The sequence below is a fragment of the Phaethon aethereus genome (assembly GCF_964289735.1).
Source record: "Phaethon aethereus genome assembly, chromosome: 1".
In the NCBI taxonomy this organism is placed as follows: Eukaryota; Metazoa; Chordata; class Aves; order Phaethontiformes; family Phaethontidae; genus Phaethon; species Phaethon aethereus.
Genome location: NC_138575.1, coordinates 136,174,079 through 136,318,257, shown reverse-complemented (window position 1 = coordinate 136,318,257; position 144,179 = coordinate 136,174,079). Strand labels below are relative to the sequence as shown.

Below are 144,179 nucleotides of genomic sequence, written 5' to 3'. Positions count from 1 at the left end.
CTTGCTGACAGGAGAAACAAACTGATGCAAATCAGTAAAAAAAAAACAAACAAACTAAGCTCAAGACGGTGACGACCTTAATTTACATCTTTTCCTGCTTTGGGAAATCTCCAACTCCTTTTCACTAACCTTCAAGTGCATAGGAAAAGAATTGCAAGAGTCCAAGTCCACCTTAAAACATGAGCAAAAGGCCAGATTTGCACTGTATTTGTATTTTAGTCTTATCTCTACTATAGGTCTATTTGAAGGAATTACCCCGTACACTACCCGCCTGTAGGCAGGATTGCAAACAGTTAGAGTTCAGTCCAAAACTCCATAGTATCAGACAATCCACAAAATTAGTGATATCATTTAAAAAATTAATGAAAATTTTAAAAATAATATAAACCATTTATTTTTGAGCAAATATCCTATACAGTTGTGGCTTGACTACTATTAAACTTCTAACAGAATAATAGCAAAGAATTTGATAAAATATATTCCTGACAATCTTTCAATTCCTGTATTATATTTGGAATGTTTTCAAATATAGAAGAAGATCCAAACCTCACCTATAATGAGCTTATTCAGTTTGCATCTTGTACAACTTTCACAGTTTATAACTGGATAAGTGTTGATGCATAACGCTGTAATTCGCCAGTGTTGATCACAATTTATATTAAAATAAATAAGCAAACATACTGAGATGATACCAGCTGAGCATACAGGATTCATCTTAATTACACTTGATCAGAGGGATTTAAGTAAACAGAGCCCCACTATGAAATTTCCTAAAGAAAAGAAATCTAGAAGCAACACTCTCACCATCTTCTCAGAGCAATTTGGTATTAGCATTACTCTTATAAACCCATTGGCTGAAGTTACAAAATAAGATGATTAAAGGTAAATGATAAAACTAGTACATTAAAAAATGGTTCTTCATCATCTAAAATATAATAAGCCGGGTCTTCAGTTTTCAGATGTGTCACCAAATCAGGGATTCTTCACCCTTTATCTTCAAAAGTTAAGCAATATGTTTGTTGCCTGTTCCCTGCCTGTTCCTTGCAGATTCAGCTTCACCAAGATCCTGGTTTTAGAAGGATCCACCTTTCCCATCCAAGATGCCTGCTTTTATTCAGCTGATGAAGGCAAGTGTCTGTTTTGCTTCCCCAGCAGGAGGGAAATAATATAGAAGGTTGTCTTAAACCAGGCAGTGAATTTTTACATGGCTCAAATTATGTGTGATGAATTGGGTCGGATCAGCAAAGATTTCTAAGTACCTCTATCACAAGGCACCTAACTGTGTTTGTCACTTTGTCCCGTTAGGGTACAATGTAGGGTTCCACAAAACCAGCAGAATTACTTTTGCTGTGCTTAGCCAGCACAAAAAAATCAAACCATCATATGGGACACCTATAGCCGGCAGTCATCTTGTCCAGCCGAGGGTTTGAATTGCAATTTGCATCGAATACGAGCATCCAGGTCACGTTTGATCCGCCCTCTTTAACGTCCCGTATGCGAAAGGAGGCTTGCGCTGTGCACACTGGCACACCAGTAAACGTCAAAATAAGTTTGTGCATTTGAAGGCTGCTGGTCTCTCCACGTATGAGAGGAAGACTCTGTACATCTTATCGCTGTCCCCAACAACGTCGTCACAGTTTTGGCGCACCAAGCCCCCTCTTGCAGGAGTCTCCACAGCGAAGTGAAAAAGAAAAGGATGTCCAAAAGCGCGGAGGTACGTGGCCTGCCCCTCCAAGGCAGGGGCGGCACGGCAGACGCCCTGTGGGGTGGGTGCGCTGCCGCTGCCCAGTGATGCAGACGCGCCCTGGTTCAGGGCTGGAGAGGGGACGGGGTGGCGGGCAGAGGAGCCTGAGCTTCGGCAACCTCGCTGCTGCCCATACCGGGCAGCCAATATTCCCAGGGGAGGGCCCAGGAGAGCGTGGAGCGGTCGTAACCACACTTTGGCTTGTGGCAGCAGGACATCTTTCTGTGAGGGAAAGAAAAACACCCAAGTGTTGAAGTTTAGCTGGAGGAAATGTTTGTTCTTACGACCTCGGTGGAATAAGAACCACTTATGTCATGTTTGTCTGAGAGACACATATGCTGAGACAGCAGCCCAGCAACCGAGCAGGGGACAGAAATTATCCATTGTCTTTTTAATTTGAAATGGACTTTCATTTATACTATTTTCGTTGTTTGTTTCAGCACCACACATTAGAGGTGTTACTATTACTGCTCCCATGGAAAATGCTACAGATGAGGCAGCACCTCTCCAAGAAAAAAAGAGTTCTCTCACTCTTAAGATGATCCCTTTTCTTAGGTGGGGAAAGGGGATAGAAGCTGTTGTTTTTCTGATACATGCTGAGGAATGCTTAGGAAATGTCACTTAATTTTCAAGGCAGAAAAGGGGAGCACTCAGTGTCTGCAACAGATAACCTGTTAGCCCGTGTCCTTGAAAAATAATATGCCACAAGGAGAAAATGTGTAGTTCTGAAGTGTGGCTCCCTTACGTCTCAAAGCATCAGGTATAAGTCATTTTAATGGATGATTAAAAACTTTCCCCCCACTATTACTGCACTGTAGGGAGTACCATCAGCAGTGACCTACTTGCTGTCATGGCAGAAACGCATGTTTCAGATGCTGGCCTAAACGCAGATGATTGTTGGTTGGTGCTCCTCTATCCGCAGCATGGTATGATTAGAAAATAAATAACACCTGCCAGAGGGCATCTCTTGCTTTGCAGCTAAGTTCAGCCGGGTTCCCTTTCCTTATCTCCACAGCAGGGTGGGTACAGCCCCCACAGGTGACAGGCACATGAGCGCTGCTTACAGAGAAAGTGTAGCTATCCTTAAATATATATGTTATGTTAGTGCTGGGCGGGGGGATGCGTTTTCTTGGTAAGGGGCTGTCAACCACGAGCCCTCTGCAACTGTGCCAGGACACAGAGAGTCAAGAGATCTATTTTAAAATGCCGTGCTCATTTTCTGCACTTTCTAGGGGTCTCCTAGATATAGTCACGTTTCCAAGCTTCAGCATGCAGCCATGCAGAATTGTTCCTTTCCAAATGATGGATTTGCCAGGGGTGGTGGCAGTGGGGACTTGAGCAAGTTGGTGAGTCCTGTGTTTCGTGGACCCAGGGCTTTACCAGGGACCAGCAACTATCATAAATTAACATTGCAGCATTGGCAATGCTACTGATGAGAAGAGTCTTTCCTCAACCAACCTTGCTCTGTTATTAAAGGCACCGTTTTGAACATGAAAGGCTTAAACATGGAGAAGGAAATGTTTCAGTTCGTCCGGGAGGAGAAGTCCGGTTATTTTTTGATGCTGCTTGTGTCCAAAGCACCTCCTGATGCACAGGCGGCACAACTGCATCAAGGAAAGCGGTCCTGGAGAAAGAGCCAGGGAAGAGGTTACACACATGGCTTTATCACCCCACAATTGTAAAGCTGAAATGGCAGCTGTGCATTACCACTCCCCCCCAATTCCTGCAACCCACCTTGCACAGGGGGTGTGCAGCCACCCCAGGTTGCTCAGCAGTGAAAAGCCAGACCTGTGCCCACCAAAGGACATCAGCCCACCTGCGACTCAGTTCAAGCCTAGTCATTCTCTGTCACTACACAGCCGCAATCAACATTAGCAGCATCAGTCTTTCCCTTTTAAGCTGCACGAGGGTGAAGTGGTTTGTGTTGTCTGAGAAAAAGAGGTGACCAATGCTTTCTTCAAAGTTCTCTCCCCACCTGACTCCCCCAGTGAGATCCAAGTTTGCAGCCCATTGCTTTCTTGAGACATCTTTCATAATAGTGACAAACACATAGCAAAAGAAATACTACATAATCATTTATTTAAACCTTCCAGATTAACTTGTCCCATGCTGATAAATACAAGCCCTGCTGAAGAATCTGTGATGCTTTTTTTAATATTATTTAAGTATAATGGCATTATATGCTTAATTGGGGGGCTTATCCTTTTCACAAAGAGGTAGATCCAGTATGATGCTTTTAACTCTGGTGTCTGTCAATGTTCAGCTCCCCAACATATCCTTTGCACCCCAGTGTGCAGCACGCAAGGGTGACAAGCACGGAGGGTTGCAGGCAGGCTGTGGGAGGGAAGATAAGGGCAGCAGGCGCGGACCTGGGGGTTGGATGCTGGGAGTGGGAAGGACATAAAAAGAGACACTGTAGAAAACAAGAGGGAGGCAAGTGATCTGGGAGGGGACAGTTAAAGTGCTACCCATCACGCTTGCCTGCTGGGCGGGTAAGATAGCGGTCACGGGAGAGCTGAAACGTTAGTGCTGGTGGAGGAGTGCAGTGCAGTGCAGTGGGAAGGAAATGGGGGCTGCTGAAAACACGCAGTGAGGTGGCAGCTTTTATCAGCTTTTGAGTTCTCCCTTGTGGAGGACACCGCTTTTCCATCAGCTCTGCAAGGGTGAAGACCGTTGCACTATTAAAAAGGCTGTGCCTTCCTGCTAGGGGTCAACAGATGTGCCTGTTGTCTTGTGTACAAGACAACAAGGCAAGCCAATATGAGGCAAGTGAGACCGGCTATTGCCGTGTCACACTGCATGTGTGTTTGGTCACTCTGATTCCACAGATAAATGCCCTGTCTGCAAACATCTCATTTAAAAAAGCTTCCATTAACAAAAGAAAAAGAAAGACTAAAGAAAGACTAAAAGAAAGACTTTATCAAAACACAAGCAGTGTCACTATGCTGAAAATACTTAGCAAGGGCAAGCATACTCTTCAAAAACACAGTGCATTTCTGGATCATCAGCTACTTCTCCCACCCACACATAGGACCCTCCCTGCATCACAAGCAGGGTATGCAGTGGGCCAGCAGCATGGTGAAGTGCTGGGAAGGTATACCACCACACATAGTATACCTGCTCTGGGCTGGTCCTGGGGCGACTCTGGGTCGGCACACTCACCCACTCATCTCTGGTGCAAAAACACGCTCCCTCCAGCCTGCCCTGGCCATGGGTGTGGGGCTGCTGCCCCCCAGCGCATGCGGCATGTAGGGAGAGGAGCCGCATGTGGGGCAAGAGAGCAGCAGCTCGGCCATGCTGGTGCTGATGTGCCATGGGGCTGGTGGGGTGACACTGATCCCTCCAGCACGTTGCCAAATTTCGGCACGAAACCAGAGGGATAATGTTTGCACCACTCTCCCGTGTTGCAACCATTCAGCCATCCAACGAAGCTAGACACCAGCAGCCCATCAGGCATGACCCGACTTGGAGAAGGGCATGTTGGAGAACATGGGGCAAACACTGTTCAGCCACATATTGCCCTTCTGGCACTTACCATTTCTGATTTCAGTTGCTGAATTTCACTTAGAAAATTTCCTTACTGCCTGCACCGTCAGCTCAGCCTGAGCAACGCTTCCTGGGCCGGCTCCGCAGGGTGTGCCTGAAGTGGTTTTTTATCTCAAATAAACAGGACACACACATTGCTACAGGAGTCAGGAGTCTAACACAGCAGGGATTGGAGCTTGAAAAGATCATCCCTCTGTGCACCACAGATTAGGCTGGGAAACCAAATATCTGTTGCTCATACATAACAAGTTGCTTTCACGCTATTATTTTTGTATTACTATTTCAAGCAGGGCATGATTCATCACTATTATTCCAGTTTTACCTTGGTATAAATCTGTTCATGACAACAATCACATCAACATGTAACTGGAATAATAAGTGTCATGGACCACATTGCCAGCAACTTGTTTAAAATAATGAAAATCCAGATTATTTAGTAATGTGTATAGTTTACTGACTGAATGAGAACATCTAAAGAAGAACACAAGTACACCAACATGAGAGACCTTATTCTAATTTACCTGAAGATTGATAGGTAAGATTTCTCTCCATAATTCATTCAAGTATTCATAATCAATAAAATAAAATGGACCCGGAACTATTTCATTTACAGGTACAAAATAAGTGCTTCCTAAAGTTAAGCCTCCAGTTTGATACTGCTGCATTATTCAGCACATAATGTTGGCATTTTAAAAAAGCCTATTTTATAAATATGTGTGTTTATATATGTATTCATTATATCATTCTTGTGTAATTTTACTTAATCTCCACAAAAAAACTAATATAGAGTCTTTAATTTTAAAGATACTTTTGTATCTACGTAAGAACTTGGCCCAACAATAAAAGTAAAAGGCAAAGAACTAGAAAAAGAGTCTTTCAATATACTTTTTGTTTTTTCAGTATCACTTGCATTGAAAATTTTACGGTTGCAATTTTGCATTTATGCTGAGAGCAGTATCTGGCATCCACCTGACCGTCAGCACACTGTATAACCAGAGATCGCAGTCCTAGCACTCACCAGCTAGTCTCAACTCCCATCAGAGGTCATTTTCTGCCTGCATTTGTCAGCACACTCCAGGTAACACTCCTGGGTCTACTCCTGTCTCAGAAACAAGGGAACTGAGAGACTTCCACTGACCTCAGTGCTTTAGGTAATCAGGAAAAGCCAACATTAATTTCTAAGGACCGTTTTTCTTGTTTTTTCACCCTAAACTCTACTTTGCATTCTATTGCAATCTCCATACCATTGCTCCCTGATGCAGTAGATCCACAACCTGGAGGTTGAAAAGTGGGTTATTGTTGCTACATTATCTCTATTAGTGTGTCTCTATATTCTGACACTATAAAACTTAGTGTCCGTATGTCAGGAGGTAAGCTTAGTTTTCCTCAGTTTTGTAGCACTTGTAGCATGAAATAGCATAGCCTTTTGCAGCAGTTTGTGTGGCTTTTCCCTAGCAAATCCCAACTGAACAAATAAAACAAGTGCTAAGGGGCACCTTCTTTCTGCAGGAAGAGTCGGCCCACGGGGCTGCTGGGTGGGACCAGCTCCATTGGCCTCTTGCTTTCAGCATTCTTCACCCAAATGTCTGCTCCAAAGTCAATCAGCAGTGTCACCAGCTCCACACTGCAACTCCTGGCGGCCGCGTGCAGAGGGGAGTCCAGGCCCTTGCCGCTGTTCACATTTGCTCCTGATCACCAAGAGATGACAAAGAATAATGACTACACAGTAGCCTATTTCTATTTCCTGCACTAGCTGCTATTTCTCTGAATAATCTGTAAATGCTGTAGCCTCCACCCAGTGGTGGATTCCCTTAGGCTGGGGCTTGGTACCACAAATTGCACATGCACTGGTTGAGGTGCGAGTGGGCTTGTGACTAAGAACATGAACCCAGAGGAATGGCGCATGAAGTCCTTCATCCACAGCCCAGCCCATGGATATCTTGAAGCAGGAGAAAAATGTAGTTCCACCTACAGCCCCCCTTTCCTCCCCATCCCAATGCCCCATTCCTTTAAAATGCATGCAGGGTTTCAACCTGCTCTGTACCAGAGGCTTAAGTCAGAGGGATTTCCAAACGCCAAAATATTTGTTGGGGAAAAAATGTGAGGATGGAAAAGTTCCAGAGGCCCTTGGTAGAGGAGGATATAAGCAAGCGCCCCTGATGACTGTTCCCCCATTAGTGGCTCCTAAAACACCCTAAGAAGAGTGAGTTGCAGAACTAAGTAAAAACTATTCATAATGTTTTTATTGTACATATTCTCATGTATAGAAGGCAGTAAAAAAACAAAAATTGCAGAAAACAGAAAATAATAACCAAACATTTCATATTTAGATTAATTAGTATTTGACTTCTTCCAAAAAGGGATCACTGTGCTAAATAGTGCATAAGGTGACCTACATGACATTTGCCTGTTTTTTTTCAAAGCAGCTTTGTTGGCCCATCGTTTTTGTACTAGCTATGTGGCTGTTTTAGGTGATAAGTCCCCTTTGGTTAGAAGAGATGCACTATTGCAGATAACAAGAAATGGCCTTGTTTAATTATCCAAGTGCTTACACTTACAGCAAGGTTGGTTTGATGCAAAGTATATAGTGTTGGATGTTTTCCTGTGTTGGAAATGTTTCAAACTTTTTATGAACTCAGTGGGAATTAAAATATGCTTGCAGAAATACTATGTAAATTTGATTGAGTCAATTGTTTTGGGTAAAGAGGGAGGAAAAGAAAAAAAGGAAATTTTTTCCTGCCCATTTCAAATAACTGCAGCATCACACACACAGGCCCTGGAAAGGATGGTGCTTGTTCCAGGCACCACTGGCCATGTGAAATTGAGGATAACCCATCATTTTGATCTTAAAGTTCTTTTCCAACCTTAATGATTCTGTGATTCTGTGCTTTTGTTGGGAGCTGTAAAGCTGGATTCCTGGGTTAAGATCCTGGTTACCCTGCTCCCTCATTTAACACAGGGCTGCTATTAAGAGCGAAACACCTCCAGGTCTCAGAACAGGAGCTCCCCTGATTCTCTGATGCAAAGAGAATCCAAAGATAGACGTTGCAAGAAACAAAAGTACACCATCCTTTATTTTTCTTTTTACCTGACTCAAGCAGCTTCTTGGCACAGTTCACTTGCTGGTTCTCACAAGCTACATAAAGCGGAGTACCCAGATGCTTGATGTTGTGATCTATATTTACCCCATGGGATGCAAGGAATTCAACACATTGCACATGACCTTAAAAGGGATAAAGTAAAAGTCAACTCACAGAGGTCAGACATTTTTTCAGAAAATTCTCTATTTCAGTGGTGTAATTTAGCAAAGATTCAACGTTTTGTCAAGAGGTGGTGGTGTAATACTTCCATCTTTTCCAGTGTTTCCAACCTGGAAAATAGGAGCTGCAAAGCCATGGTTAACAAAACTGGTTAAAGTCCTCACATTTTATCTGACTCATTTCAGATGTCTATCGAAGATGAGACGAATCACACTGTGTTTCTCTCCACTGCTTTTGAAGATAGCCAGATGACTCCATTGCAGGCAACTACCTTGGACAATGCAACCCCTTCCAGGTTTCACCACATGAACTCAGAGGCCCCAAGAGCCTAACCAAGCTGCCCTTGGTGAGCACCAGCGGTGGGAGGAACTGCACCACTTGTGATGAGGCCAACTAGGAAGTATTTCACATGGCCCAGATCAAGAAAATTATCTTCTTTATCTCTCTTTTCCACTTCAACATGTTGCTAGGAACATGGAAAGGGATGCTGATGCCCATAGGGTTACCTCTCTTAGCAGCTTCATGGATGGGGGATGCCAAGTCACAGGGCAGTTGTAGGCTGGCTCCATGCTGCAGCAATAAATTCAAGCAAGCCACACTGCCACTGACACACGCACTGAACAATGGAGTGTGCCAGTCGACAGTAACTCCATTCACCTGGGGGAAAGAAAACACAATTAGGCTTTTTGCTTGTCTTCTCAGTATTTCAAAACAGATTAAAATTATCTAGTTTCTCAACAGAAAATTTGGTTCTCAATACTTTACATTTAATTCCTTGCAAAAACTGCCTACTGCTTCTGAGGATTACAAGTTCTTATAAAAAACATAATTTAAAAAAAAATTTTTTTAATTGCCCCTAAGTCTCTCCTCCTGCAAATGAATGTTTAATCAGTGTCGCTCCAGGGTCTCTCATGAGTTACCAACTTACTGTGTTAAATGTGTGCCCATTTCTCAGCTATCATTTCAGCTGAAACACACCTGTCCATTGTTCTGACCTGAAATAGTCTATGTGCAGCCCACACCTTTTTTTGAGAAAATTTAAACTGAAAGGTAATATGTGTATAATGAGTTAATTTTCTTATTCACTATAATTTTTACATTAGCTCAAAAAGTAGAGGCCATGAGGCATGCCCATTTCACCATCGTACTTGTGCATTGTTTCCATTTTCTCCCCATTTTATGGTCATTTGATCCTAATAGTCCTACACCTCTATTTAAGACTGCATATTGACACCAACGGGGCTAGTGTGTGCAGAAAATAAAATGCACCCTTAACTATTGCAGGATTATAAATCCTTTGCAAGAGAAACTTCCCTTTATTCTTTCAGTAAATGATGAGAACATTGCACCTTCATTCTTCTGAAGAACAGTAATAACTGTTGTTTATATCTGTGCTTTTTGGATTGCTTTATTAAGTAGTACATTTTATAACACGTATACTTTAAGCAGAGCTAAGTACAGAGTGTATGTCACAGTGATACACTGTTGTGAAATAGTACATCACCTAGCATTAAAATGTGACAATACAACATGCTAACATTGAAGACAACGGTCTGTCCGTCATGCACTCACCTGAGCACCATGTTTTAATAGGACACTGGCACACGCAGCATGACCCCCTAGGCAAGCTTCATGCAGAGGAGAAACCTGGTCTGCTGTAACAAGATTCACATCACTCCCCTGATGGATTAATAGAAAATACCATTACAACCAACTACCAAAACCCCCATACGAAGAAAAACCCCACAACCCTTTCTATTATGATCCCTAAAGCTTTATGTAATGACACCTTCCTCAACTGCCTGGACGTGCTCATCTCAACGGGTAAGGAAAGAGGCTGTGATGCTCTGGCTGGAGGGAGTACTGGCACAGCGTAGCAGAGGTCATGCTGATGGGGGCAGAAAGCTGTAGGCAGCGGACTGTCTGATGGGACAATACAAACACCCTTTTAGGAACTCAGCGTAACTTTATTTCTACTACACCATGAGTAACAAACTCTAAAATAAAAAAAAAAAAAAAGGTTAAAAATTGCTATTAGAGTTCTTGGCAGGGTTGTGACTGCCGCCTTTTTACATCATTGCTCAAATATTCTGACCTCCTGCCTGCTGAGTCTGCAGTTGTTTAGATTGAAACTTGAAATGCTTTTGAGGTGTTTGCTGGTCTTTGGTCAGAGCATGGCACTCTCTGAAGGAAAACTAGCCCCTGCATTGGAAACCGTTGGTTTGATTCTACAGGATCGTTTGTTTCTAGTTTTAGTGCTCCAGAAAGTTAAGTTGGAAGAGTCTCCAACTTTCCAACACCACTTCCCTTTCCGTCAACTCCTCTGTAGGCTAAATCCAAGAATTTTGAAGAAACAGAGCAGTGAGGTTCAGAAATCACTTCTCCCTAGCTGTGCCCTTCTTCAATGGGAGCAGGGCCCCTGGATACCCCCAGGCACTTCAGAAATAGATGTGTGGGTGGATGAATTGAAACCTCAACTGGAGCCTTGCCTGAGTCCAGAGCTACCTCCCACCCGGGCACCAAACGCTTCTCTCAGGAGCTGCAGAAGGAATCCTCCAGCCATCCAGAGATCCCAGAGACCGGGTGCCATTACCTGTACCAGAATTAAAGTACAACCCAGGATATTTTGATACCTCATCAGCTTAATGCACAGAGGTTGTGCTAGGCAAGGAAATATTTGTAGAAAAAAAAAAATTATCTGTTACATGCAGATTTCACTCCATTGTGGTCAACATGATTTTCTCGCCCTGGAGGTTTCACAGTAAAGCATAGACTGCATTCAACAACTGAACAAACCCAGCAGAGATCATATCAACCCAGCAGAGGTGTACCTGTTTGATGAGTTTCTTCAGAGTAAGCAGACGCCCATGGACAGAGGCATCGTGTAAAGGAGACCAGTCTGAAACAAAGTCTGTATAAAGAGAAAGACGGGAAAAAAGCTAACAACTCCATGGGCTGTGTCACAGTGTTTTTTGCTTCAACTGTGTGACCCCAGTAAACCTCTCTAATTTATTACATGAGCTGCCAGGCTTCCTTAGAGCAGCTGCTGGGAGCGAGTGAGACAAGAGGACGGCTTCTCTCTGGGCGTGCTTTTAACTCATCCCGCGTTGGCACTGAGCAGCTGCGCTCCCCTTCAGAAGGTGGGAGAGGGATTTGCAGAATATCACCTTGCTCTGACTGAGCGTGTCCCTCACTTTGAATTATTTCCAGTGCTTTTGTTTTCACAAGCTCATTACAGTTTACCAGTTAGCTCAGAAGGACTATGTTGTGAAGAGGGTACGTCTGCTCAGTCATTTGCCCCTGCTCAGAGATGGGCTAGAGTCAACAATACCTAATGAGGGAAGGTACCAAAGTACAAGGAGATAAGTTGTGTTATCTGTTGATTTTGCCTCTCGGTTTTCAGTGCTTGGTGTTAGCCTGTGCAGCGGTGCATTTTAAATAATAGCTGTATTCTCTGCGTTGTTGAAACCACAAAGTGAGGTACAGCACATATGGAAGGAAGCTCAAAGGAAGCTCAAAGGAAGGGAGGCTCAAAGCCTCAGTTTGTAAGAACAGCTGAGGGGACGGGACCGGGATACACCCTGCACGGCAGCGAGGTCACAGGCCCAGCCTGTGAGTGGTGAAGTAGGTCATAGAGAAACTGTTCCTACTACTGTGATAAATGCACTGATACTTTTAAGTGTTCATATAAAGCAAACAGGTTCATATTTGTTCTTCTAAGGTCTTATGTGAAAGATTGACTTCAGGTCACCCTGAAGTCGGTCAGAAACCAAATTTTAACTAGTGTTCCCAAGTAATCTTGGTATATAAAGCTTGATGTTCAGAAAAGTACCACATGACAAAAATAATTGCTGGAAATGAGTCAGCATAGCTCTGGCTGGATCAAGAAGGCATGGGAGGGAATCCTTAGGGTTAAATTTGGTACCAAACCTGTCAAGTCATGTAAATTGCTTTTCTGAATGATCTTTTTGCTAGGCATGAGCATTATTTGATGCATTTTACAAGACATGCATACATTTCCTCAATCAGGCTGCAAAACATAAAGGTCTGAGGAAATACTTCTACGTTTCACTTATCTAGTTGCTGTATTTGTTCTTTATTATAATATAGTTAAACAAACTAGTTTAGTGCTGAGGACCATACAAACACTAGGACCAAGTGAGGGGTCCACTTGGGTCAGGGCAAGCCCCAGTATCAGTACAGGCTGGGGAATGTAGGCATGAGAGCAGCCCTGCTGAAAAGGACTTGGAGGTACTGGTGGATGAAAAGTTGGACATGAGCGGGCAATGTGCGCTCACAGTCCAGAAAGCCAAACATATCCTGGGCTGCATCAAAAGCAGCGTGGCCAGCAGGTCGAGGGAGGGGATTCTGCCTCTCTACTTGGCTTTGGTGAGACCTCCCTGGGAGTACTGCACCCAGCTCTGGAGCTCTCAGCACAACAAAAACAGGGACCTGTTGGAGCGGATCCAGAGGAGAGCCACAAAAATGATCAGAGGATCAGAGGAACACCTCTCCTGTGAGGAAAAGCTGAGAGAGTTGGGGTTGTTCAGTCTGGAGAAGAAAAGGCTCTGGGGAGACTTTATGGAAGACTTCCAGTACTTAAAGGGGTCTTCTAAGAAAGATGGGGACAGACTTTTTAGCAAGGCCTTGTAGGACAAGAGGTAATGATTTTAAACTAAAAGAGGGTAGATTTAGAGTAGGTCTAAGGAAGAAAATTTTCACAGTGTGGGTGCTGAAACACTGGCTCAGGTTGCCCAGAGAGGTGGTAGATGCCCCATCCCTGACAACATTGAAGGTCAGGTTGAATGGGGCTCTGAGCTACCTGATTTAGTTGCAGATGGCCCTGCTCATTGCAGGGGTGTTGGACTAGATGGCCTTTAAAGGTCCCTTACAACCCAAACTATTCTATGATTCTATGATTAATAGAAGGGGATCTTCAGTATTACAGATTTTATGGCTCAGAGCTAGCTGACAGCAATAATCCCTCTGGGAGACATTTACCTCCTTCAGTATTCATTGCTTCAAAAGCCAGTGTCTGCTCTACGTCAATGGCCCAGGTTCCCCCTGGGAAGAAAGAGAAGCCTTTCCAGAGAGCATTTCACCAAGTTTCGTTTGGAAACACATTTTGCTACTCTCTGGAGACATCCCACTCTTCTTCCACAGACTACAGAAAAAACCCCAATGACCAACAGGATGAGTTGCTGAGGTTTTCAGGGATCACATCCATGGAATAGGATGCTTAACAGTGAAAAGTCCTCCTTCAGCAACAAAACCTAAGAAGCCACCATAATCCTTTACAATAATTTTTACAGGTTAGCTGATGATGTCAGTACTTGTGCAAGATCCGCAGATCTTGTCTCAGGTATGAACGTGAACGGGAGAGCTGAACCCCTCACAGTCCATGTCCTGCCCCTTCTGGCTATGCCAGAGTGTGCTGGAATGGGGTGATAACGAATTGTGTCAGCCATCTCCCAACCTGTTGGGCTACTGCTCTCTCATCTTCAAGCACGCTCAGTAAAAGAAACCAAATTTAAAGAAAATAAGACCTAGTATAGCAAGACTTACAGTGGTTTTGTGATTGAAAAATTCTGCACTGAGTGAATCGTGACCTGAAGATGGTGGTATCTGAAATGTGTTGTCTATCATACACAGAAGATCTTTGCCTGCATAGATATGTTAGGTAGGCATGTGACTGTGCATTAGATTTGTCTAGAGTTGTTCATATAGGCAAAAGGGTATTTCTATTACTACAATACACCATTTTTGAGCCACTTGATGTCCGTCACAATGCGGATCTGCACAGTACACTTTTGCAAATGTATACATATTGCATGTTACTGTCTCTGAGCAATGTCTCACTGAAGGACTAAACTAGGGTGAATTTTAGTGTTTCCCATCTTGGATACCAAAAATATGGGTGTCCGTAACAAGCAGCTGGTCAAATTGGTAGTAGTCACATACACATCACAAGACGTGCCTTTTATTCCACTGCTGCCTGTGACTATAAGACACTGCCAGAGACTGTGTAGACTGTGTGAGTAAATCTGCACTGCCAAGTAAAGAAAGCCAGGAATCATTAGCTTTAAGCAGGTGAAGATGTGAAGGCAAGTCAGTCTGCACCATTTGATCTCAAAGACAGAAATTGTACCAATATCTTTTATTTAGCAGTATTGAAATATGTAAGAAGATGAGACTCCATGAGTCAAGTGATATTTTCCAATCTTGTATTACTTACACTATGAATGTCAAAGGGAAAAAAATGAGAAACTGAGAAGCAACTCAAGCTTCACAGGCACAGGAAGATTCTTCAACTCAGATGTGATTCATATTTGGGAGAAGCTGCAAAATTAGAAGGCCAAAGGATGGAAGAGATGTAACCCCAGTACAGCTTTATGTGCAGTACTGAGTATATGAAAAGAAGAGGGGAATGAACTCAGGAAATCTGGGTAATGTACGTCAATTAAAGAAAATTGTATTCTTCGTTATTGGCATCATTTGAGCTCTGCCTGCCTCCTTCTATGTTGCATGGGCCATGTCCCACAACGAACATGTAGTTCCAGTAAGTTCACATACTTCGGTTTTAGCAGAAGGACAGCCATTTCTAGAAGCTGTGGTCCTGGTCTCATAAGGATAGCCAAACTGTGCTACAATTATTAAAGTACTGTATTATTAATTGACTAAAATAGCTTTGCTTTAAGTGATGTGTGCCAAATGCTCCTTATCTGACCATGCTGTTGTTCCTGTTGATCCTGCCTGAGTTACCATTGCTTGTGTATCCAGGCTCTATAAAAAGCTTTTGATTTTTCCATTTAGAAACCAATGCCATTGTATGATCTGCATGAGTTGCAAGGGAAGCATGTTTATAATAATTCTAAAAATCTAGATTGAGTAACAAGTTTTCTGAGCTGCAGCTTGATCTTTTTTTGGCCACACAAAGACAGGCGGAGTTTTGTGCAAACTACCAAGTTGTTATATCATCATGTCAGCATTCTGGTGACAAAGAGGGAGGTGCACAGCCATAGCATCATAGAAACATAGAATAGTTTGGGTTGGAAGGGACCTTTAAAGGTCACCTAGTCTGACCTCCCTGCAAGGAGCAGGTCATGCCATCACATCCATGTGCAGAATTTATCCATTCGGTGCTTGCTTGAGAAAAGGTAAGTTTCCACTGAGACTCTAAAAAAGAGCCAGACCAGACCATAGTCATCTATGGACGGGCCATTAGCTTGCAATTTTGCCAGGTCTTAACAACAAATTGAAGGATTGACTACATAATCGTCAAAAATAAATGTCAGTGGAAAATAAAAAGAGGTATGCGCCAACACGTTGTAATCCAGCCGGGAATCCTGCACGGAGAGGAACCGAGGCTTTTATCCTAAAAGGAAGCGGAGGCCTATGACAGCTTCACACCAGCCTTGGATGCGTTGGGAAGGTGGGGTTTAAAGGCCTGTCTGATGACTAATTGCCACGGCATACTTCCAAATCTGCTGCCATGAGCAGCACGGCCCCAGGCTGCCATTTCTCCTGTCCGAGCTCCATCTGCAGCAAACACCTCCACCCCGACGCAGCGCCAGGGAGGCAGCCTCCCTGCAGGGGAAGGCGAATTTCCCCAGTTCCTGCACCCAGGGCATCAGCCTCCGGCAAACCGCAAAGTTTCCATTTTCGGCCTGCTCCAGGCTGGGGCTCGTGTGTCATGCCTGGACGGGGAAGGAGGCCGCAGCGGATGTTGGGGTCTCATTCCCCCTTTCTGCGCAGCACAGGAGGCATGCCATCGGTAATATAAATGATCAGTATTTATACCATACACAGGCTTTTGGTTAAAGTCTAAACAAATGCCAGTGCTAACTGGCTATGGACTTTTGAAATCCTGAAACAGTGACTTTCGGGAAAGTCCTCAAAACACATTGCCCAGCAGAGCTGCCCGTGAAGGAGCAAGGCCTGTGTATGTGAGCGGCACAGATGTGTTCGCTGAACGTACTGCCACAGGAACAAGGATTTCTGATTGCCAAAAACATATACAACCGCTCTTTCACAGAGGAACGAGACTGTTTACCCAAATTTGAAATTTACCCACACTGTAGTCCACAGCCAAGCTGAGTCAGGCCTCAACAGCTTCAGCATCTAGACACCCAAAACCCACTGGCTCCCAGTGGCATTGGGTCACCTAGCTCCCCTTTCACTGATGAAAATCCCAGCCAGCCCAGAGGTTGTATTAAACCTCTGGTCATATTTGATCGCACTGCCATCACCTGGGCACGTGCAAGCTGGCAAGGTGGTGTATACAGAGGGAATCTTATAGCAAGAAACACGCAAACATACAAAACCTGACTGCTCCCTGTGGACACTGGAGCATTCACAGGATCTTTCTAGAAGAGCACTGGTTTTTGTGGTGCTGGATGAAAGTATCTTTTTCCAGCCTCTGACCATGTGGAGGGTGTTGCACACTCGGTGCCCGTCCCAGGGCTGGTTTCCTTCTGCGGTGGTCACACACGCCGCAGCTCGCAAGGGGCTTTGAAATCCTTTTGGTAGAGATATACATGTTTGCATACACATATGTCTATGTCACAATATATATAGCATAATTACAAATGGTATTTTTCATATTCTACGGCTTTCTCCTAAAGTTTGTGATATAGGTAGCCAGAGCCAAATACATTCCTGCTACAGGTTGCCAGCAGAGTTTGTTGACTCTGCTAACGAGCCGGCAGACAGCGAAATGGACCAGACTCTGATTCTCAAAGGACCAAATGATCTGTGTGCAGTGGTGTGGCCTGTGGGCTCCCCTCCTTCCAGCCTCCATTTTGCCGGAGTTCATCTCCAGTGTAGGCCTGGTTTGGTTCATACCGTTAATAACGTCGCTGTCCCTTCCCCCCCACCCCAGCCTCACTATGTGCATACGTGACACGCGTGAGGAGAGGCAGGCTACAACAGCAGATATACCGATCATCTTTGCATTGTGGTTTTAGGGTCTTATCTTTCTATTTTGTATGAATAGAAGTGTCCTGAAAAGCACAGGAAAGGAGTGAGGACAGTGTAAAGTCATGTTATCTTAATTTACCTCATTCCCTCTGCACGCACCATGAGCTGAAGGAGTAGCTTCTTGGAAAACAGAGCCAGAGGGAGCACCTTTAGCTAAATGGTTATGTGAAGTTAAATTACTTGTCTTTTGTCGCCATGTCATTTTTTCAATGGCTCCAGGCCAGACAACAGAGCAATGATCAGAGTGTCTGAACAACTGTGCACTGGTCCCCACAACATTATTGGTCACAACTGACCACAACGACCTGGCCATTGCAGAAAAACCACTAGGGCTGGTGGCTCAACCTGGGCAGCAACACTTGGGTCTGCTCATCTGAAGGAAAAAGGAAAAGGATAAAGGATAAAGGGAAAAAGGAAAAGAAAAAGGAAAAGAAAAAGGAAAAGGAAAAGAAAAAGGAAAAGGAAAAGGAAAAGGAAAAGGAAAAGGAAAAGGAAAAGAAAAAGGAAAAGAAAAAGGAAAAGGAAAAGGAAAAGGAAAAGAAAAAGGAAAAGAAAAAGGAAAAGAAAAAGAAAAAGAAAAAGAAAAAGAAAAAGAAAAAGAAAAAGAAAAAGAAAAAGAAAAAGAAAAAGAAAAAGAAAAAGAAAAAGAAAAAGAAAAAGAAAAAGAAAAAGAAAAAGAAAAAGAAAAAGAAAAAGAAAAAGAAAAAGAAAAAGAAAAAGAAAAAGAAAAAGAAAAAGAGGAACTGAGCCAGTGCTGAGCTTCCAGCTGGCACTAATCTAAGTCAAACATGCCACATTGCAACTTCTTTTTCAGCATACTGTGGTTCAAGTACCGCATTTGTTTCCGCTTGTACAAACCGCAGTGCAGAATCAGACACTCTTTTCTGTGATACACCAAAAAAAACCCCCAAAATTCAATATCAAGTATGAATGGCTTATTAAAATCCTCTCTGAAGTGTGTGGGCATGGGGACGTTGTGTGGCACCGGCTGCTGACCTGCCCTGGAAGCAGGATATGGGGAGTTGCACACCGCCGTAGCCTGACCTTGCCCCATGCTGCTGCTGGCAGAGGCGAAAGCTCACAGCCAGGCAGGAGTGTTACTTACCCCTCATCAGCGAGTTTGGTAGAGACATTGCAGATGCCTGGCCTCCGGCTCCTTGCGATTTGCTGGCATTCTGGTTTGTTCCCTCATCATCCATCTCGGCCCCGTCTGTCCAATTTCTGTTTTTTCACTTTGCGGTTGGTCTTGAGAGTTCAAATTCCATCGTCCCCAGCGAGCCCCCAGCGGTGGGAGTAATTTATTAAGCAGACGCTGCGCGCAGGAGCCGAACAGACCTTGCAGCAGGCTGGGACGTGGTGCCGGCAGCACTTTGTGCAGAAACTCGAGCACCTGGGTTGGGATTTAACGAAACAGCTCCCTGGCTGCCCTGGGAGGCAGCCAGCGATCCAGCGAAGCGAGAGATGTGCCTGATGTCACATCCTCTCCCACACGGCACCCAATCGGGGCGCCCGCCATCCGTTTTTATCAGGAAGGAAATTCTTAGTTTGCCAAAAAAACAAGGCAGAAAGAGCCAGTTCAACTAGTTGAGCAAACTCTGCCTGCTGGGGATTTGCAAAGAAAACCCGCAGAGATACGAGGCACGTACAGATCCGCACCGCTCCCCAGCCAGTTGTTTGCAGGCAACTTCTCCGCACGCCTCCCTGGGCTCTGCATGCCGTGCAAAACCACCCCTCTTATCTGCCAAGCCCTGACGGTCTGCGAGAAACGGAGAGCCTGCTGCACAGCGCTGGTCGTCGCATACCCTACGGATATTGAAACCACATGTCTGGGGAGCTGCGCTTCCCACTGGAGGCCCTGTATTGTCTGCATGGCCTGGAAATCGCAGCGCGGCACGGGTTCGTTTCCTGCCCCTCTGGTTCAATCGATTTCACTGAGTCACAGTCACACCAGGAGTTTCGTATCTGATCACTGCCCTTTTATTTTTAAGCAATTTCTCGGTCTAAAACAAGCAACGCGAACCTACCAGCGAACAAACGGCAACGTTTTTTCAGGAGGACCTCTGCTTCGTTTCTCTGGGTCTGCTTGCAAAAGTTCTGTTCTCACAGATCATCTCCATTTGCACTTTTTTCTTTCCCAAATTAGTATCATTTACAAGCGCAAAACCCTTTTTCTCTCCCCGAATATTTGCCCATTTGTGTACAAGACTTCCATGCAAAAGTCTAAACCATGCAAATAAAAATTGTTTGGTTTTTTTTTCCAATTTGTCTACTCAAGCAGAATTTGCATTTGTGTATTTGGAGATGCAAAGTTGCCTAAGCAACTAGGTTTCATTTTAATTCCTATTTATAAGACATGCAAGAGGTTTGGAATAATTCTTAGGGTTTCTTTGTCCGCATCTTTAGAAAAATCAGTTATGATGTTAAAGATACAAACAGCAGCGGAACATTATCCACAACCCCCTCCAGCAGGGAACTGGTGAAGGCAACCTGGGCACATGCTGCTGCAAAAGTGCTGATGAAATACAGATGAGGCCAGGGCCAGCCCCTTCCAGGGCTCTCCCTGCCGAATGCCTCATGGGTCCTGGGTTTGGCCCTACATGCTGGATGCAAGCTGACGCTTTGGTCTGACTGGAAATTACGTTTGTGTCTCAGCCATTGAAATTTCAGCATTAAAAATGTTGCGGGAAAAAATGTGTAAATGGAGAAAGTGGTATAAATATTGGGTTTGATGATTAACAGGTAAAATGAGGAATGGAAAAACAATTTTTGCCCTTTAGTATTGCTTGAGTTTAGTGGCTAGGCTGACACATTTTATGTGTAATCATATCTTTAGCAGTATTAGCAAACATGGAATTGCTCCACTAAAAGGAATCAGCATGTGCATCCAAATATGCAGCCATAGGGTTTATAAGCAAAGAAGCAGTAGTTAAGAGCCTTAAATTCAACCATAGTAAGAAGAAGTCTACAAGAGAGAAGTTCCTTTGTCCCTGGAAAGTCACCCATGGAAAGGGAGTCTTTGGCCATTTGGTCCTTTGACCGAGAGACCTGTTGACTGACAGAGTAGTTGTTTGCATAGTCTGGCATTGGTTGCACATATTTTGGTCATGTTGTGTTATATAAACCTCTGTCTTGATGTATGAACCGTAGCCTGGTCTTCTTGGAGGCTGGTAAGGTTGTAAAGAGCACCTATTGGGGCTGATGAGCCTGCAGTCTTCCCCATGGGAGTGGGCATCCTTGCCCTCCATCACCCTTTCTCTGAAAGGGGCGGCCTCTGAGATCGCCACAGCAGGTTGGTAGTCCACAGGCATACTTTATCCTGGGCTGTTGGTGTCCTGGTCCACATGTATTTGTGTCTCATGGAGTAAACAGACACAGGGTTCACAAAAGACGTTTTCCAGTTTGATCACACTTGTCTTATGCTAGCACCAGAGAGGCAGAGATCAGGGCGAAGCCACAAGCAGCGCAGGATCAAGTTGCCACATCCATTCCTCAGAACTGGGGCTCCTTTCAGGGCTACAGGATCACACTCTGTAATTTCACTCTTTCAGCATGGATCCTTTGGATCATGATATATCCCCAAATAACTAGACACCTGTCCCCTGGGTTGGTCCTGGAATCTTTGCTTAGTGAGAGCATCTCCATTTCCTGTGATGATTCCCCTGTCTTTGTCCCAGCCTAGAAATGTCTTACATTACAAAACCCTACCTGTCTTCTAACAAACCGGAGAAACATGACCCTCACCTGGGATGTAACCATACCATTTCTTGGTGCAAGTAGAATTTCTTCATGTGTTAATAGTCTTAGCAACAATTCTACTGAAAATTAGGCACTCAGCTGGCTCTGACTCTTCCTGGGAGGAATATGAGGTAAGAAGACAGCACAGCTAATAACTTCAAGTCTACAAAAAGTTCAGAAGATTTATACTCAAGTCAATTTACACTCAAAGTCTTCAAACAAGTACACTGCTTGTATTTAAAAGTGCACCTTATCCTATCTTTGCATCCTAAAGGCCCTACAAGCGTAGACTGTGCTGGGCCATAAGGTGGGAAATTCAGGGAATAGGAAAGTGATGAGAACATATTATTATCTCTGTGCACACAGTGGGGGAAAGCCACCATTTGGAAGAAATGCTGCAGTCCCTGGAATTGCATGTTTTGATCTCCCCTGAGCCCTGCCTGACCCATCTACCCCGCTATCTTGCCCAGCAATCTTTGTAGGGTTAGGACACTGCAGGGGGAGGCCAGCACAGGTCCCTTTGTCCACTGGGCTTTAGGTGGGGCAGGGAGTTCTGCCCAAGTCAGGCATTCATTTCATTACGTGTATGTATATGATGTATATGTATATACATGTGTGTGTACATACATATCTACAGATAGATAGGTGTGTATATTTGTGTGTGTGTGCATGAGCACGTGTGTAGGTCTGTGTACACGTATATAACCAAATTACATCTTCTACCTATTTCATTTAAAAACAAGTTTCTCCCATCACGTGACAGGAGAGCAGGAAAAGTACCTGCTAAGGGACCTATCAGAAGTGAACACCGCAGCCAACACCCAGAACAGTGCAGTTTCCTCTGCACTTAAGGGACAAGATGGTCTACTTGGGTTTACAAGCTGACCCCAAAGAACAAAAGGAAGCATTGGCTCGTGCTCGCTCTCTTCAACTGGTGGTTGCAGTGGCAATTCCCAGGCTTTGCCATTTCTGGAAATGCTTTTGTGGTCCTCACCCACGATGAATGGGACCTTATTTTCAAATCATAGGTCCATAAATACTTTTCTTCCAGTTTGTGAAAATGCACATTCCTGGGTTTCTCCACCCTGTGCATCTGTCCTGTGTGGTGTCCACCACAGCCTCGCTCCAGCACATGCACACCTTCTCCTCAGAGAATTACTTTCTGTTTGGCCAGATCTCACCTTGCAGCAATTTTCTGTGTCACATACATTAACAAGGTTGGTACTTTTTACTGTAAGGAGTCTAGTTTTAAATTCTGTTGAGTTTATAGTAAAGGCACAATGACTAAAAAGGTTGGATCAGCAACACAGAGAACAGAGTGAAAAAGAAAGAAATACTGCTTTTCTTCCCAGTTGCACAAGTGCATTCCTTTCTCTTTGCAGGGATTTTCCCCACTACAGTATGGGCAGCCAGAAAATCAGCATATGAGGTTCCTAAAACCTCCATTATAAGACATGTACTATTATCTCCCAAGATTAAAGGCGTATCGGTTATACCTACATTGGCAACGAAGCATGAGTCCCTGGAACAGTGAGCTCTAGAGAGCCTCAGAGGGGAGGTTCAAGCTCTGAAAAACTGCTTTATTGTGAGCCCAGTCTCTCCTTCACCTCATTTGCAAGCGTGGGGCATACTCAGAGCTGAGAGCGTAGTCAACTTCTTTGCTGACCAAGAATCGTGCTCCTCTGAGTTATACTGTATATGCCCTTATACTGATAGGTAGCCAGATTACAGCAGTGAGTATCTAGAAAACACATAGGTCAAGAGTTTGATGGACATTAATTGTCTCTTGGGCTCTTCCTTGAGCTAGTAGCTCAGACATAGCTACCGAGACAGTGTGCTGGCTTTGGCCTGGTGTGGCAAATAATATTTTACCATCTAGAGCCACTTGCTTCTTAAGCACCAGTTTGATATGAATGGCATCATCAAGCTGAATGAAACTCCCCAAATAAAACATCCCAAAGTCAGGAGACTTCTGTAGAGTCTATACAGCCTTGCTGGGTGCCAGGAATACGCAACAAAGCTTTGGTTCTTTTAACCTCCTTAGTTGCAAATCTTTTTTGGAAGCAAGCAGAAAATTCTCCAGCAACAAGGGAACATGTTTTAACATCAACCTGGATCTCAAGATAAACAGCACACAACTTCAAATACAGATCAGAAACAGCTTACACAACACAGAGACACACCAGAGCTTTTAGTCATTACAATACTATTTTCCATTTAAATAGCACCTACATCCCTAAGTTCTATATAACCAGAGCTAGCTATAGAAATCTCTTCATTGTTATTCAAATGCAACCATCTTGGGTGGATAAAAGTGCACAGTAAAGTTGAGCATACAACACTCAATATTACTTTTTCTGTTTACAGCATATCTCATAAAGAGAATCACATTTTTTTCCTTCAAAAATTTTTATAAGTAATTCAATGAAATGTTTTATTATCTTGATTTTTTTTCTCCCACTTGCTAATAAGTTTTTAAATTGTGCACATGAATTATTCACCACAGAAAATATTTCATTATTATTTACTATTTTGGACAAGCGTAACACTTTTTTATTATTATTACACAAATATTGCTACAAACAGTGAAAATGCACTGCTGGTAAATCTGTCTTGGCATGCACATTCAGCATTGGCTTCTGAGGATGCAAACCACTATTACAGAAAATTTTTGGAAAATTGGCCACGAAACATGGGATTTGTTCAATATCACTTCAGGATCAGAGCCGGAAATCCTAGCTGTCCTTTAGAGCTCATGGAGGCAAATGGGTATTTGAAGACCACGATGCATCTGACCTATTTCAGATACCTGCTCTGAGAGGACATAAATTGGGCCTTTAGGGACGGCAGAGGCTGACTCTGGAAGGGAGCCCTGAGTGATGAGCAGAGACGCGGGCGAGTACATTTAATCAGCTGAAACCCACCTTAAAAGAACGGCTAAATTCCCAGCCAGGTGACCTGACTGTCCGGCCGCCGGTGCTGTGCTGTGCTCTGCTGCGCAGCCGCTGGGTGCGGCAGCGCACCGTGAAACGTCGCCGCTCCAGCAGAAGGCCAGCATCGTCCAGCGCCCGAACCACAAAACCTTGACTTCAGGGCACCTACATCTCAGACGGGAGGATTTTGACAGACAGCTCCAGCAGATTTAGCTGCCATGGTCCAAGCTATTGCCGCCTGCCCCGCTCCCAGCTTTCAGCAGAGACTGCCCACACCCTTAGAAGGGACGGCAGCACTGGCCACAGACGGATGCCACCACAGTCTCAGTACATAGCCCATGATGTTAGCTCAAAACCTCATAAAAGCAGTTTTCTTCTCCAGCTTGTAAACCTAAGCCCTGAGACACCAGCACATGTCACATCCTCCTCTAAGGCAGTAATCTCCAGGCAATGATCACGGCAAAGATCCAGGACAGCCATGTTTTAAATCACAGCAGTTAAATGGGCCAGAGCTTGTCTGCAGGAGTACTAAATCACTGCCACCATTTCTGGAGGTACCTGGGTTTTCTTTGGAAAGCTGCTGTGAAATCTCTGAGCAGACACAGAGTGAAGAAGTCCTACCTTGGAGAAATTTGCAATATTGTACAGTTCGTGTATCCCTAATTTCCTTTCCTCAAATCGAATCTCTGCTCCAGAGGTTTTCCCTTCTCTTACAGTTGTTCTGAGCATGAAATGTTCCTCTCACCCTCACAAAAACTCCCTTTTCCAAACAGCCTGTCAGCCTTGTTGGGGACCAGACAGACTTCTGCAAGGAATTGTTGTTCCCTTATGCATGCTGGCAGTTTTACTTAACAAGAGAGTTTCTAAATCAAAGCCAACAAACCCTTGAAGGAAGTAGGAAATGTGTTCTTGGTGTCAGTAGCACCTGGATCTGTGCTGTAACTCATTGCAGGTGTATAGAAGCACCAAGATTTCCCAGGGAGCAGGACAAACTTAGCATGAGAGCTTGCACACTTGTGTTTTCTTTGTGGCAAAGAGGAGATTAGGGGCATCCTCCTCACAGTGAGGAGCGACACGCCATTTTTCATCATCTGGTGCCAAATGTCTCTCAGTGAACACCTGCATAAGCACCTTTGCATGCTACAAAATAAATTCGGACATGGCTTTCTGAACTGGCTTTAAAACTTTTACACTATAGTCCATGCAAAAAGAATAGAAACCCTGAAAGTTTGGTTATTTTTCAAATCATTGCAATTCCAAGCCTTTCTTGGGATTCTTTTGTCCTGTCTTGTGGCTTGTAATCGTGGTTTGTCAACACTGCCAGGTTATTAGCATGGTGAAATGACCTCATGTGACAAGTACCCACCAGTAAGCAGACAGTAGGTGTAACAACATCAAAACCCTCAACCTAGTACTTGAGAGCTGTGGTGGTTTTTTATGACAGTCTCCTAGAATTTCCCTAACTGTAAGGTAGTCTTGTCCAACACTGAATTTAAGTAAGACCCAAATCCAGACCTAGAGCAGATTTCAATTTCTCTCTCCTCATCTTTTCTAACTTCTCATTATTAGTTTTGAAAAACAGTGGGAATTCTTTGGCTTGTTGGCAAATCTTTTTGGTTCTCAAACTTTCCAGCGTTAAAACAACCATTCCTGAAGAAAGCAAAATCTTCCACAAAGACATTAATTTTGTCAGAAAAACAATTCCCATTAAAAAAAAAAATACATATATAGTTTTCTACCAATCCCAGTGATTAGACCAGCGTGGAGAAAACCCAAACGTATCACAAGCAAGCTCAGCGCCAGAGTTCAGCAGAGTTGGCCCTGCCCTGCAGCACTCATAGTGACTGGTCACATTCAGAGCACATAATCCAGTATGCAGACGGACAGCAAATGTGTCATCTTCCCAAGCCCAAAGGCCTGTGGTGCTCAAGCAAGCAAGCAACCTTCCATGTCTCCTGTTAGTTGCTCTCTCTTCCCACTGCCTATCAGTACCAGGAGGCAACAGCAATGACAGCTGAGGAGTATCGGAAAGGCAGATGGGAGGGTGATAAAAGGCTCAGGGGATGGAGCTATCTAAGGGGGTCCTTTGCTCTGGTGTTTCTCTTCCCCAGTTTTGCTGTGGTTAGATGTTCACTGCTCATCTAGCACATTGCATTGCAATAAGCTTTTCCACCCACACTCATGGGCTGCTTTCCAGACCTTGTTGGATCTTATCTCTAGAAATTTCCCTCACTTGGCATATCTTTCCACACTTCTGCCCGTGATCAGAACAGCCAGCATGCTACAGCTGTTCTCACAACCGTGGCCTCCTAGGACTTCCCCATGGAGAAAGTTACCAACAACTTGTCACTACTTGCAAAATGCAATTTGTGGCCTTGCACAAAAATTAGCACGTGATCCCTTAAACACTTGTCCTGACCTGGGGCTTCTGTTGGCTTCCAAAAATGGCCTGTAGAAGGCTATGCTGCCAGCTCAACTGCTTGGGCAATAAGGGCCGAGACAGAAAACATCCCTGGACTTTGTTTCTGGTTCTGTTCCTTCCAGCATCCCACTGGCATAGCAGGTGTTCTCATTTTCTTTTGGCAAAGATAATTAGCAAATTACTAAAGTGGGTGAAATTACTAGACTCTCCTGAACAACATACTTGTCTCACTGCCCCATTCGTAGAAGATGGCATGCGGTGCTGTGGAAAAGAGGGCTGGTGGAATAGCCTAAGTAAAACCCATAGGATCTGAACTGTTCCCAATGTTATCTTCAGTCCTAAGAAGTCCACACACTTGGTATCAGACAGACTAGCTGCTCAGATCAGGAGCTAGCCATATTTTCTGTCTTGAAAATGCAAATTTGGGACTGCAATAAGCAGCCATCTGCAGCAGTAGTGTGCCTTGGTAGATGTTTCCTTTGCTGTCCCCAAGCACAGCATTGCTTTTGTTTTGCATGAGGCTGGAAAACCTCTGAAATAGGTAATGGGTTCTGGTTCACAATGCTGATGTTGTAGGAATAAGTTTCCCTTCCTGAAGAACTATGATCTGAGCACAGTGACAAGTATACAAGTTTGTCCCAGTTACCACCCGTCCAGCTTGACCACTTACCTGGATAACTGATGATGCGGCAGAAGGGAAACCTCTTCTGGAAACTGATGTACAGAGTGCAAAGCTTATCTGAAGCTGAAACATAAAGACCAAAGAGTGTGGGAAGACCACCTGGCCCTCCCCTTCCCCCAGCTGTGGGGTCACCCCTGGTGCATGGCAGGGTCCAGCCAACCTCTCCCAAGGCTGTACCTAACCTGGCCACTCCACACCAGGTGCCTGGGTCATCACCTGTGTCCCAGGCCAGAACCAACAGAGCCTCCCTGGAACCCTGACTGCCCTTTGCCTGGTGGTGGGGAGGAAAAGGTCTGCACCCGACTCTCACTGTGGCAAGGGTGCAGGGAGGTGGTGGGGGCCAGACCTACATGCTCCTGCACCCTCCCAGCCTGCGCAACCCTTCAGACTGCTTGGATGAGGTAGTTCTCCATGCACTCACCCTCTTCGGAGCAGAGCTGGAAGCTCCCTGCAACTGCTGACCACAAAACAAGAGTTCTCTAAATCATTCTCCATCTTGAAAAGGTGAGAAGGTTACTGGCAGATCTTATTTTCTCATCACCTCTTGTCACAATATTATTGGGGCAGGCATCTGAAGATCTGGAGCAACCTCCTCACTCAGGTTCTTCTGCAAACTGAGTTTGCTAGAGAATTATACTGGCAAAGAGAATTAGCTGTTAAAATGTCCCAAGAATGAGCCTTTTTAGTAGTTACTAAGACACATCCAGAAAAAAAAAAAAAACAAACCACTAACAGGTGATTTCATGGTCAGTGGCAAAAGCATATTTCTTCCCAAGCTGCTGCAAGCGTGAAAAGCCTAGGTATTTCTTACCCATTTACAATGGGAGAGTAGCAGACGGGGAACTCTTCTGCACAGCATGAGTCATTTCAGCTCAAAGATTTTTGTAAATGTCAAATGAGTTGCTGTCCCCCAAAACACCTGGCAGAGCAGCTGTGGTGCCTTGCTACAGTGGCTGCCAGCACTGGGTGGGAAGGGAGTGCTTCAGGGGCAGAACCAGAAAGCACTTCTGGTAAAAAAGCAGTGTCAGGTTCAGGGTGAAATATCTTGCCCTATCTACACCAGCAGCCTGTGGGAACCTGCTTGTGGAAACAAGCTGGTGTTACTTGTTGGCATCGTTTGAGAGGAAAGTTTTCACTGAAGTCTTGGAAAACTCCAACCCAAAAAATCTGCTCCTCAGTCACAGTAGTTATTCAGGATGCCATGTTTCATATATATGCCTTGCTGTAAATCTGTAGTGACACTGAAAGCACAAGTAGCAAAACAAAATTATCTCACTCATTAATTAGGAGCCATTCTGGATTTTTTGGGATGAGTGGTCTTTGCCAGGTAGTCAGTGATGAAAGGCACAAAGCTCCTGGGACAAAGGCAAAGTATCTTTCTAGACATCTCAGGCTACAGGCAGCAGAAACTCACCTTCTGAAACTGCTAAAAGCAAGCACCTCTCTGCAGGATGATAAGATACAAATAATAAGCAAAGGGTTCTCCTCTGGGCCAGTGTCCTTAAAGATATTTCATCTTACATTGTGATGGAGACAGCATGAAAGGGAACAGTAGTGACTCTGTTTATGCAGAGTTTGAGGATGATCTTTAAGCAGTTAGCAATTCACGAAGGTCCATCTGTAAAGTGGATGTATGCTTTGGAACATATTTGGGGATAGCTATAACCTGATTTAATATTTGAAAATGCAGTAAATTGCTGAACTGTTTCGTCATTGCATGTTCCATGCCCCCATCACCTTCCCTGTCCTCAGCCAGTGTTACACTACTATTCATAGACTTCATTTAATATTTCTCTCCTAGTTGTCATAACTGGTCGCTATACTTTCTTTTGTTAATGCATAAAATGTGAAAAAAGTAGGCCTTTTTTCTACTGTTAATAAACCCTATCACCCTCATGGGGATTGCTACACCAGTCTTCAAAGAAACACAGGGCCATTGTCTCTATCTATAACCATTTGTTCATTCTGATGAGAATAAAATAGGTATTTATTCAGGATGCAGTGTCAGAAAAGTGCAAGGAACTAAGATTTTTAACATCCTAGCTCTAAACTAACTTTCTCTGGGATTCAGTAAGCTCATACATCTCCCTTCTCCAAATAATGTTTGTGAAGTTGGTGGAGCACAACATGGGCACCATATAAGTCATAAGGCCTATGGAGTCTTTAATTCTTCTCTTCCTAAGAGAAAAAAGCAGATTTTACTCACAAATACCCAGAACAGAAAATAAAATTTAACACAAGTTTCCTCTGGAAATCTCTAGGTCTCCCTCCCTTCCCATCCTATCTAATTTCTACACTGTTACAGCATGTTAACCTCTACAGCCAGCAGGTAGACCTGGCAGAAAAAGAACCATCCACCACAAATAAATACTGCTAGCAAGCCCCTGGTAACATAGAGCTAAAAATATGGCAGGATGCTGCAAAACTCACCTACCAAATGCCAAAAACTCCCAGCACATAGTCAATAGGGAATTTTTTTGTCATTGTTGACCTTATTTTTCATCTTATTTTCTACAGGTTTGGGTTACCAGAATGGCAGGCAGTAACTCAGCAGGCTTTGGGCAGGCACCACTCTCCGGCACGGCACACTGTCTCACTGGCGGTGGCAGCAGCTCCTGGCTCTGGGCAAGGACAGGTGTATGCAAAGGAGAAGACAACCCTCATCGCACCACCTCCTTGGGGCTGGGGCTGTAACAGCAGCAGAGCGGCTCCTGGGGGGGGCGGCTGCGCAGGGGAGCCTGCTTGACCTCCGTATTTTGTAAAACACGCTGTAGCCCAAAGCATGGTCCTGGTTAGTGCAGTTACTGGGTGAGGTCCTGTGGCTTGCGTGAGGGAGGAGATCAGATGAAATAGTCGCAGCCTCTGGGCCCGAAAAGCTATGAAAGGGCAGAATATTTCTTCTCTCACTGTCTTCAGATCTTTTCCATGAAATATCTACTTCTGGGGGAAAAGCCAAAACTAGAAAGCCCTGTATATTAGTCCATCAGGTTGTTTCAAGAAAACTTGGGTTTAAACCCAAACCCTCCCTTCTCCACAGACTGGTTTGAGAGTCTCATTTTTTCCCCTGTTCCTAGCCACCACAGGGTCTGGTACATCTTGTAGCTAAAAGCATTAAATACCTCATTACATAAATACCAAAATCACTTTATTCTTTTTACATAGTGGGAACATAATTGTATTTCTCAGATTTCAGTTTTGCACCTGAATGAAAGTGAGCCAAGTTAGTGCTTGTGATTCTGGTAACCCAAGATAATACCACAGACCAGGTGCATAATGACAAAAAATGCTATATTGACTATGTGCTGGGTTTGGGCATTTGCAATAGTTTTGTTCTAATCACTGTGAATGAAAGTTCTGGATATATAAGTATAATTCACTGAAAAATAAGTTCAAAATCTTTCACACGTGAAACATTGTCCATTGCTAGTAAGTATATATATTAGTTGCCATGGTTTGATGACTAATGTGTTGTTTTGGCTGACGTTAAACAAAATGCTAGAACGTCATGCTCTGCTGATTCATCTCTCTCCCCCCTTCCAGATGTTATTCTCAACTGAATATGCAAATTATGCTTTCTTCCATGATTGCTAGTACCTTTTATTGAAGATTTTTCAATTCCAAACTTGACATAGTTTGCCGTTTGTTTGCAATGTGCATCATAAGTTTCTACAAACAGTACAAAACTTAAGGATAAAGGAATTTTTGAGAAATTGAAATCAAATTAGCCAGAAGGTCTGTGTGGAATAATCTGTATTTGACATTAACATATTATACATGTCTTGCAGAACATTAAAAAAAAATCACAGTGAGGAGCAATTGGCATGTGAAAAAAGTTAATTTCTGAAAAAAATACACAAAGGCATCATGAACTGTCAGCCCAGCATATAGGTAAGCCAGATTTTTCAGCTAAGAGTCAGTGAATGTGTTTCCTTTATTAGTATTGGTATTAGTTCCTGAGAGAAGACAGAGTTGGGAGGAGATAAGCCCCCGGTCCCTCCATCCAAAGTGGCACAGGCATGTCTTGTCACAAGAAAAGGGACCACCCAGGTGGACAGATGGACGGACAGCCTCCCTCTGTGCCTGCATCTGCCAGGAAGGTGGGATGTTGGCATCTCAAGGCAGACGTGGGGAATTTCAGTGCCTAAGTATTGGCCAAAAGTTTCAGCAGCTTAGTGTTTCCCCCCCTTTTTAAATTCACCTTGTGAATGGGAGATTCAGACAGACAGAAAATCAGGGACTGGCACATCTACTATGAAAAACTGAGTCTAGAGAGGATGGAAGGTTGTCAAATGCCAACAGCAGAGCTGTGCTGTAGGAGACAGAGGTCACCTTGAACCCAATAGGTTGGTCAGGAGATCAAAACTGAAATTTTTTTAGGGGCCAAATTAGAATGCAACTTTTCTTTTTCTACCTACCGATAGAAACATTGTTCATTAAACCCTTTCAAGATGTGTTGGTCTGTTTTCACTAACGCATGTCCCTGAAGGGGTGACCCATTATCCAGACTGCTTGCAGATAACACTGTGGGAGAAAGTGCTTTCAAGCTACAAGGAACCCTGTGGAGACACGTTTTGGGCCAGGGAACTGAGATAGCAACAACGGGGGAGCAAGAGCATCGCCACAACTATCTTTAAAAATTCGTGCAAACTGTGAACAACAGCAGCATGCCTCCTGCTGCGATCAGGCATGGAGAAAACCAGTTATGTGCAGCCAGCAAGTAAGGGGCTACGCCTGCAGTTAGCCCAGACAGGACTGGGCATGGAAAAATGACTTGCTCCAGCTCTGCATGAACATAGTGGCCAGTACAGTCCTGCTCCTGCAAGAACACACCACCTGAAGAGCCTGTGAACAGGACACGTACCATGGGGGTGATGGCTTTCTGAACGCCAGTGCCCTTCCCCAGGGCTGGGGAGGGCTGAGATGTGCAGGTTGGGGGCGGGGACCCCAATGCAGCAGCCTGGTGAGCAAGAGAAATAACACAGACAAGGACACAGGTTGACCTTGGCTAAGATGTCTACTGTTGAAGGGTTAGACTTCTCAAGGAGGAAACTAAAAAATATTATCTTAGTGACAGAGGAGAAATATGTGAATCCAGGAGAAGCTGATCAAGAAAGACATGCTTATGAACAAGAGCTTATTGGTGTGAGAAAAGATACAGTGGGAAAAATAAAAAGGATTGCAAAGATGTTTGAAAACATGGGAATGCATCAACTGGTAGAAAGAACACAGATATGAAGGCTGCTTATTTTAAAAATAAAGACAGGGATGATACAAAGCCCATTTAATTTTGTTTTGCTTTGGATCACAAGCAATGATAGACATACACACAGTAATGAATGAGGGCTTGAAGTCAACGTCTGATTAGGTTGAGATCTGTGAGGTCCTCATCACTGGCATTTCTGAGTCCACACTAGAAGTCTCATCACAGATGGATAAGAAAACTGAAAAGTAGCCCAACAGATTGAGAACAATAAAAGGAAGTCTTCTGGGTTTATATTGCACATCAGTAACCTATTTAAAGCCACTCCTGCAAAATACACTCAGGACCAGGGACTTTATGGCTTGCAAGCATCCATAGCCCAAGCTCGTGTTTTACATTGCAAGTCAGTGTCTGTACTCAGACTCAGTAGGTGTTTGTGATTTGGAAAAAATTCTCCAACAGCATATTGTCTAATCATTCCTGTTAAGGTATGCAGCACTTTTCACTGAAGCAGATAGTACTGGCAGTTGGTGGAGCTAAAGTCATAGGGATGTGGTATAGCAGTGGACATTGCACCACAGAAAAATGCCTGTGTTCCCAAGAAAACCATATTTTACCCAAATAACTGGTTTCTGTCAATGATCATAGAATGACAGAGAAGATACCACCTGTTTTGAAGGAAAGAGACCTTGTGAGGTTAGTTAGCCCTTCTCCTGCCTGGGGAAAAGCAGCTGTATCCACACCTAACAGATGTTTTTCAAACTTATTCTGACCAACAAGATTCATTAGTCTCCTAGAAAATTGTCCAGTCTTTCCCTATCCTCACAAGAGATGGCATATTTGCAAAAAAATGAAATACATCCTCCAGCTATTTCCTCAGTAATATTTCCGTGCATTGTTACAACACAAAGTACATTCAATGAGAATTAAATGGGTAACTTAATCTTTTGAGGTAAGAGCAAGAGTCTAGGTAAAGGTTCGAATGGAGTTTCTTAACATCAGGACTGCTGAGCTTCTCTTCTGATTTATTAGGGCTCTGCTCCCCCCAGACTCTCTGATATAAAGAATTTCAGGAAGAATGATGTCTCCATGAGGAAGTAAAGGTGAGGTGATTTTTTGATAGGAAGCTAATATCAGCAATAAATATAGGGAAGCTCCTGCTGCTCCTTAACATAAACCTTTCTGAGAGGCTGAATAGACTTTGCATTTCCTTAATGGAGATACATTTTTTCAATTTAAAACCCTATGCCAGTAAAATACTGCTTTCATTGATGATCGCAGTAGGAAACCAGTTCAGTATTACACATTCTGAAACAGATCCCATAAATTTCCTTAGTTCCTTGGCTGAAATGCAAGTCTGACAACCCACACAGCTGAGGCTCTGCCTCTCTATTTAGGTAGCGGATGGCATTCTGACTGCCACCTTATAAACAGAGCAGGTGAGCTGGCAGTAAAGATAAGACTGAGAGAGAGATCTGCTGACATCAGATTAATATAGACTTTTCTTTCTTGATAGTATTTGATTTTCAGAGGCTCTTGAGAATTTAGAGTTCAAACCTCTGAGATTCATGATATACTGTACTATGCAAGGTCATTCATGTCACTGACAACTTCATGGGCAGTAATTCTTGCTGTCAGATAGCACTCAATATGTGCAAACACAAGCCGAAAACTACATTCATTTTTTGCTGTAATATTGCAGGTTCAGTCTCATGAACTGCTGGGAGCACAATTTATCTTACTTGTGCTGAATTAATTGTAAGAAGACACATGAAACGTTAGACCTACATCCCAGAGAGGGATTAGCATCCAACCAGAGAGGCTGCTGCTGCTGGAGCAGGGACAGGAGCTCAAAGGCTGCTGGAACCAAGTCCTGTATTCAGGGTCCAGCAGGCCAATTCCCCCTGACTTAAGATGTATGGGCAGGGAAAATTGGTACCAGCATGCATAGCCCATAATGAAACCACTACGGCTCATAGCTAAAAATGTGTCATCAGCCTCCTGGACCTGTGAAGTTGAGCTAAGGGGAGACAGACTCTCCTTTTACCTCTGCTTCCCATTTTACTACAACCAGTGAAACACCATGGCCCGTCTAATGGCAGAAGTTTACCAAAACTCGGGTCTCGGTAGTTTTCCATATCTACCAAAACAAGGGGAGAAACATTTCTGCCCTCAGAACAACCTCCATGGGAAAAATAAAGAAACCTTGACAGAGCCACACAGGCATTTCACACAGGCATTCACGCTGGATCCTACATTTCTCAACTCAGAAAAGTGCACATTTTTAGCTCTGCTGTGTCCAAGCTACTAACCCTGATGATATTTGAACTAATACAACAATGGGCAAAGTCATAACACTCTAAAAATCCCTTCCCCCAGGGAGGTACTGAAAGCCCCTGGAGTAGGGGAAAAGGGAGCAGACAAGCCTGCAAACTTCTCCTCCTGGTGAGCAATATCTAACAAGAAGGACATTTGGGTGATGCACAATCATCATTGTGGGTCCTGCTTCTCTCCTGCTCTACAGTCCAAGGACTTATCTTGAGAAACATCAAAGCACACAAAACCCAAAAGAAGAGCAGCAACTCATTCTTTTGTTTTTCTTTAAATCTTGCAAAGGACAGACATTGAAAGCTGACCTACTGACTCTATGAAAATATTTGCAGTTCTGTCCTGGAATTAAGCTAAAAAAAATTATTCATGTAATGAACACAGACAGACCTCAGGTGATGTAGCTTAGGAGGGATTTTTATTTTTTAGAAGAGATGAAGGTTTTCTTAAGACTTTCACACATTTTTGTGGGCTTACTCCAAACGCCCACACCTGCTTTGGTAACATCACTTGCACTTCAGATGACAAGATGTGTTAGCGTTGGGGGCAGCTGGGCGAGGGGACGTACAGTGGCTGGACAGCCAGAGCCTGCTGGAAGTTGCTACGGCTCCTCTAGACTACAGGAAAGAGATGGCAGGATGTGAAGTCAAAGCTGACAAAAGATGTGCAATATATTATATATGGCTGATGCCGGGCACTAAAGGCTTTCATTCTCACAGTAGTGGAAGAATAACAGCCACCACCTTCATTTTGATGGTGAGATTGGATACACAAGATGAAGAAGCTGCATAGATACTACAGGAATAAATATAACACTAAATGCAGGGGAAATCTCTGTGTGTGTCTGTGGGTGGGTGGATGTGTGCTTGTGCATCTACAAACATATGTCAAGTGAGCTGTTCATGTACTGCAACTTCTCAGGCTGGAGTAAGTGGATGTGGCAATAGACCGTGAGGGAACTGCATCCATAATATCATTCGCTGTCTGTGAAAAGGTGTTTTCAATTTGGACTGTCACTCAGCAGCTAATGTATGGTATCCACAGTAGACAGTAAATGATGTCTTTGATTTTTTTATTTGGTATAATAATTCTGGAGTAAACAACCATTTGTTCCTCTTCCTTTTCCAGTGTAAAGATAGTCACAGACTTATCGATAAAGGAGAAAGTTCTCAAGTGGCTCAGGCAGGTGCAGCTTGTGGACTGCATACAGGCACGACCGACCCAGATGCTTTCTGATACACAGCCGGCACAGCTGGGCAAGGCTGGCAGGACCTGGAGAAAAAAAAAGGCAAGAACAAGCACCCCCAACCCCACCACCAGTATAAGTCAGCAAGCAACAAACACCAGCAAGATTTGCAAATCAGGTCAAGCACTACACAAGACTTGCCAAAGTCAGGGAGAGGTAAATACATTATTGTTCATATTTAATTTATGTTGTCAAAGTTGGTCCAGTGATTTGAAAACTATGAGCACTAAAAACCTTTTTCTGCATGCATGGCTAGGCTTTTCTGCATCTTTTCTTGAGCAAATACTTAAAATACCATACACTAGAGAGAGCGCACTGGTATGCATAGCCCTTGCTCAGGATGTAAGACAACTCCCAGCAGTGTTGTGAGGATGAAGACAGGAGGGAGTACAGGGAGCTGCAGAGGTGCTCAGTGTAGACCAGCCATAACAGGGTGGATATGGCAAATACAGTTGGTTGTTCATATATACAGAACGTGCTTCTGTACCAGTGTTCCAACCACTGGTGTCTCAGCAGCTACCTGCACAAGTCATAACTGCAACTTACCCTTTTTACATGACCACACTGGCTCTGAATATTTATGTATGTCAGTCAGTCTACCAGGGCTCCTCAAAATAATTTCTTAACGTGTCATCCAATTTTAATTAAGTTTGACAGAAAGGAAAACATCAGGAATATGGAAAGTCTACAAAAGTTTCATGTAAAAAGGCACCATGGGTAAAAATAATTTAAAAAGAAACAAACAAAAAAAGAATAATAAAAAAAAAAAGAGAGGCCTTTTTGCCCTTCCCTTGCCTTGGGGGAAAAGTTGATGCATGTTAAAAACCCTTGCTAAAGGTCGGAGAGTCCACTGGTAGGAAAGCTGCCAGAGCACTCATCAGGATGATGGTGAAGCCGGCTTGGGCAGTGTTTTGCATGTCACTGCACACTGCAGTGCTGCCCCAATGTCTTCCCCATGGGGTGACCAGGTAGGTGCTGCCAGCCCACCCTGCCGTGGGTCAGGTGAGAGGCACACCGGGCACAAACCCACTGGAAAAGAATCTCTGTTGCTTCTGCAATTGCATGCTTGCACGTGCAAATGCAACTTGCTAGTGAACACGTCCCTGCCACCTCTGCGCTTTCCTCCTGCTGGAGCTGCTCCAGGTTGAACCTTTACGCCGGCTCCGAGGTGCTCAGCTTCCGAGCCTTGGCTGAGCCTTGTCTCTCCGGTTTCTGGCCAAAGAGTAGCGATCACAGCAGTGTTTGGCAAGCAATGAGTAGAGATGTGTGCTTAAAAGCCTGTCCTTGTATCTTCTAGGTAAGCTTCATAATCTGTGCTTTTACTACAGGAAAATTTAGGAGCCTAAACAGGCTGATGGTCCTCTGAGAATAAATTAATAGAAAAATATGGGATATATAGAAAAATATGGGATATATAGAAAAGAGCACTTGCACTGCTGTCGCTGGAAGTGAAAAAGAAGCTACCATCTCTCAAAGCAGTTAGAAAAACAGAAACATTTTATATTTCACATCACTTAATAGCTAGGAAGAGGAGCAGTTAAAGGGAGCCATCTAAGTAACTGCAGCAGGAAAGTCAAGGAGTATAAAGAAAACTTGTCAAGACAGGTCCCTGCGGTGCTTATTTCAAACAGAAGGACCTCAGAAAACACAGAAGTAGTAGGTGAAAAGGGCAGATGTAGATGCTAGATACAGCAAAGTATGTGAAAGCAGGGCCAAAGGGAAAGGTGAGGAAACTGAGGAAACTTAATTTCTGAAAAGTGAAGAGCCAGCAGGAGCTGAAGTGCGCTATAGTCCCACTGACTGTAAGGGAGGAGAGGACGGCGAGTTGAAAGTGGAAATCAAAAAGAAGGTTCAGAAAGAGAAAATTATTAATATTGGAATATTTCTTTATCCACACAAACTCTCTATCACACAGGGCAACTGGAGCAGGACAGCTGCAAGCACTGCCTTTGCTCACGCAGCCTGACATTGCTGAACATCTCAGGTACGGGGCCAGAAGTCACAAGAGGTGAGAAGCATTCAAGCAAAAGTCCTCCCAGAAGGTTTTAGACACGACAAATTAAAGCTCTGCATGAAAAGCCATGCAGAAAGGGAGCAGGACAGGAGGATATTAAGGCAATGTTTCATTTCCTCTATAAAACCCACCTGTGCGTGGAGGGCTGGCACAAAGCCTATGCACAACATTGACAATATTAATTTACCCTCCAAGAGCTATTTTGCAGCTGGAAGAGGGCTCTCCGTGCACATTGTGCTTTGCTGCTGGGCGGGGAGCGAGCAGGCTCGGGAAGACGGGCAGGCTGCTGGCGTGGAGGAGCAGCACTCGCCCCCTGTGCAAGCAAAGCCCCAGGGTCATAGATCAACTAACAGGGCACTAGTGAGCTGGGAAACACGGAGGTTAGAGGAGAGGGGGAATTTAATCCAGCACATCCGCTCTGCAGGTCTATTGTTATTGGATCCACCAAGTTCTGGCTGCATGTGGTGCAGGTGGAAATGGCACGAGAGGATCTAGGTTCATCTCTGCTCAGAAGTTTCTTCCAGTAGACTGGAAAGATAATCTGAAATATCATAGAGAGGCGGAAAGTAAACTGCAAAGGGCACTGCTGGTTTGCGCTGGGGTTGCAGCCCCACGAACCGCTCGGAAGAGCTGCGTGCTGTGAAGCTGAATAGCCACCTGGCAAATAGCTCTGCGCTCTCCTGGTGACCGAGGGCACACACACTCATGCCACTTTTTCTGCAGGAAGCAGGACATTGAGCCACGGTGCGAGCTTGAACACAAGATGGTGGTACTAAAATACTATCAATTAATAAACTCTCATGGCAGTTTTTAATCCTTAGTCTTTAGAGTCCAGATAAATAAGTATAAGTATAAATAAGTAGGTAAATAAGTATAATTTTCTTTCAGTAGATGGGAAATAAAAGCACAGGACATCTAACAACTGACCAATTTACCTACTAGACCCCTAACACTTGGTGGCAGATCTAGCAAAAAAAAGAGATCTCTTATTCATTTGTATCATGTGTTGCAGGCTTGAAATCGGTAGAGAAGCTAAGAGAAGTCATATAGAGCATTACTTTTAAAAGCAGTTAAGAAAAAGTACTTAGATAAAGGAAATAAATACTGTTCTACTTTAAAAAGAGAAGAAGCAAGAAAACTACCTTCCCGCAGCAGAAGCGCCTGCTCCACTTTGCTGTTGGGTACGGCAAGATCCAGGGCACATTTGAGTTCAGCATTTCTGCATTTCAGGTTAGCACCATAGTCTGTCAGCAAGATGACTACCTCCGCACTGGATTTCCTTGCTGCTGCGTGGAGGGGGGTGTCTAACCGCTTCCCCATGTTAACGTTGGCTCCTTGTGCAAACAAGAGTGCACGGTTAGATCTGGGAGTTGGCAGGAACTGTGCGAACCCACGTCACGCAGGCTGGTTTCCACCAGCAGCCTCAATAGATGAAGGGGAGGGATGGCACACAGGTCTCCCTCATTTCTCTCAATAGCAGCAGTGCAAAACTCAGCTGGTCAAAGACCAGCTGTATAAACGTCCTCTGAGCCACCAAACCCTGTCTGCGATGGACAGAACTGAGCAGCTTGACCTTTAGTCCAAGAGATGTTCAAAGCCTACTATATGCTCTGTAAATTTGTTAATAACATAAAATATATTTATATACATAACATATATTATGTTAATTTACTTACCAGGGGGAAAAAGACCATTTAGGTATCTCAGTGTAATAGCTCCAAGAGCACAGCAAGCAAAATGCTTGCCCTGGGCTTGCCAGGCACAGCAGGGCCACACTTCTAGCAGGTGTAAGTCAGCTAATGTACAGTGACAGCAAAAGTTTATGCTAGCTCACAGGCGGTGCCTGGACCTGCAGTGATTATTCTTTCAAGCAGCTTTACTGCTGTCTTTATCAGCCACTGAGAAGCAGATGAAGTTAATGCTTAGCATGGCAGTTTATCAAAATCGGGATTTTATTTTGGTCACTAATATTAGACAGCATTGACTGTGCTTCCTGTTATCATTCTACAAAACAAAAAGTATTTTATTTTCACATTCAGACAGTCTCAGGGCTGTCTCTGTAATTAGGGCTTTTTTTACTGAGGAGATCATAAATTCTTCATGAATGCAGGTGAAATTTTTAATCTCCTCAAATGAGTTTCTCAGACTCCGGATGCCCAGACACCTCTTGTGGAAATAACCTATGGTGTTTGCAGGGGGAAGGAAGCCCAGACAAACCAGCAGTGCTGGCTCACACTACCACAGCTCTCCCCCAGCCCCTTTTCCAGATATACCTAGCTCCAAAAGCTTCTTGACGCAGTCTGTCCTCTGGTATGTGCAAGCCACATAGAGCAGGGTCCCATACTGCAAGTCTTCTTGGTCAATGTCAACCTCGTGAGCCAGAAGGATCTCCATGCACTCCCTGTGGCCTGTGAGGTGAAGAAGAGACATCACTTAAGTGCCACAAGAGCAGAATACACCCAGGTACAACCGGTGGAGCACAAAAGCTGCGAATAAGCCAAGCCTATTATTTACCCGTACCAGTACGGACAAGTTTTTTGGGAAAAAACTATTGTAAGGTCAATAGAAAATGTATTCCTCATTTAGCTTCACTCACTGCCCGAACATTACCTCTCTTGACTGCTTCGTGAATGGGTGAAGCAAGGTGGTTCCTGAGCTGCGGCTTGGCTCCGAATTCGAGCAGCATGTTGACACAGGCCACACTGCCACTGCAGCAGGCGTTAAACAGAGGAGTGATCCCATCGATGGTGGCTGCGTTGACCTGAAACAGCAGGACACGCTCAGGATAATCCAATCTAAGAGGAATGCCCTTGCAGTGTGCCTCATGTGCACACCAGAAACGCACCAGAAAAAGGCGCTTGCCTTGTTTAATATCAGAATTGATTTTGTTAACAACTTTCAGAGTTCTATGTCATGGCACAACATGACATAATATATATGACAGAATATAACATTCTCCTCTGAGTTCTGCCCTCTTTCCCGGATGGCTAGTGCCATAAGGCATCAACACTGCCCACGATGAATGCTCCTCCTAGAGTCTCTCAGAAAATGCAGATTTTTTTTTTTTTATGTGGAGAACTTGAGTATCTTTATGACTGTGTAATTTGCACCAACCCAAAGCCAGAATACTCTCAGACAAAAATGATTTTGGTTTTTAAATGAAAACATTTACTTCATGTTTAATACTTTCACCTGAAAACACATTTCCAGCAAAGAAATTTTGTCAGAAACATATTCCTAATCCTGAACAGAAAAGGAGTTTGAGAGGTTTTGTGTCCATATGCATTGTGTGTATATGTAAGAGAGAAAGATTGTCCCTCCTTCACCTCAGATGTAGAGACCTGGCAAAAACCACCATCTGTCATTCTCCACTGGGACACCACAGTCCCCGCCGTGTGTTGTGCACAGTGCCATAGGTGCCGTGTTTAACTACACAGCAAGCCCTTGGAGGCAATTTATGCAGCAAATCTGCATGTCTTTAATTCTGTGGCACACTGGAGAAGACCAATGGATTATGCAAGCACGTGGCAATTTCTGCGGTTTCCAAATCAGGGAGGAGAGGAAGGAGACGAGAAAGGAAGGGCTGGAGGAGTCCTGGGCCACCGGGGAAGTCAGAGGACTTTGCTACCAGTGCAAACACAGGAGCTGCATCGCCAAAGGGTTGGAGCACCAGGGTAGAAATACCTTAGCCCACACAATTTAAGTAACAAGGTATTTCGTCTTTAAAGCGGAGAAAGGCAGTGATGTTTAAGAACCTATTGATTTATTGTGGGTAAGTCAGCAGCAGATCATCTGCAGTTGATAGTTTCCTAGACGTCATTTGTCCTTGTTCAACTACTGACTTGTTTCTGATGCCATATGAGCTAAATCCTTTTCTCACAAGGCGCTTTTCCCACAATTACAAGCCAGTCCTTGCCATTTCCAGTGTTTCAGTCCTTGCCATCTTCAGCAAGCTCCAACCACTGCGAGGCCATGCTCCTCTATGTGAAGCTGCACCTGCAGATGAGGCAGGCACGCTGGAGGAGGCATCTCCTGCTCCCTGGTGCCTCTTCTGCTTTCTCACCTTCATGGAAAACCACTGGGGGAACAGACCTGGCTGGAAAATAATCATGAGAGGTGGGCAAGCTGGTGTGATATGGAGAGATATCAGGTACCAATGCATGGGGGACATCTTTCTGCTCAGATTTTGGAGCTCAAAATGCAGCTTGCTCTTCCTGAAATTGCAGGGCTCTGACCAAGACTCTGTTTCAACAGCATCATCACTACAGATCCTGTCCTCTTCCTCGATCTTCTTCCCCTTCTGCTAATAGCTGAACTAAACTATACCCATCCTGCACAGCTTATAAAACAGAAAAATATAATTTAAAAAAAAAAAAAAAGAAAAAAAGAAATATATATATATACTTTGGGGATATCTGTATTTCAGACAGATTACATGCTGCAGCCCTGCAGCCCAGCACTTCCCCCACCTCCTCCCCAGTCTCATCGGGCAGATGTGGCTGGAGCTGCTGGAGGCACTGCGGGTCTATCAGCATCGTTTCACACAGGGCCAGAGATTCAGGCAAGCTGGTAACCGAGGGTAGGCAAGGAGATCATTGAAGCAGAAAAATGACTTCTTTGGTTTCCCTCTCTACTGGGCATTAGTTTAACTGGTAAAAGAGGAAAGAATGGTAAGACAGATGTCATGGAGTAAATGTTTTGGTAAAAAAAAGGAAATAAAGAAGAGCAGAGCAATAAAGAAGAGCAGTAGGATGGCACAATTTCTCCCAGAATTTAGACAACTAACTGTTGAATTTATTTATGAACGGAGAGCAGGAGAAAAGCCAAGACCAAAAAACACCAGAGCTATATATTATACCAGGAATAGGCTGATTTCTTAGGAAAACAACAGTTCAGAGGTGATTCTCTGAGTTATAAAAAGTCAGTGCCATTAATATATCAAAATCAAGTAAAACTGAGCACAAAGGGGTTTTCCTTTCATCTTTCTAAGGGATTGAAATTTTGCATACAGTTTAGGAAGCAAACAAATGCATTTTGCTCTTCAGAGGATAGCTTGATTGCCTGGTTTTGTGTTGCTCAGTTTCTCGCCATATAAATTGTACTTGAAAACCCAGCTGAATTAAATATATTCTTATATATTTCATCCATTCCTGTATCTTCATTTTTAACATGTATTCTACCTGAGGCCCAGCTGCGGGAAATGTTATTTTATTAGCAGATAAAATGTTTCATTGCTTTAAGCACATCTATTTTTACTTACATGAGACTCCCAAACCACCCCACAGAAGAATCTCAGGCAATTCCAGTGATGGTTATGGGGGGAAAAAAGGGATAAGTCATTTTGTTCAAGGTTATTTTCACCTAGCACCTCTCATTCCTTTTCCATCAATCACGACTGCGTTTCGCTTACAGAGGGGAAGCAAAAGAGAATAATGGTGTCACCCAAGCAACCGCCGGAGGAGGGCAACTCTACCACCCACAGAAACAAAGCACCGTTTTGTTTTTCCCCATTTCTGCCCAAGACGCTCCTCTCCATCCGCAGCCTGGCCCTGCCCCACGGCAGCCCGTCCGGCATCCCCGCCAGTGCAGGGATGTGCTCCGGGCGCCCGCGTCCCCGCCGGCGTCCCTGGGCCTCACCTGAGCGCCGTTCTCCAGCAGCGCCTTGGCGCAGGCGACGTGGCCGCCCAGGCAGGCCTCGTGGAGAGCCGACACACGGTCCGTCGTCACCAGGTTCACGTCGAAACCCTGCAACGCGAGGCGGGGGGGTGTGAGGGGAAAGCCCTGTCCGAACCACGCGGCTCCCCAAGGGCCAGCACAGGTGCAAAGGGTGGTCGGACCGTGGCAGGGGAGAGCGGCACCGCTGGGTCCGTGTCCAGGCAAGGTCACAGGTTGGACTGATGCTGTTCAGTGCCTCGGTGCTCGTCCTCAGAGATGGCAGCTGGTGATGGGGTTGAAGAGGAAGCAAAGACAAGCTGTGCCTCCTATTTCTAGCTCTCTACAACACATGGTCAATCGCAGGAAAGACATCGTGTTTCTTTAGCTTATAATGGTGGCGGTAACTTCCCTCCTAAGTCCAGCACCAGGAGGTACAGCTGGTGGGATTCACCTCCCCGAACGGGGACGCCTCTGGCACAGGCATCGTCAGCTCGGCTGGAGCCCTCAGCTCCGTCAGTGGGGAGAGACAGGCACCCCTGGGATACGGTTGGTCCCACGCTAAAGCAGCTGTTTCTAGTAGGTCCGGTGAATTGTGTCCTAAAAACCCCTCCACTGAGCATATGGGGTGCCCAGTGTGTGTCACTCAGAGGTGCTAAGTAGCTGGTAGACCCATAAAATAGATGAGACAAATCCCACCCATGAATCTGTTCCTCTTATTTGACCAGCCAGGACATGTTTTACACCAGAAAGGAAGAAATGTGATTTTATGGATGTCTCATTACAAGTATTAGCCTAAATAACAGTTCTTATATCTATTCCTGTGCCAGCAGAAACCAGACACATCCACAATGGGGAAAGCAATTGTCATAAGTATTTTCCCCAGAATGCAGCTAAATCTCCTGGTAATTAAGATCTCACAACCCGCTTTCCACGTGATGTCTTATATTTTCTAACACAGTTGGTCGCTACCTGCCGTGCTATCAACTCAGCAGCTCACAAGATGGCAGTAATGCACTTTTTGGGATGCAGCAGCCACTGCGCTGGGCAAAAATAAGTATCTGTGAGCAATGTAACACGGTAAAAGTCACCAGTCTCCATGCAACAAGCATTAAAAGCAACCGCTGTAACCACCTTAAGATAGAAATTCTAGGATAGAAAAATGATCGGTTTTCAGTTACATGAAAGTATTATTAATGTAAAAGCTGTTGCTAAAAATTTCCCATACATTACATTGGTGCCAGGGGAATAGATAACTCCTTGAAAAAATGTTGAGATTATTCCATTTTCTAATTGTATAGATGTTTTGGACTTAATGATCAGCATATTCCTTCAAGAGGAATGTCTTCTAGAGAGTCCTAATAAGGAGACTTATTTTCAATTATTATTCAGATATATATATTTAACAAATGAAACTCAGTCACTCAGTCATTGCAAGTTAAAGAATAAGTATCAATATCTTAGGCAAAACAGCAATCTCTTCCATCTCAAAAATGTTTGCTTATGTTAAACTTTGTTTTCAGATGCTTATAAATTCTTCCCAATGTATCTGAAAAATCAAACACTTCTTTCGGTGCTGAAACAGGCATTGGTGAGTTCCTAAGCTCTTTTAAAACTCCAGCTCTCCATCGTCCCCTTATATCCAGGCATTCCCTGGGGTGCAAAAGCCTCTCTGGCTTTCTTGAAAACCATGGTCCTACTGCAGAGAATTCTGAGTGTCCCACACATACCCTAAAGTATAGCTCTATATTTAATTTTAGGCTAATAGTGTAACTAGATTAGAAGCAACGAGCAATGATTATGCTGCTCCATGAACAGCTTTGTCCCTACATTTATCAAGCCATGGTGAATCAGCTCCAATTCACTCTCTACAGACATTGCTGCCTTGATCCCTTTTCATCAGCAAGGACCCTCATCATTCACTTCTAAAATTAAATGTCTTTGGGAGAAGGAGAAAGGGTGGATTAACTAAATGGTGTATAACCACAACACCAGGTGCTTCTACGGTGTATAACCATGACCGGTGTATAACCATGACCAGTGTACAACCACAACACTGGGTGGCTCTCACTAATAATATGGTATAAGGTCAGTATAAATGGAGACAGAGAGGGTCAGAAAACCAGCAAAGCCCTGAATGAGTCATCTCCCTTATTATCCCTAACCTCCATCACTTCCTTTTCCATAAAAATCATTTGATATCAGCGGGTGAAGGAAAGCGGGATCAGCAAATGGGAGGGAGAAATCTGGCTGTAAACAGCAATCTCTTTTAGCTGCAGCCATGCCTCGATAGGTGTCTGGAGAAGAGGTTTTTTACACAGGCAGCTCCAATCCTTGAGGACGTTGTCCATCTGAGCTTGTAGAGTAATCGCTGAGGGGCAATTTGGAAATTTACACTCTAAGAACAGCATTGAAATAGGGTGGAACGTAGCTAGTGTACAATGAGTCTGTACCATGGCAATTCCCTAGGCAACCCTAGATGTTGGCAATCTCAGGGGAACTTGGTGTGCTGACTCTGAGAGAAATTGCATGGAGGGTGGAGCAGAGTGGAGATGTCGCGGTCACGCTCTGTGAACAAGGGAATTTGAAGGTACACAATGTGTACATTAATAAGCTGCACATGTGACGCCCTGGGTCAGTGACCTGTCAACTTTGATGAAATGCTGTACTTGGAGTGAACTTTGCTTATTATAATATCATTATAATACTAAAACGCACACCCCTCTCAAAATTACCCACCTCCCAAGGTGCGACCACCCCTCAATGAGCATGTGCACTGAATTTTTCCTAGTCTGTACCTTTAAACACGAAGCGAGACAATTTTGAACCAATCCTGATAAAGGTACGTATGACTAGAGTCACTCAAGCTCCACCTGCAAAGTAAAACACTATAAAATAGTGTGAAAAGAGCTGGATGTCAGGGAAAGCACCATCACTCCTGACTTTTAGGATCCGCCGACGAGCTGACCCTCTCTTCCCCCTCATTGGGACGTCTTTGGGTAAGATCCGAACACTCGGCTATCCCGAGTGGATCTGCAGGAATTTTAGGAATCTCTAGAGTTGTTTCATCACCCCACACATGTGTAACCCGACTGTAATCAATTTAGTGCACTTGCTTGCAGACAGTGAATTTATCACCGGCAATCCAAAGAACTTGTGCATCTGTTGCTTCAATAAATCGCACTATTGATTGACTCAGCCATGTGTGTGTTGTCCCTGAACGTGACCGTACCTCTGAGTGCAGCCGTGTGAGTTCAGGAGTTGTCTGGCTGAGCAGGTCGTGTGATGTTAGGTCGTGTGATGTTAGTAGTGCATCCGGACCCGTGTGAGTCCAACGAAAGGGGTTGGGTGCGACCAGACTACTAACGCTGATTTTGGGTACCTACCTCTTAAGGCAACAGAGCTGTGGCTTCACTGGTAAAAATTATTTACCTTGAATATAAAAAGTCTGGTGGCCAAGTCACAGAGCTTGCACTCAGGGAATTAATTTCCCTGCAGTTGTCTTGACTAGGCCGCAGGAGGGAAGCAGTTTCTCATTTGTGCCAGATGAGGGCACTGAGTTTAAGCACGGAGTTTAAGCAAAGGTGGTAAGGAAGGTGGTTGGCCATAACCTGTCCCTTTGCAGCAGCCCACTTTCATATCCAGCTTCTTGTCCTTTCTAGTATATTCTTTCTTCCTATCTTTCTTTTGCCTGAATTCTTGGTCTCAGTTGGAGCTGAGGGTTTCAGGCTGACACCTCTCTCTTTAAGAAGGTCATGCTTGCTGTTTTATAAAGCAAGACATACTTCGACAGAGTTCCACCGATTTGTTAAAATAGCTGATATACATATTGTCCCTATTCTCAAGCCCAGTTTGCATGGTTTATCATTGAAAAAGAGCCCAAGGACCATTGTATATTATGCAGCAAGCTACAGCTGTAACAGTCTTCGTCCTGGGCTTGCCCCCAGCACCCTAGCTAAGCAAACTAATACATGCCCCAAAGGCGTGCATGCAAATATATTATCTATACAACAGTTGTATTTTGTATTAATATTTTTAATAATTTTTAACGCCCTGCTGCAGTCTATTACCAGCTCACCTACTCACAGATGCAATTCAACAGAAACTACGCTGCTTCCCAACCTTTTACCTGTGCAATCAAGGTTTTCAAAGACAGGAGACGTCCTTGGAAGGCAGCATCATGAAGAGGGGATCGGTCTGCCCAGCTTCCTGAAACAGCGAATGCATAAAGGTTAATTCAGGTAAGCAAAAAAAGCAAATCTTGGGAGGATGGGGGGAAAAAAACAGCCGCATGTAAATGCAGATCAGGACTGAAATCAATGTGGGGTCAGCAGTGAAACTGTTGGATAAATTGATTTCAGGAGAGGAGCTGAGGGCTCAGCACTCCTGAGAAAGCTGGCCACTCGCTAAGGGACCAAAACAAAAGCTTGTTGGCAGAACTTTTAAAAACAGCTAAAAACACGCTTCAGCAAAGACCACGGGTTTAGTGCTGCTGGGACTTGCCCAGGGACTTCAGAGAACTGTAATTCTCCTATCCAAAACCGTATCAGCCTCCGTCTTTCCTAGGGAGCTTTTGTTACAAATCGTGTTCCAGCTTCTCTTGCACTTTTCTTAAGAGACTCATAGCAGGGAGATGTGGGGATGACTTGTCAATCACATGAATTCTGGCATGTCCCTGGCAGTTTTATTTACTGAACTGACAATTTCATAAATAATATCCTCCAGCTCAGACTAGCAGGTAACAGGTTTCATCCTCCTCCTCACTGGAAGGTTTCAGAAAAGACATGGAAAAATAAATTCTGCCTGAGGCTTTACTTTTCTTCTTCAATCATTTTGAGTTGCTGAACTATGCAGACTCCTTCATGTAGACCAGCTTACCCTTTTTCTTATCTTAACCTATTCATGTGCCAAGAAAAAAGCATTCCTTAGCCTAGCTACTACCCACAGGCATAGTCAGTCAGCACAGGTTAAATCCCTGCAATTCAAGTGGAGAGCAAATTTACTTGTCCTATATTAAAATTTATCACCATACTACAACATGGTGTGTAGTAAGTATTTCTCCAAAGGCCAGCTGCATTTACAGTGCCAGAGGACAGAAGCGATACCAGCATTTGCATTCATGCTCTGTTGTACGGGAACCCCATGAGCACTGTATTTGAAACCCTTGTCCTGTTTAATTTTTTCAGCTACACCGCACACCAGAGAGAATGGAAAGAGCAATTTATCTCCATTTCAGGCGTTACCCGAGGCAGACAGAAATCAATGAGAGGCACATTCACATCCCTGGGGACTTCAGGCCAAGGACACAGCAGAGATTTCAGCCTTGGCCAAGGGAGTGTCCTTTTGTTGCCTGAGAACAAGGATGCACTTCAATATCACAGAATCACAGAATCACTAGGTTGGAAAGGACCTTTAAGATCATCAAGTCCAACCATTAATCCAGAACCACCATGTCCCCTAAACCATGTCCTGAAGCGCCACATCCACACGTTTTTTGAACACTTCCAGAGATGGCGACTCCACCACCTCCCTGGGCAGCCTGTTCCAATGCCTGACCACCCTCTCAGTGAAGAAATTTTTCCTAATATCCAATCTAAACCTCCCCTGGCACAACTTGAGGCCATTTCCTCTCGTCCTATCACTAGTTACTTGGGAGAAGAGACCAACACCCTCATCGCCACAACCCCCTTTCAGGTAGTTGTAGAGAGCGATAAGGTCTCCTCTCAGCCTCCTCTTCTCCAGACTAAACAACCCCAGTTCCCTCAGCCGCTCCTCATAAGACTTGTGCTCCAGACCCCTCACCAGCTTCATTGCCCTTCTCTGGACACGCTCCAGCACCTCAACATCCTTCTTGTAGTGAGGGGCCCAAAACTGAACACAGGATTCAAGGTGCGGCCTCACCAGTGCCGAGTACAGGGACACAATCACTTCCTTACTCCTGCTGGCCACACTATTCCTGATACAGGCCAGGATGCTGTTGGCCTTCTTGGCCACCTGGGCACACTGCTGGCTCATGTTCAGCCAGCTGTCAACCAGCCCCCCCAGGTCCCTTTCCACCGGGCTGCTCTCCAGCCACTCCTCCCCAAGCCTGTAGCGTTGCATGGGGTTGTTGTGGCCAAAGTGCAGCACCCTGCACTTGGCCTTATTAAACCTCATACAGTTGGCCTCTGCCCATCGATCCAGCAAATACATGGGGTTATGGTTTTAACTACCGTTACAACTTTTGTTTCCATTTATTTAAGGACCTGCTCCTGGGCTCCTAAGGCAAAAAGCTGGCATGGAAAGATCAGCTGGCACAATATGCAACCAGGCTCCTAAGGACCAAGTAGGATGCACCAGGCAAAACGATGGAAACAAGAACCAGGTAGGGACCAAGAAATATTTTCCTGAAAACATCTGAAAACCCCCACATCCCTCATCATGCTGGTGACTGAAATAGGCAAGCTCAGTTCAAAAAGCTAGAAGACATTGCAAGTGGCAAAAACCAGGGCCCTTATACAGCAGGAAGATTCAGAAGTAACTCAGATGACAGAGCTACAGTGCCTTATTTAACCTTTTATGCATATAGTTATATCATGTGCACACACACGCCTCACCATGAAAACACACGCTGCTGCATGCTTCCATGCCAGCCACAGCAACCTACCTCCCTGAAACGTGTGGCAAATATAGCTCCCATACAGGGCACATCTTCCCTTCACAGTTGTGAGTGACATGCCTGAAAACTCTGTTTTTTTTAATTTTTAAATTTAAATTTTTAAATGTCTACAGAGAAATTAAGCAGCTGTGCTGCTGCGCTACTTCACTGCAAAGAGAAAAAAACTTTTTTAATTTTTAAATTTAAATTTTTAAATGTCTACAGAGAAATTAAGCAGCTGTGCTGCTGCGCTACTTCGCTGCAAAGAGAAAAGGCTGTGAAGCTCCACTTGTAATCCAATATAGTGCCCCAGCAACAGCATCACATGATCTTACATTTCGAAAGATTATCCTTAATGGCTTTTTGCAAATGGCAACTTGCAGTTAAAAATATGTTGCGAACTGCTAAACTTCAGGGCACTTCGATATGAACCTGCACGAAGGAAAAACTGCTGTTTGCCACGTGTTTGACTACAATTGCATGAAGGCTTTGGAAAAAAATGATAGTAATAAATGATTGGCATTATGTTCCAGAGAATAACAATTACATTCATAACCCACTGAGAGACATGCCTCTATATAAATGTTTTGTAAGAAATGCTTTGCTGCAGTATTTCTCTTGGCCAGATCTTAATCCCTCTGCTTTGGGTGGCCACCTCGCACCACCCATGTTCTACTCATGTTCTTCATGGCAGCACTACTCACAATGAAGCAAGTGCCAACAAATGAGTCATATAAGAATCTGTGATGTCACAGTGCTGATAAGAATCTTCAAGTAGGAAAATATGTCCTCATAGTAGTAAATTTCAAGTATTGTGTCATTTTAATTAGTGGAACTATTGGGCATGCAAATGCATGTCTACTCATTATTATGGCAGTGATGTGAAGTAGTAAAATCACTTCGAAAAAAAACCACAAAAAATAAATTACCTACTAAATAGCCTACTAAATACGATATATTCCGTGCTGTATTTTTCAGAGTAATTTTAGCTGTTTTAGTTTTTATCATCTGATTTAACAAAACAGGGGTTCTTCGCTTGGATTCATACAGTCATTAGTTATATTCTCCTAGTATTTCCCTTCAGCATGCTAAAAATTTCCCTAAATAGTCTCTCTCAGTAAAGCTAGCTATTTAGTAAAAGCATCTGTAACCCCTGCTAAAGAATGCCTCGGTTCCGAGAACAATCTTCTTATTTACCATAGCGCCTTGAGCAAATGTTGTCCTTGTTCTAGTTGGATAATTGCTGGAGTCTCATATTTTGCACACCTAAATCATGCCAACACATACTGACACTGCAAAGACCCCAGAAATGGAAGGCGCTTCAGGTTAAAACATTCACCCACGCATTTAGCAACAGACTCCTTATTTCATGGCAACTCAATGACTTAAATCCTCAAGTTACAAAACTGTAGCAAATATACACTTAAATGTTAGAGTGTCCATATTTTTACTTTACCTGGGACTACTCCATAGATCTCTTCTGCTATCCTGGCAGCCTCTTTTCTGTTGCCTTTAACAATATAGAAATGTGTCAGCAGAGCCAAGGATATCTTAATTAAAAGCTTGAAGCAAAACAAAGCAAAAATGGCAAAATAAATGTTAGTGAAAGCATGGAATATAGAACTGCCCTCCATTTTGGTTTGCTCTTTGAATAGTTTCTCAGGTCAGCTAAATTACACCAGGCTATTCTTGGTATCGTATGTCATCTATTTTAAACCCTCCAGAACCTGCTGTTCCTCAGTTACCAAAAATACATTCTGGTTTTATTTGGTATGGGCTATTTGATACTAAATAACAATACCAAGGATAAGATAGTTTGAGCATCCCATGCCATACAGGAAACAAACAGAAAATCCTTTCCAAACGCACATGAATTAGAATACATTTTCACATAGATGCTCTTCATACCACCCAAAAGCCTATACATCCACCCTATATTTCTTCTTTGATGTAGCAGTTCCATTTACAAAGGCTACATAAGTAAAGTTGCAGAAATTGTTCAGAGACACTGCAAAAAGAATACTTTTCTGCCTTTCCTGTCTTGGTAACAGGCCTTGCTGGTGCTCAGATACAGAACAAAGGCAAGCATATCAAAGAAAAGCATTATCGTGAAAGAATCTGAAATAAAACCACGTATTTTCAAAGCCAGGGCTAAGAAGTCAAAGTTATTCTGTGAGGGGAAAAAATACATTGAAAGTGTGTAATCAAAACACAATAACATAATGGTGTTTTCCATCCCTCAGGAATAAAGAATGGTGTCCATTAGTATCCTCTGCAAACAGCATCTTACTGTTCTGAAAGAATGGAAATATTTTTACATTATTCATCACTGATTCAAAGGTGTAATATCTGAAACTGAAGAAGATCCACCTTTTTTTTAACTGCCCTTTTTTTCTCTCTGAGGGCACATGGATTCCATAGAGAACAGAACATTTTTTTCTGCATGTAATTAATTGAATCTATGTAGAACACCCCATTTCCTGTTCATTTAAGCTTTTCTTGATCTCTGTTTTCCTATATGCACAGCAGGAGGGAGATTTATTTCTTTCTTTGAATCCCTTCCTTGCCCAGGTTCTCTTACCCTTCAATTTACATACCTGTCAAGGGAAAGAGCAGGATGACTCTCCTCTCTTAGAGATCCCAAGGAGATGGTGGATATGCAGAAGGAAATTTTACAGTAAATTATTTCCCTGGACATTTTAGATGCAATTTATTTTGTTTTGTAGCTGGCTGAGTACCTTGCTGTCTTCAGCACTTTGCCCTCCCAGGTGCACCAGGATTTTATATAAAATATGTGCGGACAGACTGAAAAAAAACCACCCCAAGCTACTTTTTAATTTTTTAAGTGAATGAATTTTTTAAAATTCTAAATTAAACCAAGATATTACATTTTAACCAATAACTTAACAACTGCCATAAATATACCTTTCCTTCCATAGTAATATAATATACCTGTAGAAACTATAACACTTATGAACCCAAAAGAGGAAAATTGCCTATTTTCAGTCACTTTAATACTGTTTGCCACAGGACAACAAAGCTGAAGACACGGATTACATGGCATGAAGAGTTCAGTTAAGGAAATTAGAGAAAAACAGTTAAGGTTTGCTCAACTGGGAAATAAAAAGGAGAAATCCGCAAACAACGGTGGACCAAAAACACGATGATCTGTTAGCCCTAGATAAATATGAGATAATGAATACACTTATCCTGAAGGCAGAGGAACAGCAAAAGGTGTAAAGAACAGAATATAGGATGCCGAGAAAAAGAACAAACAGAAAAAATTAGGACCATCACAAAGAAAAGGTCAGCCTAAGTGATGGAGAAATCTTTCTCATGCAGGATCCACGAAACTGGCACTTAATAGGACGTAAGGAAGAAGGAACAGCATATTTTAAGAGAAATACCACAAAACAGACTTTTGCTTGCAGAGGAGATCCATTGATCTTCTTTCACAATCAGCCTGCCAAATAGTAGGTAGAACAGGGCAAGTCCATAACCCTCAAAAGAAATACAAGAAACTGGAGATCAGATCATTTCCACTGATATACTCTTATCCCTAAAGGAGGGTGAAACTCTGATAATAATAAAAAGCTCCCCAGGTATTCTAAAAAGCCATGAGGAAGTTTGACCATTTGGAAGCACTCACAGGAACATGACTCTTCCAGAAAGACCAAGCTCCATTTTGTCCACCAGCAAAACCACCCTTCTGGCTTCAGAACAAGACAACTGAAGATTTTTAGTTAAATGATGCAGTTGAGAAAACCTCTTGTAATCTCTTAATCTGCTTTTAGTGTATAAGAACACTAGGAAAATTACTGTGTTGGATTTAAAAAAAACACATCAGTAGGAAGAGGGCTGAACAGCATGGTAAGAAGTATTAATGTTGGTGAAGGTGGTAGTCAGGTAAGTCATAGCAAGATCTGGTGTGATCACTCGGAAGCGTCTGGCATTTCTCAAACTGAAGGAAGGTGAGCAACATAATGCAGGCATCAGAACAGATATAATGCAACAGAAGAGCAATGACAACGCAGAAACAGGAATCTCATCCTTCTTCCCTCGCTGTTTTAGGCAGCATCGTTGTGAGTTGAATGAGGTGGATTATGGAACTCCATCGATAGGCTGGAGTGAACAAGTTAGACCTCTGTAGAAAAAACATGTCTTATTGAGAACTTCTGAAGGATCCCCAAACTGCTCCATGAATCACTCTAGCTTTCAGCTAGTGTAATTACTAAATTGTCAAATTAATATATCCAGAAAATGTATTAATTCATCAATAAAACTGTCATGAAATGGTAAATGAATAGAATTAGTTTAGCTAGATCCTCCAAAGAACTGAAAAGCTAATGTTTATATATCCTTAATTTAAAAACATGTAAAGCATAAGCACAAAAGAAAAGGCAGTCCAGCTTAGAAGACAACTCATTTTCACTACGGTTCACCTTAACTTTAGCCAAGAGTGAGAAATGTCAGATGCGACAGACCTGAAGAATTTGGTAAGGAAATAAAGATTAGAGGGATCCTATTTACAAAGAAATTAAAAGAGGTATCAGTCTATTCTTATGCTAGACACTCTTTGAATCCCAGCAGTGTATTTCTAATGTATATAGCTAAGAGTCTGAATATCAAATATATTCAAACAAAGGAAGACAACTGGGAAAATAAAGGAGACACCCTTTATCTCAAAGGGAATAGATCAGAACAAAGACGTACGGAGAGCCTAGCTATTTCTTTTCTATCAGTTTGATCTAATAAATGACACTACTTCCCATACAAGCCTTGCCTCATTTATATCCTTAGGTCAGCACACTTGCAACACTCCCGTTTTTGAAAGGGATGTACATAGTGACTCACTGCCTTCTCTCACACAAGCAGATGTGGGAGTCATCTCACCTATCCACCACCCATCACATCACCTCAGGTCTGGTTATCTGAACTCCTGCTGCCACCTGGGTAGGAAGACAGCGAATTCCAGCAGGCAATTAATTTCCCCGTCTGCCTCCAACGCCTGCACTGGCAGGCGATGACTCCTTCTCTAGGTGCACGCCATCACTCACTCGCGATTAAACAGCCAGCTTAAAGAATGAGCGTGTACTAGATGCCGTGCTTATGCACGGTTAAAGTTCACTGAATCCCACACAAATAGCACCTCCAGAGTTATGCCAGTGTTGAAGCAGGTCAGAATCTGGAAACAATCCAATCTACCTGTTAAGTTTACAGGAAAAATGCATTATTTCAGTAAAACTGTAAATTCAGATGGACAACCCTATCTTGCCTTTAGTTTTGTTCCCTTAAAAAAAAAAAAAATCTACCTTTTATCTGACTATGTCAATGTTAATGTAATTAGGAAAAACTGCAGAGGTCAACACAATACTGAGTGTCATAAAAGATGTACAGCAAATATGAGAGTAATTTAACAATAGCAAATCAAGCATTAAAATACTTAAGTATTTTTTAACTTTAAAGAAGTTTGTAAAATCTTTTGAGATTGATTGTTCTTATATCTATTTACATAAAGTCTGTATTATACGGGAGCATCAAAAAGATGCAATTTTACCATGATTTGTTTATATGCCTAAGCATATATGAAAAAAGGACTAACAAAGAGAAATAAATGTCAAAAGGGGAAAAAATAAGTTTATTTTTAAAAGATGTAGCAAAACTTGACCACAAAAATAAGTACATTACAGTGTATCCACCATCTTACAGATCTACTCACAACCGCTAAAACACAACCTGAAAGATGAATCTTACATTCATACTTTACTTGATACTTGTTCTGGTTTAACATACAGCTTTCAATTACCAACATGCTGTCTGTACCTTAATTCACAGTGTATGCATACAGTGTATTGGAAACTCACTTTCTCCTTGTGCCTGCAGGGTGGAATGCCGTTGCAGATCAGTGGTCTCTTCTATGGAATGGGAGCAACCTTCTGTATAGGAGGTTTTTGGGTCTTCCCTCCTCCCCTGCACAGGAGGCTCTGCTCTATGCAAGACATAACTCAGTTGGTATCACTCTCCTGTTGGTAACATTTCCTTAGTAGTCACAATGAGCAAATGTTACCTACAAGCACAACTGAAACATTTCAGATTTTTTTAACAGTTATTCATCTCTAAATACATACTCCTAAAATACACTCATTATCTTTGTTCATTTTTTTAATTATTGTGATTATTTTATTTAAACTTTTCCATTTCACCCACTGATGCTTTTTAAAAACAGTGAATGATTCAGCGACATCATCCCTCACTCCACTGCACAAGGTAGGTAAGTGAATCAGTCCCACCAAGAGTTATGCGTAATACAACTTGCATTACTTGAGAAACGGCATATTTGTAGTTAAATCAGTTATGGATTAAATTTTTGTGGCAGTTTGTGCAGAATCTCTCTCGTAAGAAGTGCAACCACTAGTGATGGGAAGCAGCAATATGCAGCATATTTCTGTACTTTCTAACTGTGTGTTCCCACATATTAATACAAAATATCCATTCTTTATGGAAAGGTAAATAAACTTAGAGAAACTGTAAATTTGTAAAAAAGCCTACAACAAGGTTTCATTATGTTATTCATAAGTACATAGTGTTCCACAAAAGAAAAAGAGAGAAGTATTTTGAACAGATTCTCACAATCCTATTGAAAATTTGATTTGTGTTTGTAGATGTTGTAGGAAACTAAAAAAGAAATAAACCAGAATCAACAAAATATTATTTAAGCATATATAAAAAACATTTTCCTGGAATGATAATTGGTATTTTTAAAAAGTTGTTACAAACTTGGATGTATTTTTTTAAAAAAGTAACTTTGAAAAGTAAAATATTACATTATTTCCACCCCTTTATCCATAATCTGTGTGGCACCATTTTAGCTGGCCTCCACTTTTAATGTAGAGTTTGAAAAATTCAAATTGTAATACAATGCCTATTGTACATTACATATCAAAGGCTAGAAATTCTAGTAAAAGAAAATAGACTTTGTTTATGGCATTTATTTCACATTACCTTTCTGTGTTTCATGAAAATATGTCCAATGAAATTATAAAATGTCAGATGTTAGGGTAACTACATCGCTACACAAACAAGACGATATTGACAGAAGATGTCTTATAAATACTCCCCTTCAAGGGCTTGGAAACAGTATTTTCATATTGCACAGTTTTAATGTTAATACAGCATCCAACACTACATAATACTCAGTCATCAAATCATAAGATTTTTAGTCTTCAGCAATGCTTGAAAAAGAAATTAACCCAGTGCGTTAGGCGGGGGGAGCTTTAGAGGTGGTTGACATAAATGAGATAAATGCCTCCTCTCGCACATCTATATGTTGTGCTTCTTATTGTCCCAGGAATAGATTACTTAAGATTGCTCACAGATGCAAGGATATATTTTCTTTTTTTCCTCTCCATGAAAAAGCATACCTATTGGTTACTTCCATTTGAAAATGGGATACCTTCCCAAGGTTTCACTTGCAGAACCTGTCTGACAGTGTCTCTGATGTGGTATAGGTGAAATCACACACACTAAACACTGTCCCTCCCAGAGAGGGGCAGAAATGCCATTTTGGTCATAGGTAAGGGTAAGGAAAAAGAAAAAAAGGAGGTGGGGGGGGGAAGGGGAGGTAGGAGGGGAGACAGAACGAGCGAGCATGATGGCGCCTGTTAAGGCCTTCAGATTTCTCTCTCACGCGCACACACACGTGTTACTTCACACTTTGGCAGAGTCTGCTGGAGGAGTTTTCAGGCCTGAGCTGTTTCTGAAGGCTGTATTATCTCTAAATAATATAATTTCTTCACCTATGTACTATAAAAAAAACACCGTAAGCTTTACATCACTTTCACACATGTAAGTGAACAGGACAAATTTAGCACCTCTGAAAATATCAAAAAATCATTATGGAGTTTTGATTTAGCACAGGACAATCCAATTTGACTAGGGAAGAACTACAAAATAATAACACTATGCAGGTGAAACACTGTCACTAGGACACAACTGCTAGAACTAAGTCTCTGAAATTTCCATGGTAATGGACTTTATGACTAATTTCAAGTGCCATTTTCACCTTAGGAGAGAAAAGGCGTGTTTTATTGAATTTTTAATTAAATATTTTTAAATAAGTCTCCAAATAAAAATGACAGTAAATACCAGGCATTAGCAGGGACTACTGTAGGATAATAATTTCTGTGTTTTGCTTTCCCAAATACCACTAAAGTTTACAGTCACCTTCTGTACTATTCAAGTTGTCCAGAAAAATCTTGTATTTTTGTCTTAAAGGCTTTAGATACATATAAAAATCCATGTTCTCCTCCCAGCTTTCAGTGCAAAAGAGTTGTCCATAAATTTGCATGAATACAAAACTAAATTAAAGCATAATCCTAAATTGAGGTAGCACATTTAAGCAAGTTTCTTTCCAAGAACTTTGGAAAAAAAATGAAGGATTTTAAGATTAATGTCTCTATCAGCAAGCATTAAAACCTTTAGTGACTGATGCATTCTTTCGTCTCCATTTGAGCATTTTAGGAGCTTGGAAGTTCTTCTTTAACCCTTCCTTTTTTCCCCAAACAATACTGTTTAGTCCATGCACCTTTAGGTCCTGTCGCATCTATTGCAACATCAATAACGGAATCTGGAGTCATCCACCTCAGAAATGCCAGGAAAAGGAAGTTCAGAACAGCAAAAAGAGCAAAAATATACCCAGTCACTGGGCCACAGTGAGACATTAGTCTGCTAAGCCGCTCATCCATTGGTAAAACCACTTCATCTGCAACCCGGTCATACACCTAAATGAAGAAGAGACAGAAAATAAGATCTTAAAATGATGTTGCTTCTACCTCAGAAATCAGGTAGTACTTTGTTGTCAGTGTGCAAAATAAATTATCTATTCCTAACTATTAGATGGGACAAATATTACACCCAAAAAGCTTTGCAGATTTTAATTGTTGATTTATGAGTACGGTTCTAGAAATTCCATTAATTTATTTAAGGAAAAAAAGGAAAAGAAATGTTCTATTTTTTGACAGACCTCAAGAGTATTTCACTAAACACGAAGGTTGCATAATTTGTCTCATGTAATATTTTATGAATGGTGGAGGGGTAATCAATTGAATGGGTTCTAATCGCATATTCACACCAGTCATAGGAAAAGAGTCTGAACATGCAATTACTAGATTTTCAATACAGAGACGGATGAACTCATAGATGAGTTGGCAATCTTCCAAATCTCTGTATTTGAACAAATCGAGAAAATCATAATAGGATACCGATTTTTATTTAAAGAAACACTAGCAATTCTTAGTATGATAAAATTTGATGAATGTGAACAGGAAATACATGCTACTAATGACTTAATATACATATTAATGACAATCATTAAAAAAAAAAAAAATATAGTCCTGTGTTTCATAGAACAGAAACATAAATACCCACTGCACACAACTCAAAGGAGGCTTACAGAATACAAAGAGTTTTTTCCCTGAGAACGTTACAGACTTTGTCCTATGGGTAACTTAACAATGAGCTAACAAACAATTGTCTTTTGTACAGTGCAAGTTCCATGCATTCTTCTTGCAATCATACAAACATCTTCCTTCACAGAATTTTTTAAAGGGTTTTAAAGGAAACTGAAATCTAGACTAACTTCTATAAAAACTTTGCAATTGAAATGTTGCTTGCAATTACAAAAATCATAGAATTAATTGTACTGACAGTACTTGAAAAATGGTAAAATAAACTGGTTGTACATGATATTTCAAGGAGACTTATAAGAGATATGTATTTCTGAGTACAGTACAATGTAATTAAGAGGCATGTGATTCAGCTACTCCCTTGCCTAAAACATAGGAGCTGAAGTCAGAAGCGACAAACTCCACAGGCATTTATAACATTATTGCAGTTCACATTCTTCACTAATGGCAAAGTCTTCACACTGAAGCGCAGTTCTAATTCTGAAATACAATTTCAAAAGTGTGATAACTTATTTTCATTACATCCATAGCTCATGTAAATTCAGCTGTGTTCAGCCTCCTGGCATTAAACTACCTCTCATAAATTTAAACCATTTGTTAGCAAGTGGCAGACAAAACTTCATCATGAACTCCACCTTTTCCTTTCCATACATCTTACAGAGCATGTTTTCCAGTTATGCCAGAAAAGTGACTTAATGTGAAGACTGTGTGAGTAGAAATGTAACTAAAGATCTAGGCTGTTCTTCAGAATATTTATCAGCAGTTATGGCATAGAAAAAAAATGCAAAAAGAAGAAAAACGCCTATCTAGGGATGTATTTGGGGAAGAAAAAAGTACCTTCTGAACCTTTCAAACCTTCCTGTTTGCCAGGAAACACACAGAAAAATTACACTGACAGATTACACAAAGAATGTACATAAGTAATGTTTCAAAGAAGCATCCGTTTCAGAAATGTACTTTAAGAGAATTTAAAAGTGGTTATACATACTTTCTCAGTTCTCTCTGCTACATTCCTCCATGTATAAAATGTCTTTACTTTATTATGAACAGTTTCTGGAGATGGTAGTGTTCCTGATCTGAGCTGGGCAATAGCTTTTTCTAATCCATCACACAAAGATTTCACGGAGGGTTCACATAAAATAATGAGATTTTCTGGAAGCACCTCAGGAATCCCACCAACTCTTGTACTCACCACCTTTGAAAAAAACAAAAGAAATAGCACATATGCTGCATAACAATAAAATAGAGCAATGACACTGCCATTACACTGTTTAGATGCTGCACTCAAGATGAATAGGAAAAAAAAAAAAAATGAGTGGTTGCCATCATGCTCTGGGAATTTTACCTGTATGCAAAAGGTCTAGGCGGTAGAAAAGACCTAGCATAGCAGATTACCTTTAACAATGTTCAGAATGAGTCTTTGGTAGCATGATAAGACAGAAGACTTGGTCTAATGAGTGTTTTATGAGACATTTTCCCTAAAGGTGTTCATCACAGTACACAACTAAACCTGTATAACCTGATTTTGGACTTTCTCTCCATAGTCCCTCATGAAAACTGTTACCTCTACTTGGAGAGGACAGTTTTACCACATCCGCCTTCAGTTTATGCTTTCTAGGCTAATGAATGTCTAAAAGAATTTCTTTAAAAGTACAGTAATTTTAATCTGAATTATTATTTTTAAAGGGAAATCAGAATCTACTAAAACTCACATTATACAATCATCTCTACACAACAGGCAACAATAAGAAAACTGCAGAACTTTCTCATCTCTAGAAAGGAAAACAGATAACAGGGGAATAACTACCACAACTAGGTGGCCACTACCATCAAAAGCTACGATAGTAAAAAAAAAAAAAGTAGTCCCTCCTATTTTCTATATTTCTTGTATATTACTCTTATCTGTCTGTATTTTAAAATAAGTTTCTTTATATTTTAATGTGAGAATCTAAGTTCTTTATGGCTGTTGATTTAGCATTTTTTGAGTTGTTAATCTCAGTTGTAAATTAGCCAGAAAGGGCTTTTGTGTTTTTTTCTCTCTCCAACTCTTATCTTAAACCTCTACACGGAAAGACAAATACATCCTCAGTTAACGTAAGAAAACGAATGTCAGTTCTTGGTGCAGGAAGAAAACAGTTCTAGTACAATGGTTTAGCCTGGTAATTCAATATGCCTGACTGACCAAAGTCACCCACCCTCGTGAGCCATTTTTCTGCAACTCCTCTTAAAGTAGTGTCAAAGTAAACCTTCATGAACATCAACTACCCCAAAACTCTGTAAAGGAGCACATACAAAATAGCATTTTGGAGAGGCAGTCTGATTAGTTCAGAGAACTGAGAGTTAGCAGATCTACATGTTATTCCCAATTCTGCACAAGTTTCTTCTGGAAACTTAAGCACTTTGGTTAACCCTTCTGTCTCAGCTTCCAGGTGATCTGTAAATGGAGATAATATTTGCTCACCTTTGTGAAAACAGAGCCTCAGATGACATCAAATGTTAGAAGCGCATAGTATTTAATCATGAACTTTGTTTAAATTGGATACATGTGTTCTAGATAGTTGAGGGGGGTTTTTTGTTTGGTTGGTTTGTTTTTTTTCTTTTTACCTGTAAACCACAGCTTGCTGCTTCCACAATTGCCATACAAAAGGCCTCAGTCAGGGAAGTGTTGAGAAAAATGTGCCCCTGGACTAGAACGTTTCTAACATCCTGGTGTTCCAAGGCTCCTAGGAGACGTACCCTGCATATAAGAAAAAAAAATGAGATAAACACTATATTTGGACTGTAATAATGCTGTATGATGTTACACATATTCTGAAAAATGTACCAGTGGTTTGCACTTATATCATGTGAGAAGGAACACAGACGCTTTTGTTCTTTTATCTCTAAATTTTTCCAGCAATGAAGATATAGAAGACTCTGCTTCTTATTTTCACACTAGAAGGAACTTCTGAAAATAAAGTTGAGGGGAGAAGTTGCTCTGGCAACTGCCTTCAAAACATTGCTACTGAGCTTTCTAGTTCTGTAAGAGAACATGCCTTCATGCAGTTAATAATTAAAATTTGTCATCCTTTCTCTGTTTAGATGTATTATCTGAATTTTCAATGTGAGCTCGGATCAATCTCAAAGTCAGGGTTGGCGGGGAGTATTTAGGATACAATGATCAGGACCGGAAGAGACACTGGGAAACGGAAAAGGGCAAAATAAGAATGATACTAACAAACGATTTTATCATTCATCCAGAGGAATCACTGACTGAAGTATAGAACGAGCAACAGAAAACAGAGAAAAGGAGATGCACAATTAAGAACCTTGTCCTTGCCACATAAAACTGTCTTTGAACAAGAAACCCCCGAAGACATGCATAAATGCATATGCATCACACAAACATTTTGGTAAAACAGTAGCACCAAAGGAACACATACTAGATAAGCACTACTCTGAAGAGTTTCATACTGAATAATAAATGACTAACAGTCATCCTCACAGAGCACCAGTGACACGAACTAGCTGTCTAACACCTTATGCCATACGGTAACACATGATCCAAGCATCACAGTTTCAGAGAGGTATATGACAAATTTATGTCTAAATCAGCTTTTCTCTCACTCGAGTGACGGTTCATACAAGGCCTGTTTCTATGAATTAACTTGCAGGATCATAGTCCAACTCCGTAAGTATTCAGTTAGTGTCTGGTCTACTCTGCCTTGCTTTCCATAGTTCTCATGTTCTCCAGCCTCAAGTTTTTGGGGTTTGGGTTTTTTTGGGGGGAGGGGCGCAGGCAGAAAGGGTGTTGCTGTTGTCTTCCCCACCCCTACAGTGCATTGAAGGGTCACAGACATATACAGAACAAACCTGTCATGTAGCTGGTATCTTTCCCGGACTTCTTCCAGTATGATTCGTTTTGGTCCTTCTCCTCCGACTAAGAAATGTAACTCTGGATATTTCTGACAGAGCTCAGGAATTATACCACTAAGCAAATCTATACCTAAAAGTACAAAATTTAGGGCAAGCCATTATTGCATTTGATTTTAGAACTTATCATGATGCAGCCTACTGCTATAACCCTATTCAAGAGAAGAAAAAAAAAAGGTCTCTTGAAGATAGCTACACTGGTGAACACAAAATTCTGAATAAAAAACATCTTGTGATCTATTTGGAGACAAATAAGACACTTAAGTTGCTGTTGCTTGATTAAATAAAAGACAGTTAAAACACTTCTAACAGAATACAGAGGTTGGGGCCTAAACCATATCCCCAATATAAGACAAACCTTCCATTTTACAAATTTAAGTTTTCAGTATCTTCAATATTGCAATAGAGATACACCTCTGAACCCAATATACGCAAAATGAAACGTACATCTCTTCTTCCTAAATGCACAAACACAAAAGCTCCGAACTGTCACCTTAAAGTAGTGAAACTCCATTTCACATCCAATCCATACCACAGATACAGCATAAGTGGTACCTAACCAAGACCTTTCTTACCATACCCTAAAGAAAAAAATAACCAAAATAAACTTACATGTTAACCCCCATTACCTTTTCTGTAAACAAGTCTGCTGACGACAACAACTGTTACTGTACTGTCATCCCTCCTTGATGAGTCTGGAGTGAAGTCGGTGGGATCAACAGCATTGGGGATGACGGAGACTATCCGAGGGTCCAAAGCTGCTCGCAGCACCGTGTTTTCCTTACTTGTGTAGGAGACACAGATGATGTGGTTCGTATCGCACAGGGACACTGTCAGAAGCTTGTTGGTAAGCACCGAGCTGACGTCCGCAAACCCAAAGAGGGAGTGGTCTGTGAACACTGTCCGCAGCCCCATGGTCTTGGCGTGGAAGAGGGCGTCGTGGGCCATGGCGGAGAAGGAGCTGTGGGCGTGGACGAGGGTGACCCTCTCCCGCACAAAAATGTACCTGAGCAGGGGCAGGCTGTGGAAGAGCGTCGTCGCCGTGGACTGGTTGTACATTACCTTCAGGGGCAAGTAGTACACTTTCAGCCCGTTGGTGAGGTAGCGGATGCCCTTCCGGCGGCCGTAGGCATGGGTGACCACCAAGACCTTGTGGCCCCGCTCGATGAGGCACTGCGACAGCTGGTACACGTGGCTCTCCACGCCCCCCATGTTGGGGTAGAAGAAGTCCGACACCATGCAGACGCTGTGCGCCTCCCCCGCCGGGCCCCCGGCCGCCATCCCGGGCCCGTTCCTGCCAGGGGAACCACAAGGCGCCATCACTCGCCGGCGGCCGCCCGCGACGACCCTCGGTCCCCCCACTGCCAACCTTCCCCCCGCCGCCGGGCCCGGCCATCCCTCCCACCCAGGCCGCACCGCGGCCCCCCCCAGTGCCGGCAACACGCACCGAGGGGCGGCCGCCGCGGGCCCTTTAAGAGGGCGATCACCCCGGCAACCGGCGGCCGCCTCGAGGGAGTGGGGGGGGGGTGATGAAAGGCGTGGGGGGAAGGGGGGGGCGTGCGTCCATGCGCGCGCGCGCACGTACCTGCCGGCCGCCGGCGCTCCCTGGGCGCTTGCCGGTGCCCTCCCATTTCCGGGCACGGCCGCCCGGTCACCACGGCAACCACAAAGCTACTTCCCCCCTCCCGCCGCCGAGCGCTCCCGCCTCCATCTCGTTACAGCGCTGCGGCCAATCGCCGCCTGGCGTCTGGTCACGCGGGTCAAGAAGCGGCCAATGGGAGAGGCCGCGGGACGTCGAGCGCGCGGCGAGGAGAAAGGCAGGCGGCGGAAGCGGGGTAGGACCTATGGGAGGGGGCTGGAGGGGCGCGTGCGGGGCGGGCCGTTGCGGCGGCGGGCTTCGCCTCAGGCCTTATGTCGGTGAGCTGGCCGTGCTCCCGGGCCCCAGGCAGCGGGATCTGCGCTCTCTCTGCCACAGCGTTGTCCTTGCCTCGGGTGGTTGCCGTACAAAAAACTTTTAAAAAAAAAAAGCTTCTACGCAAAAAAGCTTAGTCCAAAGTGAGGGGAAAAAAGAGAGGTGCACACTGTTAACTGATGGAGTTGCCTTAAAACTACCCTGCCCCCAGTGGAAAAGCTCTTCTGGTGTACTCTGGCTCAGTCACAGCTGGAACTCTCAAAATGTTCTCAAGTCTTTTTGCCACAAGTGCTGGAAGCTTGCTCTTGCTAAGTTAAAATAAAAATTCCATTATTTTTACAGACAGGCCAGGAGCTTGAACTTTGAGAAACACAGCTGGGTTGTGTGAGTTGTGCTTTGACACCCTAGGCTGGCCTCGCTTGGCTGTGTATTCCTGGTGCTCTCAAGGAGCTTTGCAATCAGCCATTAACAGCTCCAGCATCGGCCCAACTGCTGCTGACTGCCAAGAAGGATAGTACCTCACCAGGCTAGGGTTTTTCATGCCTTCCCTATATGTTCCCAAAATTACGTTTGGCAGTTACTTCTCCTTGCCAAGATTTCTGATACAAATTTTGTCAGATTTGATTCTGTCATCACTCCTATGCAAATATGTGTGTTGTGAGTGACAGTACAAGCTGACCCAGGCTGCAGTGCTGGCTGGATTCCAGGTTAGGTTGAAGCTTGGACAGATATGGTTTGGAGGCGCTGATCCCAAGAAGGACTAAGAAGGAAATCAGGCACTTCATTCTGGGGACTGAAAGATGTGAAAGACGTTAGTGTGCTGAATAAGAAAAACATTGTTCAGAAAGGCGAGACCAGTATTGGCACATCTGACTTCATCATCAGGTGCTCCTCTAGGGTGGCAGGAACCTGAAATTCAGGATGACAAGCTGAGTATGAGGCCAGAAGAGGGGAGGCTTCTCACCTGCAGCAGCATGTATCCTGCTCTGAAAGAAGAAGAGACCAGGGACCAGGAGGCCATAGGGGTCCTAGTTCTCTGCAGAAACTACAGCTGGGGTGTAAATCAGTTGCCTTAAGTTACATTTAGGAAAAAAACCAAAGTAGTGCCAAGAGAAGGAGGAAAGCACTTAGAGGTTCTCAACTGCAGCACCCTATGATGTGATCCCTGGTAAATGACAGTGGTGACCTGTTGGGATCACTCTGCACGGCTCGACCTTAAGGAGAAGGAGCTGCAGCATTGAGAAGCTGGTAAACAGCTAGATATCTGCACGGCTCGGCCGTGAGAAGAGGGAGCTGTGGCATTGGGAAGCTGGTAAACAGCTGGACATCTGCAGGGCTCGGCCTTGAGGAGAAGGAGCTGTGGTAAACAGCTAAGAAGCAGCACTGTATAAGAAAAACAGGATGGAACCCGGACCACGTAGCAGTAAGCGCAAGTAGGAGGAGTATGATAATGCACTCTTTAGAGCTAAGCCAATGATTGTAAGACAAGTATGCATAAAGTAGAACTTAGTGTATAAATATGTGTAAGGTTTTGCAATAAAGTTGAAGCTTGCTTTATCACTCATATTGAGTCGACTGCATGCCTTCCCTCGCTCGTCGCAAGTGGCGCCCGAACAGGGACCCCCATCCTTGTTTTTCACCGGACAGCGAGATCGGAGAAGCACTGGTAGCAGCGACCAGGGAGCAGAAGATCGGCGGACGCTGCCGCGGCGCGCCTGATCCGTGCTTGAACCCAGGATAATTAGGAAGGGGTTCGCCGTCCGAAAGAAGGCTACCCAAGGGAAAAGGCTGCAAAAATAATTGACCGGATAATTAAGAAGGTCAACGTAGCGCGCAATGGAAATAGAGGTAGCATTCGAAATCTTAAAATGCTTTTTAGAAAAGCGGGGAGTAAGCCAATTAAAAGATCTGGCTGGGTTAATTGCGTTAGGGAAAGCGAAAGGGTTTTTTAAAGACCCTGAAAGTATGTTTGAAGTAGACGAGTGGCGTTCTTATGGAGATTGTTTGTGGGATCTAGTAATCGATGATGAAAAATCAGCAAAGAATTAATGAAATCTTGGAGAGATATTATTCATTGCATGAAAAGATATAAAACTGAAAAGCGAATAGCACAGGCAACAAAGACAGTATAAAATCTACGACGCTCTAGAGGTTGATCCTAGAGACATTAAAAGAACTAAAGGCAGAACGCATCGCATGAAGAAAGGGCGATGGTCAGACTCCTGCTGCATATGCTCTCTAAGAGAGGACTGAAATATGATGAATATACTCTTAGAAGGCTTCTAATTTGGTGCCAAAAAGGGTACCCCCCCGATGCGTCTGTGGCGTTTAAGGCAGAGACGTGGGAGGAGATAGGAAAAATGTTATAGGAATATATTGGGAATGGAGATAAAACCACCACAGAGTTAGTGACGACATGGAAGTTGATGTTAAACACATTAAAAGCCTTAAAGGCAGAGAGAAAAGCTGCAGCTGATATGGAGGAGGCTGTTAAACCATCTTCAACCAATCCCTTTTTAACTGAGTCAGAGGGTCCAGGACCTTCAGCGACTCCGACTGCTCCTCCTGAGGTGCCAGATGCACCGAGTAAACCGGCTGCATAGATAAGCCAGAGAAACAGATCTACGATGATGTATGTGAGGGCAAGACGGGACAACGTTGCCCAGAACAATGTACTCAGTGTTCCCCTGTGTGCCCATGTGAAAGATCAATGGGGTGAGTCTCGAAAGGAGATGGGCAAGCAGCGGAGCTAGCAACAACATGGCAATTGCTATTGGAGACTGTTTTGAAGAGCCAGGGGCTAGCAGCAGACTCTGCAACAGCTTTTGAGTTACCTACCTGGGAGAAAGCAGGGAAATTGGTGTTTGAGGCAGCCTCTAAAGAGGATCATACGGCTGCGAAAGTGTTAACAACCTGGCGATTAGTCAGAGACTCTATAAAGGGGATAAAATCAGAGCGGACGGCGGCAGCAGCTGCCGCTGCCACAGCCCCGGGAGAGAAGGGAGGCCGAGCTGGGGATGGTGAGAACGAGCAACCCCTGCGCCCCCCCCCCCCCCCCCCGCTAACGCAACCAACGGAGGTGGCGAGTCCTCCTTGGCCCCCGCCTCCTGACCCGTGCCGCAACAGGAGGGGGCTGCCTGGGATGATCCTTCCCCCAAGTCAAGATACGACCCTGCCCAACATTGGCGAGGCATGAGACAAGAGACTTTGGCAGAGAGGGAGGGGACGGAGTGAAGCAGGTACCGGCCAGGTCGGTACGGCCGGCAGTAAGACCTGAAGATCTTGTCACACGTCCCACGGACGCAGTCAACTCCGTCGTACCACCAGCTGATGCTTTCACTCTTTTGTATGCAGAATGATGGCTCGTTGACTGTCTCAGCGGCTCTCCCCGGACGGTCAAGAGCAGGAACTTCAATATGCCATATTTGTAAAACGGTGTTGTGGGTTTGTTCTATGTCGTTGTAATTATTGTCACAAATGTATCATTTCTTTTGCAGGGAATCGAAGAGTATATTTCAATTGCTTTTTTACCATTCCCTTAGCAGCTGAGGATGCGGAGAAGTTTGCCTTTACGGTACCATCGGTAAATAAAGGAGAGCTAGCAAAAAGTATCATTGGGTAGTGTTACCACAAGGAATGCAAAATTCACCTACGATGTGTCAGACATTTGTAGCATGGGCTCTAGAACCGGTGTGGAAAAAGTATCCAGATTTAATAATGTATCATTATATAGTTGATATATTAATAGCAGGGACACAATTGAATGCAGACCACATTTTACAGCACTTAGAGCACTATTTAGGAAAACGGGGTTTAAAAATAGCACCAAAAAAAAAAAAAAAAAAAAAAAAAAGGCAAAAGAAGGGACCATGGCAATATTTGAGCTGGATTATTACCAGGGCAGCGGTCCACTCACAAAAAATAAAGATTAAGGCGAAAATAGAAAATCTTTCTGATGTCCAAAAATTAATGGGGGATATACAGTGGGTTCGCAATATTTGCAGAATTACTAATGATGATCTAAGGCCATTGATGCCGCTCCTGGAGTCTTCGGTGGAGGCTCCAGAGCGACGTCAACTGAATGAGGATCAACACCAAGCTTTGCAGAAAATTACTGAGAAGATAGCCAGGTCACAGGATGTAAACCCCACGTTAGCCATTTTTCAGAATGCTACCAATTGGTGTAATTATACAACGAGCAACATCTCACGCTCTACTATTGTCCCAATGAGACTCCCTAAAGGAATATTCTTGATTTGTGGTGATCGTGCATGGCAAGGTGTTCCCTCCCGTTTGAGAGGTGGTCCTTACACATTGGGGCACCTAACATTGTTAACATCCAACACTTCTATGATATTGAACCTTACCCAACGGCATAGAATAAGACAACAGATTTGAAAATATCGGGAAGAGTGCAATGACCAACTGGATTTTTGGACTGCGGACAAAACCATACTAACCTTTTTCCTTGCCCCTGGGGTCGCTGCTGCCCAAGGCTTAACCACTTTAAATAAATTGGGATGTTGGCTAGCGAAACAAACCAATGCTACTTCTGCAACACTCAGTGCTTTGTTAATGGAAACTGACTCAATAAGGCATGCGACATTGCAAAATAGGGCAGCTATCAACTTCCTACTTTTGGCCCAAGGGCACGGGTGTGAGGAGTTTGATGGCACGTGTTGTATGAATTTAACAGATACATCACAGTCGGTAACTCAACAATTACAAAAACTGAAGGACTTAACGGACAGGTTACAGACAAGTTCACTAAACCTCGAATCATAGCTGTCAAGTTTGGGCCTAAGTGGATGGTTACAAGACTTAATAAAAGGGGCAGTTGTTATAGTACTTGTTATCTTAATACTAATGCTTATTGTACCATGTTTATTGCATTGTCTACAAGGAATGGTTCAAAAGGTAGTAAAGAATGCTTGGCTAGCTAATAACTCAAACAAGTATCTTACACACCCAATGAATGAGCTTTGTTAGATAATCACGCTCAAAACAAAAAGGGGGAGAGGCTACCACATTACCCTAAGAACGTTTGAATAAAGCCTTGTATGTGTTAAATTATTTGCGGAAGGAGAAAGGACCTTTTCAACTGCTAACCAGGGGACGAGGTTGACGGTGGTGGCTGTTTAAAACCATGGGTAAAACCATGGGTAACCCACTTTGCAGGTGCCTCGAAGTGGGTGAGGCCATGGGTGGGGCAGTCGCCATCGTCATCGTTGGACACATCATGACACTATCAGGTGTCATCGCAATCTGGATGCCACCTCAGTCAAAAGAAAATGTAGGGGTAAATCACACTGAAATTTGCGGTATCATGAGATGAACGTGGAAAGCTTTTGAGGCAAAGTGTTCTATAACTACAAATGCTTTGGTAAGATATAATATTGGTCTTCATAGCCTTATACAAGTACCTTTTTTCTATCACTAGGAGTAGTTTATATCACTAGAAGTAGTACAGCTAGAATTGTTTTGCTTTGTAATGTTCTGCTATTGACTTAAGCATAAGTTGATAAGTTGAACTGCCGAGTTATGAAAAAATGCCGCGTGAACAAAGCCTACGAACCAATAGACGGGATGGCTGTGGCGCGTGCAGCACGTCTGGCCAGCGGGCGCATACGCCATAGGCTCCCTGTGTTAAAAGGTGACAACTGAGGTGAGTTCCGACACTCGCTGGCCACGTGTGTCGAAACTCGTTCCTCTACAAATGTGTAATACCGGGATTTCCTGAAGGGCAGTGGGCCGGTGTACGGCAAGGCCACCGTTGCCTCCGTGGGGACGCCCACGTAAAGCTGGCACCTACCGACTGCTGGGCTGAGTTCGTGGCACAGGACGATACAAGAATGTACAGAGGGTCCATCTTTCTCACAGTCCTCGGGTTGCAAATGATCCATCAGGTTTTGTTTATACAAAAACAAAAAGGGGGAGATGTTGGGATCACTCTGCACGGCTCGACCTTAAGGAGAAGGAGCTGCAGCATTGAGAAGCTGGTAAACAGCTAGATATCTGCACGGCTCGGCCGTGAGAAGAGGGAGCTGTGGCATTGGGAAGCTGGTAAACAGCTGGACATCTGCAGGGCTCGGCCTTGAGGAGAAGGAGCTGTGGTAAACAGCTAAGAAGCAGCACTGTATAAGAAAAACAGGATGGAACCCGGACCACGTAGCAGTAAGCGCAAGTAGGAGGAGTATGATAATGCAATCTTTAGGGCTAAGCCAATGATTGTAAGACAAGTATGCATAAAGTAGAACTTAGTGTATAAATATGTGTAAGGTTTTGCAATAAAGTTGAAGCTTGCTTTATCACTCATATTGAGTCGACTGCATGCCTTCCCTCGCTCGTCGCAGTGACACTCCTTGGTGTCAGACTGCCCTGAAGAATCAAGCTGTACGAGTCACGCCAATTTTATCTGTCAGAAAAAACAATGCTTATGGTTTTAACTGTTTGGAAAAAGATTTTTTTTTTTTTTAGACTGGTTTTTCTTGTGTGCTTTCTAGAGAAGTTGTAATTCTTGGTATGCAAGGTTAAAAAATCCAAAGAGAAATTGTAACTGGTATACAACATAGCAGCCCCTCTCTTCCACAAAAGAAGTGGGATTTGATGTGTTTCATAAGCAGATGCTGACCAACTGCTCTGCAAATCCAGAATACTGGCACCGACCTACAAAACCTTCCACAGGGCAGATCCACTTAATCTCAGAAACCTCTTTTTTATGCCACATCAGTTGTGAATTTTTGGCCTTCTGTACTTATCTGAACTTTGGAGAGGAGCTGACACTTTCTCAGCAGCTTGTCATAGGCTCTGAATGTCTTTCTGAAGGAGGTCAGGAAAAGTACTGTGGCCAAGCATTCCTGCCTTTGGTCTGGCATGTTAGCTTTGGTGTTCTGACATCTGTGTTCTTCATTAAACGTGTCTCGTTGTGCTCAATGTCATACCTGTCAGTGGTCGAACTCAATCCCCCTATATCAACAGTCTAATTCCACTGTCATGTTCAAACAACTGAAAAATTTGTCTACCAAGGAGTCTAAGAAAAACCTTAATGGAAAGGAAAGGAATCTCTGCTACTGTAGGGTTGGCAAAGGTGCTGCTAAATTTTCCATCCACGGCTGTTTCATGAGGACAGGGTGCCACACACTTTCCTCTGGCTGTGTTGTTGTGGTGTTTATTCATGAAATTGTCACTGATCCTGGGCAGATCCAGAGTCTGTCCTGCCATGATCTGAGGTGAAGCTGTTGTGACCAACAGCTGAAAAGAGAATCAAATTTTCTTCCTTTCTAAATGCCTGAGCTTGATGCATTCGATCCTTTATCTAAAGCACGTTACAAGGTCAGAGTGAGACTGTGGGATATGTAGAGAGTAAAGACGTTAAACCAGTGACAGCAGAGTAATTACTGCTTCCAAGCCTGATCCTCCTCAAATGGTCCCTAAAGCACGCACATAAATCGAGTTAATGGAGAGAGAAGATGGAGGAGGCTTAAAGAGACTCCTGTGGCTTTGTTCTGGTAGCAGATGCTGTCTTGCCTCAAGGATACCACTTTGGTGTTCTTGAAAATGCAGGAAAACTTTCTGCCAGGTACTCTGCCGTATCATCTCCCTCTCAGCCTCTTCTCAGGCTGAGTTTGCTACTCTGTCCCCAGTGTAGTGGATGATGTTGCTTCTATTGCATGTCTGTCTTGAGCAAAAACTATCAGTTTGGGGAAGTGGCTTTGCTGTGTGTAATAAACTGGTGTATTAAATTAATGCATTTATTTACACTTAACATGCCTATATAAGCATGCACATTTATTATTTGAAAATGTCAGTAATTGACAAAAACAGGTACTCAGTTATTCACAAAGTAGTTCACAACAGAGCTGCGAAGCAATGCTGCTTCAGAGCCTGGTGCCACAGCGAGAGCCACAGCTCCTGGAAAAGAAATCTTTTGATGTGGAATAGGGGTGTGAGAGTGCACAACTGGCTCACAACGCAGAATGTTTTCTCTCCTAGGAAAGCAGAAACTGTTTGAAGCCCCAAATGGAGAACATTAGTGACAAATAGTACTGCTAGATGGAGAATTGTGGCCTATAAGGTGCAAGCACATAGCGAGATTGATTAGCGGAACCAAGCAGGAGAGAGCCAGAGACAGATCAACACTCTGTGTGAAAAAACAGTGTTTTCAGTTTCTGATCCTGCTGGAATTAAATATGCTCCAAAGTGAGGAGGAAAGCAGTATTTGGAATGTTTGTCATGAAGGAAAGGACGAATTGTCCTTCCGTTTGGTTTACTTTTATATGGTAAGTCTGGAGAGCCTGTCACTTTTCCTAAAACTACTGTGAAGTGGGAATGAGGGCCCAACTGTCTACTTCAGCAGTTAATTTTTGTGGCAGGAATGAAAAAAGGATCTAACAGGTTGCTATTGTACCTTAAAAAGGTTGGTTTTTCGTGGTTTCTACTGTGTACAGCCAATCCCATATCTGGTTACAATACCACCCAGAAAGCAGCCAAGAAAAATCAGGGGTTTCTCATTCAAGCACCTGGATTTTCTTATGGTCTTTCTCCCATATTCATGAAATGCCACAGAAGCTAGTTGAAATTACATGTTAATGTACTTTTCAAATAAAGGTTCCAAGTGAAAGGTTAACAAACTGCAGTGTAGTCCATGAAGGAAATGGCCATTAAATACAGAATGTAAAAAGGTTTCTTTTCTTTAAGCCAGATTCCTCAATGAGATGCCAGAAAATAACTTAGTGTTCCAGTTTACAGGCATGTCTCCCTTCCAAGCAGGTTAGAATTCATCTATGGCAGATGAATTTGCTAACAAGAGTGAGAAGCTGTTTGGCAAGTCTATGTGTGTTGGGTCTCACATCTGTATGTAACCTGTTCCCCTCACACATGCCCCAAGGTCATAGAATCACAGAATCATAGAATCTTTGGGTTGGAAGGGACCTTTAAAGGCCATCTAGTCCAACCTCCCTGCAGTGAGCAGGAACATCTTCAACTAGATCAAGTTGCTCAGAGCCCTGTCCAACCTGACCTGGATTGTTGCCAGGGCATCTACCACCTCTCTGGGCAACCTGGGCCAGTGTTTCAGCACCCACACTGTGAAAAATTTCTTCCTTAGACCTAGTCTAAATCTACCTTCTTTTAGTTTAAAACCATTACCCCTTGTCCTATCACAGCAGGCCGTGCTGAAAAGTCTGTCCCCATCCTTTTTATGAGCCCCGTTTAAGTACTGGAAGGCTGCCATAAGGTCTCCCTGGAGCCTTCTCTTCCCCAGGCTGAACAACCCCAACTCTCTCAGCCCGTCCTCACAGGAGAGGTGTTCCACCCCTCTGATCGTTGTTGTGGCCCTCCTCTGGACCTGCTCCAACAGGTCCATGTCTTTCCTGTGCTGAGGGCTCCAGAGCTGGACGCAGGACTCCCGGTGGAGACTCACCAGAGCTGAGTAGAGGGGCAGAACCACCTCCCTCAACCTGCTGGCCATGCTTCTTTGCATGCAGCCCAGGATGCGGTTGGCCTTTTGGTGTGCAAGTGCACACTGCTGGCTCATGTCCAGCTTTTCATCCACTGGTACCCCCAAGTCCTTCTCAGCGGGGCTGCTCTCATCCCTTCATCCTCCAGCCTGTACTGATACTGGGGGTTGCCCTGACCCAGGTGCAGGACCCTGAACGTGGCCTTGGTGAACCTCATGAGGTCTCAGTCACCCTCCATGTACTACAACGCTCCCCCATCCCAGAGCCCAGCTTCCTTTCCCTCTCAAGTCAGGACAGCAAAGGTGAGGAGGAGCACGAGGGTTTGGGAGCAGTTGGGGGGTGTATACCCAGGAGTGACTTCCAGTCCTCTAAGCTTAAACACAGGTCATATCTCTGTCCTTACCAGTACAGGACAGCTGCTCACAGGGCATTGACAGTTGCTGCAAATAATCCTTTTTGACACCAGCTAGGCATAAGTTGTTCACCACTTCCACGCAGGGAGCATCTGAGCACCTGAGTGGCTGGTCTGGGAGTCCCTCCCGATCTCTAGCAGGAGCAGTCATCGCAGACAGAGCCTGGGTGCTGGCTGTCTTCTGCCTTGTCAGCCGAGTCAGTGATCCAGTGTAAGGGCTCCCCAGATGGGGCAGAAAAAATTCCTGAGCAGACAGTGCAAAGTGATGGCTGTGCTCTCGCTGACATTTGAAGTCAGTCAGAAGGACTGGTTACCTTTGTACTGGCAGACCTAAGGGATATCTGTCCTACAGCCAGTGTACGACTGGCATCAACTCTTTAGCAAGCCATCTGACTAATTTGATAGAAGTGCAGTCAGGTGCCTGTACCTAACCTGGATCAAACAAGATACAGTAACACACGGATCTGGTATCAGTTATCAGTCAGGGGTTACAAATGATGTACTGCCATTCATTTTATTTCTGTCAGTTTAATCAGCAGTTACTCAAAAACTTCAAGAAAAACTTTTCACTCAGGGGGAAGAAAGCCACAGCCTGTTGACCAGACTAGATTTGGTTTTACTTTTTTTTGTCAGCTTTACTAAATTTTAGCATCTATTTAGTTGCAGATCTAAATTTCCATTTCTACAGCCTTGAGGGCACATCAAAGTGCTCTAGCATTTGTGCATCAGCTGTGTTAGAAGGCCTGTCTTAGAGGTCTTCTGTTTGTACCTTTAACACTGTCCTTGCCAAACTCTCTTAAAAAATCCTGGGAATTTATGTCATAAAGTCAATACAAACTGAAGTGCCAAAACTCTCAGATGGGTTTCAGTATTAAAATGCTAACGAACAGAGTTTAACTGAAAGTTAAGTGTAAGGACTTCTTGGTGGAGGTAAAATATAGGTGCAGTGACAACAGCAGATGGAGCTATTGGAAACTTAAAATGTGTTGGTCCTGATGGGGATGCAAAATATTCTCTATGCAAAGCTGAAGAAACTGCACCTGGTACATGTTATTTCCTACTACCAATGCTGCTACCACACATATGCTCCAGAACATTTATCAGCACTGTTCTCTGTCCTCGTGATACCCATTAGGGTAGTACCTGCTTTCTATAGTTGGAATTAAAAGAAAACTGACCTTCTTATAAAAACTAAACATGAACTATCCAATATTTTGATAGTTTGTATCCAGATTTAAACTGTAAAGCAATAATAATTCATTGTAATTATACTTTAAAATCCATGAACTGAAACAAGGTTTCTGTACGTTAATAGAGTTATTGTAGCCTTGAATAGCTAAAAATAAAAACAAGGTAAGGTCCATGGAGGAAGCAGTAATTTTTAATTGACTGTTAGAATTGGCAAGACTCGGAGAGGCTTCCAGGTATGCAAACCCTTCTTGAGGTTTGAAACAGAAGCCACAGATTTCAAGCTTTGTGCAGGCTGGAAACAAGTGCTCTGAGTTTAATTTCATTAATGTGGAGCAGAGCAAGGTGATAAGGTGACTGGCCTCCAGGGGACAGGTAGAGAGACATAAGCAATTATTAGCTATGGAATCTTTAGGAGCCAGCTGTGGGTGGTTTTAAAATGGGGTGCACAGGGAAATGTCAGATCAGAGAGACCAGATGATTTTAAAGGAATTTTCATTATATGCTTTTGTAATTGAGCTACAGAAAAATATTGCATTTTATTATGGAGACAATATTGATAAGAAGTGTTGCATTGTTCCTGTGAATACGTTGAGCTTTTCCCTGTGTTTCATCGCTTGTATTGGTTATTCTATTCTAAGGAGTGAAGCTGAATAGCCACTGTGCAACTGTATTTGGGCGTTCAAACACAATTCTCAACAAATAGCCCATTCACAGGGTATAAGAAACTCTCAAGAAAGAAAGGAGGCGCGTGAGTGTGCTTAGACAGGCAGGTCAGAGGAAGGTTTTGGATAAATGCTTTGCCAGTGAGGCACCCAACAGAAACTGATGGGTTAGTCTGGGTATCTTGCATCACCGTTTCAGCTGGACCTGTGATGCTAAGCCACACGTTAGAGATACCGTCCTCACCAATTAAAAGTATCACTTAGCAAAACAAGTGGGGCAGAAGATAGGTGGAATGTCTCCTATTTTCTTACCTTCTTTTCTTGTCACTTAGTTTGTAATCACACTCAATAACTGGATATTGTTTATATAACCACTGTTACATTTTTAAATATGTAGCATATACTAATGCAGACTAGAATTAAATCATTGATTATTCAGCCATAAACATTTTAAAGGTAGCTTTTGAAGTTTAAGAAATGAAGCAGTTCATGCTCAGTCATGGATCCTAAGTGCTCTCAACCTGGAGGACCTTTCACATTGAGTACTATTGTAAAGTATGATAAAAGTGCAAACAAAGAAGGATGTTAATGGCATATAAGTCAAAATACAAGACCAAGCCCTGACAGCGTCCTGTTATGTACTCATTTTGCTTTATTGGCTAAAGGAGCAGTTTCCTTTTAACTTAATTTCAAACAGACTTTCTCCCCCCCAACTGAAAAGTTTTTATTGAAGTTTTTGAGTAGATGCTGATATAGGAGTCTGACAGAAATGAAATGAATGGCAGTACATCATTTGTAACCCCTGACTTGTTTGTTTTTTAATGTAGAGTGTGATGAATGTGAACATAGATTCACTTGTCCTGGTAACCACCATGTACTTCCAGAGAGATCAATTCACTCTATGAGTCCAAAATTAGAAGGTAACAACCGCTGATATTTTAAAGTTGAAACACATTTATCAGTTTTTTAGAAAATACAAAGGAAACTGGCAGGTGAAGGAACTTCCACAAACGTTGTTTTGGGTTTTCAAGATTTCCCTTTCCCTTTTTTACACTACCGTAAAGCAAAATAACTCTTGATTTGAATAGCATAACTCCTGGCTCACTGTGGTACAATAAAACAAAACAAAACAAACAAACAACCAAAAAAAAAACCCTGAACAGATTCATATTTTTTTTGGCTGGAAGACAGGAAAGGAACTTAAGAGTCATCTGGACTTGATGCCCAAAGGATACATATAGATTTATATATTTGCAATGTATATGAGTATGATGGGATTTATATGGTCTGTCAACCTCCCTATGAATAATGCTTGCTGTAAGCAATGTCACAGTACATGACATATGATGGCTTTCAAGTAAATGATAGCAGTACTTTCAAGGTTTGCTTGAATTTCTTCAGTGTAATCAGCATGTCATAAGATCACACACACCTCTGTCCTTCTAGAAGTCAAGTACATTTTCTTGCAAGTAGATAAGATTTCCTGACTCTTTTCAAATGCAGTGTGAATATTTTCCTATTATTCTCATAGTCTTTTCCCCTGCTCCCTCCCTGAAAAAAACATATGCAAGTGAAAGCTAGCTACTCATAAAAACTGATGGTTTTGGAAACTTCATGCACGATTAACAATTCTTATTTAAGTATTCTTATTCCTATTATACACATGAATATGTAGAGGCTATAATCCAAATATCACGTTAGAGACCTCCCTTGCTACACAAAAATTAAGACACACCATAACAGGAAGTTTTAGCATTATTAGTCTGGCTATGAAATCTGTAAATCATGTCCATATGCTTAAAAAGCAAGTCACGCTGAACACAGTAATAAAAGGCATTTCAAACTTCAAAGAGAACGTTCCTCTTCTCAATAACCTTCCCTCTGAGAAGGTCATTTAGTCATAGGTTAAGAGCTAATGACATCAGTCAAAAAACAGATCTGCCATGAATTTTACATACCTCATTTAAGTCTTCTGAATTGTTATATTAAATCTCTGTTATTAAATTCTGATACATCAATATGAAAGACAGCATAAAGCATTTCTATTTTAAAGTTTGTTGAATATTTTTAAATGGATTGAAGAATCCAGAATTTCTCAAATAAAATAACATTATGAGTTTTTATGAATTCTTATTGAATTCTAATTATCTGCTTGCGCTTCCATCTCCACCCAGAGCCTCCTTTTAATCCTGGCTTTCCATTTAAAGGATTTATGGCTGTTCCACAGTGTTAAGCGACATCCGGATCTTCTTGGGACTGTGGCAATGACGACCATCACGCAGCACTGTGCTTCACAGCATTGTGCTTAAAGTCTTGAGCTATTCCACACAGTATTGCAGTTAATGTTACAAATATGTAGTATATACTCTTGCTTTGGTCATTTTCTAATCGTACAGGAGAGTGGGATGGAAAAGAGCAAGCACCCTGCAATGCAGAGACTGGCACAGGGCTTTAGGAGCAGATGATCTGCTAGGATGGGAATTTATCATAAAAGAAAGAAGCTGTAAGATGCCTGTGCTGCAAACACAGCAGTGCATGAGTGCCGCCCAAAAAGTAGGTGGGTCAAGGCTTTAGAAGGTGGCAGTGCCTTTGCCTATCCTTTCTTTGACAGCAGCCAACAGGAGGGGAAGAATGGCCAATGCTCATACTCAAGCAATTAGTTTGTAGTCCTGGGGAAAGATACTCTCATGTTCCTGCACAGGTAAGTCAATTCAGAGCTCTTAGGTGTCTCTGCCTTCCTGCCCAGGACAGTGCCGTGCGTTAGGTGAAGCGAGAGGGGATGCATCCTTCGCACTGAGTTGCAGGGGAAGGCTGCAGGACTGCAGCGCTGTCCTGCTGTGTGTGACGTCCTTGAGTACAGGACACCGACAAGAGGCATCCCCTTCCCCTGCCAACCCTGGCACAGTGTGGGTGCTCACCTCCACCTCGTTTTGTCACCTGGTGGGCCAGAGGCAACTGGGTGACAGATTAATGGGTTAAGTGGAGAGGGAAGGAGCTGTGTGAGGTCCTGTGCTGCACCAGGAGGGAAAGAGCTGAGGGTGAGGTTAGTGTGTGCGCACTCACATGCGTGCACACACACCCCCCCCAAGTCTGTTATCCTGCAGAGGTTTGAGTGGGAGTTTTGACTTTGTGTACCTGAGTTGACAATCCTATTTGAAGAAAAAAGAAGTACATTCATAAGGCTTTTGGAAATTAGGGCTAAGAATCTCTAAGGAGCATGAAAGTTATAAACTAGATAAACATTTAAGTGTGCTGGCTGCTTAGGTCACTCTTGCTGGTGAATTCTACCACAAGCAATTTCCTTCCCCACCTTCACAGTAAACCTAAGACCTGTTCTGAATCCACAAGCTTTCTGGCACATTGCTGCTATGAAATCAAAATCCCTTGCAGGTAAAAGAACCTATAGGGTTTTAAATGTGAAAATAACGCTGAATTTTACGTTTTCATTCAGGTGTGGTTCTGATGATCACATATTCTCTGTTGTTTGAGCATGTTTCTATCAAAAATATTTACCTAAGCATTTCACAAAGTGATCCACAAGAGGTAAGCACAAAATTTTGTGGTTAAGGCCTAAATTCAGCCAGAGGCTTAGGCTGAAGGAAACCTGTGGGCATGGCAACATCTTACTCCTTCCCAATGGGAATCTTCAGTCCTGAGTTAGACCTCCAGGCACAGATCTGTTTTTCAGTGGTCTAGGAAGGTGTGAAAACCTCAAAGCAGGGTTCACAGTGGTGGTCAATGATGGTACCTTTCTAGCCTGGGTATCCTAATGGCTATTGCACTCCCCTGGGGGCTAGGTGGCTGATGTTCAAATCCCTCTCTGCCTCACTGAGAAAAGCTTTTGAATACCGTTTTCAGCCCCTCAGTGACTGCTTTATCTAAGAGACTTCTGGAGTTGAAGCAGACTTATTTGTCTCTCAGGTTGGAGCTGTTTGTAAAAAAAAGTGAATATATTCACTGGGCAGGACAGAAAACTGAGGAAACTTCAACAGATCAGCATTGACAAGACTTGGGCATAATTAATCCAGAGTTCCAGTTGCTAAACATCAATTTAAAAAAGCTAGGAAGTTGAAAACCTTAAACTCTTCCCACAGAATTTAGCTGTGCAAATACTGTTATATAGTTTTGCACAAAGGTGTATTTTTGCCCCATATGCCTCTAGTGTCCACCGGTTAAGTGCCTGGTTCAGCATCATCTGCCTGGACTGACAAAGCATAGTGGCTCTGCAGGTCCCTGGCTTTCTGAGGAATGTGCTGGTGGTGTAGCCTACCCAGGTAATCCAACCAGGAGGTCGGGGTGCCCTGAGCTAGGTGAGAAGTGATGAGGCAGTTGATTCCCTTTATGTACCCTTGTACAGCACAGGGTACACCCACCAGGAGCACACGTCTGAATTTAGAGCCTCTCGGAGGAGCGAGGGAAACGTAAGGATGTGCTGCTGCCGCCAAGCTGGTTCACCTGGTTTTGCGCTGGGGTCACGTTCCCCTTCTCGTCCGTGCAAAGCGCACGCAAGTTGCACGTGGCCTGCACTCTGGAGGGGAACCCTGCTGCTGGGGAGCCCAGTGCAGAGCAGTAGGTAGCCCTGCTGCCGGGACCCCACCCCGTACGCTCACAGGTCAGACCATGTTGCTTGGTCAGAAGATCCCTGGCCAGTTTCCTCAGCACAGATAACAAAAACAGCCTGCTGGTATGTTTGCACAGACCTAGTTCATAGACAGCTCAGGGAGCACTCAGAGCAGTCATCCAGGATCAAATCTTAAATGTCTTACTCAGACAAAAGACACGTTAAATTGTTTGGTGCTTTGTCCAACAATTAATCTTACAGGACTTGGCTTTAATTTTATTTTAGAGCAATCTTTTTTTTTTCCCGTATGTAAATATAAAAAATCTCAGATGCACATCAAAAAGCCATTTTCTATTCTCTGTGTTGTGTCAGCCTTTATATCTCTGTAGCCGTTGTTTAATTTGTTCTATTCCCTTCGTTCACATTGCAGTATAGAATTGGAAAATTCAACAAAGTTCAAAAAATGATTCAGTCATAAAGACTATCACTTCCAGCTCAGGATTATTGCTCACAATATTTTCTCTGGACTGGCTCAGTCCAGACTTCAGTGGCTCAGAAAATAATGTTGTCCTTGTACTTGATTTGGTTAAAACACTGTTACTCAGGCCTCACACTGGTGAAAGGAATTTCAGTGCAAATGAGATATTTTCATAGTATGGTAAGCTAAAACGAAAACCATCTTTCAGTGAAGCCTTTCAGAATGCCTTTCAGAAAATCACTGAAGAATTAGGACTAGTGTGGCTCTTATTCCCTTAGGGACGTTAATGTGCTACACCAGGAACAAATAAATAAATCACAAATGACTGTCAGGCAGACGTGGGAAAAATGATTCTTCTTTACTGAAACTATTGGATCAAGTGACCTTGTTTTGACCTGGGTTTGGGCAGAAGCCAGTCCCAGAAGGACAAACGTAAGAAGGCTGTACTAGAGATGACTTTGGGTTTTTGCTTATTTTCTTTTTGTTGGGCACAGTTTTAGAATAACAGAGAAAAATCAAAACCACTTGAATAACTGATGTATTTATTTTCTTATATACACTTAAATATGGCACATCTGACAGTAGTTGTACAATAAACTCAAAATGATAATCAAAGCTGGACAGTAGATCAAATAACTCAGTGCTGAACCTATTAGGAGCCAAATCCTGTACACTGAATTTCTGAAGAAAGTTTCACCCAGGAGCTGCATTAGCTAAGGATTCAGAGGCTAAGATTATTTAGTCTCAATTTCTGAAGGACTGGCTGGTGACTGTGGCTCTGTTACCAATGTTCCAGCTTCATCTTCCATAACATCGAACTGGCTCTTTCCACTCTTTCTTCCACGCAGTCAGCAATTCATCTGTTGTTGTTACCTCTTAGAGAAAAATTTTCAATGTCCCAGAGGATTCATCTGCAGTTAGTGATTACTCTAATAAATAAATGCAGACTGGATTCATTCTTCTGCTATTAATGTGGAAGGTGTTCGTGTTTACTATTGTTTGAAAGTCAGTGACAGCTACTTTGCAAAGCAGTGGCCTTCTGGAGAATAGGGGAAGCTCAGTCAAGGAGTTTCTTTGCTTTGAGACCCATGAGAACCTCTCTTCTCCTTCGGACAACGACAATGCCTGGAACACATTGGTTTTGCAGTTGGACATGTTCTGGGTTGTGATGGACATTTGTCCTCACAGCTGTTTGATAAAGGAGGAAAAAGCAAAAAGAGAGAAACATTGTAATATGATAATTCTTCACTGTCACTTTCCTCAACTTTTTCATCATTGAACACTGCAATGCTCTCTAGACAACATCTGGGAATGCGTCGACACCCTACAACACAGGGAGACAAGATTTTGCTGCCTGACAGTTCTTGTCTGCAGTGACATGACTTGCTGTTACCTATTTGTCCACAGTCACGACCTAAGTAATGCTTTCATTTCTTGAGAGCAGTGACGTCCAGAGTGTCAGCACTGGATAGTGCTGCCCTCAAATCTGGTGAAGCTGACACTTCAGCTTTGGTCCTCCAGGAGTACTGGGCATAAGAGTCCTATGTCCAGTTAATAGAAGCCAAACTCATGTAAACAAATTATTGCATTGATTCCCCTCCCACCTGTCTGAAACACATAAATGACAAAGTCGCTCGTGCTCACTTTCAGCTCGGCTGATTCTTTTAGCTATTTTTATACTTGTTGTCAACTATTTTCTGCTTGCCCATAATTTTAAAGCTGAAGCTAAAGATGCAGAGGTTACTTCTTCCACAGCTTCTTCTCCATGAATGAACCTATGAAGTCTATGAGAATGGACCCTGTGGGTGACCATTCAGTGAACTGCAGCTCTGCTAAGGTGCCCAGGGAAACGGGATGCTGAATGTCCTTACATAAACTTTCAGAGCAAGCTACTGCAGGCTCCTGGGTCTCTATATGGGATCAAGGCTTTCTGAGAAATGTAAAGAATAAACTAATGCATGAAAATGGGTATGAAGAGGGCATTTTCTAGGTAAGTTTTGTCAAAGAAACCTCAAAACTAGCTACACAAAAGGATTAGGGAAATGCATGGAGTATAACAGCCCCAGAACAGTTTTCCTCCTCAGTGGAATCAGAGCTGATTGAGTGGGTTTGTATGCATACAAAATTGCATTAGCTCTAGAAAATCACTTGCTCTGAGGACAAGTTGAATAAGGAATGTGCTGTGTGGTGTGGGTGCCAGCTTAGGGAGCCTTTGTCCCTAGACGTCTGTGAGACTGCATTCTCACAGAGAACATGGGATGTGTTCTACCTACCTACAAATGCAAGACTCAGTATCTCATTGTAAATCCCCTGTGTCACACAGTAATTTCAGTTGTAGCACAGTTTTAACCATTATTCCCTTAAGATCACGGGGGAAAAAAAGTAATAAATATTCGTAGTTGAATAGTATCCTTGTTCAGATATCTTTAAAACATGTTATTTAAATAAACCTTAGACTCCTTCTATGAGCTAAGTATTGTAAATATCATCTCTATTATTATCTCCCTAACTGCAGCAAGGTATTTTATCCCAGGTGGACCTCCTAACTAGCTCAGCACTTGTACCTCCAGCACCTACACAAGCTAATTCAGATCTTGCAGCATAGACACTGAACGACAATGAACACTTGCCTGCAGGTTTCAGCATGAAATATCTTGTGCTTTAGAGCACAGCTCTCCCGGCTCTCCCTACACAAATAGCAGCTGCAGTTCTCTTTACTTTGAAAGAAATCTGTAGGACACTTCTGTCTACAGATGCATTCGCAGTTTTCTTCATCAAATTCCATATGTTGTCCACACATAGCCAGCTCAGCAAGAGGAGGGAGTCCTGCAATAGCACATACATCTTTTAGCAGTAAGCTTTATCTGTCTAAATCCTGCTTTTGAAGAGACTCTTTGTAATCACTAGGAATCACACATGCACTCTCATAGATTCTAGTCTTCAGAATTTCTGTTGTAACTTACAGTGCAGAAAAGGACTTGAGAGGCTGGGGCTGATGACTTTACTTACTCTAATACTGCTATTTCTTGTGGGCTGAACCCTGCATAAAAATAGTTTATTTTGGGGCTGTATATTAGAAGAGCCTAGTTTTAGGTTTTGGAATGCACAAATCTTTACTGGACAGCAGGTTTTAAAAAGAAAATCTCAAAAAAGATTTAGTCTATACCCATGATAAAAATGCACATCTGTGCAGGCCGTCACAGTCACCACTCAATGTACTTCACTATCCATATACTGCAGAAATTCTGCAAAAGTAATGCTATGTCTAGTAAGGTGCGAGCTGGTCTAGCACTTAAATAAGGAGCATATGCACACTTGTCAGTTAAAGAAAATACTTTGTTTCAGAAGCAAAACTTCAGCCAAGTGAACACACTGTCCAATACCTCACATATCTTCCTTCAAAATACACATCTGGAGTACAATATGAAGCTAATCCTAGCAGAAACGGAACACATTTTGTGAAAGCTTTATTAAAATGCTAGCAGCACATCCCTGGTTAAAGGTCATGGCATATAATGTGTCATTGGGAAGGTAATTTCCTGTAGTTTTACAATTAGCTCTTGGATTTAACCTATGGAATGTGGAATGTAACCTGTGTCCGCGACCTCTGCAGCCTGAGCTCTGATCATAGTGGCAAGAAAAGGCTTGCGCATTACTTGAAAGAAACCTCTATTATTATTATTTACTTAATGCTGGAAAACCAATATCCAGACAGAATGAAACCCAAGTCCTATTGGAAGGGAGAAAGGAATCTGCCCCAAATTCTTGGAAGACAAACCCCTTCCTTGGGGTGATAAAGCTTGGAGTGTGTGGTGTAGGGTGTTTCAGTCTCGCTTTCTTTCAACCTCAAAGACAGATTTTAAGTTCTTTTGTCCCCACCATTGCCAAACACAATGTACTTCAGAGAATGATATTGTATCTGGGGAAATATTGAGCCTATGTCAACAGAAAATGTAATTCAACAAGCCACAAATTTTAATGCTCCAAGCTGACCTTACAAAAGGCTAGGAGTTAAGAGGACTGTGGCTATTCACAGTCCTTTGGACTTTGAAATATAGAGTACTAATCCTTTCTTGAGTGAAAAGTCTAACTTGAGCTTAACTACCTACCCTGATGGTCAGATGATCTGATACAGAGTGAGAACAGATCCTGCAGAAACCGCTATGCAACTCATCTCTTGCTTATTAACATTTGAAGATTGTAATCAACAGACCAGTTTATGAGGATATTTAGTTTTATTTTAGCTCACTAGTCTAGGAATTGCTTGCCAGCTTGCTTTTATTGTTGCCTTGGATGGTTTATTCTTCTGCTTGCTGCATGCAGGTTAAACCACAAAGGCAAGGCTTCCTTCTGTGTCCGTCTGCTCTAGTGCTATGATAGTTTTATTTTGACCAGTACAATTTTCTGAGAAAAACGTTTAAAAAAACCCCCACCTTATACAGGGCTTGGAGAAATTTTAACTTCTCTTTATGTTTACTGATAGTAAGTATCTTTAGATTTACACAGTTGCCCCCCCCCCCGAATATTTCATGCAAATTTCTTTGACAGATTAAAGTTTTCCAGGAAAAGCAGAGGGAGGAGGGAAGTAGCGTACACTTCTACGAATTTTACCCTGTTCTGTTTCCTTCCAGAGACCTGAAGGGGTATACATGCATACTCCTGACTGTGTATGGTATATCGGCTTGCAAGCTTCCTCAATACCTTAATATTATCATAAAAAGTAGTTAAATACTTTGAAATATCATATAATCTTTTACACTGACTACAGCTAATAGGTAGGACTGATTTTGCCTGCCTTATTTCTGATTGTCTGTTTTTCAGAATTTCCCACAATAAAGATTCAGCACCTGCCTCATGCAATATATTCCAGGGCGTTTTTTTTTTCTACAGTTAAAAAGTTTTCCCTAATGCCCATCATACAATTTAAGGCCCATCTAAAATAAAAATTTATGCAGGGTGCCTACTTCACTAGCTCATTTTAATGCTTTCCTGTTTCCTACTTAGTTTGCTAATATAGAGAGAGTAAAATGTCCAAGCAAAAAACATGAGATGAGGATAAGCACATATGAGTGTTTATTTTCAAGTGAGTTTCTACACCATAAGCCAAATCTATCTAGGGATGTGGAATCAAAACTATAACTCTCTCAATGAAAAAATATGACAAAACCAAAATGAAACACAAGCAGCCTGGAGATAGTAAGCAAAAGTGTCCATTTGTAATTTCATCTTTACCTTCTCGTCTGTTGGGGTGCTCTACATCTACAACACATTCACATTTGTCACTATCCCAGACCCATCCATTATGGCAAATTTTGTTGGTAAAGGGGCATCTAGAAGAAAAAAAAATTAAGGTAGGAATTAAAAAAAAAAAATTAGCATCAGTGTAATCATTTGGCAAAATGAGCCTGCTGGTATGCTGGGTCTGCCACTTGTACTATGTGAAGATACAGCATCTGTGTGCATTACTGCTGCAAAGAGAAAGCGTGGGGACTGAGTGGTTTTGCTGATAGGGCTGAGCTATCTGGCTCCCAGCAGCTAGAAGGAGCAGGTACAGCACGTATTTGAGATTACATCCTTAGCAAGCAGCTACTATTTCACAGCTCCACTTTTCCATAGAACAGATCTACCCCACCCAGGGTAGTCTTTGTCTTATAGTATTCATACCATGCAACTGTATTCAATTTTGCCATGCTGCCAGAAAATGCAGCTCCAGTTTATCTTTGTCCAAGCTTAAGGATGTACAGTGAACTGTTTTCAGGGTCAGAGGGCCCAGTTTGACTTTTAGGCATTCTGCTTTGGGAGTGGAAGTCACAAACTGGAAGAAGGCTGAGGTTCTTCTGCATTTGTGTAGGAAGAGGATTCAGAGTGGCCGGCAGGCTAAGTGAGGGCTGGAGTGGCTTTGCTGAAATGCCACCTCTTCCCCAGCCCAGGTGACTGACTGAGGGGCACTTATGGGGGCAAGCCTACATGCTGGGCTAGACAGAGACATCTGAGCTGACCTTGAATGAGTCACTCAATCTATCTGTGTTTCTAGAGTCTTTGTTAGATTAATGTAGCCTGTTCTCGCCAGTACTACAGGTTTTTTGTACCATACTTTGGAGCTGGATGTGAGATCACTTTTCTCCAGCTGATGAGCCTGATAGATGCAAACCAGGACTGGACCAGAAAGTGAAAAGCCACAGTTCACATTGATTCTGACCTGGCGTGCCATGAGGTATGGCAAAGGGCTGTAGCTTGAGCACAGCATTCTGTGTGCCCTGGCTAAATAATGCATGAGCAGAGTTGCTTGTGTCAGGTTGAAAAAGTCTGTGCGCACACACACCCCCAAATAGTGCCAGCGGAGCATAGTGCTAATACGTGCACTTTGAGCCCCCGCTCAAGCACCTTGATGTCTTAATGACTGCAGATGCTGCTGAACTAGCCTGCTGTTTGTTGGATTCTGGTGTCCTTTCTCTTATTATTCGCCAGGTTTAGTTGAAGCTTTTTAAGCCTGAGTGATAATCAAGTTATTTGGAAAAATTTTGGGGATAACAGAAAGTGAATGGACCATTACAATGACCAAACCCGAACAAAATAATTTTCATCCTTCAGACTACACAACATGTGTAGGAGTTTGTAAATGAGGGAACTTACCCATCTTCTTCTGGGTACTGGACAGATCTTCGTATGATGGCGTACTGGTGGCGCTGGGTATTTGATAGACACTTACAACCTGTGTGATTGGCAATTTTGATTGGCACGGGCTCAGGAACACTTGTCAAGGGAACCGAGATCTCAAAGAGCTAGGTGGGTGAAATAACATTTATTTTTCAGTTTCCATTATACAGTTAATATTTGGAGTTTTAAATCAAAACCTCTTATTCTTTGCCACCATTTTTACCACCCTTGCTCTTTTCTAGAGATAGTTACCATAGGTATAAATGAGCAGGTGAGCGTTGAGGGTTTTGAAGAGTAAGCAATGCCCACCAAGGTAGGAACTTGCCAAAACGGTGGTCCCAGTGCTGTATCACCAGCTATTAAACACCCAAGACCATTCAAAATTATTTGCAAACACACTCCAAAGCCTATTCTGGATGCTAGGGCCAAATGGAAGAGATACAGGTGTTGGGAACTTTGTTCTCAGTTATATCATCACTTGAATCTCAACCACATACGGAGACAGCTGTTTAACTGTCCTTGGGTATAATCACAGCATGCATCTTTAGGGACCTAACTTAGCCCCCACAACCTTCTCAGAGAGGGAAGAAACAGGATTAAATAGAGGAGAGTTCATCCCACTTCATCTGGGTTCCCGCGGGGAATCATCCTGGAAATATCTCTCTGTTGACTATAGCAGGAGCCTAAGGAACCAAGCAGCCTACCTTCAGTGCGTCTAAATCATTTAGAGTGGTCTCTGAATAGCCTTGTGTAAGCCCTTGTTCCTTGAGCAACTACGTGTGGGAGCTGCTGAAAAGACTCACACCTCCTCTGCCCCCCCCAGGCCAGCTTCCTTCCCATGGAAACCAAAGCGCAGGGTAAGTCGTGTGCCAGCGTGCCTTGGCTTCGCGCTGCATCCATGTGCAAGGGCTGAGAAGTATCCCTAAGCCAGACTGCTTAGACATTTAAATTTAGGTGTTGCAGTGTCTAACTTCAGGTGGTACAAATATCCTTCAGTGGATATTTTATAACAAGGGAAAAAAATGCTCTTACTAATATGGGAGTAATTCTGGACATTTTAGAGGAGTAAATCTGGACTGATGGTGGTATATTCAGGAGTGGAACTTAGCTGGGGGCTTTTGAGGGAATGGTTATTTTTAAGGATGCTAAAGGAATGTTACACTCTGCAAAACTGCAGTTTTTCAACAAACTTGTGAACTGCTGCTCCAAAAACACATATATAAATAAATACTTTTTATCCTGACCTAGCTCCCTGAGCTGATCGGATGTCTTTTGTGTGTGGCCAACAGCTCCTAACAGTTTTCTCCTTCTGGTGTGGAATGAAAGCAATTATTGAACATTGACGCAAGAAGAACAGGACCTGATTTGTTTTACTCCAGCTACATTCCAGTACCACCAGACACAGTGGAATTACATTCCAACAAACCTCAAACAAATACAGAAGTGAATTGGACCTGCTCCCCATGGGGACTTCAATTTTCTTTTTAAAACAACTGCACTCAATCTGCTCTGATTTAAAGAAAAGCCTTTTTCATAAGTAGAATTTAATATATTACTCTAAGTCAAAAGGTGTTATCAACTATAAGTAGGGATGCACAAGGTGAAGATTAGTCAAGGAGGTCCAGTCTCCTGTGCTCCTCCTGTAGGTATGAACACAGATGGTTTCATCCATAGAGCTGATTGAAAGTACTGAACTTGGAGCTCTGCTCAGTCACCCGCTGGAGCAAGATATCTCTGTACATAGACACTAGAGGGAGTGTAGAGGAAGTAGCTCTCTGGCTACTCACTTTATGCTCACTTTTTGGTGCTGGTCGTTAAAACTCAGGTATTTGTCACCTGTTGCACCTAAGCAGTAATTGACTACTAGTTTAAGCATTTCTTTTCCAAAGTGACTGTGATTTGGGACATTCAGATCCTGAGGCATTCAAATTGAGAGCATCTGACTTTCCTGCTGAAAATGTCTCCTTTTTAGGGTCGCACAACTGCGCATCCAAAATTATTAGCCAGCCTTTTTGACACTGATGGCAATTTTGAAAATGCAGAGCTTGGACTCCTGGCTTCGCACAGCAAAATTTCACGGAGTCTCTCTTAATCCTTTGGTGCAGAGGATTCCCATGAGCCAATACTCTCAATAAGTCCCAGGTCCAAGTAACAATACATCAAAGGGTACAAATACACTTGAGTGGGAATGTTGATCTGCTGGAGGGTAGGAGGACTCTGCAGAGGGATCTGGACAGGCTGGATCGGTGGGCAGAGGCCAACTGTATGAGGTTTAATAAGGCCAAGTGCAGGGTCCTGCACTTCGGCCACAACAACCCCATGCAACGCTACAGGCTTGGGGAGGAGTGGCTGGAGAGCTGCGTGGCGGAAAGGGACCTGGGGGTGCTGGTTGACAGCCGGCTGAATATGAGCCGGCAGTGTACCCAGGTGGCCAAGAAGGCCAACAGCGTCCTGGCCTGTATCAGAAATAGTGTGGCCAGCAGGAGTAGGGAAGTGATCGTGCCCCTGTACTCGGCACTGGTGAGGCCGCACCTCGAATCCTGTGTTCAGTGTTGGGCCCCTCACTACAAGAAGGACGTTGAGGTGCTTGAGCGTGTCCAGAGAAGGGCAATGAAGCTGGTGAGGGGTCTGGAGCACAAGTCTTATGAGGAGCAGCTGAGGGAACTGGGGTTGTTTAGTCTGGAGAAGAGGAGGCTGAGGGGAGACCTTATCGCTCTCTACAACTACCTGAAAGGGGGTTGTTGTGAGGTGGGTGTTGGTCTCTTCTCCCAAGTAACTAGTGATAGGACAAGAGGAAATGGCCTCAAGTTGTGCCAGGGGAGGTTTAGATTGGATACCAGGAAAAATTTCTTCACTGAGAGAGTGGTCAAACATTGGAACAGGCTGCCCAGGGAGGTGGTGGAGTCACCATCACTGGAAGTGTTCAAAAAACATGTAGACGTGGCACTCCAGGATATGGTTTAGTGGGCATGGTGGTGTTGGGTTGGTGGTTGGACTTGATGATCTTAAAGGTCTTTTCCAACCTTAATGGTTCTGTGATTCTGTGAAAGAACGATTAAATTCTTTAACATTACATGAACCTGCAGTCACTTTCTCAGGGCCTGATTTTCCATCTCTACACATAAATATCCATTTTTAATAATTCAACATTGCACATGCCTGCATTCACTCGGCATGGATAAAAAATTAATTCCTCTGTTTGTTATGATAGTGCAGACAGATCTTTCATAACAGGATCTCAGAAACGAAACATCCTCCTTCCCCTCCCTTCTTGGGAGCCAAGGTAAAAAGAAAGCAGATTAATAGCCTCATTTACCGTTTTTGACACATAAGTTGTACTTGTATTCATGCAGCTCAGACTCTCCTCGTTGCAGCAGCCTCCACATCTGAACACATTCACACAGGGAGGCTTGAAAAATTTGTTCGTCGTTGTACCCAGCTCTTTGGCAACTTCCACACAGGTTTCCCTTGGCACGCATTGAGTCTTTTGCCATTCCTCGTCTATGACTGGAGAAAACACCATTTTTATGAGCAATCATAGCAAAGTTAAACCTCTGATTAGTGAAGCAGAAGCATTATATAAATAAAAATGAAGTGCTGGCAGGCCATTTGCGCTTACTTGGATCGATTTGCACTTACTTGGATTGATCTAAGGACCAGAGAGAGTCTGAGTGCAAAATCATCCCAGTAACTTACACCAGCTGCACTGGCAGGGAGGTCGTTGCATTTATCCTCCTTTAGCCTTCAACGTGGATGACCAAAACCTCTGTGAATTCTAGTGGGTTAAGTAGAGCTGCATTGATTTCCCCTAGCCGAGGGTCAGCTCCACGGCGTCTTTCTGACAAAGCTGGCCCGCACCCTGTTCTCCTTTTCTCCAGCATAGACCTCCTTGTTGTCATTTTATCCTCTCTTTGCGTGTACCCCACCACTGACTCAGTAGAGCCTGGGCCTGACTGCAAAAGAACATTAATGATTAACAGATTCTGGTCAGAGGGTATTAATACTCCTACTGGATGTCAGCCAGCCAGCACCGTTTCCAAAATGTCTAATGAAATCCAAGACAAACACTCTCACACCTCAGTACCATCAGGGGGTTCAAGTTTGAATAACAAGAATATGAATTCAAGCATGATTTATCTATTCAAAACACTGTGGCATCTTTGAAATATTGAATTGTTGTAGCCTAGTAATTTATTTTAAACTGATCTGTCAAATTCTGACTGTGAGAAGGAATAATGCATTAACTGACTGAACCAGAGGGAGAAAACAGTGACATTTACATAATATTATCTCGAGTCTTGTTAAGAGGTGGCCCTGCTTTTTTTGGCTTTTGCTTACCTGATTCAAGTTATGGAATTACTCGAGAGTCATCAATGCTTATGCTTTAAGTCCTTCTTAAAATTATGAAAAACATTTTTCCTGTCTGCCCCCCTCCAGTAGGCTTCTGAAAGATCAAAAGCAGCTTCTATACTATTAAGAAAGTTGTTGTCTCTTCCAATGCAGTCCACCTCCCTACCATTGTGCAAGCAGTGCACAGGTTTACAGGGAAGTTTTGAAAAAAAATCAAATTAAAAATTCTGGAATACTTTTAATCTACATGCTATACTTCATCTTCAGATGAGCATTTATCTCTCTTTCCTACCTGACTTTCCTTTTATTATTTTTAACTTTTTCTGCAACCGACTATGTGTATTTAAATCAGTTTGTTTATTCCTGCAAAGTCCTTCCCACGGTTGATTCACTCCACTTTCCAGTCATGCAAAAAGTACATGAAATAAGAGCTTGGGGTCAAAATTCTGATTTTACAGCATAAAACTGAATGGAATTTTCTAGAGTAATGTTAGTCTATCAAAACAGCAATCTAATCCTAGGCCTTAAAATAGAAAATAAAATGTTTGCCAAACTCATTAAGGTATGTGCATGTAGTCACTTCAGATGTCACTTCAACGAGTGTAAGTGGTGATGACCTTTACAACTGCGCACATCCTCGCTTTGTTAACCGCTTCTTCAGCAGAAGGGCTGTTATAGGAAGGGGCGGTCGAAGAATTGGGTGTCACATTTTGTTCAGAAGCACCGTGGTCACCCTGATCTTTTCTGTGGGCAAGCACAGGGCACCTTCTGAGAAATTTGGCTCTGATACAGACTGCAGCTTGAAAGCGCTGCAGTCCTAGGTGAGCTGAGCTGAGCTGGTCAGGGGAGGCTGGGGTTAGACGGAGTGACATGAGCTTTCAGTGAATTCATCGTTAAAGCTCTAGAAAAGAGGAACAAAGTCTTGAATTTGTCTTGCTGGAGTTTGGAGTGCTGTTGAAGATGGTCTAGCAGTGAAACAATGAGGAGCCTTGACCCAGTCGTCTCGTCAAAACACTTTATTAAAACAAAACAGATGCCCTTGGCAAAAAAATCAATGCTTAATGACTGGAAAGGGTGTGGGAAAGAAATACATGTTTATAGGCTTGTTTTTTTAAAAGGAGTTTTAGTACCTTGAACATATTAAGATATTAGAACAAAAGTAGTTTCTGTCCTGGGATAAGTAAACTTTGGATGGAAGAATGGAGAAGATGAGCCAATAGGCTTTTTTTAACTTAAATTTCAGTGGCTTGACTTTGAGTGAGAAAGCTGGCATCTCTGTGTCTAGAGTTAGACTTTTAAAGGGAAAGTAGGAAGCACCCTAACAGCTGTTCCAAGCAGAAAATTACATCTGTATGACTATAGTCATATGACTTTATTACCTGAAAGGTTACATTATTCTGCCATTGAAAAAAGCCCACTGAAATATGCGCTGCCTCAGTAACACTTGGTAACATCCTCTGTTGTCTTGCTGTTTTGACAAAAGGAGTATTTTAATTTTTCAAAAATGCTGGTGCTCACTAAATGAGCAATAGTGAGTAGGGAATAACTGTATGGATTGTTAATGTTGCTGTTTAGACTTGTAAAGGTATGTAAACAAAATGTTTATGACTAATTAAAGCCCTCTTAATTGTTCTTCCAGTGTGCCTTGGATTTAGCTTTTTTCTGTACGAAATTTCTGTGGGAAGTTTAAAACTATGCCTGTGATATGAAAACCCTTTTCAGACTGGCACACATGTCTGCATTTCTGTGCTGTGGCTCAGAGAAGCAAATTAAGGCCTTTGCTTAGCCATAATTTAGCTGAGTAATGGTGTGCAAATGTGGCTGTGGTTATTGTAAAAGTGGTATTGGAACAGGATCAGCAATATCTGGTTTCCCAAAAGGAAAGTGATATGATCATATCACTTCAGGGTAAACACTGAACAAAAAAGAAAAGCTCTGTCTGTCCTTCGTTAGGCTGCTGTGTAGCTTTGCTGTAGGATATCCATTTGCTAGACCAAAGTAGAGTAACTGATCCTGTATTTTACATCTGTGAACATATAATGCCTCTTGAGTATCTCACCTACAAGGAACAATACTCATTTTTGCTCCAGGTGAGGGAATAGATTGTAATTCCCCGCATTCAAGTGTTGGTTGGTTGTTTCAGGATCTACTACTTCTCTCTGGAGAGGCTTCCTCAAAGAGATTGAGCTTAGGGCAATACCTCCTTCCTCTGCAACTCCCACCCAGACACTGCTGCTGATGCAGTGCCTTATATCAAAGCACACCTAATAAAAAAAAGGATTTCTATGCCTGCAGTAAAGGTCGTTTGTTTCCGCCTGCAAGCAAATTCTGAGGTTTAGCACAATGCTGCTGGCCACCCCTTCGGCTGGTCATTCCAACCTGTTCTTTGCACGTTGACTTCCCCTCCTTTCGGTGGACTGAGAAATCCATACATAATACATCTTCCCTTCGGAGAGTATGCCGAGAACAATAAGCCTGACTTGGCCACAAAACAGGGAGGCGTACTCCGGCTGTTGCCTGACATATTTTCATACAAAGTCATTTTCCATGAATGCCCTGTTGTTTCCAGAACGGGTGTATTCTAGGAAACCCCTGGTACTTAACGCTTTGCTGCACAAGAATCAGTGGTCCTGAAGCGGAGGTCAGGCTCAGCCGCAAGCCTGCACCTACCTTTCAGTGTATCGATATCATAGAAAGCAGCAGCAAATCTGGTGGAGCGATGCGATGCAGAGCGGGAGTCTAAATTGGCCAGACTCTTGAGTTTTAGCCTGCATTTCCACAGCTTCCAGTCCTCAGAGTGAGTGATGCGAAGCAGCTCTTCCAGGCTGGATGCTCTCCTGATCTGCTGTTCTGACCGCTCCAACGCTGACAGCGATGTCCTCTGGAGGGGAAGGGGGAAGTCAGAAAGCCAGTACCGTTACAGCCTGTCCCCAGTGCAGCGCACGGAGCACGCAGAGGTGTCCCGGGCTTTGGCAGTGCCCGGCACCAGATTGATCTGCAAGATTTGTGCCCATATAAGTTGGGAAGAGGAGGTACCCCCTTCCTCGCCCTTTCCACCACAGCCCTCAGAGCTATTTGGCAAACGCAGACTTTGCCGTACCCCCGGGCCCCGGGGCAGCTGGCAGGCGCCGACGGCATCGCTGCCGTGCCTGAGCTGGCCTGCCATGCCAGCGTGAACCCCGGCTCGCCCCTGCAGACAACCTGAATGATTCAGCGGGCGAGCACAACCCGTGGGCCTGGGCAGCAAGCCACCTCGCCTGCCAAAACTCCGGCGCCAGCCATGAGGCAGCGCGCCGAGGGCAGATGATACGGCCGGAAGCTGCCCTAAGTACGAGGCCTCATCCACGTGGCCGGCAAACACAGCATTCGAGGTGCGGCAAAGTGCACCTGCCGTGTCCCACCCTGACTACCCTTTGGGTCGTGCCCAGGTCAGCCAGAGCGGCCCCAAGCCCAGCCTCAGCGCCGTGGCTGTGCAGCGGCGTTAGCGCGGTCATTGCGTTTTCCAGCTGCCTGATGGACGTGACCGTTCTCCGCTCCCACGGGAGAGCACTCCCTGCAAAGACCTACCCCATCGGTTTAAAGTTGTTATTCGCTTAAACAATACCTGTCTAACAGAAACTTAATATTGCACAGCACCCCATAACAATTCTGGTTTCTTTGGCTGCCTCTTTCTGACGTCTGTGTTTGTGCCCTTATCAAGACATTGAGTATTTATTTCCACTGACTCACCAGATCTGCTGAAAACTGTTGCCTCCAACCCAAGTAAAAGGTTGTCTTTGTCAATGGCTGTGCTGCACTGGGCTGGTGCTCCCAGCTGTACTCTCTGGTCATGCAGTTGACTGTACTTTTCGACTTGCAAATAAAGGGCTGCAGTGCCAGCTGTCATAAATAAAATGCCAGTTCTTAAAAGCAAAGCTGATGTATAGGGAGCTGGCGACGAGGTGTGTAGCAGCCTGCAGTCTGAACCGGTAGCAAGCAAGTGCTCGGTATAGGACTGGGGAAGGGGTGGGGGAAAGGGTCACCTATGAGAGAAGCATTTTTAGATGAGATATGAAGCCCAGGCACTGAGTGCATCTGTTATTTGTTATAAAAACATCTGTGGCATTTATTTTGCAACGATACAGATGTTAGCCTGGACATACGGGCCAAGTTCGTTTTTGGGTAATTACCTTCCACTGACCTAAAATTCCCTATGTAGTTAACTCAGAATAAGTTATTTGCTCTTCTTGTATGCCCATACAGAACATTATATTGTGCTTTAGCAAGCTGCCATGTTTCATTATAGAGATGGCTGTTTTTCATAGGTGAATGATTTCTCATACGTGTCATATGTGGTGAAAACTGGAAAGCCCATCTCGATACTTACAGACAAATAACTTAGAAGGAATGTGAATACTTAGCACCAGTAACTGATTTTCAAGATAGTTTTACAAACAAGCTACCCAGAATTTTGCTGATCTAGGAAAGTTGAAATTCAGCTTGAGGTTAACGCGTCAAGACTTATTTGTTCTAAGAACCGCAGGTTATATCCACTCCCATTCACAAACTGTCCCCTGACCTTGCAAAACATGCGAGTATAGGACTAGCGCTGGCATGGTAATGGGACCAAAGATATTAAGACTGAACTCTATTAACCGTTAACAAGACTTTTTTTCTCTATTTGCGGTAAAAAGATGTTCTAGCTGAATCAACATCCAAGACTTCTAAACTAGACTGAATTTACAGGGAACCTGTAAATATTCCTACACTTCTTGTAAGACTCAGTAGTTTTGGACTAGCCTTTCCATTACTTTTATTTAAATATCAAGAGTTGTTATTAATGATTATTATATGAGGAAAATAAGTTTTAAATCTAAAATGAAAGAGTACAGAAAAAGTATATGTGCCTCCTCATGGTAAGCAAAGATGACTGTGTTTATCTAAAGCAAGAATTTGTACTGTTTTAAGGATTTTTTATTTTTAAAGCTATATGAATTCCTTAATGTGGACTGAATACACTGAAATTAACTAACTTTATGCCTTCACAAGTACTATGGTATAGAAAAGAAAATACAACTAGTATTAGTAGAAGTAATTTTTATATCAAAAAGGCACCTCCAATAGGATTTGAATTCTGGTAACTAAAAAAAAATGTACTTTTGATATTGATGCATCATAGTAGTATTGACACAAAGCCTGCCTATGTGTGCAGGTTGTTCCTTCTCTTACTGATTTTCATATTGGAAATTGGAGAAGGACGGTCAGAGGAAATGGAAGGAGTAGTACTCATTACAGAATTCACTCTGCGGTCATCATAAATGTATCCTAATTAACTAAACCATGATCATCCAAAACTCACACGGAGCCCTTGGAACTGAGTTATCACTTCTCTGTCAGCTCTAGCCCAGCTCAGCGTTGCCTGGGCTACTCAACCCTGAAGCAAATCTGTTGCCTCTACTCTTTTCATGTTTCCTAACACCTATCCAAGCTCTGCAGTTTGATGGGATCACCAGTTGCCTACCATCAAAATGCCAGAATAATTGTCTTCTTATATTTGACTTCTTCCTGGAGGGAACAGATTTTACAGCTGACTTGATAATTTTTTTACATGAATCCCTATCCAGTATAGAGTTTCCTGATGCTCTTTCCTACAACAGCAGCAGCATTGAGATAAAGTACAGTCTCTCCCTCTGAGCACTGCTGATGCGAGGCAAGACAGTGAGCTGAAGGCACTGCTAGCTTTTAAGGGAATCCCAAATAGTTGTAGGTTTTTACAGTGTGGATATCTATTTTGTCTGTGAGCTAGTCATTCTCAGCTCCCTCTATAGCCAAGGCAGAGAAATACAGACACTTTTAGAGCATGATTAATTTGAAATCACATTGAAAGTCTTTCTGCTGGCTGCCCAGCAAACCCAGGCTCACCAGATCACAGGAGGTATCAGTGTGGTGGATCTCTGGTCAAACAAATCTCACCGCAGCTATCTGGGATATAAAACATCTGAAGAGAAGCACCTAATTTTGTTCCAATATACCTAAGCGCCAAAACAGGAACAGTGAATACCACCTTATGTGTTTGGTTTGACTCCTTTGAAACTGCTACAATACTCTTGCCTAAAGTGTTCTTCTAAACATTTGCTAGAGCATGGAAGACTGTTCAGCATCTAGAAAGACGTCCCTCATCCTTAACCATACACTTTAACCATAGAGGTAGATCTCTACAACTTAAAAACATTCAAAACTAAAAGCTTAAAAAATGAAAAGAACATGGCGAGTGCATCATCCCCACCAGCAGGACAGAGCCCTACATCCTCAGACACCACAGAATGAACTGCTTCAGTCGGGCACCCTCTTGCTATGGCACAGCAGCACTGAATAGCACGTCATCACGAAATCCTTCCGAAGCACTCATTTCTGGTCATCCTGTTTTGAAAGCATCAAATGAAAACACAGAACCTCTTACAGTCTTGGATAGTACCGTAGAAGATGTGCCGTAGGGCTGCTAGCACCACACAGATGTGGAGACTTCTTTCATATACTGCAGTTTAAATTCAAGCCCTGTTTCGATATAGACAAACATACCCTGGCTGACTGAAAAGCCCCACTTAGAAGAGTGCAGCTTTGCACAGAAAGGTGAATAAATGTTTCAAAAAGTGAAATTGGAGGAAGGTGTTAGTTTCAACAGCATCCCAAACCTACCTCTGATGTGATGATCAAGGACTTCAGCCGCTCTCACAGTGGTATCAAGTGGACAACAGTTAAAAACAGCATTTGAACAGGAGGGGAGCTCCCCACTCGGACGCAGAGCAGGGGAGCTGGTGGAAGCACGCAGAGAGGTCAAACCTCCACTGACATTTTTGGGAGATCCATCTTCTCACAAAAAGCAAGAGGAACAGAGCTGTCACCTGTCTGCTTGCCCTGACTATATTCATCTGCACATGCTATTTCCTACTTTTCAGATACACCTACCTCCCTTTTTAAGCTTTCTCTGATAACTACAGTCCTTGCTTCCAGGTTGCTCTGCCATCCTCTGCACTTATCATCTTGTACTGCTTGGATCCCACTGTGCTCTGATGTTGTTTATTTTTACTCCTTTCCCCATATTCTGCCAGGTGGGGGTCTAATGAGACCTACCTCAGGCAGAGCTGTTCAGCCTCCTGGTTTTAGAAGAACATCCATTTTTGTCCCTGTCATGCCCTCACTCCACTTCCTTTATATTGACCCAGAGTTTAGTAGTCAGCTGGGGTGAGCTGTCACCGTTGTGGGAATTGTTGATTGTAATGGCTGCAACCTAGATGTGGACCAGGATTTCACTGCACTCGGCGTGGTTCACGTAGGTAGCAAAATGATGATCTCTGGACCCAGAAAGCTTCAAATATACATTAAAGCTTGAGAGAGAAAAAAAGTAGGGAAGGAGCCATTGGCAAAGGGCCCGGGCAATGTCCTTTACCTGCTCCCAAAATGAACAAATTACCTGTGTGGAGCCATATCACTGGAAAGCTCCGAATGTCCTAAACGTTCAGTACCCATAAATGTACAGCCTGTAGTCAACCAAATACATAATGCTATTGTCTACAAGAAATGTTTGCTTAGAACTCATCAATAACAAATACCAAAGTAGTAGGTTTTAGTTCATTCTTATCTCTTCAGCTTACTGCTGCTTTTAATGTAATTTTTCTAAGTATCTTATCTAAGAATAGATCCCATATCCAGAGATAAAAATCAGATTCATATTTAATGAAGATGTATGTTTTTCATAACACTGACCTCTCATATGTTCCAAAACTATCCCTCAACTGGAAGAGGAATATCTGTTTTCCTCTATTTGGGTTATAAGCAACATCATTGACATCAGGAAATGATAACATGGGTTACCATTGTGATTTTTGGATAATTGCAACTTTTGTCCTTCCAAGAGAAACCATAATGGGCTATCTATCATCTTCCTAGCAATCTCAGATGCCAGAAAAACCCTAAAAGTAGTTAACATTGGAAAGGAACAAGAAAAAAGCAGTGGTACATTGAGTGGCCTTTCCCACCTTGGACGCTAGCTTAAGTCAGACACTGAGTTCATCACCCCGTCAATTTATGCTAGCCAAATATTTTGCTTATGCATCATGTCATATGGATGCACAGTCTGTGCATAGTCTGTACTGTTCAAACTGAGCCCCTTCTTGACAATCAGTATTGACCCTCTCCTATCAAGTGCTGCAGCTCAGCAGTTTGCACCTTTTCTCCATCCTTGACAAGCTCCTAGGTTTCTTGCCTAAGAAAAAATACCGTACCCTTTTCAAACTGATGTCCGAGTGAGTCAGCAGAACCCACATTTGCAGAACTCCTTTTTTGACATGTGCCGCTCTTTCCAGCCTGACACAGATGGTCTTTGCATTAATGCTGTGTTTCAGGATCTCCTGGAGATGTTCTGAACAACGAAGGAAAGATGTGGAGAATACGATAGTAAAAGAAACGCCCACTAAACTCCTGTATTTCTTTGAGGACCTTATAGCACAAACACATGCCTAGGACCCAACATTAATTCTTTTCAAGGCGATCAGTAACCATCAGTATTTTTATTTAAGAAAACAGACGCATAGTGAATAATATTTTGTGTCCATGAGAAGGCAAAAATAAAGGTTGATTGAAATCCATATTTTGCTCGATCTGAAGTCCTGCCTGCATTTCACTCTGTGTTCAAGCACACCCACAGACCCTGGAGATACATCCTGAAAGCTTACACAGATGACTACTTTTCTTAAGCCCCAGCCTCACAGTCCTTATCCACAGTGGGTCATAAACCTCTGCTTAAAGCTAAACATGTGTAAGAGCTCTTCTGAAAAGGAATGTTTTTCTGAGTTAGGGTCACAGATACTATTGTGGCAAGTGCTGCATAAATACCAATGGAAATCTTCAACATTATCACTGCGTCTGGGGCCAGGACAAATGATTAAGGAACCTCTCAATAACCTTGCACTGTTTTATGATCCATCCTCCCAGCGGTTAAGCAATAAAAAGAAGGTAACGGCTTTATCTTGCCAGGGAAAGCAGATTGTAGCTGCATAACACAGAGTGATGATTCTCTTAATGCCTTTGTATCACAAACACGGCCAAACAGGTTTAAGCTAAGTTCAGACTAAATCTTTCAAAATTAACCAATCTGGGGGGGGGGGAAGTTTCATCACAAAGTGAGGGCACATGGACATCAACAAAGAGTATTGGCAGCATATGAGGACATTTTGAACCTTTATGTGAGTGTTGTGTGCTTAATGCATCGGTAGCAGCTGCATTGAGTTCAAGAGAAGTCATGTAGAAGACAAAGACTTGACGCAACCAAAATTTGACTTCTCCCCGTTCCAGTGCTGCCCAAAGGCTATTCTCAGAACTAGACTCAAACCAGTTTAAATGCTAGGTAGATGATTCATCGCTACATGAAAATACCAAACAACTTTTCTGCTATGCGTACTACACCTGAAAATAGCCTCCTTTTCTTCCACGATGAATTCCACAATGTGTTTTTACGACAGTGTACGAGCTGATCATAGTTATGGGCTCACCTTGCAGTGATAGAGTGCCTACAGCTCCTTGCCAGCCTATGATCATTAAAAATAAAAAAATCTGATCCTATGGGTCATTCACCTGACTGAATATGAACTAGTTATCTGAGACTCCTATTATAGTTAATGGAGAACAATAGGTCCATTAGGTGCACATTCATCTCATTCTCTAACTCTGTTGGATAAACTGTGCCTCCAAGCTTCCTCTTTCTCTCCGCTGATGCTGAAGGAGGAGTCGGCAGGGCACTAGCTCAGCTGTAGTGAGGTGGCTTGAATCCCACCCAACTGAGAGCAGTTAAATGAAATTAAATCCCCTCTCCTTATCCAAAGCACAAGCTATTTGTGAGGGACAGCGGTCACTTTTTCCCAGGTACACAAATGTTTTAAACAACCAGGAAGTGCAACTGCACCAAGGTCTGAAGCACCTGGGGCTGGCTGAAGGCCAGCACTGGCAGCTGCCTGGACAGAGGGAAGCGCTTCATTCCCTGCCTCAGAGACATGGGGTAGTTGCCCAGCTGGGCTGCGGCTCACAGCACACAGACTGTGAGCTGATGTGGCCAGGGAACTGCAAGGGAGTTCCTGTGGAAAAGTCTTGTTCTCTCTTGGCAGGAAAACAGGGCAGCTCCTGCCGTTGTGATTCCAACACAAAGATCTACATGGTGTCTGAAGGTCTCTTGTTTGACCATTTTTCTGGTGAGGACGACAAGCTTGTGTGGAGTCTCTGCAGTAAGAGGAACTCCTTTTGAGGTTTTTCATCATTATTAATAGTATTTTTAGCATTATTGTGGCTCCTAGGAGTATGGGGTCAGGTACAAACACAAAGTAAAGAGATGATCCCTAAGCTGGTGTCTGCAACCAAAGTAAAAGATGAGAAAAAACAGAGGAAGGCATTCATCCAAAGAGAATACCAAGGAAACAGAACATACTGCTCAGTGATGGGCTGTGATTTCAAGATAGTAAGGGCTCAACCATTGCCAAATATTATCGTAACAAATACTGTCTGTAATACAGCATCTTGTATCCTTGGGGTGTCTCATAATGGGTAGTAAAATAGTGAGAGAATCTTCTGCAGCTTGAAAACATCAGGCTTGCAGGAGTGACTTACTGCCTTATCAACAAGCAACGGCATCACCCTACAAACATCTAGCATGAGGCATCTATTTCTACCACATGTCTGACACATACTAGTTTGCACTGATTTTATCATCACCATCGTATTTCATTTCTGAGGAGGGAAAGAACATCTACTTTTCAACAGCTCCAATAAAATCAGACTTTTGATTCTCTGTCAGCTATCAATTTCTGATATATGAAGTCCCATCCCTGACTGTATCTCCTCTGGAAGCATGATTATCTATGCATTATTACTGCACAAATAAGCTATTTTTAATTATAGTGAACATGATCACAGTGACAAAACAACGAGATATTTTGAATTCCTGCTAATATTGTTCCCTGAAATAGATGGGCTTGTCGTGGGATTTTTCAGTGACTGTTACAGTCTTTGCCATCATTATCAGAAGCATGGATGAAGTTTCAGGAGCATGCAGTGCTTCATTCCACCTTCAAAAGGTGATGGTTTAAACAAATACTCAAATCTGTTCTCAAACTTAGGAAAAGGTTTAGGCTCTCTCAGTGCACTGCCTTACCCAGACTGAACATTCATCTTGATCATCACAGTTACAGCATTAATAACCTGGAGGGACATGCTGCTTGTGGTGGGGACAAGTTTAGGCCCTGTGAAGCAGGTTTCCAGATGTCACTTTTTTAAAAGTGTGCATTCTCCAGTGAGAGTTGTATTGAAAGTGTACAGCTATATTATCAAGTATATAGCAAAAAAATAAATAACTGGGCTGAATTTCTTCTTCAAGAGATTGAAAATGGCCTAAACATTCTTTCCCCAAATATAAAATTAGTAAGGACTGTGTTACAGTTGAGAAACCGTAGGGTTGCATCAGACATAAAACAGTCAAAGAAGTTGGAGTTTTGGGGCTCAGAGGCAAAGTATCAGGGCAGCACTTCTTGTCGTCCAAAGCCGCGTCAGAAAATTGATGCCTTGATTTGCCTGCTAATATTTTCAGCTGTGCCCACTAGTAGAGCATTTTCTGCAACTGCATTGAAGGGAGACTCCATACAACCCTTCCCAGCAAAAATAGGCATGTGCATCTCCTGGCTGTAATGCCCAGACAGCTGCTCCTGCTGTGCCGGCGGGGGTCGAAATGGTACTCTGAGTGGAAAGCCTGAAGGTCACCTCTCTACCCTCATCAGTGCCTGCTTGCCCAGAAAAAGCTCAAGAATGGAAGAGCAGGCACGGGAAAAAAGTTTTGCTTCCCCCACCCGCAGCCTAGGTGAAACCTCTCCCCTGTCTGCCTCAAGAGTTAGAGAGTGTTGGCCTTGGCCATGTGTCCTCTCAGGAAAGGGTGACTGTGTGATCCAGCACTTCATCCTGAAGTCCTGTGAGTCATGGCTGCTGAAAAAGAAACCGCATAGAGCCCTGGCCCGTAAGAAGAGCAGTAGAGAATTGCCAGAGCACAGAAAGGACTGACTTGTGTTACTTGTGGGTTTGGAAGGAGTGTAAAATGGTGAAACTAATAGTTTGACCAGGTGTTGTCTGAGGGGGCAGGGGGCTGACAGGGAGACCTTTATCTGAGACTGTCACACTTCTCACTGATACAGATGTGATGTTTGAGGGCCTCTTCTGCTAAACTCTTGTCAGTACGTCATCTGACCAAGACCCAAAACTGGAGGAGAAGCAACTTCTAGACTGCTCCACCTCTGATGTTCAGTGTGGTAAAATGTTCCCTCCAGACTTCCCTCTTCGGGCTCCAGCCTTACTTCCAGTGAAGACAGGAGACTTAATTACCCATTTCCTAAACTTAGTGGTCAAAGTGGTGATAAAACAGCTTCTACTTTAGCTGAAGATTATATGTTTTTACAAGTAAATCATATTAGCTATCCTATGGCTTCAAGAGAACAGCTGTTTTATATTTTGAATGGCCTTTTGAACTATAATAGATCTTTTGTGGTGCTACAGCAAACAAATCAGACTTCTTGCACTTTAGTAGCATGCTTACATTATCAAAATCCTTGGAGACGAGATGTTTTGGTTGCTGTATTCTTGGTTTGAACGTACCAAAATATTCAAAGCAAAGAACTGAAAACAACAGAATTGTACATGATTTTGTGAAAGCATAAATCCCAGTATATTTAATATTCTTTTTCCTGCCCACAGCAATCACAGACTGATAATATTTTATCAAAATACCTCTCACAACTATATACTTTTAGCTAGATCTTTACACCAAAATGTGTGAGGATTTTTTCCAGCCAGCAAACATTTTGAGAATGAACTACAGCTCTCGTTAAACAAATATTTCTTCCCACAGCCGGGTCTTTTGGCTCTCATAGGAAACTTCCTCACAGCAGCTGAAGTGTGGTTTTGAAGGTAACAACATTTGCTGCGCATCATTTTGCCGGCAGCGATGGAAAAGCCGGACGGGCAGATGGAAGAAAAGAGTAGGTCTACATTGGTATGGAGCTTCTTCCTGTTCAAGCCTAGTCATCTACATTGAGACTTTACCTTTAGGTCCCTCCTACGGTGATCGCACAAAGTAAATTTGCTTGGTCAGTGGAAGGACACAGATGGATTGTCATAAATGTCCAGGGTGGTAATTCATTGATATATCCCAAATGATACTGACACCTTTGGGAGTCTTACAGTATGTTTTCTGAGCCTCTACTTATAAGCTTGTTCGTACCATCTTGCATTGCTGCAACCTGTTCAGGCAGCCATGATGCTCAGTACCGAGCACAGCTAGAAACGTTACGTAGCACTTACTTCATCATACACAATGTTAGGTGCTAGTCTAACACTGTGACAGGGTCCACATGTCAAAAATAGCATATTGTATGTGTTTACAAAGAGTGTGTCCAGACTGTAGTCACTTTCTTTTGCTATTTGCCCGTTCTCTGCAAGTCACTGGGGTTTGGACACGGATGTTGGAATGGCTCAGTAACAGAGACCTGAATGAAATCAGATGACTATGTATTCTTTTAATACTTGAAAATATTTTTTAATGTGATGAAGGTTCCTTCGATTAGTGCCTTCATTGGTTTCTGTGTTTGACCCAAGACACTTTAATAAATGTTTTTGAAGTGTGACTAGGCAATTGGACAGCCGGGTTTCAAAATGTCACTTCACAAAGCAAAGCCATTGCCAATACTGAATGAACTTATGTTACCCCAATCACATGCACACATTTTCCTGGAATTGTAATTTTTCTTAAGTAATATTTCCCTAGCAGTTCAGGAGAGTATCCTAATGTGGTTTCTGAGTCACATTGCTAATTAAAGTGAAAAGTTTTGCCTGTTTGTATGGCACATTCTCTACGTGCAACGTGACATACGATACAGTAACATGATGCAACTTTTTTGCAATTCAGCCCAACTCAGATAGAATTCCCTCCCCAGCTGCAGGCGAATAGTGACTGCGCTGCAACTGGTGACAATGAGTTCTCAAAACTAACCCAGCATGCTTCCTGTGTGAAAGTACGGATCAGACAAAGCCATCCTGACATCTTGGTAGCAAGGGGAGCAGTCACCCCTTTCCAAAGCCACGTGGCACCCACACTGGATCGCCAAATCGCATGTGTTCAACTGCAGGTGCGTTGTACTCAGCATGACTCTGCTGAAGTGGCAAGGACCCTACATGGCGTTCTGCCACTAGCTGAGTGGCCGCACACTTTAAGTCACATTTGGTGGGAAAATAGAAAAATATGCAGATGTCCTTCAGGAAGTTGAATTTTTTCTTAAAGCAAGCAAACTAACATACCCTCCTCAATTGTTCTGCTATCCATTGATACAGAAGCCCGTATATATCTCTTTCACAAGGACATCGAAAAAAGAGCAAATTCTTCTTGGTCTTCCCATGGGCTCATTTAGGGTCTCTGCAGCTGTAGTGGGGGGACACAGCATTTTGTCTCCATTCCTCAAATCCCAACAAGAGTTATGAAGATTTGCAAAACATGCTGGGGAGGTAGGGAGCAGGCAGAGAAGTAGATAAGGGACTGGCACATAGTGGAAGGAGTAAGGAATTCCTAAGGAATAAGGGTTTCTGTAGGAAAGGTATCATACCAGATTTACTTCCCTGCAGCAAAATATCTCAGGTCATTTTTTCCCCCCAGCAAAGCTGAGCAATACAGTCATTTTGGGACTGCATCTCAAAGCCAAGCCCAAGAAACAGCGATGGCCGATTTTGTAACTGGACTTACTTGCCCTGAGAGAAAGGTCTAGAAGATACACAAATCCCAGTCATTTAGTGATAACGATAGAAAATACTATACAAGGTTTTTAATGGGAATAAGAATAAAAGAGTTATCGCCTGCAACAACTGTACCTTATTTATTCTTCCCAAATACCAATATGGCGTCCACAGGAGATTACTCACAAGTAAACCATACTCAGATGTAGTCTGGAGTAGGGACAGTATTGATCAGGAAAAAATTTGCAGGCGCAACGGCAAAGGTCTCACAAGCCAGAGTTTACACCAGGTGTTTTTTTCCATTTTCAAGAAGACTTATTTCTCTGTTTGCCTCCTGTGGGAGCCTGCATCAATACCACCACATCAATGGTTAGAAACAACGCAAGTGCCCGTGAGGGAGAAAGCGCAAGGATGCTGCAGAAAACAGAGACGAGCAACACTCGCTAAGCCTGAGCCGATTGCTTGTTTTGGTTGCCTTGTGACCACAAATTAACAGAAAGTTGCTCCACTGCCCTCTGAACCTGCCCTCCTGCCTCCCCTTGGTTTCACAGAGTCTCAGATGTGAGCCACGACTGATGTCAAAGTTTAATTAGCGCTGTCTTCATTTCAAACAGCTGACTATTAGAATGAATTTCTCAAATGCTGTGTCTTATTAATCTAAACAGCCTGACGTACTTTTCAGAGCTCTGCTCTATCCTCAGACATTACAATCCTCGCTGGGATGGACTGGACTGGACGAGCAACTGGGAGGGATTGTTTTGCTATTATTTCTCACGAGTGAGAGCTGCTCTTGATAAAGTAGCAGTGTGTTAGTAGTTCCCTTTCCAAATTGATAAGAGCCAAGGACAGATGCCGTGTGGTACGGCAACAATACAGAATTGTTCTCTTATCCTTCACTGTACCTTGTGAAGGCAGTAGCAGATAAGTCAGAACAAATTTGCTTTCCTCACAACCTCCCTCATAGCTTCCCACTCCTGAAGAAAAAGCACAAACAATCATTTCTGCAGGAATGCAGCAAGTATATTTTCACACATTTTTGGCTCATCGTGCCTATCAGACATGGCAATCACAGAGAATAAGAAGCAGCAATGACAAAGCTGGGATAATAAAATACTTCTGAAAGCCACAATTTCATAATCTGTATTTAAAAGAGTTTACTAACTTTTAAAGGAAGCTGGATGCGAGGATGAAAAGTCTAGTTTAAACAGAGAAATTGTTTCCAACAACCTTTAGAGTTGCTTTTTCTAGCTGTTGAGCAGTTTGCTGTACTTTCAGGAGTTGCCTTTGAGGAAGACAACCCATGAGAGAGAAGGTTTGTTAGAATCTCTCTTCTAGAAACGGAGCAACATTTGCAAGCGGTTATTAGAGAGCTGTGTAGATCTATCTGAAAAAAACCCAATGTCCGTGGCAATTACAGAGACAAAGCTTACGTCCAGCTCTGCTGCTCAGGTTTCTTTGCAGAGCTCTGTTTTGGTTTTACAGACAGACAGACTGCAGCTGGCTTTAGGAAGGAAGACGCGCAAAGAGCTTCCCGATTCCTTCCACTCATGGTGTGATGGCTCTCCAGTACTTCCTTGCCTTCTCAAGGGCAAGGCATTCTCCACTTAGGTGTTCCAAGGCCTGAGGATCACAGGGAAGCGCTGTTTCACTCTCACCAGTGGACAAGGACTATGCAGCAGCTGCAGTTGGAAAGTGGCTTCCACCTCTGTCCAGCTCACAGTGGCAATACAAGTTTACTGAACTTAAGAAGATCTGTTAGAGCAAAAGTGACCACTCAAGGCTGTACTGATATTTAGTGCAGAAGTAAAAAAGGTTTAGCTGTGGAAAAGGAGTGCGTGAGAGCAGCCATGTTCACCTCCTGGGCTAAGCGTATCTAACACCCTTGGTCTTCTGATCGGAAAGCAGATTTCTGGTTCAATGATACTCCTCAGGCCTGTCAGCTGAGGGCTTCTCTCTAATGAACCAAAGGACGGTTCACCATGGGGAGAAGACCTCTGCAATAAGAAAAGGCTGTGAGTCTTCTATAACTTGGGCATTACCAGTTGTCCCTTTCTCTTGCCTTCCCCCTAACGCTTTATTAATAACATAAGGGGCAGAATAGGGCAGGGAGCAATGAGACTCAAATTCTCAGAGATCAAGACCTTGCAGCCTCATTAGAGAGGCAGTTTTAGTGTTGGAAGGCAGAAGCAGCTCTGCCAGATCGTTGGCTAAAAGCAAAAAATTCGCCTCAGCTCTGATAAATATAGGACATAGCTCTTCACATCTAACTTTAAAACTCTGGAAAAAATAGTCTATGTCTGTCGTCGCTCTAGGAGAGGAAAAATGTGTGGGGGAGAGGCAGGAAAAGAGACAGCAAAGTTTGTGGTTCCCTAGCTGAGAGGTTCCAAAACGTAAGACTGTCAGGACAAAACTTCAATAAGGAATGTTTTAAGCATTTCCTGATGAAAAAAAAACCAAACCAAAACAAACCAAAACAAAAAAAAACACTAAAAAAAATTAATGCTCGGTCTTCAGAAGACCCATGTGGAAATCTAATTGCTCAACAAGGAATTCGTACGTCAGGCTGGCATCCTGAACCAAGCAGCTGGTGCGCGAGGCAGAGGGCTTGCTGCCAGCCTTGACGCGAGCTCGGCTGAGGAGCCCTGCCTGACACCTGCGCGGCTGCGCGGTCCCAGTCTGGGGCTGCCCACCGCTTCCCATCATAAGACTGTTTTCCAGTTGTTTTTAACATTGCCAGACGTCAGATATTCAGGCTGAAACTTTCCACACCAGATGTCTGCCTCAAAACGATTTTAATAATTTTTTTGCTTTCTCCGTCAAAATGGTTTGACCACGGTTGAGGATGAAGCTTCGTCTTTATCCGTGCAAAAACATTTTCTGGCAATCTCATCTTTCCAAACGTCTGGCGTTTCCCCCCTGTGGATCACAGATGTGAAGTTTTAACACCTGAGGAAACTTTGTTGGCCCAGATGTGCCTACTGCTACCTCTGCAAAAAATCCACCCAGATGCAAAAACCTTTGAGAGAGCAACAGCAGAGATCTGCCAGGGTTTAGCAGCTAGATGCTCAACAGATGGGGCCTGTGCTGACCCCACTCCCTTCAGGAACGGAGCAGGAAATGGGTGCAGGCCACCACAGGTCCAACCCATGGGGTCGAGAGCAGAGAACCTGCCCTTTCTCTCCCTCAGGGCCACAGGGGTTAGGCAACCTGGGAAAGGAAGCTGCCAGATCAGCCTGTGGAAGGGGAAGGAGATGGACACTGGTGGAAGAGGACGAGACCTGGCCGAGGAGGCTGAGAGCATCTGGGGAGACCAGAACTAGAAACTGGGGTCAGGAAAAGGAAAGCCAGGAAGTCACGGCCACAGAGACCAAGCGAGAAGCTAGCGATGGAGGAGGGAAGGGGGGATGATGGTCAGACATGACTGGAAAGCAAAAGAGTCCAGTAGGGCTGTGTCTGAGGAACTTGGACAGACTTCCTGAGGGTCTGCGAGAGAAGCAGGACATCCCCACCCAGGAGGAAGCAAGTGAGAAGGAGGGTGGCACACAGAGAGCACAAATGGGAGCCCAGCAGGGAAGCTGGGATCCTGAGTCCTGGAGGTGCGGGACCACGGGTCAAACGCTGGGACTGGAACAGGTCAGGAACGGAGAGAGGAAGAAGGAGCTGGGCCTGACGGGCAGGGGACAGCCAGCCTTGGTGTGCACATGGCGGGAAAAGGGACTCCTCTATCTGTACCTACCATCTGGAAGAGGATGGCCTTTCTGAAGGGTTGGGAAAAGCCAAGCACAATGGAGATACTTGCTGGATCACGGCAGCTTGCACATAAGCTTCCTAACGTTCACGGCATTAATTAGGGTATTTGCAGAAAGGGGGTAAGAGAGTACTTAAATCCTTAGCCCCCTGAAACTCTGTGGCATGATATGACACGCACCAGCTGAAGTTTAAACCATCAACAGGTTTAAAACTTCAGGTGTCCTGGGCAGAGCTCAGCTACTTGAACTCATATAAATGGGGTGAGAGCAGGTTGCTGGTGGTTAATCCTTCCTGGGTCTCATTAATTGCATATTACCTGCATCCTGACCTCGTGGTTTTTATCCAGGCAATACTGCCATTGATCTTAAAGAACTTTAAAAGAATAAGGTATGGTAGGTGAATGCAGTACTTAATTTCTGTGTTCAAAACCCCGTGTACCATTAAACACTGTAACAAAAAGGACTTTTTGCGGGGTATATCCACATATGTACGCGCACAAAAGCCCACAGGTCATACACGCTAAAACAACATGTAAAACATTAAAAGAAAAATAATCAACAGCTTAGCCAAAAATCTCTGTCTACACAGAAAAAGCCAGAACAAGCGGAAAACCAGACTTCTCCTTGCAGCAATCAGCAGCCAACGCATGTGAAACACAACCCTTTTTAGTCTGATCTACACGATACCTTTAGGATAGTCTTGGAAACTAACAGTGATTTGTTATTATATGCAGTACCCTGTGGCTAAGCTGGCTGCTTGAGAGTGGTAGCCAAATTTCAATGAAAACAATTACAGATGTACATATGTTGGATGGACAATCCTATCGGAGTGAATAAACTATAAACCAGTTTAAATTAGGAAGAAGAGCTCTTGCATTTATTCTAGGCAAAGTGGATATGGTTTCAAAATTTAATTACAGGACTAACTAGTGGTTGACTGTTATGCTGAATTATGTCCCACACGAGGACAGAATTATCATCACTGCCAATTACACAATGGGTGGTATTCTATATTAGAAAGCGCTTTCTGGTTTAAATAAAGTGCTTCCTACCCGTAAGAAACCAGCGATTTGTCATGCAGTGCATAAAGGTAATACAAGACTGATTCCTCTGGTCCTAATGCCTTCAAAGAACTGATTGCTGAGGTTGTAAATTAACAGCTTGTGAATGGCGAGCAGGCAAAGGGGCTAGTCCTTAGTCACCCTGAGGCACATGTCGCTCACCGCTGCTAGCTTCTCGTGCTGGCAACAGCAGCCTGCAAGTAAGCACATAACTTAGCTTTTCTTTTCGAAAACACAGGTCAGCCTGCAGTGCAGTTCACAGACTAGTGTGTGGTCATCTCTTGCAAGCGGGAGGTTTTCTGAAGTGAAAACAAAAATATTAGCTTGTTTTGCCGTGTTAGTGAAAAACAAATAATTTGATCTGGACCACACACCGAATTAATCATTTTTGGACCCACTGCACATGTAGAAACTTGTTCCAGATTTTATTCGTATTTTTCTAAGTAATTGTCCTGGATGTTCTTACATTGTCTCAGAAAGTCAGATCTGAAAAATCCTACTCTCAAGGTGAGGCTTTAGCTTAAATTTTGGTGCATGTATTACATTCAGAAGAAAGGTTAATTCCCAGGCAACGTGCTCTACTATTACTTGTTGTTGCTTATTTTAAAGTTCTGGGTAACATCTCCTAATAAAACAAAGAAAAACGTTTCTCTGATTTCTGGCAGCCAAGTGAACAACTGATGAACACGTGCTTTTAGAGGAAAATTTTCAATACTAATTCCTGCAATTATAAATACCTGAAATAAAAAAGCGTATTTAACAAGTATTCTAAATGCTCCGACTTGCATTTTTGTTTAGATTTTGCTTTTAGTTTGCATGACTGACACTAGAAGTTTAACTTAAGGACAAAGTATACAACAAGTACTTAATAATAACTAGTAAAAAGGCATAAAATAATAAACAGCAAATATGGATTTAACTTCTTTATAGATTGTCCTTCCTCTATGGATACTAAACATCTGTGCAACTAAACCATTAACACACACAAAAAAAAGAGCACCAAAACAGTAAAAAGACCACCACCTTGCACATTAAATGTATGTAATTCTTGGCAATTTGGATTATTGAGAATGACAGTAAATAAAGATCACCTACCTTCACAGATCCATTCTCATAGTCAGATCCTTGCAGCAGTTGTAGAAAAGAAACTATGAAAATATTCACAGCTGCCCACGGTTTGTACATTCTGATGTTTAAAATCCACAGGTTACTACGCAGTCGTCGTCATACAGCTAGAGGCGTCTGTTTCGAAATGCATTTCTCTATCACCAGTACAGAAAAGAAAAGCTTCCAGAATTTCTCTTATAAACTCACAAAAGATTCCAACATCTGAGAGTAAATATCTGGCTCTTTGCTGCTCAAAACAATTGTAAGTTCATCTAGAGAATGTCATTTCTTAGAGCAGATTTTAGATACACATGAAAGAAAATCATGATAAGGGTTTAAACAGATATATATCTGTATATATACACATACACGCTCACAAGCGATCAGGTACGGATTACAGTTAATGAAGTTTATCTTCCATCAAGACACAGAGAGGCATTCGAAATCCATCTGTGGTCCAGAAAATGTAAGAAATCTGCTCTATTCTGTGCTCCGTGTTACAGCAGGCTTTTAAGATGGTAGTGTAATAGCCAATGTTTTGAGCTCGAGAGCTGTAATCCAACGCTGTATTAAAACTTTTTTCACAACCTTCATGGAAGCTTGCAGAAGCATGTGTCTTAAATCTGATACAGACCTTGGCAGTAACACAGTCAAATTTTGGCTCTAATCCCATTTTGTCCCTACCAATAGCATAGCAGTTTTTAAACTAACTGATGCAATCTAGACTCCCATTATTTTAAAGAAGATTACCTGAAACATGAAACTTCGGCACACATTCTTACACAGCACACATATTTTAAGTCACTTCTTTAAAAAAAAAAAAAAAAAGAAAGGGAGGGAAAGGAAAGGAAAAGAGAAAGACTGACTTTCCTTAATGTGTTCTATCTTATGTGGCATAGGGTTTTCTGAACAGATTTTAAAAAGGAAAGTTAAAAACTATCTTTGACAACAAACAAGATTTTGAGGTTTTAGTGAAAGCTCATGAAGCTACAGATATAAAAGGAAAAAATCTATTTTTATTGCAGAAAAACAGTCATTGTTCCTATCCCAAGATGTGTGTGCATTTTCTCTGTATATTTCTACAGCTTAAAACCAAAATTGAGATCTAACATTTAAAATCATAACATAGAAAAAAAGCTCTGATAATTATGCATGTTTAATCTATATTGCTGTACTCTATAACATACTGTGTTCAGGAGAGTAGTTCCACTCTCACGTGGCTTAGGGTTTGCAGAGTCAGACTCCACAGTCGTTAACATAAAACAGGCACGTACCTAATATTTCAGAGCACTGGTTTCCTACCTCTGAGGTCCAAGCAGTAGCTCTCTTAAACACAAGTGCGCTCTGTAGCCATCATTAGCTTGCATAATTTATTCTTAAGAATTCATCACAAACGGACACTGGAGAGAAAATTACTTGAACCCCGTCTTTCCAGCTGTTGTCACTTAACATCATATTTTTAAAAATATATATAACTGTATTATTTTTTAGCTTTGTCTTTTGCCACTTGTTTTGTGAAAGCAATCTATTTCTCATTTTCTGGCTTCCTCCCCTGCTCAGCCCACACTGGTTCATACAAGGACAGCAGGAATTTCACCTCTTTGGGTGTGAAAAGCTCCTCTCTCTGTGTACCTGCTTCTCCCCCTCGTACTTTCCCTGCACCCCGGCTGCCAGCGATATTCGCACAGTTTCGCGGGCCCTGTGCTACAAGGGACATTCTGTGTCTGTGCTGTGGTTTACCAAGAAAATACCTTAACTATTTCATTCACCATTTTAAATTAACACGACATCTAATGCTCATGTACGGTCACCTTGGCCTCATTTAATGTCTCCTTTTCCCTTCTGATATTAATATCCATCCCCGTGCAGGAGCTGAAAGCCTGCTAAAGCAAATGAATATGCCTCAGCGTCGGATGCACGGGTTCAGCATAAGGGATCAAACAAAAAATAACCACTGTACTCTCAGGACTGCGTGATAATAACTTTCTACTGGCCTGTGCTCAACCGGAGGGAGTGCCTGGCCGTCAACACCGCTCCTTTACGGGGTCAGCATTTGGAACACAGGCCCGGATTCACAAAACAGGCAAGAAGCAGCACATGCCCTGGTGCCCGAAAGCCCGGTGAGCGGGGTGCTTACGCCGCCCGCCGGCAGCACCGTCCGGGGTGAGCTGCTGGCTTCCCCGGCAGGGCTGGGGCAAGGCTTCACCAGCCAGACCAGGCAACCTGGAGCAAGCCTCCCCTCCGGCCGCCGGCCAGACTGCTTCTGTCCCTCTCACAAGCATCGCCTCTCCACTTCAGAAGCTGGCAGAAGCAAGGGAAAGCCCGGGAGCAGCGCTGAGGTTTGTAAATACCGGCGGTGGGATTTCTCCTGTCAGCCCGGTGGGTGTTTCGCCGCTTACACGAAGCCAACCAGCCTCAGCGAGGAGAGTGAGAAGCACCCGGTGTGGTTCGTTCTGCAAATAGGCGAGGAAGGCACGTTTCTGAGACGAAGGGCATAGCTCAGGTCTCTGCTTTAACTCGAGCCAGCGAGGAATTCAGACCCAAGGGGTGTCACATCCTCAGCCCCACAGTGGGGTGGCGATTGCCTCCCTGCCCTTGCGAGACCCACCGACTGCACTTAAGGGACTCTTCGCAATCTAGCACCAGAAGGTCGAGGCTGTTTTGTTTTGGAAATGTTGGAGGGAAACACCTCAGTAGTATTTTGTTTCTGGTTTAGTTCATCACTGTTACCAAATGCAACTCTGAATTACAAACAAGTTTAGAAAGACCAAACTTGCATCTCTCTCAAAGCAAACCGTTCATCAGAAAAGCTCACCCACCTCTGGCTCCGGTGGGCTTTTCGGCAAGACGACTGAACTGACCCACCCGCAGGCACTGAGTCAGACTCGTTTACGAGAGCAAGTGAGGTGCTGCAGGCAGAAGACGAAAAATACCTTGTGTCTCTCTCAGGACTCAGACACAAAGACTAGCAAAGAAGGAAAAAACCCTTTTGTGAACTGCAGAGGACTTTAAATCTAGCTCGAAGTCGTTAGTGAGAGCAAAAACAAAGCAAGTGAAATCAGTCGATAGGACAGCAGAGCAACTCTGATGATGGATTTTTGGGAAACAGCGTTTTCACCGTCTGCACCACTGTCCCCATCCCTTTGTCTCTCTCCTCCGATTCAGAGATACGAATCAGTGCTCCCTCCAGCACAATTTCAGCCCTGCTCCTCACACAGCTTGCTTATGATCTTTCCTGCCGACTGCTGCTCTTAGAGCAACGTAAATACCGTTGCGTTGCAGCTCAAAACTCAGAAGCGTGTTGAGATTATCCTGCAGGCTGCCTGCAACAGCAGTGAACAGCCCTATGCCCTATGTTTTCATTTAATGTGTGAACACAAGTTAACAATACTCACATTCTAGTGTCTTGTTTTATCTCAGTTTGCTCAGAACCACACGCTCAGTTCTGTGCATGGCTCGGATTTGTATTTCTCTTAAAATCTAACACTCTATAGAAAAGTACTTAAATAACATTTACATGACTGTTTAGATGACTCTACTTTTGTAGCGGAATAAGCAGCTCCATTGACATCAACAAGGCTAAATACTGTGTAATGAACCAAGAATTCAAACACTTATGTCACCTTTGGGTGAGCAGCTAATAGATTAATATTGTGGCAATGCGCCAGCTCTTTGTAAGAAGAGCTTAAAAATTTAGTTTAGTTAAGTCTATTTCAAATATTGATCAACACATATGTCTCAAATGGATGAATAATACGGATGAAAAGAAGTTTAAATCTATTTATCTGAAAACATTGTGTACCATTTATTCAATAATATTTTAAGCATATGAGTCTTTATTCCAAAGTAACAGTCTCAAATATATTGAACCCTCATTCACTGATTCCCATACTCTGTTTTTGTGATGGAAGAGAACATATAAAAGAACCAGAACTTGGTAGATATTCCTAAGAACAGATTAATCATACTTTCTTGGTACTTTCCTCTAATTTTTAAGAGAGACTATGCAGACCAAGTGCAGCTTATTTACCAGAACTGCTTACCATGCTGCACTGCAGGTTTGGTACTTGGGCTTCATAGCAAATAAAGAGAAAAAAGGCCAGTACAAATGACAAGAACTCAAAAATAGCACCATATTTAGCTTACGCATTTCTTGCATGCATACACACCCAAGGAACAGAAGAATTTCTTGACAATGCTGAACAACTCATATTCTTCAAGCCGAAATTCTTTCAGGTGAGAAGGTAAATTCCTTTGGCTGTCTGAAAATAACTTACACCCACAGATGGGTCCAGACTAGTGTCACTGTTTGCCAGACAAAACTAAAAGGGAAACACCTCAAACAAAAAACATCTTCATTTGGAGAAATGTAACAAAACCCAAAAGGAAGATATTTTAGGCCTTTTAACGCAAGAGTAAGCCATAAATCAATAGGACTACTCAGATCACGGAAGGTTTGTGAGGATATGTCCTAAACAAACTCCAATTAAATTGGTCAGTCTCAGACTGCAAAGTTAAAATTGGAGATCAGTAAAGGTAGTTCATTGCCTTTACTTCAAATAAAGTATTATTTCACCGGATACTTTGCACTTGAGAACTCCACACAATTTCAAGTTCCAGCATGGCACAATGTTCAGGGAAATAACACAATTCCCAATGAAGGTCATTAAGTAAGTATTTGTAAGATGATTCTATGAGCAGATCTGTACATTCCCTCTAAGTAATCCACACACAGAAGAACTTTTGTTTTCTTGAAAATTACATAGAAAAAGAAAAATTGGGTCAATTATCTCAAATATTACAAACAAGAATCTAACTTAGATTTAATAAGACACCCATGACATAGCAATTATATGGCAATTTGGGGTCATTCAGTACACATTATTAAATTAATTATCAAGTATTTATTATATACAAAATATTTTTTAAAATACAGAAATGTTTAGTATAACAGCTACTGGCATCAGAAATGTCTATCAAATAGCAGAATGCTCAAAACATGACACTAAGTGGATTGATAAAATTTAGAAAAATATGCAAAATCCAATCTACAGAGTCTCAGGTTCAGAGCATGACAAGACTCTGCTGAAGCTGTGCTAGTGGAGTGATGGGGGCAGGACCAACCAGCCACCTCCAGAGCCAGCCCTCACACCAGCCAGAACTCTGCTTCATCTCGTAAGGTTACACTTTAGCTACCCGTAAATTAGAGAGCCTAATTGTCTACTTGCTACGGCAAACCTAGAGCTCAGTGCAGGCTGAAAAACCTGCCTGAGAAGCGGCCAACCCAACCGGGTGCTCTGCCTCTACTGCGCTCCTGGCTGCGGTGGCTAAACTGCTATCTATACCCCATCTAGCTAGCTTAAAGTTCACTAGGGAATGTCTACACAAGCTACAAACACACCCTTGGCTGAAGGGCAGGCATACTCTTAGCTTCAGCAAATATGACCCGCAATATCCACCGGTTCGGTTCTCAGCCACGCCACGCTGTGGCCCAGCTCAGAGGAGGGACGCTGCTGTTAATGGCACGCAGCAGGAGGAGCACTGCTAGCAAAAGGCAGATAAAAATCACAAACAAACATTTTTGGTTGAACTTCTGAGTGATGAACGCACCTTTGTCTTTGAATTGCTCTGTCTTTGAAAGGCTCTGCCCCAACCTCATGAAGAGCACAGCTGCCTTGCTACTCTTCTCTAGTTCACATTTCACAGAATCATTAAGGTTGGAAAAGACCTTTAAGATCATCAAGACCAACCATCAACCCAACACCACCATGCCCACTAAACCATGTCCTGAAGTGCCATGTCCACAGATTTTTTGAACACTTCCAGAGATGGCGACTCCACCACCTCCCTGGGCAGCCTGTTCCAGTGTTTGACCACTCTCTCAGTAAAGAAATTTTTCCTGATATCCAGTCTAAACCTCCCCTGGCACAACTTGAGGCCATTTCCTCTCATCCTATCGCTTGTTACTTGGAAGAAGAGACCAACCCCCACCTCGCCACAACCCCCTTTCAGGTAGTTGTAGAGAGTGATAAGGTCTCCCCTCAGCCTCCTCTTCTCCAGACTGAACAACCCCAGCTCCCTCAGCTGCTGCTCATAAGACTTGTTCTCCAGACCCCTCACCAGCTTCGTTGCCCTTCTCTGGACACACTCCAGCACCTCAGTGTCCTCCTTGTAGTGAGGGGCCCAACACTGAACACAGGATTCAAGGTGCGGCCTCACCAGTGCCGAGTACAGGGGCACAATCACTTCCCTACTCCTGCTGGTCACACTAGTTCTGATTGATACAGGCCAGGATGCTGTTGGCCACCTTGGCCACCTGGGCACACTGCCGGCTCATATTCAGCTGGCTGTCAACCAGCCCCCCCAGGTCCCTTTCCGCCGGGCAGCTCTCCAGCCACTCCTCCCCAAGCCTGTAGCGTTGCATGGGGTTGTTGTGGCCGAAGTGCAGGACCCAGCACTTGGCCTTATTTGTAATACCTAATGCTGGGAAAGATGGAAGACAACTGTGGGGATGGCTGTGGTGCTAAGTGACAGCTTTAGCTAGCCCCATATAAAGAAATTGGTGTTTCTTTGGTTTCAGTGCTTCCTTTGTGTCTGTAACTCTAACTTCTAAGGAGCCTAACCTACACGGCCCCTGATTCAGAGAGCAAAACCTCTCTCTGGATTCATGTAATTCATATTTATCTACAATAATGGGAGCTCTGTGTCTTCACATCCATCTGTGTTTACATAACCATTAATGAGGACACAACTGGAACGATAATCAAACTTTAATTACAGAGGCATGTAATGGCATTCACAAGCCTTTATTTCACTTGTGACTTTTATAAGTCCTCACTTCTTTCTACAGATAAATGAGGCAAGCTGAACAGAAAGATGAAAAAGGTCTCACGGTTAAGGAGAAGAAAGGGAAAAAAGGGGGGAAGGAGGCAAAAGGAGAAGAAGGAGAGAGAGGAGGAGGGAGAGAGGGAGGTCTGACCAGGGAGCAGATGCCATCCTTCACACCTATTATTGTAGCAAGGGCCTTGCTTCCAGACTGGCTGCGAAACACTGGCTGCTGGTGTTTAAGTACATCTGAGGATCACTGTGGGTTCAAGTCAGATGTCTGAAACAGCTCACAAAGCCAAGGAGGGAAGCAGATACCAAGAGGCTGGATTCAACGCCAACAGCTCAATGTCTACGTTCAGTCTGACACTTCATCCTCTGCTCCTGTACAGTAAGGAAGGGAGGTGTAACTGCAAAGCACAGTGAGTATCCAGACTGCTGAGTCCCGAATGGGTTGTGAGCAAAACAGATGAACTCATGGGTGCTTGTAAAGAAGAAAATGATAATAGGTTCTCATTTTCTCCAGTACACATGGCAGTGTTGCTAAATCACCCTGGGACTTAAGGGTACGTGCAGCTTGCACCAACTTGTGTAACTGAATAGACATTTGTCGTATTATGCACATCAAGCCTGGAATTTTTCAAGAGAAAGATGTGACTGCAGATGATATCAACATCCTTATCCTTGCAGTCCCTGGTAATGTCTTGAACAGGTTAAAGAGCCTTACCTGCTCCTGCTGTACACACTTCTGTACTCCTGCTGCAATGGACAAAGTAGCACTAGCTGGCAATTATTCTTCAGTCAGAACAAGATGTTAGATATTTCCATGAGGAAGAGCAATACAGCTTGTACTTTAAACATTTCCTTTTTTCTCATGCAGTACCGTAGAGTCCTACAGCAATATAATTCAAGTGGCTGTAGGGTGGATGGTGGCAGCAGAGCAGCTACAAGACATCAGTGAGATCTGACACAGCCTTATAATGATGAAAATAGCACCATAAAACATCTGTTAGATGAGAAAATACTCATTTAGTCTAGTGATTGTTGCATTCTCAGAGGTCAAAGAACAAATACATGTTATGGGCCTGGTCAGTTGAAGCTGAATTCATGCAAGGATATTTGCTGAAATGGTCCTTACCACAGGATCACCTTCAAGTGCTCCTGGAGAGTTTCACCCATCACAACATTTCTTTGAGGTACTAAGTGACACCGGGACAGTGATGGAAGTGGCAAATGCAAGATGAGTTTCATCTTTGCACTTCAGACACCAGGATAGACTTCGCCAACATAAGCAGTCGGTGGAACTGTAGGCATGACAGTCTATCATAACAGGACAGCAGAAAAAAGTAGTCTCACAAGCAAATGTATTTACCTAAAATATAAGTTAGCCTTTGGCCCTTTTGTGGACATTTTAATCATATCCAGTTTACTCAAAATTTCTTAGTTAAAAGTAATACAGAATACTTCATGTTGAAGCACCTGGCCAAGTTCCAGGGCTCAGGTGTTTCTTGCTTCCTAGTTCTGATGTCCTGTCAGGGAGATGAGGCCTTGAAATAAGCAGAAACACCCCCTTGGGCACAATATCTGTACCCAAGTCCCAGACTCTTGACCCAGTTGGTATGGCCAGAGTATACTTTGAAAACATCCTGCCCCTCAAGGCCAGCAAGGAACTCCAAGGCCAAGTCAGAAACACAAGATAGCTTAAAGATACTTGTATTCACCTTCCCTGACTCTCCCTGTCTTCAAATGAACACAAAGCAGCTTTTTGCAAGAACTGTCAGCAATAAAAATTCCTTGGAAAAACCGCCTTCACCCAGCATTTCTCCCAAACTGAGACCCCACTCCCCATACACACATTTGCACAAATAAAGGCAACTAACAGATCAGAGATAACAGGCAGAGATGTGGAAGCAAAGAGGTTCAGAGGGAGCAAATTTTGATACAAGTCCTAGGGAAACTGAAACCACGTTGTGGGAGGTATGACAGCAAGAGGGTGACAATAGAGGGTTTTATACATTTATCTTCTACAACTGACTTCCCTGGTTACTTCTGTAGCAGCCTGAAGCAACTTCCTTGGAGCAATATATGCATATATAACAGATGGTCTGAAAACAAGAACAAGGTTCAGCATAATTGACCTTTCAGTGAACACCCTGAGAGTGGTGTAAACCCAGTGGTTTACAATGACAACAAAGCCCCAAAAGTTAATTTCAGGACTTACACCTATTTGAAGACACTTTAGAGTAACAACTTAGTAATCAGAAAATAAAACCAGTCTGGTGCAACTTGAAGTTTGGAGATGAAATATTTATTATTTACATTTGGTTTCACTGCTTTAACATTCACAAATACTAGTCCAATAAAAGGGTAAATCCGCTCCCTGACATCAGCAGGAGAGAATTAATGATCTGTCTCTTGAGGATGTTTAGAGAAGTAAATGTATACTGTAAAGTATGCATATCAGAAAGTTCATCTCTAGCTCTAATAGGATGACTTTTTCACACTTAAAACACAAAAGCACTTATATGTTTTTCCAAGAAACCCCCTGTTTCCTGTCTCTATTACATCCTACTGCTGTCAATAACGTATAAACATAAACATAGTTTGTCAACCTCAACCTGTGTTTCCTATTGAAAACAAAATAAAGGATGTCCTGGTCAACTGGCTTTTGTAAAGAGTTTTCATTGCCAAGTTGATAGTGCTACTCCAGCTCTGTCTGCCTCCATACCAAGGTCAAATGAGCACTTCAGATCCATCATCATCTGGTCACTCACCTAGGTGAAACGATCTACTTATCTCTAATGCCCATCCATTGCAGACATTAGGGTTCAGAAGACCAGGTGCCATCAAGGCCTCTCAAAGGACAGGAGGAGTCCTGAAGCTGCTCAGAGAGTGCCCTGGCATTCATTCATTTCTGAGCCTGCTGGTCTCAAACCCAACGCAAACCTATTTTTTTATGGATCAGCCGTCTGCTGTTCCCCACATCTGCACCCAAGTGTAAGATTCTGTGACTGTGTTCAGATAACACGGAAAGCCTGATGGATCACCCACCAGTCACGGTGTTGTACAGTAGAAGAGTTCACTTGGCCATGTAAACAATAAGGTTTTACACAGAGTATTTTATAATGTCATGACAGCTCTGAGAGACCTCCTCATCCATCTGGGAATTACTCTGTTGGCAGTATTTGATGAATACACCATGAACTTAAGCCTCTAGCACTGCCTTTTGGCCAGGCTATTCAAAAACAAAATCCTCTAGGCCCAGGAGGGCAGTCAGGGAACAGCAAGAAAAACTATGCTGTTTAAAAGAAAAGGGGAAAGACAAGAACCAAGTAAAATAGTGATATTCTTAAGTTTGTATCAACTGGTAGGTTAATCTTTAAATGCAGTGGTGAAATTTGATAGAAGAATTTCTAATATAAAAAGGGAACACTATTTAGATTCTGAAATAGCATTGACTTATTAAAAGTAAGAGATTTAAATAAGCAAAGAAAACAGGCAGACATGAGTCCAAAGGAAATCAAACCTTAATTAGCTAAAAATTTCTGGGAATCTATCACTGCTGTGATAGGTTAGAAAACAGTAGTTAATATAAGATTTTCAACAAGTTTTAAAACACTGCAAATAAATACATAATCTGTAGATAAATCTTCAACTCTTGTTCTTGAGATGCCTTCACTTTGAGAGAAAGCTCTTCAGGAATAAGATCAGTCCTTATCTGAGAGGTACCAGATCTTAGAGAGCTGGAGAGGTAGTAAAATATTTTCTGGTTTTAAAAAAAGAATTATCAATGCTCCATAAAAGACACTAAGAAGCAGTTTTTAACCCAATAAGCAGGTTTTAATCCATTTTTTTCAGGATTAACCTGTAACTGAGGATACCTCTGGATTGTTAAATATAAAAGATGCAGTCAGAGAGTTTTGAGTATTGGATCTATGCTCCTCTGTCCTTATTCATGGTTATGTTGCTCCCTGGCCTGGTTCTGCACCACTCTGGTTAGCTCACTCCAAGGCAACACCCAGGTATGGTCCTGGCAATAGTCCGTTCCAGAGATCTCTTTATCGATGAGCAAAACTGTAGCAAGGGGATTCCCTCATTCCCCTCACCCAGAGCTTTACGATAGTTGTCAAGCGGGCTTTGCATCTTCAAACATGCACAAATGTCTTCCTGCCATGCCCCAAGGCATGGTACATACATAATTATGAGCCAATAATTAAGTCATTAAGGATAATGATGTTTAAAAAGTCATAAAAAGGGGTAGTTATGACTTAAAGCCACAGGAACATCACATGGAGCTTAAAGGAGATGCCTGGCCAAATACTACATAGCCATAGCAGCCAACCTGCTCATAAATACTAGCCTGACGGGTTGGCCTGAAGCAATTTGAATATAAGTCTCTTGACCTCAGGGGGAGGGCCTGTCCCTCTTTTATTCAACGTTGTACAGTCCAATCCTGAGGATTAGAAAATTTATGCTGTTAGGAATGTTTTGTGCAGGTCTGCATCTTCTATAACCTTTGATGCAAGCAACGTTGACTTCCCTGATTTTAATTGTGTTCTGCTATTGAGGGACCAAAGCAACTACAGTAAATGTATTTCAACAGATACTTATGAATCTTTCTGCCAAGCTGGACTCCACATTAAGAATATTTCTCTGGCATGCATACCACCTCACCCACCATTGTTCTGAATACAATAAAGACCACTCAGCAGAAGAGGAAGCAGAACACAGCAAAAGATCAGATGAGACAGACAGAGGATGAGAGGATCCCACAATGATGTAAATTCATCAAGACTCATATTGACATAGGGTCAATATGGGTTTGCTTCTCCAAAGAGACACTCTATCTCCCCATTAAGCATGGATTTATCCACAGCCACAGATGCTTCGAGACGTACCTTCTCCAGCGTGGACTTATCCTTGGGCCACAGTCCCTTCAGAGGTATACCTGCTGCGGCACAGACATAACCATGGCCACAGACACTTCAAGTTGTACCTGCTCTGGCGTGGACTTATTCATAGCCACAGATGCTTTGGGGTGTCCTGCTCCCACATGGACTCATCCACAGGTCACAGTTCCTTTGATTCAAGTTCACAGTGGAGTTCCAGCCTGTCCAGTGCAGCAGCACAGAAAGAGCAGGGATGCCCCGGCCATCTGCCAGCCCAGGCCCATGGCTGTATCAGAGTGTTCCCAGGCACGGCAGAGCCAGGCGACCAGCAGTGCGGCAGCAGCGAAAGCAAAAGCAGCCACTGACGAGCACTGGACCCCAATGTACTGTAGAGCAAGGAAAACCATGGCAAGCACGGGGGCCTGGCAGTTAATAACTACACAGCAATAGCAGCTATAAACTCTATCTAGCACATTCCAATGAAATCAGTTGTTATCTCAATTTGAGACCCACATTGGGCGCCAAAAAGGACTGTCATGGTTTAACCCCAGACGGCAGCTCAGCCCCACACAGCCGCTCACTCACTGTCCCCACGGCGGGGATGGGGGAGAGAGTCGGAAGGGTAAAAAGGAGAAAACTCGTGGGTTGAGATAAAGACAGTTTAACAGGTAAAGCAAAAGCCGCGCACACAGCAAAGCAAAACAAGGAATCCATTCACCGCTCCCCACGGGCAGGCAGGTGTTCAGCCACCTCCAGGACAGCAGGGCTCCGTCACGCGTGATGGCTACTTGGGAAGACAGACGTCATCACTCCGAATGTCCCCCCACCCCTTCCTTCTTTTTCAGCTTTATATGCTGAGCATGACATCATATGGTATGGAATGTCCCTTTGGCCAGTTGGGGTCAGCTGTCCCAGCTGTGCCCCCTCCCAGCTCCCGGGGCACCCCCAGCCTCCTCGCTGGTGGGGTGGGGTGAGGAGCAGCAAAGGCCTGGGCTCTGTGTGAGCGCTGCTCAGCAGTGACTAACACATCCCTGTGTTACCAACAGTTCCCAGCACAAATCCAAAACATTGCCCCCCCATACTAGCTACTATGAAGAAAATTAACTCTATCCCAGACAAAACCAGCACAGCATATCATGAAAATTAAGAAAAAATTGACCAATTTTCTAAAAACAGAAGCTTTTTTTTCCTTTCCACTTTCAAGCTAGATCTATGCAGCCAGCTTTTCTCAAACACTGAAGGGTGGCCCAAAATCTTTTGTTGTTGCATGGACTATGGATGAGAAATGGCTGAAATACTCTAGTATGTATTTTAAAATGCAGGAGAAGATGATAAAAAGGCGAGGAGTCTATAAAAAGTGGATAGTTCTATTCAAATGAGACCTTACATTCTTATGACAAACATTTCATTGCCTGCACAGAACTGTCCCGCAAGGTCCTCACTGTCATTCTGTCTTCCTTTAAGCCTTGAATACCATTTTCCAAAGTGACATATAGGATTTTATATGAAGTAATCTGTGATCTGGATGTTTCAACAGTGCCCGTTTAATAACGGACACATATACTTCCTGGAGAATTTATTTTTTTTTGTCCTTTCTGAGAATTTTGATTTACACATACCTAGTACCAGTTTGCCAAAATATTGAACTTCTGACTTTATATGGGATCATTTTTCCTCTCCTCACTCTTCTAAGGAATGGATGGAAACAGCAATGTTATGATATGAAAGGTCATTTCAGATTACACATAAATATAAATATAGCTCCTATGGCTGTTGCTGGTTTGTCAATTCCCGTCTTCATGGTTGAATGGCAGAGATTTGACTATACTGCCAGACATTTAAGCCTGTTTATAATGCTGCAGAAAACTAGCTATATAAACCTAGATTATATATGTAAAATGTGTTGCTATTTATACATAAAATGCTTACAAAAGAGTTGCAGAGTAGCATCAAAGACAATTACATAAATGTTCACAGGCAATTTTCCTGATACATTATGAACCCTGCTATATTTTGTAAATCAAAAAAGTTGCAAAAGACAAAATATATTTTACATGTCTTTCACTTATAAATACAGCCAAATCAGATAAGAAATATTTTCCATTGCTAACCTGGGCCAAGAATGCTAACAGTACAGTTCACAAGGGTCTCACTGAAAATAGCTGTTCTAAATATGTGGGTAGATTAGGCTGTCTAAACATTTGTAAAAGCACAAGGAAAGCTATCTGGAAAGGCTGTCTTTCATTTATACTTGTAATATTTTCATAGAGTATGACTTTTATTGGCTACTGCATTTAATCCCCGTAGGGTCTGCTTCCCTTCTTCCAGTGATGAGGATTAACCAATAATTCCCAGTATCTTGACACATAGAGATCAGACCAGTTAAACTCCACCCTATGTATTAAAACTCTGATTACTCTTTTTTCTTTTGATTGGAAGTGCTGAGCAGACCTCTAGATTGTCCCAAATCTCTTATCAAGGGAATTAGGACTGCAGACGCAAACACAGAAAAACCGTCCCCCGTGTTCCCATCATCCTAATCACCCTTTTACTACACAGAGAGTGTAGCAGAGTGAAGCGGTCGGATGCTGCAGTACAACGCCTAGGTCCCTGCTGGAAAGCCCACTGTCGGGGGCACAGCTTTTCCCCCCAGGTTGCTCTCCGCGGGTGGCCCCTGCGCTCCCCTAACACTGTGCAGGCGTGCAGCCCCACCAAGATAAAAGGGTGGAGAGCCTTGGGTCCTAAATCAGTTCCAGCAGGTGGCAAAATAGATCTGATAGATGACATGGAGCATGTAAATAATAATCCTGTAATATAAACCAGTTCTGTGGGCATTTTTCTTTGAAGCACGGCAGTGTCAGCAGTACTCAGGGGCTAAAGAGGAAATGAAAGCAGTGAGCTGTCAATCCACTGGCACGTTGTTCTGCTCAGCCACAGACTTTTGTTGTTTTTATTAAGAGCAACTTCTCACATATTTGCAAATCTTGTCATCTTCTCCTTGGCCAGCATGCCAGTTTCCGAAAGCTGAACAGAAGCCTGAAGGAGAGTTGAATACAGAGATTTACTCACATACCCACTGCCAGGCTTGACGTGAATAAAGGGTGTCAGCAAGTGAAATACAGTGAGACACAATAATCAAGGTTAGTGTACAGAGTTTTAAAAAACATACAGAGAGGACTGCACTGAGCTGGGCCAGGGGGTTCCGCAGAAGTGGGCAGTGAGCTGCTCGGGCACAGACCCTCTTCGGGTAACGTCTATAAGCCTTAGGTGCAGTTGCCATCTGAGTGGTGGCTGGAAAGACCAGATTTACAGAAGCGCCTGCTCGTTTCCAGCCTCAGGGACACCGACGAGGCAGCGTGACAGCCGCCGGGTACGCTTACCGCTGCTTTACAACTCACTCGCAGTCAGCAAGGTAATTTTGGACAACGACCAGCATCCCCAGGAGAGTCTAACACCTCTTTCAAAGGCAGTGTTAAGGGGACATTTGTGCGTGTGTGTCAGCCCTAGGAGAGGACTGCAGCTCTGCATATGCTCCTTCTCGGGTTTGTGCGTCCATGTTCACGCGCACGTGTACGCGTGTGCTCTGAACAGGCACACTGTAAATTTACAGGAGTAAATGTCAAAGCAAAGCAGTATTTCCAGCTTTGGCTACGGGGAGCCTAGCGTCTTGTGCATTGAAGATCTAACTTAACCTCTGAAGCTCCTTGCGCTGAGCCAAATCACAGTACCCAAGGGAATCACTGGTACCTGTAACAGGATTCATTTCCTCTAACTCTAGACTGCCTCCACTGACTCCACAGTGAGTCTAGGGAAACCAACTCAGGTATGGATGGATTCTGTCTTCAGGGTTGCAAGCAACTCCTTCAGATGTCCTTCAGCCATGTCGTAAAATCAGAGTATTTTCCAGATGCATTTTTCTTCTGCTTCTCGTGTACTCCCTGGAAAATGTCAGCTTCCTAGAAACATTTTAAATTATTATGCCAAATAAGCCAGTGACTTACCTCTTCTTACAGAATGCACAAAGTATCCCATCTGGGGTTGTTGCTTCATCTGTATTGAAATATTTAAACCCTGCGTCCTTCTTTCCTCGTGGTGAAATGAGGTCTTCCAAAATTTTCTCCAGGTCCCTTAGGCTTTTGGACACACTGTCTGTTTATTAAATAACTTCTAACAACCCCACTTTCTGCCTTAGTTGCTATCATGTAGCATTAACCTCTAGCAAAGGATTTCCCTCTAGATCAGTTTATTCCCTATTTGATTCAATCTCTCTCTTTTGGCATCACATATTCCTTTCATCTGTAGAAGCTTCCCTCCATCATTAACTAAACCATGCAGGCTGCAGTGGGGATTATTTAAAAGTAAGGAAACAGCTTTTGTTCTGTTTTGAACTATGCTGCACTACTGCTGGGAGAAGTAACTACATTTAGTCGAAGATGTGGTTTACTATCTGAGATGTATAGTAGTCTCACTCGAGATGCTACACCGAATATTACACACACATCTGCTAACTTCGAATATTCCATAACTGGCGTAAATTTTCTAATGTTAAAAGGCTTCAGAAGGTCTTTCTTTTCAATTATTAATCAAATCCTTAAGCGTGGTGTGTCTCCTGCACATTGTTCTATGCTTTACTCTTCAATGCAACCAAGTTAATATTGCTATCAAATTACAGCTTTGCACTAAAAGGATTTTTGGTGTGTCAAATTTTCAATGAGTACCACAGTGAGAAACGTTCATATGTTAATAATACACACACATCCGATAACTATTAACAAGCTAACAAACATCACATTTTCTTTTTGGGAGCTGCTACTGTATCAGGAATATATCTGTGGTAAATCAGCTGATAGGAATCCCGCTAAATTACACTGACCACATTTTCTACATTCCCTTCACTTGCTGTGTGCAAGGAATCATTTGGTTCTTAGTAATCACCTGTGACAGCGGGGAGAGAGGTGAAGTATTTAAGTACTGAAATTCTCAAAAATGACAGCTATCTTATTCTATACCTTCCAAATCCCTATTTTTTCCCCTCCCATCCATTCTTTTATGCTTCTACTTAATAATTTATAAAAATGAAGGGAATACCTCAGTAATTTTCTCTTCTGTTTTTTTTCCAGCTCCCATACTTTTAAGGCTAGAAATATATAACTAGGGAAACCTCCATGACCCTTTCAAAATAACTTATCTCCATCTGCAGTTAGCTCCTAAATCAAGGCCTTGTTCCTAAATGACACTACAGACTCTAAATCCCTCACCCAGTCCCTCATTTATGAACATCTGTTTACACTGGGTCTAACCCACTTCTTTCATGCTTACCTTACAAATTGATCTTGGATGCCACACAATCTGCTCCTCAAGCCAAACTGCAGACTGTTGGTTTTGGCTTGGTATAGTTGGCTGATACCATTCTCCAGAGTGAATGAAGAGTGTTAAGTCAGCTCAGATCTCCAAGGATGGTGTTACCCTAGAGAACAGTACCACATCCTCCCAAAGGATTTATTCTTAGAAAGGTACTTCAGGTTAAAGAAACATCTTCCAACTTCCCTATCAGATGAACAGCGCTGTTGATTATGAATACTGAAAGCACTTGACATATTTGTTTTGCATGGGATTGCTTAATGATTTTGCATTTCTCTCACCTTGAGCAATGCCAATAAATCAGCCTTATCTGGTTTTGCTTGTATTTGCATTTTTGTTATCTGCAATTTTAAATCATCATAAGTTAACTGCAAACTATGATATTTTGACTTCAAAGAGGTAGAAAAATCTTCTCACCATAATTTTTAAAATTTATGGGAGCATATTCAGTGGTTTTAGGTAACAAACATGCCAAAAGTGCTGCAAGAGTGATAAGACGTCCAGGAAAAACTTAGACAAACTGTAAAAAAAAAAATCACTATGCTACAAAGTTGCGATATAAAGAACAATTGGGATACAATTTCTTTTTAAGACATTGCAGACAAAATAACAATAGTTTTAGCTAGAATATGTAAAAGAATCTCATAAGAAACTATCAACGAAATCAAACCTTACACTCTTTTTAGGTTTTGCTAAGGTAAGACATTGCAGCAATTCTCACTGAGCTTTCTTTAAGCAATCTTTTGTGGATATGGTATTGTGCAGAGACAGAAGCAACACAAGGTGACTTGCAAAAGATGAGGTGTATCTACAAGTTATTAAGTTCAAAATCACCATAACATTGAACTTACCTCAAAAACAACGGGTCAAAAGTGACTTGTTTTATGGCAACTAGAATACTGCTCAGCTGCCTCCACTCACTGCTTTTGTGTGTTCACAGAGGGCTGGCTTAGAAACTCCAGTTCTATGCACAAATGTACATGGAAACTTCATTATGCAGGAAAAGCTAAGCAAGCGTATTTGTGATTAAAGTGATCTGCTAAATCAGAGCCACCATCTCCTATACTCATTCATGACCACAACATCATTCATGGATAGCCAGGTTACTCTGACCCTTTGCTAAATTTAACGTATTTGCTCACTGGGTTTGTGTTACTTCACACGCTGTGGTCACCTCCAGTCATTCTCCTAGCAATTCAAAGCCAAGATCTGGTGTGCTGATTACAGCAAATGAATACAGTCTTGACCACTCAACTCAGGTCTATTCATACACATCTGTCTGATGCATATAATATGTAATTGGGGTGATTCACTGGGCCCAGACTCCCATCTTTATTGTTCTTCTAATATGTAAGTAATTTGTAACCTATGCCCATAAAGGCAAAAGAGTTCATTGGTGGTATTACATGCTTGTAACGCTTGATATTATCTTCTCCCTCATCTGCCTTTTTTACATGAAAGCAGCTAATGACTATGTCTTGTACTACAAATAAGATCAATTTCCTATGCAAATCAAACCCACTGCAATAGGTAATAGTGAATTCCCTTTTATACAGCTAGGAGGGAGTAATATGTTACAAATGTGGAAGAACTAGGCAGTGCTGAGATTCTGCTAGTCCTGAGGGCAACCCTGGACTGCTGTGCCTAGTGCTTGGTGTGTGGAGGAGAGCCGTTCCCACGGGGAGGGCTTATCCGGTGGGTGAGGGCTGCAGGACGCGGCGCCAGCTTCTCTCCAAGCCGCGTGGGTCCTACCGCCCTCAAACCCCCGGACTGGCTTCCGCTGCTCTCGCGCTGCGCAGCAACATCTGCTTTCTGTGAGAGCAAAACCACTGACCGGCTGCTTAAGTCTTAGACATGTCTAGTTTAAAGGAATCGCCCAGGCGATTAAAACAACCAGTTCCCTGAAAACTCATCTCTAATGGACGTGTGTCGCTCTTTGTTTCTTGCTTCCGTTCACTCCCGTGTGAATTATCTGATGCTGATGAAGTGCAAATTCTGAGTTATGTTTTCCCACTGGTTTTAAGGCACCTGCAACACCCTCTCTCACGGGGGCAGCAGGCGTGGAGTTCGTATCGCGGTCTTCCTCAGCAGAGGGCTCTTCATAGAGCCTCCACCCACCCTGTTTGGAGGAAGTCTGCAGTATCACTTGCATAATTGCTTGTGAGCAATCTCCTTCAGTCCCTGTTTCAAACTGGCCAGTGGGTAGACTGCTGTGAGCTGACTGACACCAAAGATGCGTTCTGCACAGTTAAAGGTCCTACTCCCTAAAAGAAATGCAAATAAAACATTGTTTGCATAGATCATTAGGTATTTCAGACTGAAGTAAACATACATTGCAGTCCTACACTGTTTCTCTTTCAAACTCTGTCCGTAGCAGATTTATATGTGAAAATACCTGATTACCATTAGTATCTGTAATTAATCTTCCAGCTGCAGTCTGACAATTAACAGAAGCCAAATAAAGAAGGAACAGTGAAACAATACATTTGAAATACCACATGAAAAATGGTATTGTTTGAGCTGCCTGTGTTTAATTTTTTTCTACCAAATACTTATTAATTCATCTGCCCTCACATTAATGTGGCGGGTATGTATGAAGATATTTGGAATGCCTTCTCACTTAAAAGTTTATGTAGCTGACAACTTTGCTTTTGCTGCTTTTTTAAATTCCCACCAAGTGGAACAGTTAAGCTTAATTAGCAGTAATTAGGCAGACTTCATTCACCAAAGCCATCAAAGGCCCAAACTCTCACTTGAGGGTTTTTTGAAACATCAGAGAACGCAAATGTTATTCCTAGAAATGAAAGGTCATGCTTTCCTATAAAGAAGACAAAGCTTCTTCTCTCACCAGGTCCATTACCAGTTGAGACAAAGAAATTCAGTCCTCTTGCTGGTAGGCTTTGACATTTCATTATCCAGAAAGCAAAGAAAACCTTACAAAATCAGCTCCAGTGTTAATCTATGGTTACCCTTCTGAAGAACCAAGTTCTTTCCAAACAAGTCACCTCTAGATGGTAACCAGTATCTTCCCATTCTCCAGTCCAACACCTCGAATTCTAGTTCAAACACCTCGAATTTCTGGTTAAGAGGCAATTCCAGATATACATAAGAAAAACCTTTCATTTCGATCCCTCTGCCAAACAAAAAGACAGTGTAAGTGCATTTAGGTTAGAGATTTAAGTTTTCAAAAATATACATCAGCCTCCCCTAAAAGAAAAGCAATAAGGATTATTTGGAACTTCCTGCAGTATTGTGTAACAGTCCCAGGGCGCTCCTGTGTTCATCTCTGCAGCTGAATAAAAGAAGCGCAGCTAATTGCTGGAGGGACCATCACATTATTAGGCCATTCAGCTATAATGAACAGGGTTAGGAGGTCAGCAGAAGACAGCCTAGGTCAGACATTTCTCCATCACCTTTTCCTCGGTGGAATGCTGCTACTGCATTTGATCACCTTGCAATTCTGGTAGAGCTTTCTTCTTTTCAAAGTTAGCAATTTAGGTATTATTGCTGGAAAAGTTGCTGCTGAGCTCATGTCATTTTTTGAAGGCCTATTGAGTCTAACACACAAAGCAAAAGCAAAAGAAAATCCTTGAGACAAGTTGAACTGTCTTAATAGAGAATTACCTTTCTTCCTAAGAGTTCTAAAAAAAGGCTAAAAGATATTCAAAGCTTATGCAACTTTTTGGGGAGCCCTCAAGGCATTATTGTTTCATCCCCATGCTATCCCACAACATATTTTCCTCATAGGATTCCTTGCGCGCTGCAGGAGGCTTCACAAGACGGTAGTCTGTCCATACACAACAACAAGGAAAAGCTGATACTGAATAGGACACAAATGCCCGGACGATAGCGAAGCAGGAGCACTGTCTTCCTCTGTGCTTGGAGAGACTCTTCAAATCTATATTTCAAGATCATAGACGTGAACTTTCCAAGTCTCTGCTGACTGACTTCAGCTACCTACGCATCTGAGAGGGAAGGTAACTGTCTGTAAACGGACCCAGCGGAGCTCCACGGGTGCCAGGTTGCACAGTGGTTCCTGGACGTGTGCAAGGAATTGTCTTTCAGCAGAGGCTCTGTGTTCTGCCTGGTCAGGAAAGCTTTGGGCTCTCTAACCAGATGGTGACAACTGCCTGAGTTGTTATGCACTTGATCATATCGCAGTTGCTTTGAGTTGGCTTTTTCATTAAATATTGCATCAAAATACTGCAGCGATAATTTTACTGAAATCACGAAACCAAAATAATAGAGCACTTATTGTAGATAACTTCTTGTAGACCTGGCCTGTTGTACACTCTTTACTTATACACATCAGAGAGATAAAAATGAAGTCAACTGAGTTTAAAATTCGCTGTGACAATACCCTATGAAACTTAGATTTAATCTAGTACTGCAAGCATACAATAAATATATGCAATGCATTCCAGTGCTATTAGCTTGGGTTTGTTATATTTCAATATATGTAAACAACCGTATTACATTTGCCTACTTTTTCCACGAAAAAAAAGAGTGCCCACAAAAAATAGAGATTTCAGAAAGGTTCTGTGTGTGGAAGCCTCAAAAGATGAGAATTTACTGAAAAATAATACAGTGATATTTCATTATTCTAATAACAAAATGGTGTATCCCACTCACCTGGCTTTTTCAGTGGATGAAGTTCAGACACTAATGGCAAGCAGAAATGATAGTTGAAACTTTGGAAAAAGACAGTGGAAAAAACTCAATAAAACAACTCGAGACATTCCAATAGCTCAAATCTGAAATCGCAACTTTTGGCTGCCTTTCTAGCTGATGGAGAGAAACAGACACTTCAAAGGGTTATTCATCTTCTCTTGAAATAAACAACAAAAATATGCCTGTGAACATAACCCTAAAAATCTCTCAACATACTGTAAGGAGCATCTAAGGTGGCCAGCTCTGCAGCAGATGCCTCTCCTATGGACTTCTAAAATTAGGTGAGATAAATACCATCCTAGCTTTACCGGGTGTTTTATATCTGAGCATAGTCTACATGCATTTGAAGGGAAGTTTCACAGTGGAAAACAACAAAGAAACCAGGAAAAAAACTCCAGAGGAATTAGATTGAACATCTGCTTTACAGCACAGAATAGATCACAGAATCACAGAGTCTCTGAGTTTGGAAGGGACCTTCTGGAGACTGCCTAAGCAGGGACAGATACCGCAGTGCTCAGGGCCACGTCCAGTCAGGTTTCATGTATCTCCATGGATGGAGACTCCAGCACATCTCTGGGCAACCTGTTCCAGTTCATACAATAGTCATTAACATCAGGGCATCAAAATAAGACAAGACAGGATACAGAACAGTGCCTCACCCTGCAGAGAAAGGGGTTACCCAAAAATACTGAGTACCTAAAAATGTTAGAAGTTGTCTGACATAGCCTTTTCTTTTTACTGAGAACAGTTAGTCTCTGCTTTGTCACACACGTGACAGTCACAAAATCAGTATATCCTCATCATTCATACTTAAAATAGAAAAGGCCTGTTCTGATATTATCTAATGCACGTGCAGCCTGGTCAGCTCTAAATCGCTTGCTGGTTAACACACTTTATTACGCACCCTGAGACTTAATTTTACGCACAGATCAAGGAAAGGCAGACTTTTACTGTTTTTTAAGAGTGAAAACTTTTATAGTGAAAACGCCAGAAGATTAAGGGGTAGTCTTACAGGTCCCCTTTCATACAAAGAGGTTTGGTTCCTTCTCCTGTGGCTTGTGCAGACTTCCCAGAGCATTTGTTTTGGGATGGGAATGGTTGATGGACAAATCTGGTCTGCCTTGGTCTTGGGGCACCACTCCAAACTGGAGAGTCTGCCAAGGAGCAGAAGAGGCCACAGGGCACCCCGGGTCCAGGCAGATAACGGGGGAGCTGCCTACCTCCTAACCAATATTAAATCATGTTAAAAGTTGAAGATCTTTTTGTTCTTTTCCTTCTTGGAATTTTACCAATACAATCTCTGTCACCACCACTAGATAGTTCCCTAATTAAGGACGGAACCAGCTGAGGAACTGGCCCTTAGCAGGCAGTCTCACATTGTAACTAAATGCACCATCTCAATACAGAAAACACACAGATCAGAACTAAACTAGACTAAACTAGACTAAACTTACACATTTCCTTTCTGAAATGAAGAATTACCTATATTGTATGCCCTTCACAGAGTTTCCATTCAGAAGTCTTTAATTTTATCACCCCTAAAACATTCTTTCCTTCCTTTCCTGGGTTTTATTTGTAAATGTGTTCTTAATTATAAGAAAAAAAACATTGCCACATATCAGCTACGCAGCCTATTGAAATCACAGCTGCTCCAACAGGGAGACACTAGAGTTTCTAGCACAAGTATGAGAGGTGAGAGTATGTATGTCCACATTAAAATCCCTTTTTATTCATTAGAACTGATTTACCAACCTTTTTTAATATGTCCATTTATTGCCAAACTGAACCAAAATATAAAAAGTGAAATAAAGACGAAAGGCTGAAGCAGAGTGGGGTCTGCATACCAGAGCAGTCATAAATTTTTTGACATGTGGCTTCAAATGTATCCATAACAATTTTACAATCATATTTTAAAAGAATTTTTTTAATGTTTTTCTTCAAGCTTGCTCCATTTTTTAAAATTTCTGCAGAGTATTGTGTTTCATTTCCTGACCCAATTATAATTTGCAACTAAGGTATGAACACCATGTTTTAAGACATTATAAAAAATGAATTAGTCTTCCTCCCTGGTTTTTTTTTTTTTCTTCTAGTAATAGTTGTTTCCTGACAGAATAAAGAAACCAAATAGGTTGCATCCAGATACTGTGTGAGGATTGGTTATTCATAATTCCAGGAACACTACAAGATGTGCAGTCAAACAGATTTTTGGATGGAGATCAGCCAAGATTTTCTCCAGTTTTGCTTCTTGAAATGCTCTGTATTGGACAGACTACAGGTCTCACTCAGATCTAGTCAATGCATCTTCTAGAACAATTGCTGCTTGTTAAGTAAACTGTATGTTGATAATTATCTGTGCTTTTGCTTTGATTCACATATTGCAGCACTAACTTTTTTTTACCTGACACCTTGCTTCACCTACCTTTGGTTTTGTGTTGTACATCTCATCTATCCAGTCTTTGCCCTTCTCCTCTTCTCCTCCTCTCAGGACCAATGAATCGTAACCCAAAGATTCCATTCCACAACCATCCTCTGGTTTTAATTCCTCTCTGCTCTCTCCCTAAATCCTTTAAATCTCAGGTCCAACTTTACTCAAGCAGCTTTGCAGTAACATAACATCTTGGTCCTCAGGCATTGAACACCTGCAACTCTGCCATGTCCTATACAAATACAAAACAAAAAGACTGCAAGTCCTAGAGAACTTATAGTATGGCTTTGTCTTACTTTAGGACAAAGATCATCACAGACAAATGAGGGAGTAAAGGAACCAGTAAGGCAATCTGGTGATGATAGTCAGTGGGCTCAGCACAACCTCAAGTTATTATCAAGATTGCTGTAGGCAACCTGGCAAAGCAAGTTCTTATGAAGAGATTTAGAAATGCAGATTTCCCTAAATAACTATTGTAATAAAGAAAGATAAATTTTAAAACAGTGCACTAGAATGTACCTAAACATACAGCAGATAAAGAAAGAAATGTGGGGTGAAGGCAAAGATGGCCAAGGCAACTCCTAGTTTTATCCATGTTAATTTTTACTTTTCTTAAGACAGTTCATTGTAACCATTTTTTGCTATCATTCTCCTGTTACTTTCTGTTGTCTGTTCTTGCAGCGGATACAATTTCTGCCAAAATCACAGCCTATCAGTTGCACATGAAGGATCAAAACCTCTCTTTGCACATAGAACTCCCTTCAGCTAAACATAATTTCACGCTAGTTCAAGATTCCTATGTAGATACAAATGCAAAATTGTAGCCTCAGATTATAGACTGTTTCAGGCGGGGATCACATTTGTGTGATTCTATGAAGTGCAGAAAACACCTTGGACAGCTAAAAAACTTCTGCAATCAAGAAAAAAATTTCACATTGGAGACAGTATTTAAGGACTGCAAGTCAGTGGCTTGATGGTAAGGAGAGTGAGAAGGAGAAAATCTATTTCATTTTTAAGAGCAATAACAACCTCCAAGTCAATCATTTCCTGGCAGTTAATGACCAGACAGATTAAGATCTCCTCCAGATGGCCATTAACTGCCAGGAAATAGCCAGCTCATTGGCCATTAGTGCTTAAAACACCATTAGGATACTGCTCTTCATTAGTCATATTCACATGATGTTACTATGCACTGAGGATATGAATGCAGCAGAACACCTTAGTTTGAAAAGACAACAGAACAGAACAAAAAATAGCACTGAAATAGATGCAAAGTTTCACTTATGCAGAGCTGTATTGCTGCTAGGACCCTAAGAATGTGATGCTCGTGGAAATCACTGTCAGTAATGTAAGCCTCCACACGCTAATCCACTTATGTGCCTTCTCTGATGTCCTGAAGAGACCACCCAAGGGGGTGAAAGGTTAGTCTCCATGCCAAATCAACTGATGGCTTCCCTGCTAAGATATCTAAAAAAGTATGTGACTGTTGAGATTAGGTTACTTGGCTAGTATTAACAGGACTAAGACAAAAATTCCAAAGTGTGGACAGCACAACCATTTAGTTTTAGGGTTCATATACACACAGGTATGTCAGCATATTCAAAAAGAGACTAAAATTTCTTCCAAGCAACCTCTAAACACTATGGTTTGCTATAGTTTATATATAGTTTACTATAGAACTCTATTTTTTTGAATCATGTGCTTTATATGCATATAACTACTCCTAGCTATTGATTAAAAAAAATTGTGTAGTAAGACTAACTGGCAAACTGATAATTACTCTGAGCCTTATAGAAACTCCAAAGTCAAAGCTAGATCATTACCTTATTGCTGAAAATATTTTCTCTGGTTCTTTTTATATATGTGAACAAACATATGAACATCTAGGAACCGAAAAGAGAACAAGTTGTGAAGTTATAAGTAAAATAATTGTGGAGAAATAACCTGTTAATGTTACCAATCCAAGATAACAAAAGGGTAGTGGAACTAAGGAGAACTGTCTTCAAAAGAACAGTGAGTGCACCTAGAGCTGTATTAGTTTTACTAGTTTTAAAAACAGATACAAATACTCCTGCTTAGTTATTAGCCAGTCCTTCTCCGAAACAGATAGGAAGGACAGTCTTACTGTATCTTTGCCAACTTTTGATAGTATTTTTTGCAACATATTTTACACAAAAGGCATATTAAACCGTACCTTGGAAAGATAAAGTTAGTGAAGAACTAGTAAGTTTTTCTGCAAAATTAAACCTCAGTGATTGCTCACTTGGTGCTGATGCTTCAAGGCTTTCCCACTGCAGTGGGCAGCCAAGCTTACCCATTTTGAGAGATCTGCTACGTAATACTGTGAGAGGCAAAAATTATTATAACACTCAGGTACACTGTAGAGGAGCTGCCAACAAGGTCTTCTTACTAAGATCCTGCACACCATGTATTGTATTTCCCCTGAGCTTTGTGTCCTGAATATGCTAAAACTTCTTTGCACCAGATGCTGCAGATATGTTTAAAGTTTGGAAGGGGCTTGTTTTTCTGGGTCAAAGCTTTCTTCTTGAAAATATAAGAGAATTTTTTATTACTCTCTTCCTTTATTCTGCATTACTTTACTACGGTATATTACATTTGTAATATGTTTGCTGAGGTCTTCACAGGGAGGAGATGCAATTTAAAATAAGCCAATGTATTTAAAAAAAAAATTAAAGTAGTGAAATGAGTATCCCCAAAAATGCCAAAGATTCTCAGGTGTGCTCTGAAACACAGAAAAGACAGAAGGAAATCCCCCACAAAGGAATCATTCTAAAAGTGCCTGAAAATAGATGGTTTATAAAGGAGGAGTGAAGGAATCTTTAGTGATGTGAACGTGTGTAAATTAGTAATTCTGGACACAACTATTGTGAGCTTCTAAGATAATCCATCAGTTAGTGAGGAAGACTATTGAAAGTGTATGTGAACAACCGGGGCCGGCAAGCAGGCCGGGTAGTCACTAAGTGTAACCTCAACACCTTAATAAAACTTCTGCCAAGCTGCCGGTCTTCACAGACCTCCTGAAAAAAACGTAGCGCACCCACAGTGCGCTACTGTAGCCCAGCGGTGCATTAGCACAGCATTTGAGTGACGCTCGCCAGTCCATGGTGAACGGCAGGATCCAGGTTGCCTCTTTAATGCACACAGGGAGCTGCCCCTCAGCACGTGAGAGAAAGTCCTGGATGACATGCTTAGGGCAAAATGGGACCGTTGGAGAGGGAAGGATTTCTTTTCATCCATGCACTCTGCTCATATCAAAATATTTTCAAACAACAAGTTCAGAACAGGCTTCTGAATGCCCTATATAGCAATGATTTATCGTGCCCAGATGTACTATACAATTTTTAATCTAGTTACGTGTTCTAGTGATTTATATGCTTTCCTTCTTCATGTGCCCTGCTAGGCCTGTTCTGGTGAACAATCAGATGGTTTACTCACTACTTGATTACCTCATCCCTTTTTCAGCAAACAAGAGTCCCTGCCAATTACAGGGTACAGATGTCTTACGGAGTTTAATGCCAAAGTAGTAGAAAATGCTCCTCTCTGCACAAACAAAAGCAACGCCAGAAATTTTATTTTTATAATGAAGAATCATGACTTAGGTTCCAACTTTGAACAAGTTAGACATAACGCAATCAAGTTGTATTAGAATGTCACCTGCCTCAGGCAGGCAGTACACAGAGAATGTTCTCTTCATTTGTTGATGGCAAAATATCTACTGACTTCAGGAAGACCAGAATTTCACTCCAAGATTTTTCAGAAGAGGTAATTTGTATCATTAGGAATGCTAATATAGGAAAAACCTGACAATTATATTTTCCCAGTTGATTTTATTGACAATAATGTAAAACACTGATTTGTGTATACTCTCTCTGTGTGACTGAGTATCCCTTCAAGAAAGCTTACGTGAGGATATTTTATAAAATAGCAAGCGACAATAAAAGGGTGGTTCTAAAGAGAGCACTGTGGAGAGCAAATCAGGAGATCAGGCTCTATATTCAGCCCTTCTGCCAGTTACCTGGCTGGGTAGACACCTCCTTATCTATTAACGGACCTAATAATTGGTGTAGCGTCCTTCATCTTCCCCCTATTCTGTGATGTTTTCCAAGCATTTATCCCCATTACTGGCTGAAGAGCTGTGAAAGACAAACATGGTATTAAAAAAAAAAAAAAAAAGAGTTTTCCTCCCTTTTTTATTAGGGAGGGGAAAAAACCAAAAAAAACCCCTACCACATGGACCCACTACATTCTTGCCAGAGGGCAGTAAATGTCAACACTGTAGTATACTTCCTGCTTTGAAAATGAACCAATTTAATTCAGAACTATTAAACTTCACAGCAGTGGTAACCCCTTCCTGTGTGTTGTCTTTCTGTTGGTCCAGCCTCTTAAATCATTCGACGCTGCTGCCTGCTAGAGACTGAATCCTCAGCAAACGAAACTACCCCTGCAGTCAGATTTCTGCAATAAGGCTATGCTTTGATTGGAGCCTTCCTTCTTTCCCTAAGGATGAGTTAACCTCATAAAAATGCATATCCTGCCCAAATGTTTGTTTGCTCTCATTTATTTCTTCCTTAGTACTAATAGCAAGATCACTGAACAAACAAACTACTGAGCCTGGGTATAAATACCCACCCTTCAATGGCCATTTGTCAAAGGTGATCAAGGCCATCCCACAATTCATGCTTTACTTGTAGGCTGGGCAGCTGCTGTTTTTCTTGTGTTGGTTCAAAGACACCCATTGAGAACAAGCATCTGGTCTTGGAGAGGGAGCAGGGACATGAAATCTGAACAGTGTGAACAGATACAAGTCTGAGGGTTTTTTCTTAATCTATCTACAAATTCTTCTGTGCTCTGTCCCAGTATGGATAGTAAAATCCTTATTGGGAATGTAACTATGTATATAACTACAATTGCCTACCACTAAGGGCTTTGTTCAACACCACCTTAATTTGGATCTGGTAGTGCAGACTCCTGTGCTTATCTCCACCCCACTCATTAACGTCCAGAGGATTGTGGAGCAAGACAGCGAAGGGTCATCTATAAACAAGGTTGGTGCAAAATCACGGTCTTATTCTCTATTTTATAATAAAATGCTATAGATGAAGTTGGATGGACCATAACCATCTAAGAAGTAGGCAACCAAAATACTTTTCCTCAAAGTCAAAACAAATGATCTAGTAGATGGTACAGGAGACAGCCACTAAATGTTGAATATACTGTAGCTGCACACAGGCACTGTCACCTGATGATAGGCTGAGAGATAATGCACTTTATCGATACATTGGCAATAAAAGCAAAAGATACAAGGTGAATGTAATGCAAAAAAATTCGTGTTACCTTTGCAGCTTTGTCCGCTATTGTTTCCTAACTACTTTTACCCCTAAAGGATCTCTAACACAGAGCTCATGCTTTCTTTGGTATTTATGGATTTAGATTTATACTGTCTCTGTCAGTGATGGTGGTTTTTGAGGGCTTTTTCTGTGGTAAACAGAAGTCTCAGTCACAGCAGGAAAGATATGGACATCATTCAGCCACTGTCACAACTGGGAATGTGCTGCCAGCTTGAACAAAAAGATCAAGAGGATTGAGCTGTTCCCACACCCAGTGTGCCTTTTCCATGGGTAAGGGGAAGCATCACAACTGCAGAGCAAGGAGAGGTTTGTGCTTAACCATCACACATAAGAGAATCCATGAAAATCTGAAAGGTATATAATTATAATGTTAATAGTAGATATAGAAATGCTATTTCAATATGCATTCATCTTCTCTTTCTCCCATAAAGGTTATTCTTAACAAAGATAAAATCACAGAGCCATATATCTCTGCAAAACAGATAAACAGACATAAAAAT

At 42.8% G+C, this 144,179-nt stretch overlaps 4 protein-coding genes across 4 annotated transcripts; all 4 read right to left on the bottom strand.

Annotated features, from left to right (window-relative positions):
• Positions 1-3,243: 3,243 nt before the first annotated feature.
• Positions 3,244-18,728, bottom strand: ASB9 (ankyrin repeat and SOCS box containing 9; the record flags this gene model as incomplete). The annotated part of the gene is made up of 7 exons (XM_082014165.1): positions 3,244-3,368; positions 6,787-6,978; positions 8,379-8,513; positions 9,057-9,207; positions 10,123-10,230; positions 11,382-11,461; positions 18,635-18,728. The coding sequence occupies 7 exons, from the start codon at positions 18,726-18,728 to the stop codon at positions 3,244-3,246; spliced, it is 885 nt and encodes a 294-aa protein (XP_081870291.1).
• A 17,248-nt stretch (positions 18,729-35,976) lies between these two features.
• ASB11 (ankyrin repeat and SOCS box containing 11) lies at positions 35,977-52,012 on the bottom strand (the record flags this gene model as incomplete). The annotated part of the gene is made up of 7 exons (XM_082008010.1): positions 35,977-36,101; positions 39,232-39,423; positions 40,363-40,497; positions 40,700-40,850; positions 43,727-43,834; positions 47,871-47,950; positions 51,835-52,012. 7 exons carry the CDS (start codon positions 52,010-52,012, stop codon positions 35,977-35,979), a joined length of 969 nt encoding a protein of 322 aa, XP_081864136.1.
• Positions 52,013-58,894: 6,882 nt separating this feature from the next.
• Positions 58,895-65,048, bottom strand: PIGA (phosphatidylinositol glycan anchor biosynthesis class A; the record flags this gene model as incomplete). The annotated part of the gene is made up of 5 exons (XM_082014435.1): positions 64,384-65,048; positions 63,695-63,827; positions 62,447-62,579; positions 60,831-61,037; positions 58,895-59,158 (listed from the first exon to the last, which is right to left on the bottom strand). Exons 1-5 carry the CDS (start codon positions 65,033-65,035, stop codon positions 58,895-58,897), a joined length of 1,389 nt encoding a protein of 462 aa, XP_081870561.1. The 5' UTR covers positions 65,036-65,048.
• Positions 65,049-83,489: 18,441 nt separating this feature from the next.
• On the bottom strand, positions 83,490-114,343 carry VEGFD (vascular endothelial growth factor D; the record flags this gene model as incomplete). Its single annotated transcript, XM_082003905.1, has 7 exons — positions 114,128-114,343; positions 96,106-96,316; positions 92,402-92,592; positions 89,062-89,210; positions 87,661-87,758; positions 85,059-85,254; positions 83,490-83,616 (listed from the first exon to the last, which is right to left on the bottom strand). Exons 1-7 carry the CDS (start codon positions 114,215-114,217, stop codon positions 83,490-83,492), a joined length of 1,062 nt encoding a protein of 353 aa, XP_081860031.1. The 5' UTR covers positions 114,218-114,343.
• Positions 114,344-144,179: the final 29,836 nt, after the last annotated feature.